Source organism: Stegodyphus dumicola, chromosome X1 (assembly GCF_044657685.1).
Source record: "Stegodyphus dumicola isolate Sdum_Otavi_A_Nest chromosome X1, ASM4465768v1".
In the NCBI taxonomy this organism is placed as follows: Eukaryota; Metazoa; Arthropoda; class Arachnida; order Araneae; family Eresidae; genus Stegodyphus; species Stegodyphus dumicola.
Genome location: NC_140780.1, coordinates 173,316,487 through 173,460,665, shown reverse-complemented (window position 1 = coordinate 173,460,665; position 144,179 = coordinate 173,316,487). Strand labels below are relative to the sequence as shown.

Genomic DNA, 144,179 nt, shown 5'->3' with positions numbered 1-144,179 from the left:
TCAAACTATACTGTTTGCCATAAAATTTGCATAAACCTCTAGTCTGCGTGATTAACGTAATTAAACAAATCATATAGGAAAGAAATTAACATAAAGTTTTAAAGTTATTCGTGATTTTTAAAGTGTTTTATGTTACATAATAAGACTTTTTCTTTTCAAAGAAGAGAATATAGTCATCGATCCAAAACTTATTTTATATGAGCAATATTAAAGCGGTTGATGCTTAACTCCATTGCACGATAATTTTGTTTCAATATGACGAATTGTTTAAAGCAACATTTTTAGAACGTCCTAAAGTCCCCCCCCCAACGAAAATCATTCAAAAATGTGTAAACAACTTACGTGTTTTATATTCGCTTTCCCAAGAAACACTTTACCATTCTGCTCTGAAACTTCAGTTTTACGAACTATTGTTTCCTTCCGAAAGCTATTTTAAGTTTAGAAATAATTTCCCATGAGATGTCATCTGCGTAAGGAATCTGGAAAATAGTTTCACCCAAAATAATTGGAAACATCTTATTTGAAATTTTATACACGTAAATGTAAAAATATTTTCCCATGAAACACTTGGAAAAAGTGTGTTTTATAATTTTTACTCAAAAATGTTATACTATTAAACTCAAATATTTCAAGACCATAATATATTTATTCGAGTGTCTCTTTTTTTAGATAAGTGTTAATATACCGAGAAATATCTTGGGAATTCCATTTGCTTTTGATCATTCAAAAAACAAGAATCTAGATAAATATTTCTAAAAACGTTATTTATGTATTATAACCACAAAAACAACTCTCCGTTTTAGATACATCATTATATTTGATGAGTTTGATAATTATAAATTATAAATTTTAAGCATCGACGCAGTATCAGTAGCAACTTAAAATATGTATAGTTAAAAACTTCTTGTACTTTCAGGAATACTTTGAAGCACTCATAAAAGACTAGGATAAAAGGAATAAGATCTCAAGCTTAAAAATAAAAATAAAAATCTGAAAGGTTTCAGATTTTATATTACGCCCAAAGGAGCGTGTTTTTAACGTTTTGTGTGTTAGCTTTATTTATTAAATATCGTGTTCTTCGCACATAAACCATAAAATTCAGTTCAACAGCAATAACGCAAAATAATTTTAGAATGAGCATATCGCTAGAATTTCCGATACACAGTCTTACGCGCTGGTAGATAAAAATGTTTTCTAACGTATAGTTTTGCCATTGCTCGCTTTGAAATCGTTGAGTTTGTTAATCAAAAATTCGCTAAAGTTTTTCAAAATATGAAATAGGTAATAAAACAAATTCCAAATTTGGCTTCCAGATGCCCATATTCGGGTGGAAACGTACGTTATTCAAATTTTGATGGCTCTAGATAACGTTGTTTCATCACAATGCGAGAAAAACACATACTTTTATGCAGAATCTTCATTATTTAATTTCTTTGAATATAATACAGAGCTCTAAAATTTTGTGCCAACAATTTGAAAAGGGAATCGTCATTTAAAGTTTTCAACGCAAAATGTCAAAACGAAATTAATAGCCCTTCTGGCTGACTCCCTTTGGTTTAATAATTTTAATAAATGGATAATTAGTGTAGATCCATGCGTTTTAAATCTTTTATAGGTTTCTAGACGTTTAATATTCTTGACGGGATAAAAAACGAAATATAGATTTATTAGAAAAGTACACCTTCTCAATAATTTACCAAAAAAGACTCTTATAATGCATTGTACATTACTTCTTGTGCCGCCGAGACAATATAGTGGTTAAAGGAGTCGAATGCGACACCACAGAGCCCGGGTTCGAATTCCGGAGAAAGCATGGTTGTAATTGTCCGTCCCTTCATAGAAGGCAAAGGTGGCCCACCTATTGGGTTCCTCCATAATAAAGTGACCACCACTTCTGGCCTTAGTAGTTGCCAAGCCTAAGTCGCCTGAGGGCCCACGATTGGTTAAAAAAAATTACGTTTTGCTAAGATGTTCAGCAAATCTCTCAGTTTATTGAAGCAATTTACAAACGCTCTATTACCGTCAGTTGCACAGTAGATGTCTATATGGCAGTCCACACTTCACCAACTTCGACTTAAGGCATCTCAGTCATATAAATTTAAATCGCTTTCGCAAAATTTTCGAACCAGTTGGCTGTGGAATTCGAAATCCAAGACTCACACTTCATTGTTTACTTCCTTTCGTTGGAAGGCGCCGCAAACGCGTTTAGTTTTTCTTCAGATCCGCGAAGTCACCCAGGATTTTACCTCAGCACAAACGGTGTAGTTACTAGATTTCTTGCACCAGTCATAGACAGATATCTGCTTCTAGGGAATTTGCTGAAATCTGATCAAAATTTGCGTTGAATTATGGTAAATGAGTCCCGTTTTCCTGAATTCTGAAATATAAGAAACTGCATGCGCTGCAATTGCCCACTTCACCACACAGAACTTTGGAAAAAAAACTTCATACTTACATATATACGTATATATATATATATATAATTATATCTAATTGCAGCGCGATATTTATCATTAGGCTTTTGAAGCTGAAAATATTTTTGGTGATAAACAGTATATTTATTTATTAATAATTGTTTCGGTAATCAGCACTTATACAGTATGTATCAATTAGTCTTTTCCTCGCGTTTTCCCAATTCTGCATTGTTAAAGAGAAATTATATGCGATCATACTGAAAATTACAAATCTCTTTCATAGCTCAAAACAAATGAAAATACATTATGCAGAATAAATATTAAAAAAAAAAACATTTTAGATGACTCTCCACAGATTGCATGTTTACTAAATGTAACATTGTAATAATTACATCCAACTTACATATTTGTGATTTTGAAATGAAAATTTATATACAAGCTGTGAAAAATGTAGTAGAATTGATTATTTCCCGACAATAAACTTAGTTTCCTATTTAAGAGCTAAAAGTGATAATATCTTTCGAGCTTAAATTAGAAACGCTGAGTAGGAATTGGTATACATTGGTAAATTATACTTTTTGCGAGTCTGGGAGCTTCTTGTAAATGCAAGAATGTTTTGCTTTCCAATCTTCCTCTTTTTCATGAGCTCAGGTATTTGTCGAGAATAAAAACAAATTATCAGCTGCTTAGTCATAATTAGGTTGGTGTTATCCCTCTCATTATAGATGGACCTCGTGACCAGATAAAAAAAGCTAAGAAACAACCTGAATATTCAAACACTTCTATAAAAGAACTAAACATCTTGTGTTCCGCCAATCATAAGATCAAAGAATAAAGGACTCGACTCCTTTATTCCCTACCCTTATCCTCACGTGATCGTTTTGCAGAGCTACTGAAGGCTGGAACCTATTCCCATCATTCTGTTATTTTGAGAGCAGTTCTGATGCAAACCTGTTATTTTCCACTCTTGTTCTCATCTTCCCTAAACCTGTGCTTTTCCCACCTCGTTCTCATGCATTCTTCTGTTCGAAAACTTCTCTCCAATCTTTTGTCGTTCCTTTCACCCGTATTTTAGCTGTCAGCTTGGATCTAGAAAAGTTTAGGAAGAAAAAGAAAAAAAAAAAAAGGAAGCCTCTTGCAGAAATATTTGCCTAAGCGATTTTGAGCTGGGACGTCGCGCTTTAATTAGACTGCAAAATTGGATAAATTGAATTTGCCGTAATTTTCCTCCTTTTAATTGCAACGTTGTGCATTTGTTCGCAAGTGCAAAGTTTCTCTTCAAATTATAAAGGTTGATTAATAAAAGCCAATAATGTCAGAACTATTCGTACATTTCACGAAATAGTTCATCTCGGAAATAAAAAGTGCTTATTTTTGCAATTCTTTTGTCAGCTATAGTTAATTTATCGCAAAATTTCAGGCTCCTGGGACTCGAACATGAGTCTAAGAAAATGGAGTACGATCTTTATTCCGAATACTGAATAATGAGCAGGGAACCTTTCTGCAGTTACCTCACATTCTCTTACATTTTAGAAAAAAATTAAAATTCTCGAGCAGGCAACAAAATCGCAGTTCGATATCTCAATTTGTCATCTGCAATTCTATCCAGAAAATTATGGCAAAATTCGTCAAAATTTCATTACTTTAATATCTAGCACTTCCCAGATGTCTTGTAAGATGTCACTAGTTCAAAATTTAGGCGTATACAAAATACTTAATTTTCCATTATATGCAGCATCAGAACTAGGTGATCAATATTAGTCTCACTAAATAAATTTAATACAATAATTTTGTTTTAAATGGGCCACAATAAAAGTTAAGTTAGTTTTCAATTATTAAGTAACTAAAAGTATATTGCTTTTAATATTTTAGTAACTTTCAATTTAAATAATCAAAAACGTCCGTTTAGTTGTAGCAAATTTAAATATCTGAACGCGTTTAAAAACACTTGTGTTATTGTTCGGTAAGAATGAAATCTATATCAATTAATGTTACTCTTAGCTAAGGGAAATATTTAATGCATTTACCCTTTTCGCATTTAAATTAAAACGAAATAATTGATATTTAAAAAAAAGAGAGGGGGGAAAGGAAAAAAAACTTGAAAGTTCCCATGAATTGAAGAATGCGTTTTGGTAGTTTCCTTAGCATTTAAAATTTTCCATTGGTAATGTTAGCTGTAATTAGTCTAGTTACGGGAGCAACAGAAATTCTCTTTCAGATATGCAGCATACATACAGCTAAATTTTATGATCCAACTGTTTGACAACTTTAGCGATTTCTGATAGCTTGAATAAGTTTTATTTAACCTTAATAAGCCAATTTCTGTGTTTTATTTGAATTTTTTAATTCCCGCAAGTACTTCATGAAAATGAAAAATATAGGCTAATTTCAAAGCAGTGGCTGATTGGAACAAATAAAATTACAAGCGTACAAACTGCGTAAAAGAGTAGTTAATAATAACACATTATTTTACTAAACATATTTTACTAAAATTAGCTTTTCATTAAGAGATTTAAATTTTGTGGTAATATAATCTCCTTAAAAGTTATATACACCTCGAATTTTTAGGTTTTTTAGTTTTTGCTTCCTTAGTTTACTCAATGTTTTAGAAATATGAAATTGGGTTTTAAATATTTTGCATATTAAATATACTTGAAGAGTAAGTGTTTGAGTATGGAATTGAGAAAATGTTTGATTTTTAACGACAACAAATAAGAACAATGCTAATGCTTAAATTTTGCTACAAAACTTTACACCTTCACATTAGGCGTATTTTAATGCAACAGAAATTCAAGAAGCCTATTCAAAAATGATGGTACTTATTTTTAATGGAAGCATTAACTATTTGAAAACTTTTGAAAGGCAGACTTGCGTAATGATTACCAAAAAAATGAAATATATAAAAAAGCACTTAATGAGGTGAAAGAGCACAGGAAATTACTAGTTTTTTTCCTAAAAATTCGTAGCATTAGTTAATAGCAAATATGAACGATCAAATGTTGACATATACTCTTCTGCGATTACGAGATAACTTTTTTACATGTCCCCAGATTCTTCTTTCATTGAGCAAGTGAAAGAAAGGTTTTTGTCGTCAAAATTAATTATAAGAAGATTCTAGTGCTAAATTGATGGAACGAAGAAAGTTTATCAAATCTCTTAATAATTTGCTCGTAAGCAAAAAATCTTTTGGGATGTGTGCAACACAGAGAACCAACTATGAAGTAATTAATATACAGTATAAATAAAAGGAAAATAAAGAAAAAATCAGACATAGGTTAAACATAAACCTATAAAAGTCAATAAATATTAAAAGCATAGTATTAATCTCAACGAAAAAAGAATTGTCGTTTGTTTACATGCCAAAAATATCAGTTTTATGGACGTTTTAAATATTGTTTGAAGTGTAGAATAAATCCCATGTTCAATAGAATTGCTAAGCTAAATTACTTATTTAATAAGAAAGCCAGGAATTTAATAAAATTATATTGTGCCTTTATGAAATTATCATACATCTAATAGCCTACTAAAAACTGTAAAAGCTATTTTTTTTTTCAGCTATACTTTTTTAGCTACACTTAAACAACTGAGTGTTCAATTTATTTATTTAGTATAATTTTATTTACCTTTCAAATTTGCATACATTTCGAAATTAATCTGCACCGAAATAGATTAAACTATAATAATAATATTGAGGTCTTTCTATACCAGTAGCAGTTTTATTCTTCTTTGTAAATTACGTTCTTTAAAAAAAATATACGAGGGCTATCCAGAAAGTAGATTACGTTTTGGAATAAAAAAATAAACAAAGTATAGGAAACAAATTTTATTATATACAGATGAAAGCCACACTCAAATACTACTTTTCTACATAGTCACCATACAAATTAAGGCATTTATCGTAGCGATGTACGAGCTTGGAAATTCCTTCGTCGAAAAATTCGGCCGCTTGCGCCTTCAACCACTTCGTTACCTCTTCTTGCAGCTGTGCGTCGTCATCAAAACGCTGCATAGCCAGCCACTTCTTCATTGCTGGGAATAGGTGGAAGTCGCTCGGTGCCAGGTCGGGACTGTACGGCGGATGAGGAAACAACTCCCACTTAAAAGATTCAAGAACTTTACGAGTGACATTTGCCGTGTGGGGCCGGGCGTTGTCGTGAATCAACAAGATCTTAGAGCTCAACATTCCTCTGCGCTTGTTTTGAATTGCTCTTCTGAGTTTTTGGAGAGTTTGGCAATACCTTTGAGAGTTTATTGTAGTGCCTCTTTCCAGGAAGTCCACCAAAATTACACCTTTTCTGTCCCAAAAAACAGTCGCCATCATCTTCCTTGCCGACATTGTTTGCATGCATTTCTTGGGTTTTTGGGGAGAACTTGTGTGCCCCCACTGCATTGATTGCAATTTCGTTTCACAGTTCACATGTTTCACCCATGTTTCGTCACCAGTAACGATGCGATCGAGTAAAGAGTCACCATCCTTATGGTAAGCGTCCAAAAAGTTCAACGCTGCAGCCATTCGCTGATTTTTGTGGTCCTCTGTCAAGATTTTTGGAATCCATCTTGCACAAAACTTGTGGTAACCAAGCTTTTCGCTGATGATTTCGTGCAACAAACTTCGCGAAATTTGTGGAAAACTCAAAGAAAGTTCCGTTATTGTGAAATTTCGATTTTCACGGACTTTAGCATCGACTTTTTCGAGAAGTTCGGCGGTCACTATGCTGGGTCTCCCACTTCGATCTTCGTCGTGAACATTGGTTCGGCCATTTTGAAATCTTATGACCCACTGACGCACTCCACCTTCAGTGATAATGTTGTCCCCATACACTTCACGAAGCTGCCGATAGATTTCTATCGGTTTACAGTTTTTTGCAGTCAGAAACCTTATTACTGAGCGCACCTCGCAGCTCGCGGGATTTTCAATTAACGCAGACATTTCAAACCGTCACAGTATCTGAACGGAGCACAGCACGAACCTCTCACTAGCACGGCTAGATGCAGACTGAGCTGCGCAACGCTCTGACCCCAAGATGGCCGCGCTAGCCCCGCCCCTAGCGGACACAGACGGAAACGTAATCTACTTCCTGGATGGCCCTCGTAATATAATATTAAGCACGAATGCTGGTTTCCATGCTGCTCTGATTTCCATCATTCTGGAAGCAGTTATTGCTTTTGGAGCATTTTCATCAAGCAGTGGATAGTTCAAGGGTGGTAATATAGATATAAACTTAGAAATACCCTTAAAATTTCGGTATTCTCGAAAATACAATTTTTTTTTAAATTGTCTAACTTTTTTTTCATTAGCTATTAAGCAATACAAAATATGCAGGTTTTGAACGGAAAAATTTATGTTTATAATCACTCCTTTGAAATTAGTTAACTGCAATCATTATTTAAATAAGTGGTTTTAATCACCTGACATTCACAGATTGTTAAAAAGATAAAAATTTGCAAACTGAAATTGGGTGAAAGATACAGACTTGTGCAATATTGTGAAAGTATATCATTAGAATACGTTGAATTTTAAAAATTTGGAGTCACTGAATGATTTTTTTTTTGGTAGCAGTTACTGGAAAGGTTTAAGAATACCACACGAACACTGTAGAAACATGCAAACACTGTTGAAAGACTCATTAAGCTGGAAAGTAAACATAGGTGGAATTCTAATGCTCAGTAGTCTTATTAATATCACTATTAAAGAATTCGGGAACATGAAATGCAGGAGCTTAGTAAAAATCATGGAGGTAGAAAGTAAGATGGAGTCGCCCTAAGCAAGTTTCTCCCGTACCCTGCTCTGAAGCACCGGCGATCCCTACGTGGTAACCAAAACATTGGGTCATTTACCATTGAGTTCTATGGGATTTGACGCGTTCGGATGTAAATATTTTGTAATTACGTCGTAAATATACATATAAATGTATATATTTTCTTTTTCTACAACACTTCAGAGTCCTAAGTATATGAAAACAACATATTTTTAAACAACATTTCATTCTGAACGGAATAAAATGCTATACTTTTCACAGAACAATTTTCTCAGAATGGTTTAATTTGAATGAAATATTTTCACAAGTTTTCGTTAATTAAATTAGAAAAAAAAATTAAGGTAATTCGATTTTATTCGGTTAAGGTACAAAAATTAAAATCAAAGTTTATTGTATTATTAATATTAAAATTATGCATTATTTCTTCTCTATTTATAGAGCTTCTTTCTAAAATACTTTCTTAAATATGACATGATTTTTTGGCTTCTGAGGCACCTTTTAAATCGAAAAAATAAAAAAAAGTCAATTTATAATTAATGCTCTATTCTGTTCAGTATAAATTAGAGAATTATTAGGAATTAGCGAAATACTTTAAATAAGTATTTCGCTATTTCCTAATAATTAAATAGGTATTAAATAGTACTTGACTTTCTCTGAACATTTCTGAAAGGGAATAAAAAAAGTTTTTTTTTTTAAGTATTATTTAAAACTTGTAACTGAGTTATTATAAAATGTAAGGGGAATAATTCTTTTAATTATACTTATCAGATTTTTTTTTACCCTTCATTTCAACAATACGTATTCCAAAACTCTTTATTACGTTCTTAAGTGCACATCTCATAGCATTTGCTTTACAATACCTTTTAACAGATTGCTTTCCAATACGAACAATTCTTGCTTAAATAGTTTTATAACGTATTTGTCAACAGGATTTCAATTTATGTTTACAATTCAATATTAAGGTTGTTATATATTTAGATAACATTTATAATCATTATAAATTAGATACATTTAATAATTAGATTTCTTCATAGCACTTTCACAGTTGTTTATAAGTGAATAAATTCTTCATTTCAAATACATTTATAAATAATTTAATGAATATTTAAGTATTTTGTCAAAGGCAGATACATGCTTTTTGCAAGCACATGCATAAATATCCATACATATTTCCTATTTTTCATTTCCGGCATGTGCAAATCTTTAATTTCTGTGCATTCACTATATTTTTCGTGTAAAGTAATTTACACTAATTTAGCATACACCCGAAAGTTTTACATACAAAATATATATGAATATAATTTGAATGAAAATTATAAGTATTATTTTTAATACCCACTCAAAGGTCAGTTTTTCTTCAAAATTCCTCCGCGATGGCATCCCTCTCTTTAGGCAGATAGCCCTTGCATGCGTTACTCTATTTAATAAAAACTTAATCTTACCTATGTGCCTAATTACAAATTTTATATTTATAAAACGTGTAAGCCCAAAGTAATTATTTTTCAGATATATAAAATTAAAACGATGGGTTTAAAATGAGCAGCAGTAAAGCCTCTCCTCTAAAAAATTTTAAAAGATACATGTTACAATAATATATGGATGTGAAAAAAATTTGTTTTATTTAAAAAATTTTGACGTTTGGAAAATAAAATAAAAGTAGCGAATACTCTATCAAGGGTATCGAAAGACGTATACAATTTTAAATGTACCGTAAGGTATTTTTCATTCTTTAAGCATAACATTTTTCTTAAAATCTATATTTTTGTAATGCAACAGCTTATAATTTTATAAAACAAATTCATAATCGAAATCGCTGTTGTTAGTTATCGAAAAATAACCAAGATGTGATTTTTGCGTAAATGTCACTAAACTATACAAATTGCTACTATCCATCACACTATGAATGTTTCTTTCATGCGAAAGTGTCCCCTTTTCGATTTGTATGGAACTGTCGTGTGTCGAAATACTATCAGAATCTTGTCAAGCGAGCTTCTGAATGTAAACAAAGAACACCCCATCTGGTGACCCAAGCTTCAAAGCAGTGCTTCACTTTTAGCGCGGGTTGGCCCCTCCTCCCTTTCCTACCTCCATGGTAAAAATACAACATTGAGAGAATTTTCCTGCTAGCTAATGATGCATGCATCTACTAAACCAGATTTTGTATTATGATGTTGTATCTCTATATCCTGTGCATATATCTGTAAATATTTAAAATACTTTTGCTGCATTGTTGCATTATTCATTTATTAACTTTGTACTCATGGTCATATCTATTTTTATATGCGTTTGTTTCTAATATGAATTGTTGATTTTGTTGATCTAAAAATGGCAAGCCTCAGAATGTAAAAAATAGCTCAAGTGAAACACGAGATACGCTAGTACGAGAAGCTAAACACCAGAATTTATCTGTCTTAGTCAAACTACCTCCTCCGTCGTGACTCATGTCGTGTTCAAGACATTTTTCAAATAAGAAACTTTCTCGGTATCTGTGCTTATTATTGAAGTTTTGTCAAAAACTTCTCTGAAATGCAAAGCCTTTACATAGTCTGACAGGCGCAAAGCAAACGTTTCCGGGGACGGATGAGTGTGAAGATGCATTTAAAGCCTGAAATATGCTTTGGCTTACACTCCTGTCTTAGCTTATCCTCAACCAGAATACGGCTTTATTCTCAATACAGACAAAAATTGGAGCTATTACTTCCCAAGATATTTACGCACAAGAATGTGTTACTGAGTGTTTTAGTAAAAGCCTCTCTCTCAAAGCCGGTAAAAAATTATTGTGTGACCAGGAAAGGGCTGTTAGCCAACGTGAAGACAGTAGAATGTGACCATTTTTTATTAAGTTGGTTGCTTTATTTCAAGAATATAGAATGTCAAGCAGCTAGATGGATACAGCGGCTATAAGAATATGGCATAGACATTCGACATCGCAAAGGAACTACCCTTGGGAATGTTGACGTTCGTTTAAGAAGAGCATGTGCAGAAAAGGGCAAACACTGTTCGAAAGCCACAGGAAAATATTGCTTTGAAGTCCCTGTGGTCTGGCAAATTAACACCGTAACATTAGAGACTGATACATGGAGCGGCGACGAAATAATAAAGGGAAAATGGAAGATCTTGAATTGCGACTATTAACAGAATCAATGAAAAATGGGAGTGAAACCCCTATCTGGCAAGACATGGCAACCTTTAGTCCGACGACGAAAAATACTGTACTTTAAGACATGCCCTTAATTTGCGAAATGGACTTGTCTACATCAAATATATTGAGTCCAACGATGGAAAGACTCTTAGATGAAAGCTCATCTTGTCGAGATCTCGACTCCCTAGTGTTCTGTCGGGGTTTCACGGTGTCCTTTAGCTCAACGAAGACACTTCATAAAGTTCGCGAACATTTCTTCTGGAACAAGGCCAAAGCAGATGCAGAAAAGTGGGGAAAATCCTGTGATGCATGTTATGCTCGGATAGGCCCACAAACACGTACACGAGGAAGATTACAGTGCTACAGTGCAGAAGCGCCATCCCGAAGGGCTGCTGTGGATATTCTCGGACCTTTACCCTGCACAAATAAGGACAACTAGTACTTTCTACTTGTCATGTAGAGAGGATTACTTAAGTATATGGCCAGAAGCTTATACCATTCCTGACTTAGGAGATTCAACCATCACAGAAGTTTTAGTAGAGCACTGTATTTCATAATTTGGAGTGCCTTTTCTTATTCATTCTGGCCAAGGAACAAACTTTACATTTGCCATATTTAAAGAGCAATTTAGAATTCTCGGTAGGAAAACGACTCCTTTGCATCCGCAGTCGGGTGGCATGGGGCAGCGTTATAATCGCACAAAAATGGACCATCTCTCTCTATTCGTATCCCGTAGCCAGCAGAACTAGGACAAAAAAACCTGATGCTGTTCATAAGAGCCCAGGATTTCTCCATCGCAAATGGTTTTTAGCCATGATCTTTTTCTGCCGTGTAACCTGCTCTTCGGACCACCACCGGATAAGCCTTCGTTGCTTGAGCAGTACCTACAGAATCTGCAAAAGGGTTTGAATGAAGTTCAAAGCTTAGCCAGGCGAAGAATCAGTACAGCGACGTAAAGAATGAAGGAGCGATACAATGTCAAGTCCACATAAAGTGAATTCAAGGAAGAAAATCACGTCTGGTCATGGAATGCGAAGAGATTTTGAGGTATCTCACCCAAGTTACACACATCCTAGGAGGGGGACATCTGGGAGGGATAAAGAAACCGATCAAGAAACAGAACGGCGTATCCGAAGAACTCCTTTTGTTAAACCTAAAGTAGGGCACTACGATAGGCTTCCACCTTGCTATGGGTAATGAGTCTTAGTTTACCCTCGTCTTGGGGATTTACTTGCCAGGGACGTGCAGTCCTTAAGGAAGAAATATTTGTCTGTTAATTGCATGCACATGTATGTTATGCGTACATATATAATTGTACACTGCACTGTTGTATTATTTACTTATTACTTTTATATTTGTGGCCCCATATATTCTTATATGTGTTTGTTTCTAATATCGAATTGTTGATTGTGTTGATCTAAGGATGGCAATGTTCAGAATGTCAAAATAGCTAAAGTGAAACACGAGTTGCTCTCTTTACGCTATAGATCTTCCTTTAATTTTCTGTCATGTCCTGTCTACTATACAAGAGAACTTGAACGAGTTGTTGTTACTGCTGTTTTAAGTTGTTATTCAACTGTGAGACTTCGCTAAACTGTGAGTTTACTCTGCAAGTGGTTTTGGCAACTCCCATATATTTCTGGCACCCTAAGGCAAAATTACTTATATCTGCGTTTTGCTTAAACTGTTTGAATTGCTATTTGTAATTAATTTAGGAATAACTTGTCAATTTCTACCTGCTATTCGAATTGAAGATTCAAAGATATATAAACAAACAGATAGCCCGCAACAATATTATCAGGATACAGTGAAGCGATATTGCGTAGTTTGTACTACACAGATTAAGACATCCTATAGTACAAACTATACATTTTCAACAGCCATTGGTAAATGAAACGTGAATATTATGTGTAGGCATTATCGTGAAAATTATAAATTATGTTAAAAATGCTTGTATTTTCAAAGTAAGCCTTAAAGACATTATGTTAATGATAATTAAAACAAGCTAAAATCTATAAATAGGGTGGCCTCGGTGCCCTCCCCACACACATGCCTAAACATGGCTGTTTAAAATTGTGCTCACTCTAATATTAAATGCAACTTTGCTTTCAATTATTTTAGATTTCTAAATTTGGAAAACTCACATACTTTTTCCATTCTGATAGATGATCACGGAAAAAGAAATGACAATGAGACAAAATTATGTGATGTCTTTGAGAACGAGTTTACTGGCTGTAATGACAATTTAGGTTTATGCCCGGAACACAGTCAAAATCAAATTCTACGTTATTTTGTTATTTCTTTGGTCGAACACCCAAACGCAATAAAAAACACAAATAATCGTTCAAATAAATGAAGGCTTGTAGCTTCGTTTTGTTTTAGCACAAGTAGAATGAATACAAAACGTGATCTATACAATGTATTTAAAACATAATCTTTATTTTTCTTCAGTCACAGCAACTGTCATTATGAGTTAACATTTGCCACATTAGAAAACAACATTCCGTAAAATCAAAAATCCTTATGTGTTGAAAGAATAGCTAATGCAGGAATTATTTGACCTATATTTATCGAAGCATATGTATATTATTTTCTCCCTCTTTTCCATATGGCTTCGTAATGTAATTAGGAATGCGTCCTGCTAGTAATCGGAAGGTCTGGAGTTCGAGTCCCGTCCAGGGCACTGTGTATTTCTTAGGTTTTCTGGCTGCGAATAATTTTAAACATTTCTACAAGCAGCACCCAAACTAAATTGTGGTGAACGATTATTCGCCAGTACCTGGATTTGGTGACTGAGTCCTTACTTCCTTGAGTGCCCTTTAAGTGGAAGAGAATGTAAGGTATTTTCTCCCTCTATAATGCATGTCTTCACTTCGTAATTAGAAGCACTTCCAGCTAGCAGTCAAGAGGTCCAGCCTTGGAAATGGGAAGAGGTCATTGCTCATTTTTCATATTCCCGACCCCGAAACAACCTGATGACTCTAAACCAGGGGTTCTCAACCAGAATGGGAATCATAGTTTCACGGGGGAATGAGGTCAGCCTTTTATTTATCTGTTAAATATTTACTTTTAGTTTATAAATATAAAAATCTATTCAAATTTTGGTATTTATCAATATTTTCTATAAATTTTCTTGCTCAGTTCATAAAAATATAAATCATTTAAATATAAGTATATGTATTTTGCGAGTTTGGGAAAGGAAAAGGGAATGATCGTTCAGCAATGGTAAAAGAAGCGTATAGAGACAAAAAGGTTAAGAACCACTGCCCTGAACATAAAACTATGAAAAATGCCTCTTGGGATTATTTATAATTTATTCGAGCAAAGAAAGCTAACGCTCAGACAAACATCCCCGAAACAACAGATTTATCACGGCTTTGTGTGCAATCAAAAATTCTTCTAGGGATTTTGATTATTATTTTGTTATTACCTTATAAGGTATTTTCACCCTCCTTCAAACATGTCATTCTCATTTATTTAAAATGCTTCCGGAACATGAATTGCAATGCAAATACCGTGCTAGATACGCCGATCCGCTACTATATATTTAGGATTTTCATTATACTGAATAGGACTGGATTACAGCAGAGCACACAAAGGCTGCCTGCCTAGGGAAGGGATGCCCTCCTGGAGAAATTTGTAAGAGAGATTGAAAATTCGTATTCATGCTGCGTACGGTGAAATCCACCATTATAATGAGAAAAACAACTACATTTATTTTCAAAAAATAACTATAATTTCTTACTTAAATGTAGGAAATTTATAACACGATTATATGAAATGATAAATTTTATCATATAGTATAATGATTTCTACTTTTAAATGTAAAATGGATTGTCATCTCTTTACTTCTGCTAAAATTCAACAAAATGAGATAAATGTATGTGAACGGTTTTGATAAAATTGGATTATTAAGGTATTAGCTATGAAATATAAAAACAAAGTTTATGAAATGGAATTTTTAAGTTTTTACTTCAACTAAAAATTAATTGAAAATGGCATATAAGTAAAAGCAATGCGTTATTTCGGAACAAGAGAACTGAGGGTGAAAGCAATAATTCAAATTGTAAATCAGGTGTTCAAAACTACAACAAATAAATGCCGGTTGTGAAAATTAGATTTCCTGCTGCTGAACTTCCTTAACAGACCGTTATAGTTCGTAATTCACTAATGCTTCCTACCAATGAATAATGCAACCAATGCAAAAGCCCATGAAAGGGTGCACAGGGCATCAAAATTGGAGACTGAATGAATATATGTTATTCCAATATTAACAATATGTAATTTACTTGAATAAATGGAATATAATAATATAAATAAATAATATAGATGTAATAATGGCAACATGTAATTTACCCGAATAAATGCAAAGTTGCTCCTTTTCTCATCATACGTAGAAAGACTTTATGTGTACGAAGGTATCACCATCCTTGACTGCTTTGTCCCACAAGTAAGACACTGAGTAAGTGACCCTTTAGTCACTCAGGATTATAGTATTTCAGCCAAGATTTGTCTCGGCATTGTGAAAGATCATATTCATCCCATAGCTAAAACAATCTTTACTGATATTTATCTATGGGTCAAAGTAGATGAAGCTTCAGTATATATCCCTTACATTTCAGCATGGCTTATAAACACGACAGTGATGTTTTGTTGTCTTCAGTCATTCATCCTACCTTTATAAAAAGCATCTAAAAAAAGTGCTCAGTAACACATCTATATCCACCTTCGTTTTTACTCTTGAGCTCGCCAGTGGCCATGGATAAGATCGTTGAACACTGACAGTTTCACTCGGTTCCGACTACAACGAACGGGCTGGCTGTTCAGGTGCTTTTGGTTTTTCCCCAAGTATAACCTAAATACGAGCCGATTTCCCTTTGAAAATCTTCCACGAAGGCATCCCTACCCTCAGGAGGATCGCATGTTTTTCATATTCAACGCAGCAAAGTGTTTGCAGTTGCGGAAATTTTTACAGAAGAATGGGATAAATTATCTTTATATGCATAATATCTGCTCATCTGTTCGGTACATGTAGAGTAGAACTGCTGTTATTTTGACTGCTCATGATAATACAGTTTTTATTAATTAAGCTTTGTTACATTTAAGTTTTGTTTTCGTTATTTTGTTTTTGCTGTCTGCAAATAGTGCACAAAAGCGTGAACTGATATACTAAAGAAGCAGAATTTAATCTGAAAAATATAAAACTTAAGAATTGATTGCTGGAAAAGATTATTTCAGTGCATTCTTTCTGATGATTAAAACTAGTAAAATAGGAAAAAAGAGAGAAATTTTTCATACTTTCATAACTATTTTCTGTATGCATATATTGTCATTGCAGATTTGGAAATTGTATTATTCATAAAATAAAACTAACAGATAAAACTTTAGTGAATTGTAAGTCTTTGAATTTTATTTTCATTAACTAAGTTAAGTTTAGTACCATTTAAAATTTTATGGATGAGACGGCAAATTTACATTTAAAGAGCATAACATTTTTCGAAAGTGCAACTTTCATTGCAGTTATCATAATCAACTTAGTGTACACCTGAATATAATAAAATAACACCTGAATATAACAAAAGTATTTCTGTGGCCCATTTCATGCTAAACAGTTAAAGGGATATTTTTGTTCTTAATTCAAAGCATGCTTTTTCGTCTGTTGTGACAAACTTGTATATCTTTCGCTTTCTAATCTTTCTAAACTAAATTTGAGCATCTAATAATACGCCATTATAAGAGAGGTTAGTTAAATAATTACTTTTGTTACTTACAGTAGCAACATAAGTTTCAAATTCCGTTAATTTTTATACGTTGCATTAATATATAAATCAAATTTCCAGATTTTGAAGGCTAAAGTTTCCCAATCGCTCTTTCAGTAAAAATGTATTAGTTAGTAACCAAAAAATAAAGTATGGAGGTGCAATTATTTCTTACTTCTTGCATTCACAAATCGTTACGCAGAAATTTGCTTAAAAGTTGCGTGGTCAGATAATCCATGTTTGCAATATTATCATCGTGTAATGATTTGTATGTGCTTTATTTCTGATCACGATATTTTTCGCCAAGTTGTTTTAAACCTGCGAAGTTTTTGCACTGCTGTATTTTCTACCACGATGTTTTTTAGAAATGCGAAGTTTCCTCCTTGCTTTCTTTTCTTCCACGATTTTACATACAACGACTTTTTCCGCTAGCGTGCTTTTCTCCGTGGCATTTTTGCCGCGGACACTAATGCAATGAAGAACTAATGTAAATTCCGAGGAAGAATATCTGTCAAACTTATATGTCTTCAAAAAGAGTCTTTTCCAAAGCTGAGAGAAACCTCAGCTATCTTCTCAAGTCTTACTTAGTAGAATTATTTTCATTTTTGAATAAATATTTTTATAGCGAAGTTAAATATAACCGCCCACAGAAATTTTTGGTCGACAAAGAATTTTAACACAATTTTAGGACTGAAATCGTAGTGTGTTAAGTTAGGTACAACAAATTTAATATGAAATCTATGAAAATTATTCCTAAAATAAATACATAATTTTAACAGGTGGTACATCAGGCAAATACGTTTTTTGCATATGCTTTTGTTCTTTAGAACATAGTACTTTTTAACAGTCATTCACCATATCCACCTGCCATGGTTAACGTACATGTTCCAGTAATCACTTAAGAATAAATATTCTTAAAAATGAAAAACGTATTTTTTTAATCTCTCTGACTAAAAAAATAAATTTTATGTCGCCATTTACACATAGCTATCGTGAATAACTACGCTAAAATCATCATTTCTGAAGAAAAACGGCGGTCTTCATTTGGGTTATATGTATTTTCATACTCTTCCACGGCGAATCTGGAACAAACTTGAAGAATAAATAATTGTTGTTAATATGTTGTCGATTGAAAGAAGTGGAAATCTACCCGTGTAAGCTAAAAGTAAATCCGATCACTTTCGATTACCAAGGGTAGTCTAATAATTAAACTCAGTAAGAAAATATTAGTGCAAGAGTTTTAAAATTTTAGAAATATTAATTAAAATTAGTTGCCATGTACATAATTTTCTCCGTTTACGTTTTCGATCTGATCTATAAAATTAATCTATAATAAGATTTAAAATTTAGGTGCTTAATATTGTATAATAATTATGCAGTATTTAAATTTTTTATGACTGGCAAAATATGTAATTTTTTAGGATTTTAACTAAAAATCTACGGTGTATTGAAAAAGAAATATATTTGCATCCCGATTTTGAGTTATGGAATCTAGTACTACTGATTCATTCTAATTTACAAATTAAGTATTCTTACGAATTGAAAATTCTTGCCAATTAATGTTTACATACCGGCAAATGGGCTAACGGCATGGCAATTTTGTGGTTTTCCCCATCTGAATACGAGATAAGTTCCCTTAGAACGGTCTTCTTCAAAGGCATCCCTTTCCTTAGGCAGATAGACTTAATATGTGCTCCTATAGCCTAATAAATCCAATCCAATCCAATTAAGATTTGATAAAATCTTAGTTGAGCTAGGGTGGATTAGATTTATTATAGCCAATCATTGCGGAATTTCAATAGAAACTTCGGATAAATTACATGTTCTCATAATGAAAGAATTTAATTAATTAATTAGATTTTAAAAAATTAGCCGTGATCCTCATCGTCCCATTTACGAGAAATATATATACGTTATCTATATATATACGAATTTTATATACGTTATCTTACGCTACTACTGTATGTTAATGCTACAGTATGTGGTTTTTTAGTGATCACGCTTTTGTTCGGAGACTCAAAATTCATTTCTCATGTATGCATATTTTTATGAATTTCTTACATATACAGATAATTTGAGTGAAATTCTGTGTGAAGCTGTTGTACTTTTTCTATATAATGTAACAGGAAAATCTAAAGAAACGATGCTCGGCCGGAAAAATAAGAAGGTAGGAGCGATTCTATTTAACATTGAGCAAATGTCTATCTCGCTAAACTGGGGATGGTTTTGGAGATTAATTTTCGTCTCCAAATGTGCCGAGAAATCGCAAAAATTCGCCAAACTTGGCGACATTTTGATTCGATCCCTTCATAATTGTAATGGGTACTGAAATTGAATAACTCTAGTTGATCTTCTACGTAGCTGTAATCGCATCCGGCGGCCCTCATATGCCTTCCACTACGTTCGAGAAGCCTAGATTACTAAAAATTTCTCGGCGGCCGGGCGGGGGGAACTATATAACATCGGAGGGTATTAGTTTCTCTTTTGTTGTTGTAGTTGTTAGTTCAGCTTGAGTTCGGAGTACTCAGATATCTCTGGGTTAGCTTCGCTCTTTAGATGCGCTTTGCACTGCTTTGTGTTTGACGTTCTTTCTAGCTCGAAGTGCAACTATTGATTGTATTCTGTGACATTGTAAAGAGCTGTAAGACTTATTTTTGTGGAAAGTCGCAGAGTTGTGAAGTGTTTCTTTTGGTAAAATAAATTTTATCAAGCTCTCGTTCGTTCTGTGTGCATTCAATCTACTACGAACGTTACGTAGACAATAATATTATAGTTTTGAGAATTAAATCTTCCAAATCTCTACATGGCTGGTAATTAACTTTCTTCCACATCAGATTAGTGTTCTATATTATGCCATTATTAGCTTTATGCGCAAGAAAACCATAAGAAATTTATTTGTGTGCAAACATCTAAAAAAAAATAATTCGCTAAAATAAACATAATGAGAGAATAAAAAATATTAATACAGTCGATGTTTCAAAAGAATTATAAAATATATTAATCATTGCTCCGGACTTTATTAATCACTGTTCGCGGTAAGTAATTTAAAAACAAAAACGTTAGAAGTTCGTATTAATAGAAGATTCTGCCCTTTCCAAGGAATACCTTCTTTATCTTCCCCTTCACTGTCTTTGTATTATAACAAAAGATACTGCAAATGTACCTTTTTTGTTTAATGTAATGCGCGTGTGTTTCCATATATAGGCATAATATTTAGTAAACAAATTGTTTCTATAATACTTTAATACAGAAGTCGCAAAAATCCTTCATTAATTCTTCTAAAGAAAGCCATTTTATCCTTGTTTAGTCTCTTATATACATTTCTACTAATGCCGTGTATTTCTTAGTATAATGGTAGGGCTTTTAAATGCTTTCGTAGAAAGCAAGAGGTAGAACGCTTTTAAATTCTCTTATTATTAAATTTTTCCGATTTTTTTATAAAGCAAAATTGTGTCCTTTAATACAAGATTTCACGTGAAGGAACATAAAATATTAGTTCGCAAAAGGCCTAATCTGACGAGTAAGGTTATAATTAATGAAAAAAGTGCACTTTTTTTAATTTGACTATGTTTGCATGGTAGGAAGAGGCAATAAAAATTAATTACTTGAACGAAACATTTTTGGCCTAACTGGATTAATTTCTCTCAGAAGTGGTGTTTGTTTTTTCTTTGAAGAGCATGTAGTATACTGTCTCCCATTTCAAAAACAATTGGTAAATTGCCTCCAGTCAAATAAAAAATTCTCCAAATCAAAGTTTCTTTGGTGGAGGTAAATTTTCTACAGGTAGTTGTCGTTTTTTCCTGAACTGTAAATGAAAAAAATATCCTCCCTCTAGTAGGAATTTGTTTAAAATATTCAGGATCAGGGCCCGTAAAAAAGGTTCAATCAATCCTTACTAATACCCAAGTTTAAGCTCTGAATCTATAACAACTTAAATGAGCTGAATAAATTGAAACAAAAATTTTACTTAAGCTGCTTTCGGGCACAAGGAAATAGTTTATAGTACTAAAGCGAAGGCACGTTACTAGTCATTTCTACCAGATCAGCTAGAAATGATTGAAAAAAATCTGTCTTAAAACTTTGAGAACTTCGTAGAACTGTGTATATTTGTGTGGCTATATAAATAAAAAATGAACACATCTAATGCCTAAAATTTTTTCTCGACAGCAACGTTCAAAATTCTGAGAAAATGAAGTATATGCAGCTCCAGTTATATATAAATATTTTTCATTAAATGTGTGAAAATACTTTTACATTTTGCTTATGAGCAAGAGACGTAAAAGTGCTCCCAATTTTTTGCAATAACAAAAAATAACTTCTCTGAAGGATCTGTGTATACTGAGATGCTCTTTATACAAAGGACGCTGCTGTTTAGTATATAATCTGGCTTTCGTATTAAAAGAGAGCAGATAGACGGACATCCATGGGATAATGTTATAGACTTTCCTAGCTACCTGCGAAACACGTGAAAGTCGCGCATATTACGTGTTATGATACAATTCAAAACGTTATCTTTCTTCGAACATAGGATTTGACATCCGTAGACGACATATAGAGCTTGAGCGACGAAACCGATTGGACATATAACCAAAATTGCATGTGTTCTTTTCAAAGACTACGATGCATTTCTGGAAACTTGCCAGTTCCTCGCAAGACTAGAAGCACTCTGACATGTGCTTGCAAGTCAGAGTTTAAAAAAAAAAAAAAAAAAAACTTTGAATATTCTGGGAGTCATTAATGATCTTGTAAATTTCTGTATTTCTAAAAAAAGTTTAAATTTGGTGATATTCTGGAATTTATTTATTTCTCTTTTCCCATTTTTTCCTTTTACACTTTGTACCATAGATACCACAGATTTAACGTTGAGACAAGTGCACCATAGATTTAAATTGAGATAAGATGTTTCTGTGGAGGTGATATCGCCTGTTTCAAATAATCGTAATTCCAGTTAAAATGTATTAACTTTTCAACTGGAGAACTTCATCTTTACTGCAAGAAACTCTTCAGGAAAATTCGTAGAACACATTAAACTGAAAGTTCAGCTATAAAATATACCCAATGTGCAATAAAAGGACCCCTAAAGATCCGTGTTATTAAAAAAAAAAAAAAAAAAGAGGAGTTACCATCGCTCTGCTAGGTATATCATTAACAAAAATTCTGCATTCATTTATAAACGGTTTGGTGCTGCCATCTATTATACACTAAGGGAAATAAATTTCGAACAGCTATATAGCCAGTTCATGATTTACTGCCGCTGGCAGATTAATAGCCGTATGATATATTTTTTTAATTTATTTATTGTAAAACGATGGAAAAAATTATTATCACAAACCATCAGCGTAGGACAAAATTGTCTATTGGTTATACAGAAAGAAAAAGGAAAAAGTGTGGGAAAATAGTAGTGACAGCAATTTTAAATGTTGATTAAATTTGCATAAACAAACGAGATGTTTTCCCAGAAACTATTTTAGAGTATATGTAAATTGCTAAATATACTTGTCTGTTACTTTCAATAGGGGTCATACTTCTTCCTTATGTCTTTTAATTACTATTTATTTATTTTATTGGTGTTGGATTAGCCGTGATTTTGAAAAAAAAAAACGAAGCATGTTACAGACAGACAGACAGACAGACAAAGTAGACAGATCCAGTATTACCCGCCATATGGAAGCGCGGTTGTAGCGAAATACTCGCCGTAAGTCGCAAAGTCCCTAAAAATAAACAAAGCTAAGATAAGCACCGCAATCAGTTTACTTTTGCTGAAAACGATTCGCGAACAAATGCTGTCAATGTTGAACAAACTCTAACTGCGTATATTTAATGGTATATAAGTAACAAATGAGCATATCTAATGCCTAAAATTTTCTGAACTTCATTGTCCAAAATTCTCAGAAAATAAAGCATGTGCAGCTTCAGTTATATGTAAATATTTTTCATTAAATATATATGAAAATACATTTACATTTTGTATATGAGCAAGAAACATATGCGATGCAAATGCTGACAAACTGTTTTGGTATAGTATAAAACGGAATATTTCGGAAATGGAGTATAACAAAAAAAGATAATACTGATATTTGTGCCTCAGTGTACTTCAAAAAAGTTTAAAAAATGCTAAGTTCCTATAAATTTCCGAATCTAAAGAGCAAATTTAGAAAGACTTCCCTTGGGAGAAGAGAGGAATGGATAAGAGTACTACGGATTAGAAAATATGTTTCACCAAGAATGTGGGTATATGTGAAGCACTTCACTCCTAATGATTATAATTTGCTAAGTTAGTATATGTCATATTTTCTGCTTGCTATTTTAATATTTCAGTTTCCTATATATTATTTCGCAACGTTATAAATTCAGTGTATCGTAAGTATGGAATATTAATCTCGGTGTTAAGGTCAAATTGTATTACTAACGCATCTTGTTAATAAATTTAGGCGAGTTTTAAAAAAGATGCATAAAGAACGTGTCATAGGCATTCTCTTGACATTAGCAGTAAGAACAATTTGTAAGGCTAATTGAGAATTACTGAAATATTCTAAATTAAAATAACATAATAAGCATATAAATATGAATCATTAAAATCAAAGAGACTTTGATATAATCATAGAAATTTTTAGTATTGCCAAATAATGCTTTATTGTCTAAATTACTAAACTATGTAGAAATCTGTGTAGAAAATCAATATCTGAAGTATACAAAAAGTACAGTGATGTAAAATTTTAAACAGTATTTTCACGGTTTGTTGAAATCTGCGGTGATTTTTCTATGATGATATTGGTCCTTACGACAAGAATTAACATAATATAAGTAACTCTCAGCTCAGATCTATTCGACGTCGCTGACGAATTTAAAGTGCCATCTATCGGTCATTACGATCTCTAATTCTTAATACGTTCTACATCTCACACAGAAACAAAGGAAAATATTAAATGCCAAAATTTAAGGTGAAATAAATAACCACGGAATAAATCGATAAATTTCGAAAGTTCGAAGTAAAAAAAATAATATTTTCAGTGTAAAGATTTCAAATTAGTCTAATACCCGAAAATATTTTACCGAATTCTTTTTTTTTTTTTTTTTTTTTTTTTTTAAATTTTAATGCATTTAATTAAATTTCAATGTTGTTGTTCAATTAAAGTTCCTGGAAGAGTGATAATCAATGGTGCCAAAATATTTTATTACAGTCTGCAGCAATATGGAATGAAAAGGAAATTAAACTGAAATCAATGCAAACCAACAGCAATCACTTTTCTGAAAGGTAGTGAATAACAAAAGGAATTTGTATTGCAGAAGAAAATTTTGCCAAAAGTATTGTTTTAATTTTTCAAGAATTAGTGAAAAGGGAAAATTTTCATCCAATTTATTATTGGCAAAACGGGTAGTTCTTTACCTTGTCTAGCAATATGTTGTTTGTATGTTTGGCCAAATTGAATAAAACACACAAGGATACTTACCTCAGTGAAGGGATAATTTCATGAACTACTTTATAAGTAAAATTGACTTACATTCACATTACACATGCGGAAAACAATTACAGTAATTGAATATCATATATGATATGATATCTTGCGACTGTTCAGGACATCCTGAACAGTCGCAAGAAACTAAAGCATCGAAGAATAAAATGCGAGATTAAATAATATCTGCTGTTATGAGCTGATAAAACTAATTCTTTACGGTTGAATAAAAGTTCAACACAAAAAAGATGCAATTTTAAAAGTTCCGGCTTTGTTTTTGAATTTCTTTTTTGAACATAAAATAATACACGTAGAGAAAACAGATAAACGTTTAAGAAGTATATTACGTTTGAATAAAATTTTAAAAAATAAAGTATGCTTTGTAATAAAATTTGAGAATAAATATACATAAGCAAATAAATAAAAGTTTGAAACTTTATATTACTATAAAAATTTCATCGTTTATTGTTAATGCAGACGACAGTGTCCAGACTCAGAATTATAAATTTTGAAATCGATGTATTTTGAATGTATATTTGAATAATATGATGTATGTATTATTTTCGTTTCGGTATAAAACGACATTTGTTGAAAAATGCCGTGAAGACATACAAATAAATTACGTACTTAAAATGATTCACTCTGTTAGGCTGAGGCTTAAAATAATTCGCTCTGTTAGGCAGAGCAAAGCACTTTTATAACATCAAAGATACATGAAAAGATCTTAAGCACCACCTTTTGGCAACAACGTTGTTACTGAATTTTATTTGTACGAGACCGGATATTGTAACCAAGTGAAAACGATTACACCTTTCTGAAGCATTAAAAAAAGATAGAGAAAACGAATGTATATGATATTCAGTTTGCTACCCGTTTGTGTTTCTGAAATTGCTATAATCACTGTTTAAATTCACTTCCTAATTTTACATTAAGTATTAATATAAACTGTTTTAATGCCAGTGCAATGCTGTATAGTAGTAGGTAAGTAACAGTACGTAGTTCTCTATAAGACGGCAGGTACCTCTGAAGCGCAATCCAGTATCATCCGTTCCTGACCAGAAGAGAGATGCTTAACCAACGTTTCCAGAATTTCTTATAAATAAAATGTTGCTGACGGCAATAACGCATGATGCAATCAAGGAATTTTCTGAAAAGAAGTGCTATCGATTGATATATTGATATGAATTATGTAATTCTTGCTGGATGAAACTTCTGTGCAAACGATTGTTATATTACATTTGTTTTGTTGTCACTGCACCCTCGAGGGAACTAAAAATAAAATTTTGTATGTATCATATTAAAAGCTAGTTACAATCCCAAACCAAACAAAAATTTTCAAAACTTTCCCGGATTCGATGCATTAAAACACATGAATTCAACGAGAGACTGTAATTCTCATGGCAGAATTCCAAAGAAGTATTCATATTTATGCATACAAGCTTTTAACAGAAAAAAATTAAAAGTAAAACTTGAAAACAATATGCATTTATTCAGAATTTTGTTTAGGACAGAATATTTCTCAGCAGAAAACTCAATTTGTCAATGGGGTTAAATATGTTATGTATTATGTGCATGTATAGCTTATGTATATATGTGTATGTGTTATATGCAGTCTTATGTACTTATATATATATATATATACCTTAAGCGCTTCTTGCTTGCCATTAACAGGCCTTTGCCTAAATTTACTGGATGTATGTTTATCCTCTCTCTTTCACTTAGAATAATTAATTGCATAAGTAATTGGAAATTTCTTTGAATACAATAAAGGAAAATTGTAATAAATAAAGAAATCAAAATCAGTTCTTCAGAATACCAGGCAGACAACACATGCCATTCTGTACAAGAACTGGAAAATAAGAGTAGCTAATTATTTGCCAATTGATAAATTTCTAAACGATTAAACTCTTTAAAAGAGAATAGAATTCTTTCACTCGTTGGTTAGACTCAGTTGAAAGATAATCTCTAATAAACAACCCAATTTAAATTTTATAACGTATACAGAAATCAATTTCATTCTTATAGATAAGACTTGAAAAATAATATGTTGAGCAGAATTTAAATTCATTTTGATTTAATCTAAACAATAATTTAAGCTCCTTAGAGAAACGGATTAATATCATTCTGCCTTCACCTGTCAGTACCAGAACCTGTAAGTACAAGTGTAAGGTATTTCTCCCGCCTTCCTAGCGTGCCTTCATGGTGTAGTGGTCAGCACACTGAGCCGGTATTTCAGAGGTCTGTGGTTCCATTTCCGGCGAAGGCGGTTGCTAATTTTTCATCTCTCCGGCCTCCAAAAAAATCCTAATGTCTCTACAATGGCGCCTGAACTAAAAGGGTGTTGAATGAGGTTTCTCCACACCCAGGATTTGGCGACTAGGTCCCCTAAAACCCTAGTCGTCCTTTAAAAAGGGAAGTATATAAGGTATTTCTCCCACTTTCCTAGCGTGCCTTAGTGGTGTAGTGATTCTGCACGCTGGGCCGGTATTCCAGAGGTCCGTGGTTCGATTCCCAGCGAAGGCGGTTGCTAATTTTTCATCTTGCATGCTTCCAAAAAAATACTTAATGTCTCTACACGACAACACCTGTCACTAACAGAATACCTGTCAGTAACAGAACGCTCAGTAGTTATAAGAGTTCATGACATTTTTAGTGCTCTGCTCGAAATACTAGACTAAAATAACTAACCAAATTAACTTCACCTACTTCTGGGATTGATAGAGAAACTCACGAACTGGTAACAACAGAGCAACGACAGAAGATCACAAAGGAGCTGTACAACAGCCGATAAAGATGACAACCCTCTCTCTTAAATTTATAACCTTGCTCCGATTTAAAACTTCTCTCATTTATATAGTCTAGTGGAGCAGACGAAACAGCAGGAGTGAGGAGCAGATTTTAACATAATTAAATCATGGGTATTTATTTAAGTTACTTCACCGTTAATTTTATTTTGAAGCAAGCTTTCTTATTGCTCTTGCTTTCAACTCACACTTTCTTGCCAGAATGTAAATGATCTAGTGCGCGTGTATTCAAATGAGGTCGAAAAAAGTTAGCAATTAAGGGAAGGTTTTGGAAGGTGAATTCAGAGCGTGTTCTGCCTGTTTAAAGGCCTCTTTGCTATCTTTAATTTCCTATCGAGTAGACTTTTGTGGCGTTGAGCGCTTCTTGTCATTAGGCTTGTTTATACCGACTTTCAAATCAGAGCTAGCCTGCGCGTGAAATTACGCGTGAAACCACTGGCTAAGTTAATTTTTAAGTTAATCATTACCTTTTTGAGTTAAGCCAATATCACTGGCTTTTGTAAGCACTAGTTGTGCAATCTGTGAACCTTAATTTGAGTTAATAAAGGGTTCTTTACACTCTTTTTCTTGACCTTGTCATTTTTAAGGCTTACGTATAATTCCCTAAACAGTCTTCTAACGTCTAGCGTACTTTATGATACCAAAGCATATGAGGCAATACAAAATAATATGTTAATTAAAATAAATCTTATAAAACCATTTCAGTTTTTCCATTTTTTAAAGGAGGCAAAAACTATGAATATAGTTTGATACGTACATTCTACAAGTACGTGTTACTTTAATAACCCAAAATACAGCTTGCAAATAAATTTATAGTAAAAAAAAATATCTTCATCTGCTATAAGAATATAAGCTTTTTGTTATTCTTTTGTTTCGCCCTGAAGAATAAAAGCAAAATTATTGCAGTTAAATTTCATTTAACAATTTTATTAAAAATGACCTTACTGAACGCAGAAATTATCTCTGTTGCCACATATTTAAAGTCTATTTCATATCTCTCATAACCTAAGTAGCACAGCAACGTTGTTACGACGTTGCAAACTCGTCGCGGATGTCGTCGCAAAAACGTTGCAATATGTCGTCTTTAAGACGCCCAGATGTCCGCGAAACTCCACTGTTTTGCAACCGTTGCAAAGACGTCTTTATTACGACTTTGCAAATGAGGTTTTTGTCGCATAGACGTCGTTATTGCGTCTTTCGTAGGTGATATTTTGGTTGTGAAAGCATCGTATCACGACGTCTTAACGACGCCTAAATGTTCGTAAAATTCCACCTTTTTGCAACAGTTCTCAAAATGTCGTTATTTGTTCTTGTGTTACATTTTGATTTATACAGAAAAATAAGCTTAATAATTAATATATTTTTCTTCTTTATTAAAATTTTGTATTCCTTGTATTTTTCTAAAATTTAGATATTTATCATTTACTGAAAACAAGAAGATAATACAATTTTTTCTTTTTATACTAAATATGCATAATTACTAATATAATTAATTATTTTCAGTACTTTAAACTATATTTTTAAATAACTTAAATTCTAAGTTACGATTATTTAAGATTTCATCATTTTTTTCTAAAAAATCTGGGAAACTTAAAGACGTGGAGGAGGGTATAATTTCTGCAAAGCTATAGTTCATGGAAACGATAAGAATCAGGAGGGAGACATTAAGAAATTATTTGGCCAATTTGTAAAGATTCGTAACTGATAAAAAATAATTAAAAACAATAGCCGAATAAAACAAAAATCGGTTAAGATTTCCTCCGATATGAAGTCAATTCTTTCCATTAAAATTTGTAAAATTAATAACTAAATTGCATCTAGCCTTAAACTTTTTAAACGTTGCATAAAAGTATAACGAGCAGCAAGTGTTTTTTTTTTTTTTTTTTTTTTGTTGTTGTTGTTGTTGTTTTAATAAATATACAATGTCTCACAAAAATGATCAGCCACTAAATATATGTATTTTTTTTAACTTTTTTAAGTAATAGGAGAAAAGCTTTGAAATAAAATGATAAAGAATATTTTCCCTTTGAATACATATTTTCTTAGCTGTCTCTTTGTACTGAATAAATTTGAAAATATTGAATAGTAAATTTAAAAAATGACGTTTTAGGTTGAAATGAAAAAAAAAGTTACCACAAAATTAATCGGACATTTTCATAATTCCTAATTAAAATCGTCTGCAATAAATAAAAAACGAAAATTTGTGGAATTAGTTTGGATAAAGAAGCTAGGCCAAAAATCTACAAATTGTTTGCTTTTATAATTCAAATTTTCGTTTTACAAAATATTCGTTATTTTAATATTTTCTTGCAATGCCTCGGTAATGAAAGGAAACATCGTTAGAAACTCGCAGATTAGTTATTGATTTGCATCAAAAGAAGGAAAGCCTGTAAGAAAAATTGCCTATATATTTAATTTAGTAATTTAGTTTTTGATATTATTAAGCGTTATAAGAAACAGAATCGTATTCAAAACAAAATAAGACCTAGAAAACAATCAAAGTTATCTGATGTCATGGAACGCTTTATTCTAAGGAATATTAAAAAGAATCCAAGATTGAGTGCTCCTAAACTTGTTTAGGAACTTTATGAATTGTATAAAATATGTGTAAATCCAGAATTTGTACGAAGACTAATGCGATCTGCAGGATATCATGGGCGAGTAGGAAGAAGAAAATTTTATGTCCGTAAAAAAAACCGAAAAACTTCGATTCACTTTCACAAAATCGATGAAGATCAAACAAACCTTAACGATTTGATCGGAACAAAACATCCATTGCGTTTCATAATTAAAATAAATGCTTCTTTTCAGCCTTTAAAAACAGGATATTTATTTTTATTCAACTTTCACAATTATTTGTTACATATTACTTACTTTTAACATAAAAATAGTATAATAAAGTTTTTTAAGCAATTAGGCTTACGCAACGATTATTATGGAATACTCAAAGTAAGAACTTTTTTAACTGAACTCGTTGTTGCCACACAGCGAATCTTATTAACTATGCAAAATCATAAAATCATGTTGCCACACAGCGAATCTTAATAACTATGCAAAATCATTAAATCATGTTGCCACTTAGAAAATCTTAATAATTATATAAAAACATTAAACTCAGTTCCACTATATTACTTCCCCTCCAGTAACTGTGTTACGATTTAAGAGATTACTGCAGTGGAATTATATAGCGTAAGCTAACATTAGAATTAAAAGTACTAAATCCAATAAATAAATATATACAATTACAATTAAACATATTCCGTAATAGGGGTTAGGAAAAATATTCAACATTATTACTAAAACGTAAAGGACGTTTTATTGGTCGCCCAGTTCGTGATACTCGAAATTGTTCATCGTTTGCCTCAGATTTTAACAAAGTCTGAGTTTCGGGGCTGGGTGTCAGAAGTTTCTGGTGCCAGGCTTTGAGCGCCTGATGTTAAACAATAGGCTGACTTTAGCTTGTCAATCGAAACGTTTACTTCGTTTCCTTTGATTTGTAACAGAAAGTATTTTTCTGTTCTTTGAAGGATTCTTTATAACGGTTCTAATGGTTTCTTGAATTTATCGGTTCTTAGGCAGACAGGAGTACACACGCTCAGATCTTTATGGACAAAACTTTAGGAATCAATTTTCGCTGTACCGCAGAGTGCTTGAACAATTCCATTTGTTTTTGCGATTTATGCAAAAATGATGCGGTGTAGAAAAAAATCAAAAAATTCTCCAGGAAGTTTGATTGTTTTCCCATAAACCATTTGTGCAATGGAATATCCAGAGTCTTCTTTCAACGCTGACCTAAGACCTAAAAGGATTGTTGGAATGAATTCAAACCAGTTAATGGAATTAGGACATTTGGTAGCAGCTTTCAAAGTTTCATGAAATCTCACGATTTTGCCGTTGCTCTATGGATGATAGAAAATTGTGTGTTGAATTTTGACTCCACATATAGTCGCCAAGATTCTAAATAGTTCAGAACTAAACTGTGCTCCACGATCCTAATAGCTTGCTAAAAAACTCCAAAACGTGTGATCCAACATTCAAAAAAAGCTCTGGGAACGGTTTCTGCTGTTATGTTACGTAAAGAAATGGCTTCCATCCAACCAGTATAGCGATCAATGCAAGTCAAGCAATACACAAAATTATCAGATGTTGAATATGGACATATTAAGTCAACATGAAATATGGTAAAATGTTCCTCGGGCTACTGATAAGTTCTTAGTTCAGACTTTGTATGACGTGAAACCTTATTTTTGGTCAATCAATACAAGCACGACTCCATATTTGTACATATACCTTTCGATATTTGTCCAAATAAATTTGGACGTCATTTCTTTAACAGTCGACTTAATTCTTGGATGGCTGAGGCCATGTATTTGTTGAAATATATCCATTCTAAACTGTTTGGGTATAAATGATCTAATGCTTGAAGAAGACGTATCACGCCATAAATTTTTATCAGATGGAAGTAACTAACTTTTGATATTTAACGTATTATTTTGAGCTTGAAAGACTTGTAATTCTTTATCATTAACTTGCTTATCTGCAATTTTATAATAATCAATGATGGAAATAAAGACATTGGCTATTCTTGATAACTGATCAGCAACAATGTTTTCACTTCCGCTAAGATCACATATATTAGTATAAAATTGAGATATATCTTGCAATTGTCGCATTTATCTTTGTGATTACTTTCGTTCTTCTGTGTGAAAGCATATACAAGTGGTTTATGGTCCGTAAAAATTTTGAAATCGCTACCTTCTAACATATGTTTAAAATATTTAATTGCAAAATATATTCCCGGTAACTCGCGGTCATAAGTGCTGTAATTTTTTTGAGTGCTACTTAATTTTTTGAATGAAACGCTAAAGGTTTCCATGCTCCATTTTCAAACTGTTGAAGAACTGCACCAATAGTCTAATCAGATGCATCCGTTCATAGTGACAAAAGAAAATCTGAATTGGAACAACTTAAAAGAGCTGTATTTGCCAAATCCTGTTTACATTTTTCAAAATTTAATACTATTCTAAATCTTTATATGCTTTATTGAGTTAATAGGAAGAATTATTCCTCAAAATATCGAAAGAATTATTGAAAATTGAATTTATTTTACCCCAGTTTTGCAAAGAGACGTACGCTCTTAAAATAATTTTGGACATTATAATTCAGTTTCCATACTTTACATGCTTTAAAATGTTGCGAATTTTTTCATTAAATGATTGATTTTATTGTATCACTTGAAAGTTTTGTTATGCTTGTAAATATTTTAACTCGAGTATGAAATATTGTTCCAAGATTCTCCAGTTCGTGAGAAATATTGTTCCAAGATGGCTCTTGCAGAAAGGAAGATTGTGGAAAAGAAGGGAGAAGAACAACAACAAAAAAAGGGCCAATCAATAAAAGGAGGCAGGCTTTCGATGGATAGTGTTCACAGCTTTATGCCGAAAGTACTAATAAAGTAATAGACTATCTATAAAGCGGCTAAACAGCTTTATCTGAACATTTAATTTTTCTTTTATATTTTTTTAGCATCCTTTAAGTATTCATAAAGTATTGCTTGTGTCTTAGCAGCATCTTTCAGAAACGGTCGATAAAAATTAAGCATCTCTAAGAAAGTTCGCAAGTCATGCATAGACTCTGGTAATTTATAGTTCAATATTGCTTCGACTTTTTCAAGTAGAGGCAGAGATCCTTTCGGTGTAATAACTTAAACATTTTGGGTTATCAACACCTATGATCGACTTGGAAATGTTGATTTTCAAACCGTGTTTGTCCAATCTATCGAAAACAAGTTTCAAGTGATGTCTGTGTTCGTCTTCTGAGGAAGAAAGAATTAATATGTCATCGAGATACGGAAAAGTAAAGCCCAAACCTTGAAATACTTCATGTACAAATCTTTGAAAAGTAGCTGGTACACTTCGCAATCCGAAGTTCATTATATTAAATTCATAGAGCCCAAAATGGGGTAATTATGTCGGTTTTCTGTTTGTCCTCTTCAGCTATAGGAATTTGGAAATATTCTTCAAAAAGATGAATTCTCGATTTTTTTTTATATATATATAGATTTTAATCCTTAATCCTAGGGATAGGGTATCTGTCAGGAGCAGTTATAGCATGAAGTCTCCTATAGCCTCTGTCGCGAACGACGCACGCTCCGCTCTTGGGGAACGGATTGAGCCTCCAGACCGACGAGAATTGAAAAAGAAAGTTTGTTTTTTGAGAACTGGCAACGATAAGTGTATGCTTTTAGAACAGTGACGCAGTAGAATAATGACGCTTTTGGATATGAATAAGAATGATGCTAAGTAGTTAGAAGTGTGTTTTGATGTTGTAATGATTTCGAAATTGTTTCTCTTTTGTGTGAAATGTCAAATAAAGTGATTCATACAAAATAGTGCTAATTTTAGACGAGTTTGAAACCACATCGGAGTCTACAAAAGCGGCGGACCAGAATCGAAGAACGCGGATCATAAAGGTAAGCAACCTTTCTTCATTTGCTTATCTAGAATTTTGAATGATCTGTTTTTTACTGAATTGAAGTGATGTAAATATTTGGCGCCCGAACAGGGACCGCCGATGTAGACTATATTAAGTGAAAGTTTTAGGAATGTTTGAAAAATAGCTCCTTTTGATTTGAGAAGTTTATTTATGATTTGAGAGTACTGATTTTAGTTTGAAATATTTTCTATCTGAAATATTTAAACATGTCTACTAAAATAGAAGAATTAAAGAAAAGACGAACTGTAGTTAGGAGTATGACAACTCCTAACTACAGTTCTACTACAGTTGATAAATAATTGTAAAGAATACCTCCAAGAAACAAAACACGATTTGTGTATTCTTAATGAAAATATTGATTTATTAGATTCAAAATATAACAGCCTAAAAGAATTAGATGAACAAATACAAGAATTAATTGAGGCTACTGAATATGAATCGGAATTTGACACTTGTGAAGTTTATTCCGAGAAAATAATTTCCATGAAATCAAAACTAACATTTATGTTAAAAGAGAATAGGAAACCAGAAATTCCTGTTTCGAATACAATTGGTAATATTGTGAATGATATTTCAAATATTTATGTATCTCATTCAAAAATTAAATTGCCCAAATTATCGATCAATAAATTTAATGGCGATCCTGTTAATTGGTTATCATTTTGGAACCAGTTTGATAATGCGATACATCAGAATAGTGATTTAACAGATACAGACAAATTTAATTATTTGATATCATTTTTATCAGGTGCTGCTTGTAATGCTGTTAGTGGTTTTGCATTATCAAATGAAAATTATTTCGCCGCAATCGAGTTACTTAAAACACGCTTTGGTCGAACAGATTTAATTATAAATGCACATATGTGAAAACTGCTAAATTTAGAACCTGTCAGGAATGCTAACAACATATTTGCATTACGTAAGTTGTATGCTGATATCGAAATACAGAAGTTTGAAATCACTTAATGTAACTTCTGGCACATATGGCACGTTATTGACACCAGTTTTATTAAAATTAATTCCGAATGAACTGAATCTTGATTTCCAAAGAAAAAGGAAATCGAAAGATAATTTCGATGTAAACGAATTATTAGAGTTCTTAAAAACGGAAATTGAGTACCGCGAATCTATGCTACAAATTCAAGATAAAATAAACAACCATAATTCGAGCCACTTTTCTAAAGAAAAAAGAATAAATAAAATTTCTATTCCAACGGCTGCTGTGTTAAAGGTTTCAATTAACAACTGCATATTTTGCGAGGATTCAGAAAAAGAAAAACATACTTCCGACGCTTGCCCGAAGTCTGTAACAGACAGAAAGGAGTCACTTCGAAAACTCGGAATATGTTATTTATGCCTTAAAAGGGGTAACCATTTAGCAAAAAATTGCTTTTCGAAGATAAAGTGTGATTCATGTGGTTGGAAACACAATAGTTTAATCTGTGACAGAAATAGTTTAGATGATAAAAAATCAAATAAGAAGGATCTTAATTTGACGAACAAATCATGTTTAGAGAAAGTTTTATTACAAACTTAAAGTGCAGTAGTAAAAGTGCGTGGCAATAGTCCAGAAAAATACTGCCGCTGTTTAATTGGTTCTGGGAGTCAACGAAGCTATGTATCTAAATTCTTAGCTAATGCTATGCAGTACGAATGTATTAACGAAAGCAGTATGATTCATCGTCTGTTCGAAGGAACTGAAGTGGTTGAAACTCATAAACAGTTCGTTGTACGTTTAAGTAGTATTATCAGTGTAACTTCAAAGCTTTTGATCAAGCGAAAATTTGTTCTGATATTCCACAATTGAACATCAAGCCTTATTTAAATAAGTTAAAAACCCATAACATATTTTTGGATGATGTTGAAGGTAGGCATAAAAAAAATTGCTGTTCGAGCATTCTCCTTCTGAAATTCATATCCTCATAGGCGCGGACATAGCGGGAAAATTGCTTACAGGGAAAATAAAGAAGTTAGAATGTGGATTAGTTTGCATTGAAACTTATTTAGGCTGGAGTATCATGGGCAAAATTCCCGTAGACATGGAAAATAAATATGATTGTTCTTATGCATTTTCTATGTTAGTATCAGATAGTAAAATTTCTGATTTATGGGAACTTGATACTCTTGGGATATTACATCCTTCAGAAAGTCAAACTAAAAGGGAATTAGAAAAACAAACAATGACACATTTTCTTTCCAATGTGAAAAGAGATGAAGAAGGAAGGTTTCAAGTTTGTTTACCTTGGATTGAAAATCATTCCCCACTCCCAAACTATCGAGAAATAGCAGAAAAGAGATTAAAGAGCACAGTGAAGAATTTAAGGGATGGGGGATTTTTAGAAGATTATGACGCAATTTTTAAATCTTGGTAAGATGATAAAATAATAGAGATTGTTCCTGAGGAAGAAGTTAATAACCCCTCTCATTATTTACCCCCATCGTGCTGTTATTCGAATGAATTCCACCACGACATAAATAAGACCGGTTTTCGATGGATCCGTAAGAACTAAAGGATCACCTTCCATAAATGACTGTTTGAAAAAGCGTCCAAATTTGATTGACACTGTTGCAGCTATAATAAATAGATTTCGACTGAGAAAATTGGCGTGAGCGCTGATATTAAGAAGGCTTTTCTGCAGATAGCACTTAGTCCTAAAGACAGAGATTATTTAAGATTTTTATGGTGGGAACAGGGAAATTCTGAGCGTTTGAAAATATACAGGCATAGAAGAGTGGTCTTTGGAATAACCAGCAGTCCATTTCTCTTAAATGCAACACTAACGAAATTAATGAACGAAGTACCAGAAAATTATCGTGCGAGTGCTAATAAATTAGTAGAATCCTGGTACGTTGATAATTTAGTTACAAGTGTGAATGATGAATCAGAATTAAAGAAGTTAAAAAATGATGCCACTGAAATTTTGGCAAGTGCTGAATTTGAATTACAAGAGTGGGCATATAACTATCCTCGAAATGAAAGGGATGCATTTGTTGTTGAACCCATTTTAGAACAGTCGAAGCTTGATAAATTAAATGAGAATGAGTTTTTCGATGATCCTTGTGAAGCTAAAACGGTCAACATTTTGGGACTTTTTTGGGATTTGCATGATGACACATTAAGTTGTGATATTAAGGGATTAAATGAATCGAAAAACAAACCTGTTACTAAAAGAAAAATTTTGTCTGAAATTCATAAAATTTATGACCCTATTGGATTCACTTGCCCTATAATTTTAATTCCTGAAATTCTGTTACAAAACTGCTGGGAATTAAAAGAAAGTTGGGATGAAGCTCTTCCTGAATAAATTCAAAGGAAATACATGAAATGGAAAAATGATGCAAATCGTTTAACAGAAATAAAAATTCCTCGACAGATGATGCTTAATATTGATTCCGAATTGAAATTATCCTTTCATATATTTTGTGATGCATCCCGAATGGCATATACAACCAGCGTTTATTTAAGAAATGAAAATGGAAATGAAATTCCTTGTCATTTAGTTCAAGCACGATCTAGAATTGCTCCTCTAAAACCCAGATCAATTTGTAGACTAGAATTATTAGCTTGTGTTGTTGGTGCAAGATTAATGAAATCTATAAAACAAGATTTGAAGGAAGAAAATCTACCTACGTTTTATTGGACAGACTCAAGGAACGCATTGTACTGGATTAAGAATGAAGAAAATTGGGGCGTATTTGTTATGAATAGAGTGAAAGAAATACGAGCTCTTACTAATCCTGATACATGGAATTATGTTCCTGGCAACTTGAATCCTGCGGATATTCCGTCAAGAGGATGTTCTGTTGAAACTATTAAAGCCAAAAGATGGCATGAAGGTCCAGCATGGTTGAAGTTGAATCCAGACTGTTGGCCTACTTGTGATATTTCCCCTGACAAAGATATGATTGATCGAGAAAGAAGAAAAACAATTGTATCCTCGTTAACAAATGCAGATGAAGAATTTTCGCATTTCTCACGAATTTCTTCTTTTGAGAAAATAATTAGAGTTACAGCCTGGATAAAACGTTATATTGACAACTGCAGAGATAAAAATAGAACAACGTCAAAGAACTTAGAAATCGAAGAATTGAATGCAGCTGAAGTCCTTGTTTGGAAAATTGTGCAAAGGGTCTCCTTTAAAACAGAAAAGGATAAACGCTTACGAAATTTAAAACCATTTGTTGATTCATCTGGTCTTTTAAGAGTAAAGTCAAGAATATTAATGAGACAGGACTCCGAAAATTTTAGAACACCTGTAATCCTACCTCCTGAACATCCAGTTGTATCTAAACTGATTATGGAAAAACATGAACAACAAATGCATTGCGGAACTCAGACTTTAATGGCAATGCTACGAGAAAATTTCTGGATTTTGAAAAGTCATAAAACTATTCGTAAAGTGTTGAAGAACTGGACTAAATGTAGAAGATTTGATTCGAAGCCCTCCACAGTACAATCCGCACCTTTGCCAAAAGACCGGTTACAGATTCTTCTGTTTTTGAAGTGACAGGTATCGACTTAGCTGGCCCTTTGTTTTTAAAAAATGGATCGTTTTATTTACATGTGCTGTATACAGGGCAATTCATCTTGAACTTTTAACAACTTTGTCAACAGACAACTTTTTATTGGCTTTCCAACGTTTTATAGCACGCAGAGGAAGACCTGAAATTGTCTACACTGATAACGGTAGTAATTTTATTGGTACAAATTCGCTCTTAAAAATGATTGACTGGGATAAAATTATTAAGAATCATGTTGTCAACCGCATTAAGTGAAAATTTATCCCACCAACTTCTCCCTGGTGGGGTGGATTTGGGGAAAGAATGATTGGCCTGATGAAAAACATTCTCAGAAAAGTTTTAGGTAATGCCTCACTGAAATATGAAGAACTCTCTACGATCCTATGTGATTGTGAAAGTATCTTAAATTCCAGACCATTAACTTATATTTACGAGGACTTGGAACTGGAACCCTTGACACCTGCAATGTTTTTTCGTGATCTAAAAGAAAGTGGCGTTCCAGATCTAGACATTATTGATGCCAAATACTTACAAAAAAGGTATGCATATCAGATGAAGGTCAGAGAAGATCTAAGAAAACGGTTCAGAACTGAATACTTAGGACGACTGAAAAACCATATTTTAAAAACAGAGAAATATGTTAAACTATCGGTTGGAGACATTGTGTTAATAGAAACACCTGAGAAGAGAATTAAGTGGCCTCTAGGAAAAATTATAACACTCATCCCAGGAAATGATGATGTAGTTCGTTTAGTAAAATTATGCACCAAAAGTGGCGAAATCCTTCGACCCATACAACGAATTTATCCGTTGGAAGTCCATTTACAAACGGATTATATAGGAGACTGTTTGAGAAAGAAGCATTCTGATCAAAAAATGTGTGATAAGCCTGCAACTTCTATTGGATCTACAGATTTTCGTGCCACTAACACAGATCAGTCAGATGAACTCAATCAGAATCCCCTCAAAACAACTAGATGTGGACGAGTGATTCGAACTCCTGAACGATTAAACCTCATAAACTTTCAACCAGACTGTGGCTGAGTTTCAACTTGGTGAAACTCATCGGGGGGAGTGTGTTGCGAACGACGCACGCTCCGCTCTTGGGCAACGGATTGGCCTCCAGACCGACGAGAATTGAAAAAGAAAGTTTGTTTTTTGAGAACTGGCAACGATAAGTGTATGCTTTTAGAACAGTGACGCAGTAGAATAATGACGCTTTTGGATATGAATAAGAATGATGCTAAGTAGTTAGAAGTGTGTTTTGGTGTTGTAATGATTTCGAAATTGTTTCTCTTTTGTGTGAAATGTCAAATAAAGTGATTCATACAAAATAGTGCCAATTTTAGATGAGTTTGAAACCAAATCGGAGTCTACAAAAGCAGCGGACCAGAATCGAAGAACGCGGATCATAAAGGTAAGCAACCTTTCTTCATTTGCTTATCTAGAATTTTGAATGATCTGTTTTTTACTGAATTGAAGTGATAGCCTCCACAGGGACGAAAATTTCCATCCTTTTTAAAGACTAAGTGCACAGGACTAGCCCATGGAGATGTAGATTGTTTTATTATATTATTTTCCAACATATACTGGAATTCTTGTCTGAAGTCTGTAGTGTTTTATTGTATAGCTGTCTTTGTTTGGCATACACCGGTTGACCTTTACTTCCAATGTGGTGCTTAACATTGTGCTTAATATTTGTTATCAAAAGATAAAATTTTGTAATATTCTAATATTTGGATAACAGATCATGACATTTTAACTTATCATGTACATAATTCATTTTGGAGATGGATGTAATGTCACATTCAATAGTAAGGTTAGTTACACTATCGATTAATCTTTTGTTCTTTAACCAGTTCGCCGTTAGGAAAATCGTAAACATTTCGTGCCATTTTTCGCATCCAAAGGTAAACTTTTTGTGTCTAAAACTGGGTTCAGAATATTTCTTTCCCCCTTTCACCACCTGTGAAAGCCTATTTAGAAGTTCTGTTCAAATCAGATTGAACAGCGTACCTGTCACACTGAAGGATGGTGAATAACGACCCCCTAAGGAGCAACATAAAACACAGATATTTTTCCCTTTGCACCCACCCCACTTCCATTTCCTGCACCTAACCCCAAATCTATTGCAATGTAAATGTAATTTTTAATTGTCAAGAAAAAGCTTTATATAACGTAAAAATAAGGGCATTAGCTAGTATTTGAAATATCCTTGAATTTTGTTTTATTATTTTCTTGATGGCCTGTAACAAAAGAGAAGAATTGAATCGTTAAGAATTGAAAGGATAGCATTCAAATCCCTTTGTCCGTTAATAGAAAAGGAGAAAGCTGTTGTGGATCCCATAAGATATGTTGAGGGGGTAGCTAGTCGAAGAAAGTGTCCCCATCCTTTACTTTCCTGAAACAGCCCCGCTGTGATCCTAATGCAACCGCTGAGAGGATAAGTAACCCATCAATCACCCCTTTTGATTTTCGACTCATTCTGTGGGGGTTGGAAAAACGTCGCTGCGTCGTATGTGTCTCGGGGGTTACGGTTCAGAGCAAATTTCATCCCGACGAGAGTCTGCCGACGCTAACGGATGACGATGCCTTTTCTGTGAACGTATTTCTCTCGGGGCAAACGGTGAACTGGTTAAACTTGAAATAGTCTAAAACGTCTGTTCCGATTATACCTTTATTGATTTTGGCAACAATGAATGGCCATCGGAAAGCTCGTTGAAGGCCAATAACAAGCCTTAAAAATAATGTAATTGCCGTAAGTGGCACAGAAATTCCCCGTAAATGGGAATTTCTGTGCCACTTACGGCATATAATTTTAAGTCGCTTTGAAGTTTATCTTTTTTGTAGCAGGTAATAAACAAGCATCTGCACCGTAATCATTCAGAAAATGAAAATCGTGTGTTCATGGCGTAGCTAGGGTGTGGAAAGGGGGGGACATTTGTTTCCGGGAGCAGCATCCAGGCGGCGCCAAATTGATGCTACGAATTTTTTTAATGAGATGTTTTCCATTCTTGACACACAGAAAGGGGCGCAAATTCTTCAGTTGACCCGGGTGCTGGAATCCTAGCTACGCCACTGCGTGTGTTTGTTAGTAAGAAATATTCGGTGTTTGCGGCCATCCTGAATATAACTTGCAGCAAAATCATCCGCTAATTCCGCTGATGGTTTAAGTTTTCCGACTTCTTTTGGCCCCATGAAAAAGTTGTGTTGGCGTTTTCCAGGACTGCATTTTAAGCCAAACATGTAACGGTAATAACAATAGTTTCCATTCGGATTAAATCTTTTGCGTTTACTACTTCGCTCGCTGTAACTATCGCTACTACGATTCCGAAATTGAGATTGGTGAGAAACATTTAAAGTTGTTATTTGCTCTTCCAAAGAAGAAATTTTATCAATAATTCATCAACTGAATTTAAATTTTTCCCAGCGGAATAAATTTCAAGTTTTGAATTCATTTTCATTATTTTGTCGGTCATTAATGATATTTTGTCTAAGCCGTCATCGAAAAAGTGTAAAATATTTTTGATCGAGTCGGTATTTTTTATCAGAATGTTTTGAGTACTTTATCTGAAACGTCATCAGCAGCGAGTGATCTCAGTTTTTGAAGTAACTGACTGGGTTTCATATATCCAAGGTCAAGGCCGGTGACTAAGCACTTATTTTGCTTGTTTTCGTTTGTTTAGGAGCTTTTGGGTTAATTTTGAAATCTTTTTAGAAGCAAATAAATACTATTTTAATAAAGCTTATTTTATTAAAGCTGTCTTTTTATTGCAAAAAAAACGTTTACAGAATGTTATATGAAAACCAAACTATTAAACCAAACCAGGGGTTCCACGATAAAAGGGGTGATTAGAAAGGATTCCACTTATAAAAAAGATTAAAAACCCTGATGTAGTGCATTGATCAATGATCGCAGTGCATAGATTAATGATCGCACAAGTCTTTTTGCCTAGGGAATAATTTAGGTGTAGACATCAAAAAAGAGAAAAAAGGCAAAAAAAGAAATTCATTCTTTGTTTGAATGCAAAAATAATTTCACAGCGTTTGATACGAAATTTAAATCTTTAATTGAAAAGTATGCATTTACGATGGCTCATTTTTCAGATATAAAGGACTCTAGCGCCTATAGATTTGTAGGGATTGATGGAAAATCAAAATCAAAACTAAACATCCAGAGCGTTTCATAATTAAAATAAATGCTTCATTTCAATCTTTAAAAGCAGAATATTTATTTTTATATAACTTTCATACTTATTTGTTACATATTACTTATTTTTAACATAAAAAATAGTATAACAAAGCTTTTTAATGAATGAGGCTTACGCAGCGATTATTATGAAACACTCAAAGTAACAACCTTTTGAACTGAACTTGTTATTGCCACACAACGAATCTTAATAACTATGCAAAAACATTAAATTATGTTGCCACTACAGATTTCAAACACCATAAATACAATAATATCATTGTAGTCGATATTAATGTAGACAATATTAGTGTAGTATTGTCTGAAGAAACGAAAGCATGGGGCAAAATAAGTTGAGAGCCACTGCCTTCAACCAACCTTAGGGTATATCTAACGCAACTAGGACATAGCTAAAATTGTGTTTGAGCCCTAAATAAAAAGGCTCTGGCAGTTCTTTAATGCAAGTGAACCACAATTTCAGAAAACAAATTTTATTTTAATTATAACTATACCTTAAAAATCCATTCTAACTTCTGAATGTAGACTTGTCTTTCTCTCAGACACAATCCTTGGACAGATGTTGAGACTTTGAAGAAGGAAAAGGCTTCTTTCAAATGTCAAAGGCTTATTTTCAGGAATGTCAAAGGCTTATTTTCAGGAAGTGAAATGAATTTATGAGAGCCGGTCAATTTTTCATTCCTGAAAGTGCTAAAAGGGATCACCCTGGTGCCACGCTAGTGACTTCCTACTGCAGAACTCCTGCAGACCTTTTGATGAATATAATCAAACACAGGGATCACTGGTCACTTGTATAGAGGGGTTTCCCTCGCGGGGGTTCGACCGGAAGCAATCCCGGTGTTCTAGCTAGGTCTGTACCTAGAAAGTCTCGACTTTGTACCTAGACAGTCTCGACTTGTGGAAAACAATTAATTGTCTTTAGAGCCATCGTTTATTCGGTGGTAGGTTCAGGCTCGGCAGGGACTGTACTGGTATTGTCTTGTTTTCCCCTTGGTTGTGAGGACACTATAAAATTTCGAAGATTGTCCTTGAGGGTTTAGCTCTCCTTGGTCAAGCTTGAGGGACTTTCGATGTTGGACATGTACCATGTGCTTGAGTTTCCTTTTGAGTGGATGCTTGCCGTCCACCCTTGACTTTGTGTTTCTAATTCCCAATCTCGTGAGACAAAAATTGTCCCACGGGTCTAAACGGGGCACGTTATGCCTACTTGGAAAACCTCTAGGGATTTAAGTAGCTAGCCGTGTTAAGGCTGCCTTGAGCAATGCCAGGTCTAGGTGCCCCTTCTTCCTATGGCACTATACAGAGAAATCTTATGTTTATTCTCATGTTATTATGGAATAGTATTCATTGAAAATTTCTGCTTGACGGCTAGAATTATATCCACTGGGCATCACGATCAGAAAGTCTTGGACTCTTTCCTCTTCATTTTCAAAGTTACACTTTTCTGTTAAAATGCACTTCCAAATCCTGATACAGTTTTAGAGGATTCTCACTATTCTCCTTTATGACGCTTTAATTGTTTTATCTTTTTTCATTGGTGTACCGAAAAAAGGAATAGTTATTTTGTCTATCATCCATTGAAATACTACATTATGCGCAAAATAAGCCTTAAATTCGGACGGAGATTGGCTGAACTACTTCCTAGCTTCTGAATGGGATTGTAATTCCAGTCGATGCACTAAATTAGAGAGGTCCGATGATTTATATTTTATTTACCTATTTATAATCAATTGAATAATTTATTAAATTTCTGTTTATCTCTTTATCTTACTTTTAATTTTAATTTCATTATTTAATTATTTTAAATCTGTAGTTATTTTCTTCTTCTTCTCCCTCTTGAAGCTTAGCTTACCTTCGGCGCCTTATGTTCCAACTCAAATATAATGTTGTTAACATATTAAACCCCAAGGACGCATTCCCTCCATTTCAGGGGAAGGGACGTCGATCCGAAAAAAACCTTACACTAATAATACTTATGGATCCTTTAGGATGCATATAATGACAAATTTGCCTAGGAAGTAACTAATATCTCCAAGGTTTCTTATGATAAAGATTTAAAAGATCAGCTAAGAGGTCAATATTGCTAATTTTCATGTTCTTGAGCATAATATTTCTAGCGCTGTCGTATTTTCTGCAGTGAATAATTGCATGTTTTTATTGTCGATGATATAGCACGAGACACAAAATGGCGAATTTGCTTTACCTTTACAGTAGTTGGTTCGTATACAAAAATTGCAACCTTATTCTACTAATTACTACTTCCATTTTTCTATCAATGTTTAATCCTTTACTTCACTCGATGTGAACATTACAGTAGCTGAATCTGCGGCCGGTATGAGCAGTCCGCCAGGAGCCGACTTGCTCATCCCTAACAGTATTCTCGATGAAACTATACGCATCCTCTGCAGAAAGATCCTCCGAGTTATTCATATTTCTTCTTTTCGCCACTTTGTCCGCTCTTTCATTGAACCCAATACCGTTATGGCCAGGAACCCAGATGACAGTGAGGTGATGGAAAGCTTTTATGCGCTCGAACAACTTAAGAAGGAGAGAGTTGGATCTCCTATGAACACAGCTCATGGCGCTAACTACTGACTTGATGTCCGTAAGGATAGCACCCTTTTCGTTGGAATTCAGTTTCTTAAGAAGCTTGCAGAGGGCCCAAGCCTCGGCTGAGAAGATGGAGCTTCTGCTGTCTATGCACTGGCTTATCACTGCGGTGCGATCTACAGCCGCAATACCAACTCCTGTATTAGACTTGGAAGCGTGTGTAGCGTAAATCTTAAATCGTTGATCCACATAATCATTAACAATGCAGCGGGAAAATTGCTGTATCTCCACTTCTGAGAGATCCTTGTTCTGGAACTCATACTCATTTACTTTGAAACAACACTTTACTTCTTCAGAAAAATCTTGCTCATTGTTAAAAGTAATACACTTGCTGAAATATAAATCAAGATTGCTTCTTGTCTTTAACGCACTGGCTAATGGGCTTACGTACCTTACCCCACCTATACTTTCAACTTTGCAAACAATTTTTCAAACTATCCGCAATAGGAAAGGCTACTGACAGAGCAACATTCTTTATTGAGAACTTAGCAGCGATGCATCTTTTAGCAGCGATGCATCTTCTCGTGTATAAGGTGAAAACCTCTGCTTCAACATATAACAGCGGAAGCGGGATGCTGATAGGCGCCCGGTAACCAGTCTTAAGGTATGATTACGAACTCGTTCAAGCTTTTTCTTATTTTGTTGAGAGGTAGGCATGAGGAGACAGCTGCAATATTCTATTCTTCCTTTTATTGTAGCATTTGCAATACTAACAAGATCCACTTTTCTGGCACCGCACCTGGGGCTCGCGATGAATTTAACTCTTTCTCATCGACAGAAGGCAAATCTCTTTTCCACAAAACATCGAAAACGCCCGTGTCTACGAATTTCTCCTGGAATGCTTTTCCTTTCCCCTATGACAAATCGAATACTACATCGCTAACAATAACCTACTTAAGTAAAGCGAGAACTTCTTGGATGCTTTCACCCTGTGTGAAATTCCCCCTTGGGACATGATTGCAACTTCGCGCATCAAAAGTTAAACATTGACAGTAAACAAAGGAAAGAGAAGGTGCATTAAAATAACAGAACTACTTTTAGTCGCTTCAAAAAAATGATTGACATGTCATTTAACAACACCTGAAAGCAGTGAGTAACGCAGTAACGTGATGAGGGAAATTATTCAGGGGTTTGGGCGTCTAGATGATGTCTGAATGCTCGGGCGTTTGTGGCGACTTCGATGCGAAAGAGTTAAATGCATTCAGCATTCTTTCCAGCTTCGGTACAATTTTATTTACATGGACATTCCAACTCAGTTTACTATCAAACCACATTCCCAAGATTTTAACATGATCTTCCGTAGGGATGCTAACACCATCAAGCTTCAGAAGATTCTCTTCACTACTCTTTGTCCAACCGAAAAAGATCAATTTACTTTCCTCTGGGGAAATACATAAGTTCCACTCTTTAGCCCATCTATGCACTTTAAGCAGCACAAGCTGCAAATTACTTACTAGCTTGGGGAGCGAGACATCTGCACTGTAGAGTAAGATATCGTCCTCATACACATAGCAGTCGACATCAGCAAGGATAAGCTCATAGAAATCGTGCATTAGTATTGTGAAGAAAATTGGAGATAAAATGGAACCCTGGGGGACACCACTTGTAAACTCACAGCTTCTTGAAAGGACCCCTCTCCACTTTACTATTATTGTTCTCTGCTTCAAGAAATTAGCAATCCAGAGGACACTATTCCCTTTGACACGGATTTGCATGATTTTATAGATCAAGCCATAATGCCAAACTGAATCAAATGCGGCTTGAGATCAAGACCCACTAGCTGAACAATCTTTCTTTGCTTCTTTGGTGCAGGATGCTGCTGAACAATTTATTAAGCAGGACCAGGCAACTTCTATTCCGAATAAATATCTGAGAGCCTTTTACTTTGCTGAATCCTCGAAAGTAATCTATTGAGAACCATCCTTTCCATCACTTTGGCTAGAATTTGAGTTAAAGAGATTGGTCTGTAACTAGAAACCAATGAAATTGTCGTCCCCAGGTTTTAAAAAAGGAATAACAATAGCTTCTTTCCAATTCTTGGGGATCAGACCCGAATTCCATGAGTTGTTGCAGGCCTCAAGGAGCGCTTGCTTGCAGTCATCAGTCAAAACTGTAATAGCACATCTTGTGAGGTCATCTTGCCCCGGAGCAGAGTTTCTAAGACTTCTGATAGCTTTATCTAGTTCTGAACCTGAGAATGAATTATTAATACGGCTACTCTCTTCTCCACTAAAGTTCAGGGGAATGAATTTTTTACTAGTGAATCTGGAATAATACTTAGCAAACATTACGCTCTGCTCTTCTGCAGATCAGGTGTGGGCGTCCTGGTACTTTAAGATGTTGCTCGAGAACTGGACCTGTCTATTCTTATTTTGAATATTTTTTACTATCTTAAATAAATTGCCATCCTTTCTGGTATGACTACAAATTTTTCTTAATACAGCCTTCTCTTGATTTTAATGACCCTCTTAAGGAAAGCGTTCCATTTCTTGTAAGATTTCCAGTAATCTCTTGAAAGACGAGCTTTAGCAAGTTTAAGGCATTATTTTTCTGGCCTAGAATAAAGTTACATTCTGTGTCCCACAATAACTGTTTTTGCGTTGAATCACTATCTTTGTAAGATTCTCTTTTTTCGTAGTGCTCAAGATGCGGTTGACATTATCTAGGTTTCTTTCTCCTGAGCTCAAAACCCTGATCCTGTTACTGCTTTCTGTAGCGAACTTCTTCCAGTCACAGTGAGCTATTATTCTCGGAATGCCAGCAGCTGAGACGTTGCTATCACTTGTGAACCTAATTTTTATAGGGTAGTGGTCACTGCTTTCAATTGTCCTTAGAGCTCGGCTGACCACAAAGCAATGTCAATGCAGGATTCAATTCCTCCGGGACTTGCATGGGTGGGCTTCCCAGTGTTTGTAATGCAAAGGTTGTTGTTTTTACGCCACTGCAATACGCTCTACCCCCTGCTGACAGCCTGCTCGACCCCCAAGCCGGGTTGTGACAGTTAAAGTCACCTAAGATCATAAATTTGCCAGGCAGCGTAGCCAATACTTTATCACACTCTTTCACACTGAACTGGCCATTAGAAAGGTAAACGTTGATCACTGAAATATCGGAACTATTTGCTCGAAGACCTACTCTCATAATTTCTTCTCCCGCTATGTCATAACTACGATCTTGTATAGATACGCTTACCCATTCTTTCTTGGTAGCAATCATCAGCCTCTCCTTGGTAAGAGCTTAATCTATCTTTGCGAAAAATAACTTTGTCAGGCAAACAAAAATCGTCTAAGTTAGAAGGCCAGGTCTCCTGGATATCTAAAACATCACAGAAAACTTCTTTCCTGCTAATGATAAAATTTCTTTTGTTAGACATGCTTCTTGCATTCCATGAGCAAATCGTTGGCCGCCATCGAACTAGATGAGAAAAGAAAGCTAAGAAAAATACAGGGAAAAACTCATTCTTTGAATAAAACCACAGCTTCTAACTTTGGCTAAATTTTTTTGGTTTTGACAAGTCATGCTTGCTTCGAATGCAGGCTTCCCATGTTATAGACTCGGATTTAGAATGAGGCTTCTTGCCCCTTGCTTCTTACTAGTTCTATTTCCGTAATATGCTCATCCAAGTTAGGATCACTGTCGGGTTCAAAAGCTCTTTTTCCAATATGCTTGTCTCTACTACATTCTGATATCTCGCTCAACTTTGTATCGAGCTTCTCTTGCAACTTGTTAAATACTTTCATACTTTTGGTCCAACCCTGCTAAGATTCTTTCGAAATATTCAGTCTGCTGTTTTAAAGCACTTTCAGATCCCTGAAGAGCAGTTATTATTGGAGTCATGACGTTCAGGAAATATTCCTTTGCAGGATTTGACACTTGAGTTCCTGCCACCTTTGCATAAGAAGTTTTATTTGCTACAGCCTGCCTAGCTTCTACTACGAGTACGTGATGGTTAGCACTATATTTGAGAATATTGCCCTCTTCGATGCATTTGGGGCAATTCTTCGAGGATGTTTCATGTGAGTTACTACACAACGCACACTTGATCTGCACACTCTGACACTGTGCTATGGTGTGATTTTCACTACATTTGCTACATCTTACTAATCCTCTACAGCTTTTAAGCCCGTGACCAAACCTCAGACATTGAGGACGTTGCCTTGGATTATTATGCCTTGGACGTTGCCATATCGTTAGAATGTCTATTAAAAAATTTGCCACGAGAAAGAAGTAAGAAATTACGCAGTCTTTGTTAAAGATGTAGAGAAAAATCTTACAATCCTAAAATTTTAAAAGATGAAATATCCAGCAAAGTGTCTTTAGTTAAAGATACTGAGTTCATTAAAATTATAAGGGATGAAAGGCTTCTGATAAATGGCTAAATGCGCCTGGGAAATATTAAACATAACAGAATCATAACGTAAATGTTTCCCCGATGCTTGCCATGACGGAACTGACAAGCAAATTTCTTCTGTCGGCCATTCCAGTAGAAGTCGAGCTCTCAGAGCTGGATAATGAGCTGAACCACAATAATGATACTGAAGTATTAAAACGACTTTATTTACGACTAAAAGGGGCTGAGTCGATAGGCTTTGCTTCATTTCGCCTGTTCCCCTTCTTTTTAGCCGTAATAACTCTCCCCTTCTTAGACTAATTTTTGGCTTTTTGTTTCTTTCCTTTTAGCCGAAAGGCACCCCTGCTCTATTAGCCGCTTGGCAGCTTTTTTTTTTTTTTTTTTTTTTTTTTTTTTTTAAGCTCTTTTGCTTAGTTGACGTGCTTTGCCCAGTTTTAGCCTATTGGCTTTTGCCGACTTTGGTAGTTAGCACCTGTCTCCTCCTGCCTAATCCGGAGTGAGATAACGGAGTGGTTAGAAACGTGGATTCCAATCGTTACACTTTAACAATCGTTTTGTAACAATTAGAATAGTTACAAAACACCACAGTTGCTTTCAGTAGCAGGAGCGGTTATAAGAGTTTGTTGTTGTTGTTCCGAGGGCTTCTTGTTACTGTCTGAGCTTTTGACCATAAATCTTCTCAAATTTAATACTTCAGTATCATTATTGTGGTTCAGCTCATTATCCAGCTCTGAGAGCTCGACTTCTACTGGAATGGCCGACAGAAGAAATTTGCTTGTCAGTTCCGTCATGGCAAGCATCGGGGAAACATTTACGCTATGATTCTGTTATGTTTAATATTTCCCAGGCGCATTTAGCCATTTATCAGAAGCCTTTCATCCCTTATAATTTTAATGAACTCAGTATCTTTAACTAAAGACACTTTGCTGGATATTTCATCTTTTAAAATTTTAGGATTGTAAGATTTTTCTCTACATCTTTAACAAAGACTGCGTAATTTCTTACTTCTTTCTCATGGCAAATTTTTAATAGGCATTCTAACGATATGGGCGGTTTTTACTGAAAGTCCGGGCTTGACCCGTTCTCCGAGCTCCACTCCTTTATTCTTCATTACAGTTTGCGAGTAAGCGCAAAATAGACTAGAAAAATTCTCCTACCTATATGCTTTTCTGTAAATACCAAACCAGAAGAACAAAATAACCTGTATTAAACTTTACTTAAAACGCAAAACTAATCACCACTACACAGGAAAAAACACCGCACTTTACCTCGTAGCGCTTCGCCGAAGTAAAAAAGACCGTAATTATTTTACTTACTTATTGTTTCCTTCCTTCCTGACAGTTTTGCACAAGGCTCCAGTACTTCCAGTCTAAAAAATTAAGCCCTGAACTAAAGCGCAGACACATTTTTACTCACGACAATATTTTTCATCATCTTTCAAGTTTTTAGCATCTTATTTTTATTTATAATTTCTATTACGTGAAATTTCTATTATTCTTCTTCTACCTGATCCTATGCACTGACGAATGACAATGCCTCTCCTCGTTGAATTTCACACACAGAGGGTTATTACTTTCGATTACTCTCCAATAATTTGTGTATTTCTTTCATATCTTCATGATTGAGTGAAAGTCAGGATAAACAACTAGCTCCGAGTTCAGAAAGGAACATTTTGCAACGCATGTATGAAGATGCATTCACTTTGAATTAGGGTATTACTAGATTTTAAAACAATTTTAAACCAAGGAGGCTCTAACCTCCTTGGTTTTACCTGCAACTCTCGAGTGTTCCCTGGTGGTCAGTAGTACAACGAATATATTTCCGGTTTTATGTGTGAATGTTTTCATTGTGAAGTTTTCTTCAATGTTTTGCAAATTGTTGTGTATACGGTAAATAAACTGTGAGTGAGCGTGTAGTTCTGTCATGTTTCTTTAGTAATTTAGGTGCGATCGCGTACTTAAGCATTATTTTCTATGCCACTCTGATTTTCAACTCGAGGGACAGAATTATTTATGGTAATATAATATGAAAATCAGTTCAATTTCTTTAATAGAGGAATTTATTTAATTATAGCATTATTATTTTGTAGTTTTGCCCTTTTTGTGTTGCAATAAATTTAATCAAATGATAAAGTTTCCTTTCTTCCTGTATATCAACTGCCATAAAAAAATTAAGATTTCCCCTTCACAGACTATATCATGCTGTATTTTAAATTTTAACATGCTTATTATAAAGTTTCTGCTACTGTACTTAGGATTTCTAAATCCTTTATTTGATATGATGTCATAAAACTAATTGGAGAAGTATTTATTATTAGGGAAAACCTGAAATTTAGAATTTATGTTTAATTTGTATGCATTTATTTTTGCATAAGATTTATGATATTACTTTTCTATGGGGAAGGGAGAAGTTAAGAGTTAGTAAAATAGAAATTTTGCTGTTGTCAAAAGCATTTTCACTACAAGTCATTAAGAGGTTTACAAAAAAATGGCCTGTGAATGTTTTTAAATGGGAATATTTCAGTTCCTTGTTTTGTAAATGTCTGCCTAAATACACATGTCGTTTAAAAGCTACCTTAAAAGTAAGAAAGCTGTAATTTACTCCTGCAGTGCTATTTCACAAAATAATCATGTATTGATTTTTGAGTTAGACAAAATTGAGCTTTAGTTACAGGTAATTTTAGAAAAATATTATGTGTATTTCAAGGTAATCTGAATTGTATCTTTGTGTTTTTGATGGGAAAAAAATTGTTAAATACTTTTGCTTCACAAAAAAGAAATGTCCTCATCACATTCTGTCAAATAACATGGAGTATTTTTCAAAAATTATTTTTAGTCTAAGATCAAATTAAGTTCAAGGTGCCATTTTCAACCTGTATATGGTGTGCTGAGTGTTAAATTTCACGATAGATTTGATGGACTTCTTTTGCGCTTTAATTACTGATTGAGGTGACAATTTTTTTTTTTATTGGCTAACATTATAGTTGGTTGTTAATCATTTTAATGGTTTTAAGTAGATCCATCGCATATGTATTTAATCTATTTAGCAGAGCTCTATGTAATGCTCAGTTTATATTTCATTAAGAAAAATGGCAGGAATTTTTCAATATAAAAAAACTTGTAACTTTGTCATTTCTATTGTATTTATTAAATTTTACAGTATTTTAATTCATTCCTGTATTCCCATCCACATTTGACCTATTAAATGCTATATGACTTATTTTTATGTAGTCATTTTATCTTTAACTCTTTCACCACCAATTCGCCCCACACGGCCCTACATTGAGACAACTAGAACCGTCCGAAAATGGCCGAGATTGCAATCTTGTTTTCTTCCCCTCCTAAGGTATGCAGTAGCAAGTGCAGTTTCCCCCAAATGTATTGTATCAGTTTACTGCGAACAGCTTGTCGTAAGAGGTTTCTTATCTTTTGGTTGCTCCTGACATTTTGTTGCTGATTCTTTTTTGGAACAGTATGCTTTTAAGCTTTAAACAGCAATAAAAGTGCAGTTTAAAAATTTAAGGATTATATTTATTTTTAATCAATTTATTCCTTCCTATAAAAATAATGGAAGTAAACAAAATCTCAGTCGTGAATCATAACAAAGCCACAAAGGCTTGTTAGTCTGACCTTCAGAATAGCTTTATAAAGAATGGAGTCGAAGGCTAATGGAATCTTAGAAAGTACAAGGGATGTCATTCGAAATCTTCACACCTATTTTCTGCATTAATGGACAGGGAGGGGAGGAACTTGTTGTGAAACTGGAAAAGTATTTCGGGTGGTTCGGATATTTTGAGGATACAGGTTAGCAAAGGGTCTGCGTTTCAAAGAGTTAATGAGTTAAAAACTGCAGAATTTAATACCAGGTTTAGAAGTTCTAAATAAGAGAACATGAATTTTCTTTTACAATTTTTTATTAGAAAACACTTTCTTATTTATTTATTGTGTAAAAGTCTCAGAACTGCATCTCAAGCCTGTAGCAAGGAATCATGCACTAATCGTCTCATGAACCCATTGATTAAACTCATAATTTTCGCAAGCAGTGTGTAACTTATCACGTGTACCACAAAAGAATTATACGCACAAAAAAATTATTGCATGCGTAAAATCTTCATGTATAATTTCTCTAATTATTTCCGTTCAGTTCCTGTAAGTTACAAAAGAATTGTTTCTAAACTATTTTCTGAATGAAAAATTTTCTTAATTTATTTGAAATGCATTATTTTTAAAGAACTGTAATTTTATGTTAATAAACACCAGTATTAAATCTGGGAGTACTAGAGAAGACTAATTGAAACTAAAAATATCCTTCCTATAATAGTCTCCTAGCTTTGGCTTACATGTTAGCTTTGATTTTAAGCAGAAAATGATAGTAAGATGCCTGTATATTATTTATTTCAACAACTAAATGCCCCTTATTTTTATCTCATTGAATTGCTTAAATTTGTTACAAAGACCAGCTTAACAGGGTTAGTTTACAACTGATCATCTTATATAAATTCAAATTTTAACATCAAATATGAGACATGTTTTATTATATTCTTTGTTAGCATTGCTGTTGAGATTAAAAAAGTAATTACAGTACTTATGTATTATTTCATTAACTGTAAAAGCTGGCTATGGAACTATGGAATTTGGCAAAAATCTGAGCTACATTTTTATCTGCCCCTAACAATAAAATATTCGACAGTCTCTCTGCACAATTTACCAAATAGCCTTTTTAGTGGAAGTTTTTGTGCTTCATTAAAAGGCATTTGTCAATTTGTACTATTTTGTTAGGCCTTCTGATTTTACCAGAAGCTCTGTTTCAAAAGCCATGACTACAAAATTTCTTCAAGTAATTGCTTCAGTCTATTACTGTTTTGTCGGCCACATCCAGCTTTTCTTTCCGAATTTAACAGATGTTAATTATCTCGACTGAATCGGAATGTACTCATAAATATGATTTTGCAGACCTTGCGTTCATTTTTTTTTAATGCAAGTTGGGGGAATACAGCAATAATAGTTAATTTAAGTCCTTGTTCATGAAAACTTACAGCTTATCAAGAATCAATCCAGTCAACGGAAGTATAGTTGCTATGGGTGTGTTGTGACATCAATCACTCTCATTCATAATTGTCGCTAAATTGTGCTGTTTGGTTATCCATAAGTACCGTAATCACTTGTATAAATTATGTATTATATATATAGAAAGTTTTTTCTGTGAAGTTTTAAAAATTAAAGTCAGTATTTAACTTCTCCATTCATTTCTTTGAAGCAAAATTTTCACATAAACTAGAAAGTTTTTGGCTTACTGAAGAATTCTAATGTGAGCATTAAAAATGGAATTAAAAAATGAAATACTAAGTTGCTGTGCATAAAATTAATCTTTGATTTACATCATGTAATGAGCAGCAAAAATCATTTTGCCAGAATGCTGTAATTGATAATTGTATGTCATCTTCTACATGTGTTGTGTGTTTAAATACATAATCTTTCTTTACCACTCAGTTGAGTCTGAGCATTTCTTCAAAACTCTTGATTTCGACTTTAATACTTCCTTAGTTTGATAGTTTTACAAATAAGCTCTGAAAGAATTGCCTTTCATTTTTTACCTTAACTGCAGATGCTAAAAAAAAAAAAAAAAAAAAAAAAAAAAGCTAAAGTGTTTGTATTAAAGAATGAAAATAAATATGTGCTACAGGGAAAGTTGATCTCCAAGTTATTTTCTTGAAACTTAGAATTCTTTTAAAAATATCCTCTTTCTGTGGAGTGATGTCATTCATTTATATGGCAGCATTGTTTTAAGATATATCCATAAACCTTGAGAAATCATAATTGCAAAGAAGTAGGGGGTCAAGGGTGAAGGTACTTGTGATGGTGCTTTGGCTTTCTATAACTGAACAAGTATCACATCATGAGGATCTCCTAATTCTATGAGTTTATTGATGGGAGTGATATAAGGTACATGTTTTGCATAGTTAGGTGTCAGTTTTCTTTTATTATTTGTTGTTTATTTATTATTTGCTGTTAGTTTACTTTTATTATTTGCTGCCTCCCTTTGTTGCTGCTTTTTTACCTGCATTTTTCACTAATCTTGTGAGATCTTGATTGTTGTTACTAACATCACTCTGAAGTATATATCTTGCCATCTCTGTTATCTTATGTTTCAATTCACTGAAACAAATGGTTGCTAAAGTCTCATATACAGGCACGCATTCAAACCTGGCCTGTGTGCACTCTATATTGACTAAGTTATCAAACATCTGGCATAGAATTAAAACAGCATTTTTTTCATTATACATTAATAAGGTATTGTCTATATTTTTTCCTATTACCTGCATTGACCTTCTCAATGTGCTTCTTACAAAATTTTGGTATGCAGCGACAGATGCATGCTTTCATTCAGTGCATCATGCTACCACTGTTACATATATGTAGCAACTACTGCCTTTTAATAGACCTTGGTAGCAGACCTTGTTTCTGCACAGTACAATACAGTATAGCATTATTATGAGACCAAAACATTAACTATCTTTGCTGTATGTCTGGGTGTAATTTCAAACTGGCACTGGCATGTTTCAATTCTAATATTTCCTAAGCATTTGTAGGATTATAATTGTCAAGAATGTCTAGGTGTATTTACTGGTTATCAGTTTTAGATATGATAACTGATAGGCTAGAATCATGTTATTAAAAACATTACCACATGAGTACTGTGCTGTATCTAAACTAGACAGTAGAAGCAGTACACTGATAAACAGCATTCCCTTTGGCTGCTGTTATACCCACACATATCCATCAAACTGGTACATCATATATCTGGATTAGTTAATCCAAAAGATGGATTTCTATTATTCTGCTGTCTAAGATATATGTTGTTTGCATTGTGCTAAATAACAAATAACATTTATAGTTAAGAAGATTGGCATACGAACAACTGCCTGATCACAGAAGTCCAATGGAATGAAGTTTTATGCAAATGGTGTGCATACATAACAAGGTTCCAGCATTTGTATTCATATGCTCATTGAGATCTTACATAGTTACTTTGGTAGTTAGATATGGTGACTCTCCTGAAATTTTAGTGTCGTCTATCACTGATTTCCTTCAATTTACTGGTATATTTTACTACGTGAGGTACACCAGAGTCATAGCTAGGGTTTTCAGCGCCCAGGGACAACTGAAGATTTCGTGCCCCCTACTGCTTGCCAAGGATGGAAAACATTTAATTCTAAAATGTCATAACATCAGTTTGGTGCCCCTTGGATTCTGCGCCCAGGAACAGATGCCCTCTTGCCCCCCTCTAGCTACGTCCCTGAGGTACACAGTCTTCCTTTGAGTTCTATTCTGAAAGTAGAAATGTTCACCAGATTAAAAAAAAGGGGGGAAGAAAGAAATAGGACCTGTTTGTAAGTTCTGCTTGATTTTTTTAGATGAATACTGAATTAAAACATAAAATACATATGCAATAAAGTTTTTTAATATTAAGTCAGCATTAGTTTCTTCTCTAACAGTAGCCAAATTGCAGCAAGGTAATTGCACCAATACGTAAGTACCCAAATTAATTCATTTTAATTTAATGGGTGTCTAGTGACTTCTGCCTGTATGTGTATTAAAATAGTTTCTTATTAACCCCAACTATCTTCTAAATTAAATTTAAAAAAATTATTTCATTTTTTTTTTTAAATAATGCATATATTTCTTTCTTTAGAACTATGTCAAATTTAACATCTTCTGAGCTGGATCAGTATACTTTAGTGAAAAGTGAACTTAATAAATTTATACTGGATGAAACTGGACAAGATGCTCTGAGGTAATATGTGCATATCAAAAGTTAATTTTTTAATTTTTCATGTCTTATTAAAACAATGATGGGTATTCTCTGATTACTTACACACCTTACAAGAATCACTGGCAACACAGAATTTTATGAAAATGTATTTATCTGGGAACCCATATGCCAGCATATAATGTACATTGTTTTGAAATATGAGAATCATGCTTGTGGTTTCTGCTTGTTTCTGATTAGTGTGTGAATTTTTTTTTAACCTTGTAACAAATCGTAATGTCACTGTGGAATTTGCTAATGAAAAAAAAAGTCTTGCTCTTTTTTCTGAAATATGGCATTTTGCCTAGTACTAAAGAATGTAAGAAAATGAACTCCATGTAGTTCTATTTTACAAATGATTGTGATAGTAGCTTTTTCCGAATAAGTGATTCTTTTTTTTTTTTTTTTAGTCATAATAGCTTTATCCAAATTTGTGCAACTTTTCTTAATGATAATTGCTTTTTTTAATTTATGCAGTTTTCTGATCTTGCAGAGCATTTGGACAGTTAATGATGGGAAATAATTTATAAATATTTTCTATTGAGCTTAATTTTTTAGCTGTTTTAGAAATAGGCATGCTGATTTCAAAACTGTAGTTAGTTTTCTTCTACCACATCATTTTTTTTTTTTTCTCTACACCTCATGTGAATGTGATTACGCTCCACAGCATCAAGTGTAGATCATAGGAAGTACTACTGCTGTCCTTCTGGTTAACTTATATCCTCCAACTGGCACTGGGTGAATGGCGTCAAAGGAGACCAGCGATAGCTGTGTACATGTCTAGACTAGTTTGGTTACGCCAGATACCGTAGTGAGACGTTGTGTGTCACTCTGATATAGGCATGCCAACGTGGAGTCTGAGTTCTTGTTTGTATTCCAGGTTAGCGGTGTTTAGTTTTTGTTTATATATAAACTGAAGCCTTTTCTTACATCAGCCTTTGCTAGTTCATGTTGTAAGTGCTTAAGCAGCCCCAGTTTGTTTTGTTATATATGTGGCATTCCCAGTCAAAGGAGAAACATCAGTACATTTGTCAGGCAGCGTATTTTGCCAATTTTTTATGAAAATTTGTGATAAAGATAAATCATGGACCCCTCACAAAGTGTGCAAATATTGTGTTGAGAGTTTTAGGATGTGGATAAAGAGAATATATTCTAAATTTCAATTTGGCATGCCTATGATTTGTGAGAGCCCTAAGATCACTCAAGTGATTGTTACTTTTGTATACTGAAACTCTCAGGATATAACAAGAAAAATAAATGTAAAATAGAGTATCCTAGTTTGCCATCAGGCTATATGCCCAGTGCTTCACTCAGCAAAACTGACAGTGCCAGTTTTCAAAGAATTACTCTCTTTGGAAATATAGAAATATGATTCTGGTGATTATCGAATTGACCCCAACAATGAAGATTTTGAAATTGAAGATGATTCCATTCGTAAGAGATTTGGCAACAGATTTTGTAGTATCCAAAAAGGCTTTAGAGCTGTTAGCATCAATACTGCATGAGAAAAACTTGCTTGAAGAAAGAGCTAAAGCAGAGATAGTCAACCTGGTCCCTACTGCCCACTAGTGGGCGATTTAATTTTTCATGGTGTGCGGTGGAGTTTTTTGTCAAATAATGGGCAAGGAAGATTGAAACATACATGGATATGTTGATACATACACACCCCTTAAAATTTAGTTGTCAACTTGACCAGTCTCCTTCGAGAGTACTTTCCTGTTCCCAAATATTTATGCAGCCTTGTTGTTTGTTAATGAATTTTCTGTCCATTAAAATTTTAATATTGTAAATTATAGTATAAATAGATGCATAAATTTAACTATATATTTTTTACGTAACCTCCACTTAAAAACTGTTTTGTAGTTGTGTTATGTTAAGTTACTATGAATGGGTGGGCAGTATAAAAATTTTACTTGATACAAAGTGAGTGGTAGGTATAAAGAAGATTGATTGCCCTATAGCTGAGGTATCTTACTTTCAATCAAGAAAAAGTGTATTTTCTGTAATGCTTTCAAAGTGATGATGGATTTGTGTATTGCCATAAGGAACATGATTTAATGGAAGAGTTGAGAATTTCAGCCTCTAACACAACTCAATAGCAAATGTTTATCAATAGCTCAAAAGCAGAGTTTGAAGTGTACTTTCATCCACAAAGGAAATTTGTGTGGTGCTTTCAGCTTGTGAGACGAGTATGAAGTCATACAGGGAGTCATTGACTTCTTGCAATATCACATGCACCATTGGATTATTTGTGTTGACCTTAAAATGGTCTGCTTCCTCATTGGACGGCAATACAGATATACAAAGTATCCCTGTTTATTGTGTATGTTGGAGAGCAGAGTTCATGAGAAACATTTGATGCAGTCAAATTGGATAAAATAAAACTGGGTCCCATGAAGCAAGTTGTTTAAGCTTTGCCATTTGAAGGAGACTGTTTCAAGTATCTCATTTCGGCATTTCCTAGCCTGTTATTCGAAAAGATAAAGGCCAGTTTGTTTGATGGTTCATGTATTTAGCAGCTCCTTAAAGACCAACATTTCATCAGAACATTGACAGAACTTCAAAAGAATGCTTGGTTGGCATTCAAAAACATTGTCAAAGGCTTGGAAATACACAAGCACAGAATTATGGCACAATTGTCTGGTAACTTTTAGAGAGCTTCAAACTGTTTCATTGCAACATGAGCATCAAACTGCATTTTTTATATAGCCATCTTGATAACTTCACGAAAAATCTTAGTGCAGTAGTTGATGAGCAGGAATGAGGGATTCCACCAAGATATGAAGCTCATAGAGGTATGGTACCAAGGTAGATGGGATGTACGCTGAGCACCAAAAAAAAAAAAAAAAAAAGTTCTATATCTACCATTCTACTAGGCCGATTGACGAAATTCAAATTGCATTTTCCATGTCTCGAAAGCGCTACTTAGGATATATATTACATTTATATATAGAAGTACTAACTCTAACGTAGGTATTTTGACACAAAATCGGACTTTTTTTTTAAATAACATACCAACCTTAGTACTTGTGGTACTTAAGTTATTTTTTTTTAATACATACCATAAGTACTAAGATCTAACATAGTAATTTTGACACAAAATCTGACTTTTTTTAAATAACATACCAATTTTTCCCATATTTCGATTCTATGACTCAGATTATACCAAGATATTAAATTTTGTAATCTTTGGTGAGAAATTTGTGGAGAAATTAAAAAATTTATCTTAGTAAATTTTTTCAATTTGAGCCAAGAATAATTCACTTGGCAAACTTCTTAATTTTTAGCAACCTATTTTCCTATATTTTTTTTCATTGTCCATGAGCGGAAAAAGTCGTCATTTATACTTTCAAATAATTTTAACAAAGTGCGTAAACCACATTTTCGTTATTATCGCTTATAATAAATACACCAAATTTCAAAATGCGCCAATATGTAAATTCACGTATATCTTAGGAAATTTTGAATACAAAATTCTAATTTTTTGCAGGTATGCTTAGAAATACATCTACTTTAAGATGATGGCAACAATTTTATAGGTTATAATTCAAAATTGTTTTTAAAAAATTTATAAAAATTATTTTTAAATAAAAATTTTAAAAATAAATGATAAAAAATGGGCAAGTTTTGTTTGGAATGAGCCTGAAATTCGAAATATGAAAGGAAGTATCAAATAAGTTTAATAAAAAGAGATATTAGTAAATATATATCGAATTCAATTAACATTGAAGAGCTTATTTTGTAAAAACTGCTCGTGTAAAACTTGGCAGTTTGGCATAATTTGAGTCGTAGAATTGAAGTATGGAAAAAAATTGGCATGTCATTTCAGAAAAAGCCTGATTTTTTGTCAAAATATTTATATTAGAGCAACGCTATCTATAAATCTAATACATATCCTAAGTCACACTTTAGAGACATGAAAAATGCAAGTTGAATTTCGTCAATCGGCCCAGTAGAATGAGAGATATAGAATTATCCCAATTTTTTTCTTGCGAGGGGGGGGCATTGTACATACACTGGTTTCTGTAAATTAAGGAAAAATTGCACACACCCCCCCCCCAAAAAAAGGTTCCTCATTCAAAATTAAGCCAATCCATATAAAATTTGAATATCTTTACAAATAAGAATTTCTGAGTAAAACTGCAGTATGTATACAAATTAGAGGCACTGCAGTAGAATGAGAGATATAGAATTATCCCAATTTTTTTTTGCGAGGGGGGGCATTGTACATACACTGGTTTCTGTAAATTAAGGAAAAATTGCACACACCCCCCCCTAAAAAAAAAGGTTCCTCATTCAAAATTAAGCCAATCCATATAAAATTTGAATATCTTTACAAATAAGAAATTCTGAGTAAAACTGCAGTATGTATACAAATTAGAGGCACTGCAGTTGAAATACGTCATGTGGAAGAAGCATAAAATTGCATGTATGAAAGCAAGTCTGCAAATTTCGCTATGATACTAAGATAAGAAACCTGCAGTAGCGAATTCATGACAATGACCTCCACGCATCATTTGCCCAAAGAATTGTGATGGATAGCTATTGGGAAAGGCAAGACAAAGTCAGAAATGGCCACACGGCTAAATGTGTGTCCTTCTGTAGTTCATAGACTTTGGCAACAATTTTTAACCACAGATTTGGCATCCAGGAGTTTCAGCTAAGGACAGCCAACTGCTACAATGACCACTGATGACCAATATTTGTTGTTATGCACATGAAGGAATAGAACCACAACTCTGACTCGTTGGATCCTCCTTTGCTGCAGCCACTGTAAGAATGATATCAACGTCAGCCATGTGTAGAAAGCTGAGGGGACCAGCCATTTTCATGCTGCTCACATCACAACATAGAAGGAAATGGCTGATCAATGGAAGGCTGTTTTCTTTATGGATGAGTCCAGGTTTAGCCTATAAAGCAATAGTAGGCATTGTTTGATTTGGATAGAACCTGCAACCCACTATCATCCATCTGTTTGTGAAAGGGATGCATGTGGAGGAGACAGGGTCTGTGTTTGAGATGGTATCTCTTTAGATGGATGCACAGACCTCATTGTCTTTCCACGTGGAACTGTGGAGGCTAATCGAGTTGACATCCTATATACTTATGTGTGCCCTTATGTAGGGAGACTAGGTGATAATTTCCTGCTGCAGGATGACAATGCTAGACTGTAAAGGGCTCTCATCATGGATGATTATCTTCAGCAGTAAACAGTTCAGCGCAGCTCAATCACCAGACCTGAATCCTACTGAGCATGTCTGAGCTGTTCTCAATCATCTTCTTTAGACCCTTACCATGCTTGCAACTGCTTTGAAAAAGCTGTGGCTCTCACTTCATAGGTTGCATAATTGAGAGCATCACTTATCACTGTATGTGCTGTATTGCTTCTAGGGAAGATCATACTCCATATTGAAGGTAATTTTCCTATATCACACTAACATATCTGATTTCTTCATAATGTAAGTATGCTAATTTCTATAATGCCATAATTGTCTGGTAATTTTCATGTTATTTTATCCCTAACTACTCCCTGTGTTGTATACTGTGGGTCAGTTTCATTAAGTTATAACCGTTTGAGTAATTGCCAGTTTTGTGATTTTTCCTTAATTAATGATAATTAGTATATGATGGCTGACTATTGTTAGAGCATCAAAAGTGAGAATGTCCACAACTTAAACACTTCAGAAAAAAGGCATAAGTGAAAAATTTTACCTTAATATGCATGTTTTACCATTTGGTAAGGAAACTTTACCATTTGTATAAAAAAAAAATTAACTTGTAGTGACTAAATGCAGCCTTTGTATGAATAAAACTATTCTTTGTGAACCGTATATTTGGAAAGTATTCTTTGTATTTACTTTTATAATTTGTATGACCTTTTAAGACAAAGAGAGAGTATCCTGTAGCTTAAAATGTTGACATGGTAGAAAAAACAGGTTATTTTTTAATTCAGAGGCCAAAAGTTAGTAAAAAACAAGTGACAGATCAAAGACAATGAAATTGCTGTTTCCAAGTGTAATCAGTGAGTATCCAATTATGTTTGTGTATGGATCAACTACATTTGATAGATATAATGCATTATGTTCTTAGTTGCATTAATTGTTCTTCTAGCTAGCTCAGTTTTCATATTTATATGGGCATATATAATTCTAAGTTGAATAATCAGCCAAAGCTGCACAGAGATATTTAGCCCATAGTTGGCTATTGGCTAATATCACCAATGTAGATTAACTTGACCTTTTTTCCGCTCTGCCTGGAAGCCATTTCGCTAGTTGTGCACCGAAGTTTGCTGATTGTTTCCTCTATGTTTGGTTTCTCCAAGTTGACTCTGACTGTCTTTGCATTCCTCCCCAGTGGCATCTATTTTTACTTTCTTTTGACACTGGTCTGAGGTTAAAGTTGCCCTTCTTTTATTCTCCAGGGCATACAAGGTGTGACACAAACAACATGAGACTGGTCCAATAAATCATTGTACTTACAGAATTAGTTCTTCATGACATTATCACATTCAAAGTCATGCCCTTCAGCATTCACGCTCTTCTGCATATGGTGCTGCCATTGCTGGTAACAGTTCTGGAACGAGGTTTTTGGAAGGCCCTTCAGGAAATTCTCTGTTTTTTTCTGAACGTTTTCACTTGAGGTAAAATAGTTTCCCTTTAAGTAAGATTTAACTTTAGGAAATAAAAAAAAGTTGCATGGAGCCAAATTTTTTCACAATTTGGCTCCATGCAACTTTTTTCCAATTTTTTCACAAATTTTTTTTAGTACTTAAATGTATTGATTAACTGATTAACAGTCTGACCACTGGGAACCCATTCAATCATGATGAATGTGCTGGGCACTCCCTTGGACCCCCAGCACATTCATCATCTTTCACGCTGTCCCTTCCCCCTGAAAACTGCGTATGCCATTCAAACACACGTGCATGAGACTAAGTTTCATCTCTGCCTCGGAAGCCTTTCTTAAGTTTCACAAGAAACTTGATGTTGATTCACTGTTCGATTTTTGCATTAGACGTTTTTCAGCAGAATGCAGTTGTACGTGTTCACTCAGTGACACAGTATTCCCCACTGGCGAGGTCGAAACTGGCCTCATGGATAGCGGAGGTGTGTGGCATGACGTCACCAAAACTGTTATTGCCAGCTCCAAATTGTTTTCAAGCTGCACACTTAGTCTCATTTTTTCTGTATCACAGCTCATAATATTAATTTAAAAATGCATCAGAAACAATTTTTGTGGAGGCTTTTTTGAGGGGAACTCTCTCTGCCATATCGAGGATATGGACCCAACAAGTTGATACCAACCAGTTCATTAGGAAAGGTGGTTTTAATATTATTTAGCTATCCAGCTTGGCTATTATTAATATTGTTAGTGTGCTGATACATATGGCACTACTTGACATCTGCAACTGCAACAAATTAAAAACCTGAATTTTTCGTAAAATGAAATCAGTCAACTCTTCCACCTTTGTTTAATACTTGCTAAAAAATTCAGCTTCTAGCCTAAGCATGGTTATTTACTACTTGAAATGCTAAGCACTTTTAAATGTTTCTCAGGTTATGTTTCAGTTCCTGGTTCACCCACCAGGAACTTGTCTATGCCCTTGTATACTGCACAAAAAAAGGGGCAGTTCTATATCTCCCATTCTACTGGGCCAATTAACGAAACTGAAATTGTTTTTCATATCTCGAAAGCGTGACTTATGTTAGATTTATATATAGCATTGTTCTAACATAGGTATTTTGACACAAAATGGGACCTTTTTCTGAAATAACATACCAGTTTTCTTCCATGTTTCGATTCTGTGACTGAAATTATGCCTAAATATGAAATTTTGTAAAATTTGGTGCGAAATTTACTGAAAAATTCAAAAATTTATCTTCACGCATTTCCTCAGTTTGCGCCAAAAAATTCACTTGGTGAATTTCTTAATATATGGCAACCTATTTTCCTTTCCCTTCCATTGTGCAGGAGCCAGAAACATCATTTCTATCTTTTTACATTGTGCTTGAGCGTAAAAAAGTCGCATCATTCCTACTTTTAAATAGTTTTAACAAAGTGCCTAAACCACATTTGATGTTATTATCACTTTCAACAAATATGCCAAATTTCAAAACATCCCAATATATAAATTCACACATATCTCCAGAAATTTTGAATAAAAAACTGTAATTTTTGCAGGTATGCTTAGAAATAAATCTACTTTGAGGTGATAGTAAAAATTTTATAGATTATAATTCAAAATTCCAAAGTGACGGATCTCCTGGTTATAGCTTAAATTGCACAAAGGGGACCCACAAATAAAAGGTTTAAAAATGTTGTTTGCAGTAATAATATCATTACACCCATCATATAATAATTCTTTCGTACTAAATAGTACATGATGTGGCATTTAGGAAATACTTTTACCTCAAGTGTCTATCGTGTAGCTGCGTAGTCAAAATTTTTTATCAAGAAAGGTCTAAATATTACTTAGTAATCAGTATGATACACATAACCATATTTTATTACTACTTTTCAATCATATTTGTTATAAAAAGTAAGTGACCTTCTGGGAAAACTCCATTTCTATAGTGAGGTATTAACTATCAGTACATTGCCACATGACCAGCAGTCTACATGTCAATCGGAAAATCCCATTAATAAAACATAACTGTTGATGCCTGCAATGTATTTCTTCAATGCAATGGCTTTTTTCCATCATCTGTTATTTCACTAGATCGAAAACAAACATATCGCCACAAGCTAGTAGCAGAAGATTTTTGTGTATTGTTAACAGGAACTGTGTTTACTTAGTAATGATATGCATCTATCAGATAATATCATTTCTCTTTATAGTACTGATTATGTATATTGCATTGCATGTATTCCATTAACAATTTTCTGAGCATGTTAACGATCTTTCTTGTTTCCCATGGCCTTCTCAGTTACCAGACTTCAGTATTACACAGCTTTTAAAATAATGTTTAAGATCACTATCTGCTTTTAACATATTTGTGAGCATAACATATTTATGTGAAGTGCAGGAAAAATTATATAAAATCTTGTTATTTGCTGTCCAGGGTTTATATTTCTCTATTCTGAGAAGAATTTCTAATGTCTTGAATGCAAAAAATACTGTCAAAGAAATTCATTCTTTTAGTAGATGTTGTCTCTCCACCTCCCCTAATCTACTTATCTCAATCATTATCAAAACAAGCACCTTCAAGATGAGAGATTCACTTAACCAGCAAAACAAAATGTAAAAAAGGACTCCCTTAATGAGCGATGTTTTGCAGAACGATGCCATGGAGATACCATCACATCACATGTAGAATCCTGCTTGGATCTTAGCTATCAGTCTGTGTTCTGTGTTTGTTCAACTAGCCTCTTACTAACTCTTGTAAAAGTGGTAGTCAGACACATTATTATGTAATTTTTAGTTCAAAGTTTAAGCATGCTTTCTTGTTTTTCTCCAAAAATGCTGCAAGGAGACAGGGGTAAGAGAAGAAAAATACTATTGAAGTCAAACAGAAAATCACTGGCAGACGAGATTGAGCTGTGAGCTTAGTTGACCTACCACACACATAAAATTGGTGGTCTGCATCAATTATTCACACTACTCTTGAGATTGATGCTTCGAAGGGTGTCACAAAAATTTTTATGCAGCAGCCAAGTATTCTCAAAGCTGTTGAAATATGACTTCTTGTAGGGATCAACAAGAAGCAAATGCAAGGTGACACTATTAACGAAAACATAATTTGTGAGAAGGCAAAATAATTTTTGCTGACCTCGTTAAGAAGGCACCTGGATCATCAATGGATGAAGATGAAGCATTCAAGACAAGTGGTGAGTTGAAAAGTTTAAGAGAAGGACAGCCATGTACAATGTTGTGAGGCACAACAAACTCATATATGAAGGAAGCCGAGACTTTCATCGATTTAAGAATCTTGGGAATTGTGATGGTTATTTGCTGCAGCAGGTTTTTAATTATGATAAGATGGCTCTTTTCTGGAATAAGTGATGAAGTGAATTTATATTACATCAGAGAAGAAAGCATTGCAGCACAACAAACCAAAGACCATCTCACGCTGTTGTTTTGTATGGGAAAGGATCAATAATAGAACCCTTATTTCTGCATGGAAAAAGCTTTGGCCAGACAGTATTGTTGAATGCAATTTTGAGAGCTTTGGTCAAGTGCTTGTGGAACTTGCAATCGACAAGACCAAGATTATGGAACTTATGGAGATTACTATAAGAACTTGTAGAACTAGAGTTAGATAGTAATGACATTGTTGAACGGAAGAACGTAGCCATGACCTAACCACTGAAGAGCTTATGGAGCTGCATTTTCTTTCACAGCAAAAAGTTACAGAGGACATTTCATCAAGGGAAGAAAATGAAATAATGGGGATGATGTTGCAAAGAAACCACATACCAGTAAAATAAAAGTGATGCTAAAAGTATGGGAAACTATTGCATCTTGTGTTGACAAGCATTACCCTAATGCTGAGTATGCTATAAATTTATATATAAAAAAATAGGGTTCCATTTCTGCCAAATTTTGAAACACAGGCAGAGAAACAAATGTCTTTAGACAATTCTCTTGTGAAAAAGGATGTATTATGAACAATGAATTACATTATTATTTGAGTGTTTTTTTTTTTTTTTTTTTTTTTTTTTTTTTTTTTTTTTTTTAAGAATGGAATGCATTATCCTATGGAAAAAAAAATTTCTTCACTTAACAAGTGTTTCGAATAAGGTTTAGGAACCAATTATGCTCATTAAACAATGTTCCATTTTATTTTGTAGAAGCAGATTTCATTAGCCTTTAGTTGGATGTAATTAAATCAGTTTTGAAAATTAAAATTCTTTTCTAGAGAATGAATAGTAATCAGGAATATTTGAGAGTTATCGAAATGCAGTGATAAGATCTTTTTAAACCAGTTCTTAATGATTTTAGACTTAAGTTCCACTTCTAGTAAAATTTTGAAATTTATATATATATATGTATGTTTGTTATAGCCATTAACTTTTTAGATTATTTTATGCTAATTAATCAGTTATTGTGATTTAAAAATTTATTGTTAACTCAGTTTTCCCATAGTCCTCCTCACCAGGATACAAATTAACGTTACAGAATATCTATGTTGAGGGGTTTGAATGTTAGACATAGCGCTTTTGGCAGCATCACCTATGGTTTGCATCTCTTGCATAGCTCTGCTAGTAAATAGTCTGGCCTTAGCCATTCTGCTAGCCTACATTAAAATGTGCCGTTTAAATATTGAGCCAGTTTAAGTAAGCCAATCCGTGTAGTCTCTGATTACAGTACTTTTAATTTTAAATTTCAGCTTATGTTATTCTAAATACTTGCAAATGGTGGATTTATTTGTGCACATGAATTGCACTTTCTGTTTGTGTAAATAGTAAATAAAAAGGTTATTTAAACTTTCTTAAAGACTTTTTTTATAATTCAGATAAAGGAATTATTTGCTTGTCAGTTCAATAGGGTGTGAAGGTGTTTGATTTAAATTTTGCACTTCCCTATAACTTCTAACTCTGAAAGTTCATTTTTTCTAGTCTCTAAAAAAATATTTGAAAGTCTCTTATGCTTCCTCATTTACGAAAACAAAACAAAACAAACAAACAAACAAACAAAAAACAAAAAAAAAAAAAACTGAAAGCTTTCAGATTTACATTATGCCCAAAGGGGTCGCTTTTTTAACATTCTATGTGTTACCTTTATTTATTAAATATCATGTTCTCATTCAAGCCATAAAATTCAATTCAACTGCAATATCGCAAAATAATTTTAAAATGATAATACCTTTAGAATTTCCAATACACAATCTCGTGCGCTGGAGATAAAAATGTTTTTTTCCCCGTACACAATGTTGCCATTGCTCGCTTTTAAATTGTTGAGTTTGCTAACCAAAGAGTCATTAAAGTGTTACAAATATGAAATCTATAATAAAACAAATTTTAAATTCCAAATTAGGGCTTCCAGATGCCCGTATTTAGTGGAAGATTACATTATTCAAAATTTGATGACTGTAGGTACCATTGTTTTATCACAGTGGCAGACACATATATACATTTATGCAGATTCTTCATTAGTTAATTTCTTTAAATATAACACAGAGCGATAATATTTGGTGGCAACAATTTGAACAGTGTATCAACGTTTATAGTGAATTGACGCATAATGCCAAAATGAAATTAATAGTCCTTCTGGGCAAATTGCCCCTTTGGATTAAAAACTAAAAAGCCCTGATTTGATTGTGTGTTACAAATCAACAATTATGTATTAGCTGTTGTTAGAAAACATTCCATTTTCAATTCCTGAAATTAAGTCCAGATTTTTGTTCCCCCCCCCCCCAAAAAATTACCGGTAGAGTATTTTTATATGAGTATGAATTTTTAAAAGTTCTTCAAAAGGAGAATTTTCATAGTGCATTGAGTAATATTAACTGTATAAAAATACTTAAAATATATAAAAATTTATTTCTGTAGTGTATATCATGGAAAATGGTAAAGAACTGTGGACTGCAATTTTCGCTTTTTTTATAGGCTGATGTGCAGAATTTAATTTGGGATTCATACTTCAAATTCATTTGCACCCTTAATATCTATCTGTCTATATATATGTAACCACATATAGACACACACGCATGTGCAAAGAAAGCTCTCACACAAATTACCTCTGAAAATTATCTATGTTTTAGGGAAAACAATTTAAATAGTGATACTGAATATCTCCGATATCATGTTGTTTCCACAGAACACAGAAGTTGTCTGTTTGCAGATGATCTGTTGATTAATGTTAATTGAATTGCAGGAGTTGCAGATAAGCTCTTAATTGCAGAGAAAAATTAATCTTTTGTTAAATGACAGGATGTTAAAGCTGGAAGCTATAAAAGTGCTAATAAATGAAGTCCCTTTTTTAGTTCCATTGATGAAATTGTGTTGAGTTATATTACTGGAATATTGAAATCATTTGGAAGTTCAGGTTCACCAGATGATGCATTTGATGTAAATGAATTTGCAGAAATGATGAGTGCTTATATCCCAGCCTTTTCAAATTTAAACAGGTGAGTAAATTTTGAGTTTTAAAGCCTTTGTAAATCTTGCACATTAAATTTTTTAAATTCTCATCTTTGTGACTGTTAACTAAAATAAAACTTCGTTAGGAACATTTGTTCTGATGATATGCATTCCCCCCCCCCATTGTAGCTGATGTTAATCTCTGCAAAAGTATCAATGTCAGAAAAATGTGTTATAGAAGTGACACAGATTATAGTGCTATGGCTTAGGATAAGAACAGCCTACAGCATAGCTAAACTATAAGTCACTTGATATCATAAATCATATTGAGAACTACTGCTTTTAGTTAGCTGTTTTGTTATTTAGCAGCAAACATTAATTTACGTTCTTGAATATACAGTACAAAGTCTTTAATCCAGATGTCCATAATCCAGACCTCAAAGCTACAAACTTTCTGCGCATGTGTAGCGTTTACGTGTGCATAATATGTTTATGCATGCGCTTTTAATGCATAACAGATGGTATAAGCTAGGCTAAAATTATCTAATTATCTATTTCAGTTAATGTTGCAGATTGCATTGTTCCTTAATCCTCTGATTGGATCCAGCTTATTATTTTTTGCAGACTGTTAGAGCAATTTTATAAAAAATAAGCTTGAACTTTTGATTATGTCAAAAAGAGTTTCCGATTCAGGAGCTGCCAAAGGATCTACAAAGCGAAAGCGTGTTTCAGTGGCCATAAAAAAAAGTGGAATTGCTGCTTAAAATGGATAAAGGCATGAAGAAAGTGACCGAGAGGTTAGTGAAAACGAAAAAATTTTGATTGATAAGTTAGTCGGTATTCTCGTCACAGCAATTACAGGACTTGAACAGCAAAACTTTGTAACTGAACAAGAAATTATGTCTGTTTATAGAATTAAAGAGAAAGTATTAGCACATAAAATGAAGCAACTTAAACAACTTCAATTAAAAGAAATTTTTAATAAAATAAACAAATAAATATTAAGCTTTTTTTTAGTAAATTTTGATACCCTTTAGACCATAATTGCTCTTTATTTCATAAAGTATGGTTTCATATTTTTAATTTTATAATTTCTGCATGCCATCTTACCAGATTTAAATTGATGATCTATAATTCAGAAAAACCCCTAATCCGGAATCTCCGAAGTCCAGACGAGTCCGGATTAAAGACTTTGTACTGTATAAATATTATTATTGCAATTTTGAATATTTGTAAAGTTATGTGAAATTAATGCTATGTTCCAAACGTTTTTAACCTTTGACTGCAAATCTGAAAAAAGTAACATTGCTACTGAACTGTCGTATTACTTTTGATGCAGCACATATACTTATGTTAATTATGTTTTGTTAACTTAGTACATTGGGACTAATTCCTTGGTCTTAAAATATGTTTATTATTATGAAATGCTGTTTGGAAATGTGAGTACAAGGTGTGTGTGTGTGTATATATATAATGTTGTATGATCTTAAATTCACTTAGTTCGAAAACAAGTTAATCTAATACTTGCACAATAGCTGCAAAGTAAGATAATAATAATAATTTATTTACTAAAGAAATATTGATTATATTATCTCCTAATATTAATTTTAGTAGAAGTATCTAAAAAGATTGAACCCATAGGTAGGAAGTTTAATTCCGAAAATTTTTTTAAAGTAACTTGAATGTAAATTGTTTAAAATGTTTTATGGGGACGTGAAGTAAATCATGAATAACAAAATTTCAAATTGTGAAAAAGAAATGAAATTAAAAGCAAGTAATTATTGCTATTGATCGGAAATTAGTTGACTTTTCAACGGGAACTCCCATTCAATGAACAATAATTAATAAATAAATACGAAGGTGTTTCGTCTTTTACTCAAGTAATTATGGTGATGCCAAACTGGCAAATTAAGTTAGGCCAAATATTTCCGTGAAGGGAAGGTATTTAGAACCAAAGTAGAGTACCAAAGAACTCATTCTAAATTAAGCATTTTCGCTAATACAAATTTTGAGTGAAAAGCAATTTATGTAGTAAAATTGATAAAATACTTGAGTAATTGTCCTCCCGACACCCTCGCTTTTATGCATGTTAAATCAAAACTATTTGTAAAAAAAATAAACATTGTTAATTGGAATTATGAAATAGAACTCAGTAACTGAAATAAACATTAGAAAATTCAGAAATATAATGCAATCTTTACAAAAACAAATCAAATAATAAAAATTTAAAATTATTATATATATAATAAGAAAAGGGAATGTACATGAAGATATAAAAGTCCAGAAAAAGCATTAATTAACTTACGTTCTTTCTAGTGGGATGTGGGCTAATGTTTATTTCAATTACTTTGAGTAAACAGGTGCATTAGGGATCATAAGGGATGATATATTATAAAAGAAAAGTGTTTTTAGGTCTCATTCAGTATCAGTGTATATACTCATTCAGTATCAGTATATATACTCATTCAGTATCAGTATATATACTCATTCAGTATCAGTATATAGTATACTCATTCAATATCAGCATATCAAGAATAAAAACTTGAATGGAGCTACAGAGTTGTCCTGTATTCTTCACTGTAAGTCCGTAATGTGTACAAGGATGTGCATGGTACTAGAAGAGACAAATTACATAGGATGCGAAAAGTTTTGAAGTGCTCTCTTATGTATTCATTAAACAGTTTAATAGTATTAGTATGCACTTTTGGGGATTATAAATAACATGCATCTCCTTATAACTGAAAATTAAATTATAATTATCAAATGAATTTAATGATTATATTTATTTGTTTATTAACATTTCATTATTACATTATTTTCGTCTAGGAATTTCCTTTTTCCCCACTGAACATTACATACATGTAAGTCACAAGGCTGAAAAACACTGCTATAAACAAATAATCCGATCCAGTTCCAGTTGAACAGCACTAATTAGCACTAATTGTTTACGGAAAGTATCCTAATTTTGATTTTATGTGCTTATTTAATTAAATATGGCGAAGCATACAAGGTGTGTCTAGGCATGATTTGATGGAGAATTTGCTAAGGAAAATGGGCTCATATTTATATACCTTAAGGAAATCCACGAAAATCCTTACACATAGTGGTAGGCTGTAGGAGGGCTCGTTCAATCCATTTGTTAACTTTGCATCTAATTTTCAAGTCCCCCCATTTTTTTGGCTAGTTTATTCATTCAAAGGAAAATAAATGCTACTCGCTGAACTTTGCACTTTAGTCTGAATAACTGCTAAACCTGATGAACAGTATATTTCTGTGACAAGGACAGCTTTCTGACTTTACAATCTATTTTACATTTAGCGAGCTTGTGATGACTAAGTTTATTCGCTATTTTGTTTAATTTCTGCAATATTTTGTAATTCTTATATTTTTGTAAATTTCCAAAATTCCTTATTGGCTGCGGGGGCTTTGAATTATTTCAGGTGGCGAAAACTTGTGAGAAGTAATTTATGGGACAAGGGAAGGCCTAGGAATGCTTGAGGGATGTTTGTTGCAGATTTATTATGTGAGTGAAAACGTTTGTTAAAATTTTGAATATACTAGTGGAATGGAAATTAATTAATTCAAAGCCCCCTGCTGCCGATAAGAAATTTCGGACAGACAGACAACCCTTCTGAGTAAGAAACCAAAGAGAACACTTTGGCCACATCCCACTAGAAAAAACGTAAGTTAATTAATGCTTTTTCTGACCTTTCATATCTTCATGTACATTCCCCCTTTTTCCCCTTATTATATATATTCTTTTCAATTTTTATTATTTAATTTGTTTTTGCAAAGATAGCATTGCATTTTTTAATTTTCTAATGTTTATTTCAATTACTCTGAGTTCTATTTCATAATTCCAGTTAAGATTACCAATTTTTATACAAATAGTTTTGAATTAACATGCATAAAAGTGAGGGTGTCGGGCTCAATTACTCAAGTATTTTATCAATTTTACTACATAAATTGCTTTTCACTTTAAATTTGTATTAGCAAAAATGCTTAATTCAGAATGAGTTCTTCGGTACTCTACTTTGGTTCTAAATACCTTCACTTCACAGAAATATTTGGCCTAACTTAATTTGCCAGTTTGTCATCACCATAATTACTTGAGTAAAAGACAAAACACCTTCGTATTTATTTATTAATTACTAGCCGCTATGCGGCCAGCCTTCGTCTGACTTTTAAACGTATGCCTATATATGCATTGTCTAGATGCACCTATGTACCAAATTTCAAAGCTGTGGGTCTATTAGCTTACGCACAGCGCAAACGAAAGACACACACAGACAGACTTGTTCGTTTATTATATGTAGAGAAAATCATGCAAAACTTTTCGATATCTTACAAACAGTGAAATAAGCAAAAAATAACATGAAAGAAACCCAAAAACAAAAAATTCTGTGCAGAATTTTACTCTGCAGAACAACTTTATCCAAAAAAAAAAATCAATAAAAATGTATTATATATATAAAAAATTGGCAATGAAATATGCCAATCTCTTAAAAACAGTGACATAAGAAATACGATGAAAAATTGTTGCCAAACCTATATTTCTAAAAGAATGAAACTATTCAAAATGATGCAATTTCATAAAAAATCTATCAACAACAATAAGAAAGGAAAACTGTTGCCAAAATGACATTTTAAAGATGTGAGATGTGAGAAGTGTACTCGAAAGCTTCATCGAAATTTTTTTTTTTTAAAATACAAAATATTATCATTTTTCCGAAATTCTTTTTGTAAAAGCAGTTGCAAGGATAAAAGTTTAATATGTCCAAAAATCAAAGAAAAATAAACTGTTTATTTTTTTTTAAAAAAAGTTTTTAGAAAAAATCCAGTTGAAAAGGTGTTAAGCTCACTTTGTTATATAAATTCGTATTTAATTGATTTATTGAAACACGAAGTTTATTTTAAGGTCATAAAATAGTTAAGTGCCTACTTTTCATGACGATGTGAAAATGGAGTGTGTAGAGTAAAATCTCGCTTTCCTATAGCCCATTATGTCTCACAATAACTCGATTTTGTCACAAAACATAAAATAAAAAAAATTCTAATTCTAATTTCAAAAAAATTGCTTCGAGGTGCACTGACTCTTGTCTAGATGCACCTATGTACCAAATTTTGTAGCCGTGGGTCTATTAGCTTACGCGCAGTGCAAGCGAGAAACACACAGACAGACTCTTTCATTTATTATATGTAGAGATTGTTCATTGAACGGGAGTTGGTTTGTTCCCCTTGAAAAGTCAACTAATTTCTGATCAGTAGCAATAATTACTTGCTTTTAATTTCTTTTTCACAGTTTGAAATTTTGTTACCCATGATTTACTTCAAGTCCCCGTAAAACATTTTTAATAATTTACATTCAAGTTACTTTAAAACATTTTTCGGAATTAAACTTCCTACCTATGGGTTCAATCTTTTTAGATACTTCTACTAAAATTAATATTAGGAGATAATATAATCAATATTTCTTTAGTAAATAAATATATATACACATGGCAAGGCAAGTGGCAGTAGTGATGTTGATCACTTATTGTGGCAGTAGCATCCATTCCTGTAATAATGCATGTGAGAGCTTGGAGATGGTGCCTTGGGGCACATTGTGCTCTGCTATCCGTCATCCCAACATGTCCCTCACACATTCTATGGCATTTGTATCCAGTGATTGCTGTGAAATGGTTTCATTCTCCAGATAACTCCGAACCACTCGAGCTCTTTGTGGACGGCTGTTATCATCCATAAATATTGTGTCAGTACCCATTGCAGTGATAAAGGACAGACAAGAGGTTTAGAATTTGATTGCAGTATTGGATGGCTGCGACCGAACCACTAAAAATCACAGAGAGGTTGATGCAGCCATTAATTGCTATCCCAGCCCATGCAAGTAAGCCTTTTTCTCTTCTCCCTTTTGACAATGTTTGGTTCCTGATAGTGTGTCTGGTGCTCCCGCCATATCATTTGCCTTAGGGAATCGTTCTGGGTGTTAAATGAGGACTCTTCCATAAAGAGTATGTGACCCCACTGCTTTGGTGTCCAGCTACAATGTTCACTCTCCCAATTCAACTATGCTCTGACATGTGATGGGGACAAAGGGACACAAACAACAAGTCGTCGGGCATACAGTCCATCTTCATGCAGGCAAAGTGACACAGTTTGCAGTTCATGCAGTCAAAGCGACACAGTTTGCCAGGATATGGGCTGTCATGTAGTAGCACCAGCTGTCATACTGTGAATGTGATGTGACGCCAGCTGTCATACTGTGAATGATCTACGGCATCTTTGCACATAGCAACAGAAGGCAATCATCTGCCTGCTGTGGTAATTCTCTGACATTCAAACCTTTATCTTCTACAGGGGCTTTGATCCCTTTCATAATGAATCCATAGCCAACTGATGACACAAAAATGCACATTCAGCTTTCTCGCTACAGCAGATTGTCTTGCACCAGCTTGTAAGATCCCAACAGCCTTCTAACACAACAGCCTTCTTCATGCAGATAATGTGGTCGGCTCATGCTTTCCACTTCAGCTATTTCGGATTACATGGAGCTATCGCTGCTTGTGAAATGATGCATAGGTCTGGCATGTCCCTTTTTAAGGTAATGTAGTATGACTGTGGGATTCTGTTTTATGCTAATTTTGGTTGCTTATTTGCATTTGGTGGTGCAACCTCTACCTCCATATGTATGTAAGCTATATGTTTTTGTTTCCCTTTTTACATTGTACCTTTTTTTTTAGTGTTTGTTGCTTATTTTTTGAACATCTGAGGACATATATATGTATGTATGTATAAATAAATATAAAGTTTCTTTTAATTCATTGTTTGGTAATCGGATAAGCCGAAATCATGTTCTATACCAAATAAATTTATTAATTTTATAAAGATTTTGTGATTTCAGATTAATTTAAATCATATAAGATGCTCAAATATTTTTTAAAAGGCTCTTGTTGTATTTCATCAAAATACCCCAGTTAAATGTTGACTGATAGCAGGCTTACTGTATCATTTATTGCTGTACTTTTATGCATTTTTTCTTTTTCTCTTTTCTTTCTGCTTTTTATTTATTTATTTATTTATTGTTAGTCTTGTTTTGTTTTCATCATATAAGTAAATTAAAATCTCTTTCATAGCTCTCGTATATATGACTGGATGATGTATTTGTCTAGTTTTCTGGAAGAAAATTCAAATGATACTGGTGAGATATTACATATATTTTTTATTTTATTCTTGTTTCACTAAGGTAATTTTACATATTTTTTTAATTGCTTATAGGATTAAATATTTAAGTTTGGTACTAAGTCTCAAATTTATTGTTTATCCATGAGATCTGGAACCCCTGATCATGGCCCATCAGCGGCCGAGCGGCAAAGTCGCTGAACACTGGTAGTTCGGTCCAAGGTTCGAATCCTGTGAAAGGGCTGGCTGCATGGGCGTTTTCGTGGTTTTCCCCCATGTGTAACATGTATACAAGTCAGTTTCTTTTAGAAAGTCCTCCACAAAGGTATCCCTTCCCTTAGGCAGATAGCCATAGTGTGCTTTGCCATAATTAAATACACCAACACCATCTCCTGATCAGAGCCAAAATGCTAATTGTTTGCACGAATATGGCTGAAATTGTTGTGACACTTACCCTAAGTTTTACTAATGTTAAGTTGAAATAAACGCTCTCGTATTTTTCTCTGATTCACATAACATATACTTGCTCAGACCACAAATGTAAAATAAATGCTTTAAATTTAAGGACTAATGAATGTTTAACTGCAATGTATGGCATTTTTAATGAAGTGCTTCCGTACTGTAGGTGATTATATGCCCTGATCCAACTACATGTATTTGGAAAGGAAATTTGAAAATCTGCAAATCTCTTTTGTTTTCTTTAAAAAATATCAACCAGTCATGAAAATCATATTTTTATTTGTGTTTCACAGTAAGTGATGATTTTATGCATAGGAAACATTAATAACATCTGTGAGTACCTTGGCCACCAAACTTTTAGTATCAGAAGTAATGAGGGAAGACTGTTGGTAGCAATCATCTTTGACTAGCATTAATTTATTCATAAGGACCCTTTACCTGAAGGGTATGTAATAAATTCTTTGTTCTACAAAAAATAAAATAGACCAGTTCCTTGAAAGGATCCACTGTGCACTAAGCCAGAAAAAGCTTGATTGGGCAACTGGTTTTGTTGCCTAATAATGCTTTTATGCAATAGAACTATTGTCCAACTCTTTGTTGCACCCCTTCAAAAAAATGGGGGACATTACTAGATTAGGTGCCCACTGATAATCCTCCTTCCCCAATGAGCGAGTTACAAGATTTAATAATGAAGATACTATTGGGAGTATTTCAGAAATTCATAAAAATGCAACAAAGAATTGAAGACAGTTGACTTTTGCTGAGGTATCCATTAAGTACTCAAGTGTTCTATAATATTTGAAGTAATTAAAAAAATCTATGTTAAAAGTTCCTCCATCCAGATAGAGAAAAGTCTGAATTTGGGGGGTTTTAACCCTAGAAATTTATTAAATGCAGTGCAGATACATAAAAGTTCAGGCATGAAAATATAGCAAAATTGTTATATATGTGGGATTTTAAATCCATAGCTTAATATTTTTCCTCGTGCACTGTCTAAATTTTAGCTGTTGATTGCACAAGTGAAATTGATAGAACTCTTGCAACTTTGTTTTACGAGAGGAGCTGTAAGATGTTATGCATGTTGCATTAATATATGTAAGACAATATAAATGTTGTCATGTTAATAGATATAAGATGTTAGAGATGCTGTATTAATAGATGAACGATCTTATAGATGTATTAATGTTTCATTAAATGTGTTTTGTTTGAATATGAATTGTGATTTTGAAACTAAAGAACCCACAAAATTGGTGTCAGAAGTGGGATCAAATTACAAGCAACAAATAGAGGAATATGCAGCAATATTGGATGAAAAAGAAATACTTCTGTTAATAGTGAAATCGATGCATCAACTGCTCGAATTTTCAACAACTCTTTTTATGCTGCTGTTGATGAAGATCATGAGCTAAAACAAAATATTAGTAAGTCATCAGTTCAATTTCCATTTTCACAGTTTTCAAATGTGTATCTAAATTTTGATGATATTGAAAGCTTGATTTCTAAATTTGACGGTAATCTGTATAATTTGGTTGATAAATTTATTGAAAACTTTGAGGATGTATCTAATTTGTTAAAACTAAATGAATTACAGAAACTGATATTCGCCTGGTAAATCAAAATTATTTATTGAAAGTGAAACGTGTGTGATTATGGCAAAGCTTTGAGGGCTATCTGCCTAAGGGGAGGGATGCCTTTGTGGAGGACTTTCTAAGGGAAACTGGCTCGTATACACGTTACACATGGGGAAAACCACGAAAACGCCCATGCAGCCAGTCCGTTCGTGGGATTCGAACCTCGGACTGAACTAGCAGTGTTCACCGACTTTACCGCTTGTGTGCTGGTGGGCCCTTGAAAGTGAAATGAAAATTAATTCTTGGAATGCGGTTAAGGCTTTATAAGTAAATGAATATGGTGTTCAGTATAACTCTGCTCAGTTAACATGAATTATTATCGAAACGAAAAATGCAGGAAAAGGAATCTCTATATGAATATTTTTTGGTAAAAATTCTGGTAATTAAAAATTAATAAATCTATGTTCCAATGGTAATATTGGAAACGTCACTTTAATTGAATATCTTATTAATGGTATAAATGATTCTACATTTAATAAAGCTATTCTTTATGGTTGTAAAACTTTGGCAGAATTTCAGGAAAAACTTAAGATATATGAAAAAATTAAATTAGATAATTATGAAAACAAATCCGTTAAGCCTAATTCTAAAACCAAAGGCGACCATATTGAAAGTAAAATAAAAACAAATATTTGTTACTATAACTACGGAAATCTTGGTCACGCGGAGAATTTTTGCAAAAATAAGAGCAAGGTGAAAAAATGCTTTCATTGCGATTTATTTGGACACATAGCTTCGAAATGTACAAAACATAAGACGAATATAAAAGATCTTGCCAGAGTGAATCATATATTTGTAGAGAAGCAGTTGATTGATATGCATAAAACTGTATCGATAGATAATGTAGAAGTAATAGCTCTGATTGATACAGGAAGTGATATAAATATAGTATCGGAAAACATTTATAAAGTAATTGGTTCACCTAATATTAATTCTTCCGATTTGATTCTAGTAGGCTTTGGTAACAATAAAGTAAAACCTAATGGTTATTTTAAAGGTTCCATACGAATCGATGATTGTGAAATTAAATCAAATATTTATGTTGTGTCTCAGGGAACAATGAAAGAAAATGCCGTTATTGGAAATGAATTGCTTTCGCAAATGGAAATCATTATAAACAAGAGTGGGATATGTATGAAAGTAGCAGAAGATGAAACCGAATCGAATTTAATGAATGTAAATGTAGATCAAGAAGATGAGTTAGATAATCATTCGGATATTAATAAAGCTTGTAAGTCCAAAGTAAACCACTTAATTGAATGCTATATTCCTAATAAAACGAAAAACCGTATGGAAGAAACAGATGCTGCTTCAGATGAGTTAAAGGAAGAGGAGTCTCAGGAAGAAAAACATGTTGTTAAAAGTGGGAAAGGAAAATAGCAAAATGTAGAGGAACAAAAGAATTCCATGCCTAAAGGAAGAAGAAAAAATCCATGTAAGAAAGTTCAAGAAATCAAACATAGTAATGAAAAAAATAATGATTTCATAAAAACCACTTCAGGGCCAAAACGTTCTGGAAAAAGAAAGAATTCAGAATCTGAGAAACTAGTTGAATATAATGCTGGTGAAACAGAAATATCAATAGTAAGAAAGAGTAAACAGCAAGAGAAACTTCAAGCTAAAGAACTGGATACTGGTACATCTGAATATCTTAAAGGAAGAGAAGCCAAAGGAAAATCTACTACCAATATTAAAATGCACAGTATTTTAAAAGATGACCAACCTATTTCTTCAAGACCCAGACGTTTACCAATTATAGACAAAGAAAGTGTCCTACTAATACAGAAAAAAGCTATTTTACAAATGGATTTGGATGCTAGATCTTTGGAAAGAAAATGTTCTGTATCAGAACAGACTATAGAAATGTTACAGAAGCAAAGAATGAAGTAGAAGCTGCAAAATTTCAGAGGAGAACCAAAGATAAAATCCTGTCTGAGAAACAAAATGAAGTTCAAAATGTTAAATTAAACATGCAAGAAATGTTGAATGAAATTTTAGAAAAAGATTGCATGAGGGAAATTATGGAGAAAAGATTATTTGCTAAAAAAGCAGAATTGGAAAGAAAAATGTGTATCACTCATGAAGAATTTCGTCAGTTGCGAGAAATTCTTAATGCTGATGATTGGGAATATTACGGAGACCTGTGGGATGCTGCTGCTTTTCCAGCATCATCTGAGGGGACTTCAACTTGCGAATCAACTAAACCTAAGACGAGGCCATATAAGAGGCGTAAATCTTTTTTTGAAGAACCTTCTGTCCCCAAAACAAGATATCTTAAAGCAATATTAGCTGTTAATTTTATATCTGGAGTAAGCAAACAGAATGCTTCTAATTTTCAAGCAAGAGGAAAAGAAAACATTAAAGAAATAATTGACGCAGAAATTCATAATAGTTTTAAAACTTACCGAGAAGAGCTCCGAAAAGACGCGAAAAAACAAATATTTAAGGTAGAAGAAGAAAATAAAAAAACATATAACTTTCAAAGGCGTTCTTCAAAATGTTGTGAAATTAATGATTCAGTATCAATCAAAAGAATGCAATTTGGACCAAACCTTAAGTTAAAATCAAAGTATTTAGGCTCGTCTAAGATTGTCAAAATAAAGAATGACTCTTATGATGTTGTAAAAGAAGATCATGAAAGACCCACAAAAACAACTACATGCACTGAATACATAAAACCATCAACCCAAGCTGAAGAAGATGTATAAAATAATACTGATTATGACATTTAAACGTGGAGTGATACGACTGATAACCAAACTGTGATTTTTCATCTAATAATGACTTTTATTTCAGTTAATGTTATTTTTAAGATGAAATGAAGTTTTCGAAAATGTTAAAGATTGAAGATATTTTTAGATGAAAATTTCTGAAAAATAGAAGGGACTATTGACGATGTTATTGTTGCAAAGATGAAGGACTTTTAAGATGTTTCCTTATTGTCCTTAGCACACAGTGTTCCCCTCCTTTCGTACTTCTTTTTAGGTTTCAGCTTACTCATGATGATGGTTCTTTTACCGAAGACAATAATGATGTAAGATGACCAATGATTTATGATGTCAAGAGTAGAATAATGTCATTGAGGTCGACGCATAGCAGGAAGGCTGAATGTGGGATTTTAAATCCATAGCTTAATATTTTTCCTCGTGCTGTCTAAATTTTAGCTGTTGACTGTACGAATGAAATTGATAGAACTCTCGCCACTTTGTTTTATGAGAGGAGCTGTAAGATGTTATGGATGTTTCGTTAATATATGTAAGACGATATAGATGTTGTCATGTTAATAGATGTAAGATGTTATAGATGCTGTATTAATAGATGAAGGGTCTTATAGATCTATTAATGTTTCATTAAATGTGTTTTGTTTGAATATGAATTGTGATTTCTAAACTAAAGAACTCACATATATGTGAATAGAAATCGAATATAGCAGTACAGAAAAGCCTGGAAAGTATTTATATTAATGTTTAACAATGTATTTTTCTTAATTATATTTGTAAAAATATTGAAAACATGGCTACATGATATTTTGTTCTGAAATTCCCTTATTGAATTTCAGGTTTTTTATTATTGCTGTTGTCTCCTTTTCCTCGATACATATATATGCATAATTAATTTTAAGTATTCTTAAATATAAAATTCATGTATTTGTATAATATATTAGCTTTCATATGACAGAAAAATGTTATGTTGCTTAAAAATTTGGATCTGTTTTGCAGTGGTTTTTATTTATTTTTTATTTTTATTTATTTATTTATTTATTTATTTTTTTGGTGCGTGTGTGTGAAAGACTGACTTTCTATGAAATTTTTATACATATTACATATATATCTATACATAAGTCTTAAATTTAGTGCATTTTCTTTATTTATGAATTTTATTTAGGAATTTAGATTATATGTATATGTGCAGTAAAAGGCTAAAAGTTATGGGCTAGATGCCTATTTACAATGGTTACAGAATTATGCTTCTCTAGCCCTCAGGCAAGGTCAAACTTTTAATCGTGGAGTAAACAATTTGCTTGTACCATTCTGCAGGGATAGCTGTCCCAAGACATTTGGGACGTCTATACGTCTATACGACAGTTATTAAACCAGTGTTCAGAAAGAACTAAATCACTTTTCTCAATTTCAGTTTTTCTTAGGTTAGATGTGTAGAAGTAATTAAGGTACTAAATAATTCTCCAAAATAAAATAAGGTTAGAGTAAATGTGCATAATATAAATCATAGCAGAAAAAGTTTCACTCAGCAGAAAGCATTCTTTTATATCCTCCTGAAAAATTTTTGCATGGTGACTTATTAAATTAAGGATGCATTTTGCATTTACATGTTGTATTATTCCTTTACCATCAGAATGCTCAAGAACCACGAAATGGGCTGGCGATCTGCAAGGATGTCCCCATATTGCATATGTGTTAGTGATTGCTTCAGAGAGACAAAGCTTTCAATGTAGGTCATGTAATCATGCTTTATATCTCTCTAAAGCATTTGCAACATAAGCAATGTTTCACAGAGAAAGAATCAGTCAGTGCATTAAAATAACAATTCTCTACTGTTGTATTACTTTTTATTTTCCTTCTTCTCGATTATGTGAGCAGTTAAAGCATCAAAAGCAAAACTAGTGTAATTCTTTGGCATATTGAATGACACTAAATTCAGTTTGCCAAACAAAAAGTATTGTAAATGGAGGAGGGAAATCCTTGAAGGGATTGAAAAGTTACCCCCAAAGTGGGCAGAAGTAATAGAAGATTATGCATAATGTGTTGATAATTAAATTTATGCAATTTTTTTCTTTTAACCATGTTTTTAATGTTACTGTTCTATCATCCAGCTGAAAAGATCTTTATTGTCATTCCCTTGCCAGTGTGTGAGCATTAAGCCATAAGATAATCTTCATTTACCAAATCCAGAAAACCAGGTATTGATGAACAGCTCTTTTTGGATATATTTTCTGTTCGGTTCTCACCAGAATTTGCTTTGATTTCATAAAGTGAATCCCATCTGTGTAATCATAATTAATTGTAATTGCCAGTAATAGTTCTGCATGTCATTTGTTCATGTGGCATTGTTGTTGGTTAGTAGAGATGCCATTTTTACAGATTCTGATGGTACTGTAGACTTCATGGCTTACTCAACTCTTGACATTGTTGGCCAATGCAAGCAGGGCTTCTACATAGCCTCTGTAATTTCCTACCATCATTTTAATAATAATTATCATGCTAGATTGAAAGTCAGGTAACTGATGGCTTGCAGCTATATTTTATTAACAATTATCCTGAAATGAATGAATTTCAAATTTTTAGGCTGCTGAGCAGTCATCTGCAACTGGCTTCCAGTATTTTGGATTTGTGTACAACTGCTGTTTCATTTTGAATTGCTATTCCTATGACTTTGGTGTCTTGGCGCTTTGTGTGTAGTTTATTTCGGGTCTTACAACTTTATTTATATTCTTAAATATGATATAAATGGACAGTTTATAATATATAATGTTCAATATTTTTGTTTATTTTAATTTAGACAGAAGCAGTTATGTGCTTGAAGATGTATTATTTAGATCTCTTGAAAAAGAAGTCCCTGTATCTGAAGTTAAAAGTAATTGTGATATAGTTCCAAAAAATCATCAAGCTTCTCATTCTCGGCGGAAATCATACCAAAGTTCTCGTAGCTGTTCAAGTCAATCAGAAGATGAGGAAAAATGTATAAATGTGAGTGCATTTCCTTTGTAGTTTCATACTGAATTCTTAAATTTTACCTAGCTTAAAAATTATACATGTGTGTTTAAATATGCAGCAGGGGTGTTTGTGCTCGGGGGAAAGCCCAGAATTCCAAGGATTTTGAACTTCGATGCCCGGAATTTCCGGGCATCGTCGTTCAAAAGGAAGTAGGAATAATAATGAATTATTTATTTTGATCTGGGTAATTTTGTTTGCTTTGAAAGCAGAAAACACAAGGTCAGTCTGTGTGGTGAAAACTTTTCCTTTCTTTCTCCAAAGGCAGTGATAATGCGTGAAAAGGGGGGGGAACTTCTTTTTTGTTCTTTCCTTATTGTGAGTTATGACTCATTCTCCCGGTTCTCGGACATTCTCTTCTGGATTCTTTTCGGCAAGTAGGCGCGAAGAAAAAAAAGGGAGAGACTTCATTCGACCAGATGTGCGATCACATGACTCTGGGTTCAAAGGTCTTATCTCTCCTGGCGTGCCGCCAATAAGTAGAAAAGGGGGATTTTTTGCCGTATTAGCTATTTGTCATTGATCGCTTCTCAACTTTTTTTTCTACGCTGTGTAAAATTTTCGTTTCATTTATTGATGCACGTGTAAATTTTTCATTTCGTTTATTGAAATATTTTTTTATTTATGTATGCAAGAGAATTTCACTATGAAATTTCTCGATATAAATAGTGATATTATACAATTAGAAGAAGGTGTCCGGAATGCATTTAGTTGGAATTGGATTGAATGGAGAGATGGTAATGGGGATACCATCGGCACATGGTGCAAGAAAATAAATGTTGCTGGACAAGCATATTGTGTTTTTTGTAACTCACTGCTAAAGTATGGTGGGGAAGGATTCAAGGCTTTCACAAATCATTCTAAAACTGTGACGCACATAAAATATTCAAAGTGCATTAGACATTCAATGACTTTAAGTAATTATGCTAATTCAAAAAATACTGATGACTTACTGGAGACTGATGCTCGGCCATTGGATATAGTGACAAGAAAAGCATGCCAAGAGGTATTAATAACTCCGTTTATTGCCAAGAGTTCTCATTCTTTCAATGTAGCTCCCAATTTAATTGAACTCTGTAAACAGTTGAGCCACGATCAGACGGCACTAAACTCGTTGGAAATGTCCAGGACTACTGCATGTTATAAGATGAAATATGGGCTCGCAAAAACTATTAAGGAAAATACCATTAAAACTTTAAAGGAGACTCCATTTTCTCTAAATTTGGATGAAAGTACTAGCAATGCTCAAGAAAGTATACTGGCAATATTGGTGCAGTTTTATGACAACAATCAAAATGAAGTTGTAGTTCATCATTTTGCATCTCTAAAGATGGAATCTTGCAATTCAGAAGCTGTTTTTAAAGCAGTTGTTAATACTATTGAAGATAATAATATTCCATGGGCAAACTTGATTAGTGTATTAATGGACTCATGTAACACCATGTGTGGAAAAAAAAGGGTGTTGAAACCAGACTACGATCAAACAAAGCACCCCACTTATTAGATATTGATGGTGACGCATGTCACACAGCTAATAACTGTGCAAAAAAATTTGCTTCATGTTTTGATAGATACTTAGAAGATTTGTTCGATGACATCTATTTTGATATGAAAAGCTGCAGTAAAAGAGAAAATTTTTTCAAAATCTGTGAATCCCTTGCCATTAAAAAACTTAAGCCCTTGAAGAGACCAGACCATAGGTGGGTGTACATTTTATGTGTTTTAGAAAGAATCAAAGATCTGTGGGATGCTCTTATTGCATTTTATTTTCACTACTTGGATAAAACTGATAAAGGGGATTATTTTTCTTATGATGAAACTGTATACAATAAAAGAAATATTTCTGCAGCTCAGAAAAAAATTGTTGAAGGGGTGTATTCTTGCTTGCATTCCCAACAACTCGCAAAGGATGCTTTAGCTCGGAAAAAAAGAATACTAAATGGGTTATTTATTATGCAAAACAAAACTTTATTGCATATGGCATTATATTCAGCAGTATTACCAGAGTTCAACACATATATTAAATTATTTGAAACAAAAAAACCAATACTTCATTTAATACATTCCAGTATTTATAAATTGATGGCAAAATTTTTCTCTTTTTTTTATGAAGCCAGAAAATATAGAGTGCACATCTTATAATGATTTATTAAAGGTTGATGTCACAAATCCAAAGTTCCATCTACCTAGCAAAGTAATATTTACTGGTGCAGAAGCTTCCACGCTCCTGAAGAAATTATCAAAAAATCATCCAATAGCAAAAGAATTCCAAATTTCTCTGATGAAAGCTTATACTAATACAGCACAGCATATGGAACAGAAATTACCCCTTAAAAATTCATATCTAATTAGTTTTACAGCATTAGATCCAGAGCTAAGAGGTAAAACCAGTACAATATTAGCTTTTGAAAAATTATCATCTTTTATGTCCCATATTTTGAGTGATAATGAAAAGTCAAAAGTAGAAGCTGAAATAAGGTTATATGAGAGTGATATTGATATCACCAAAGAAATGCTCTACACAACTGATGAAAGTGGAAATCAGGTCAAGTGTACAACTGATAAATATTGGTCTAAAGTTTTTAATTTAAAAGATGATTTCACAAATGATTATAAGTATCCTACATTGGCTAAATTGGTCAAAGCCTGCCTTAGCTGCTTCCATGGCCCATTAGTGGAAAGTGCATTCAACTTAATGGATACACTTGTCACTGACTATAGAACCTCTCTTAAAATTGATTCCCTAGATGCAGTGCAGACTATTAAATGTGATTTAATGGCTTCTAAAGAAACCTCATGTGAAAAATATGGCTCAAAAAATCCAATGACTGATCCAATTCACAATGATCTCTTACTGAATATGAACAGAAGTTGGAAAACATATCAAGAAGATTTAAAAACATGTATTTCAGATGAGTCACCTATAAAAGTCTCTGAAAAACCTTCTACATTAGCAGAAAAGCAAACTGCTTCTACCTCTGCATGTGCAGTTCTCGAGGAAATTTCTTCAACTGTAAATGAGGAAAATAAAAGTCAACCTTCCTGCAATTATGAAGTTCACCACAAAAGAAAGACAATCCCACAAACATCAGAAAATAAAAAAAAGCAGCAGAAATTAGATAATTTTTTTAAAAGAATTAATTCAGGTAATTTAAAATATTTACATAAAATGTAGTAGTTTATATGTGTGAAAATTTATGGTTATTAATTTTTCAAAAAAAGTAATTCATTGAACTTTTATAATTAGGTCATTCAATACTTCATAATTGTAATTTTTCATTTCTCTCCCCCCCTTCTCGAAACTCCAAAATGTCGGTAGTAAGTCCATAAAAGTTTCAGGGGATTTTTTGGGGTCCCACAAACACCCCTGATGCAGTCAAAGTGCAAATATCCTCATTTATGGTGTTCTGTAGAATTTGCAATTAGATGATTGACAGAATTTTTGTAGCTTAATAATTTAATGAATTGTTGGGTAAAATGGGCAATAATTTTGGCATCAAGTAAGTGAGAGATATTTAGCAATTGCAGCTGTGGGAGTTAACTGGTCATATGATTTTAGCATCAGTGGTTGAGGGACAAGGGACTGAAGTTTATGTATTCAGGAAGGTTATTCATGGGCACCCTTAAATATGAAATTTCTATTTCAACTAACCTTGATATATATTACTCTCCCCTTATATATTACTCTTACGTGCAGTCTGTTGTTGGTATGGAGGAGGAAACCTTATTTTTTTGTAAAAATGTGTATATTAAGTAAGCCAAAAAGACTAGGTTGTTGTTATTTATTCTCAAATTTTCTCTTAAGTAAATTGTCTCTGAAAATTTTTTTAGAATTAATAGTAAATTATTCCCAAAAATAAATTTTCTGTAAAAACTTTGAAAGTTTTCATAATTTGTTTATTTTTAGTTAGAATGAAATATTTAATTATTAATTAAATAGGTTAGAATCATTTGAAGGAAATGCCAATCCAGAAATCTAATATTTAGATGTGTTTATTAGCAACTGCTTGAATTACAAAGTGTAACCATTAAAAATTTCTTACAGGTATTGAACTGCAGATTTCGGATCGAAAATAAATATAAATTTCAATTTTTTCCTCCCTTAATGATGTTACATTATTATTTATGTATGTTTTGGTAATCATTTAGTAAGCGAAATAAAAAAAAATTAAATATTTTTTATTTTATTAATAAAATTTTCATTTTGTTTTTAAAAAAATTCTGTACCCTCAGCTGTTTTCAGATCGTGGATTTGGCCCACATGTAATTTGAGTTTGAAACCACTGCCATAGACTGCTAGTGTGATAAACCAGCTGCATTTGAAGTCTAAGCAGTACCATTTGTAACATGAACTAAACCAACGGTTTTGAACCTTTTTTTGCCCCATGCATTCTTTTCACCATTGCTAGATGATGATTCTCCCCTTCCTTTCTGTAACTCCAAAAATACATATACGTTTATTTAAATTTAGATTATTTTTAATCTGTTTTTTAAATTAAGGAACGAAAAGTATGGAAAATGTTGATAAATTCCAAAACTTGAAAAGAAGTATTTTTTAATATTCATAAACTAAAAGTAAATATTTGACACATCAAGAAAAGGCTAACCTCAATTCCTTCTTGAAAGTAAGAAATTCCCCCCCCCCCCCGGGCCTAGGGAAATGATTACTCACTGTCATATTTTACATCACTTTTTTTCCTCTGCAGTTCCCCATTATAGTTTTAGTTTATCTAGTAAAGAAGGGGCAATGAACTGAAGATAATTTTAATGGTAAGTAGTGTTAAATAATACAGAGCTGTACCGTGTAAATATGAGTATAATAAATAATTATTTTGCTACAACTTTAATAATTTCTGTGTACATCCCCTCCCCCTCTACTTAAGAAACATGATTAACAGTTTCTTGTGAATATTTCAGGTAATTGGGTTTAGTATGACTACTGAGTTAGAAACATTAACTGAAATGTTTCCTCACCTTCATATTTTGGAAGCAAAACAGTTTCTGTGCATGGCAGATGGAGATTGTGAAAAAGCTGTGCAACTGATATTACAGAAAGAAGAGAGTGGTCAGCAAATGAGTGAGTCTATAGTAACCAAGAGTATAGTACAGCACACAGTATATGGTCCTAAAGAGAAAGTTGTAGAAGATAAGAAACTCAGAGAGCAGATATTAAAAAGGTAAATGTGTCTGCTGTATCTTAGTAGCCAATAAAAAGGATTTTGGATCATCTACAATTTTGTGTTGCTGTATCATTAAGCTTTTTCATAATTTCCTTATTATTGTTCTGTCTTAAAATTTTGTGTTGCTGTATCATTAAACTTTTTCATAATTTCCTTATTACTGTTCTGTTTTACACTTTGGTGCCTCATATCTGCTCAAGAAAATTCGTTCATTTAACACTTCAGAAAGAAGCTTTTACTTTTTACTTTTTTTATATATTTTTATGTGTAACTTGATATATATATATATATATGTATGTACTCATGTTTTGATGTTACAGTTCCAGTCTGACATAATTTTCCTGTCTGACTCCTCAAGAAGTCGGACTGGAACATAAAAATATGCAAATCAGTAATGTATTATAAAATTTTAATGTGATTGGTGTATCTACTTTAAATAAATTTAAAAAATTTCAAAATAGAAATTGATTGTCTTTAATTTTGATTTATCATTTTAAAGTGTAATAGGTTTCTATTTACAGTTTTAGCAACTTCCTAGGATGGTTTAATGTACTTCTAACTAAATTATTGAGATTTTGATGACATGTTCATAAATTATCAAAAATTTAAACTCAATACATATTTAACTTGAAATAAAGAGTTGGTAAACAATAAATTATTCTGCAAAAGCAATAAACCATTGTGAAAAAAAAAAAGACATGCAGCTTTGAAATTCATTAAGTGCATAATGCAGAAATCTACTACTTTCATACTGATAGCATTTGTAATGTCTGTGAGGTTTTGGGCATTATATTATCAACTGAGATAACATACCCCATCATAAAGCTGCACAAATTATATATGTATGACACTCTACAGCATGGTAATCTAGTGAGAAATGCACTTTAATGTGATTTTGTGCTGATGTTTGTTGATGATTTTAGTTTTGTGCTATTCAGTTATTGAATTTGGATAGTCCAGCTGTAAAACTGGAGAAGCATTAGAAAGTACCACAAAATCTTTTCCAAAAGAGACTTTCCCTTTAATCTGCCATACATCTGGATTTTGATACCCTAGCATACTGTTACGGATTCGGTATTTAAATAGCTAATGATAGTAGAATTATAAATAAACTTGTTTTATCCTCGTATAGTGCAGTGCGTGACGAATAGTAAAAGATTATTAAAAGGTTGACAGGTAGAAGTACATCCTGATGACCGAGAAAAGATGGCATTTACTATGGAACAAGGACTTTGGCAGTTCAAGGTAATGCCATATGGACTCTGCAATGCGCTGGCTACATTCGAGCGCCTAATGGAGCCTGTTTTGAAAGGTCTTTCCTACGAGGCCTGTCTGATGTACCTGGATGATATCATCATCATCGGAAAGACTTTTGAAGAACATCTAGAAAATCTTAGAAAGGTGCTTCAAAAACTGAACAAAGCCAATCTAAAGTTGAGTCCCACAAATGCAAATTATTCAGACAGGAAGTGACTTACTTGGGACATGTCATCTCTGCAGAAGGTGTGTGCATGTATCCTGGAAAGGTGTCAGATGTTAAATCCTGGAAACGTCCTAAAAATGTTCATCAGCTAAGAAGCTTCCTAGGACTTTGCACATACTATAGGAGATTTGTGAAGGACTTTTCTTCCATTGCAAGACCCCTTCACAAGCTGACAGAGAGTTCTTGTGGGCAAAAGAATGCGATGATGCATTTAACAACCTAAAGGAAGCTTTAACATCTGCTTCAATCCTGGCATATCCTCAGCGCGAAAAACCATTTATTGTCGACACAGACGCAAGCAATGAAAGTTTCGGTGCTGTTTTGTCCCAAGAAATAGATGCCCAAGAACGTGTAGTGGCTTACTGGAGCAAGTACCTGTCTAAACCGGAGAGGAATTACTGTGTCACCCGGAAAGAGTTGCTCGCCATAGTCAAAGCCATGGAACATTTCCATCATTGTCTATACGGCAGAAAATTCCTGCTCTGCACAGATCATGCATCATTGGCCTGGCTTTCAAATTTCAAGAATCCTGAGAGTCAACTGCAGGAATATAACATCACTATACCTCATCGGAAGGGATAATCATACAGAAACGCCGACACCCTGTCTAGAAGACCTTACACAGAAAGCTACTGATATTGTTCCAGGGTCGAAGTGAAATATGAGCTGCTCAGTCCGGTCGCATGACAAATTACGACATCAACATTGGCTCATCGAGACCCGTGGAGTGGTGATGAAGTCAGGAAAGACCAGCAGGAAGACCGTGACATTAAACCCATAATTGATTTAATGAAGTCATCAAACAGAAAACCTACCTATCAGGACATTTCTATCTATAGTCCTACAACAAAACAATACTGGGCACTCTGGGATTCACTTCACATTCGAAAAGGCGTCTTTTATCATCAACATCCCCAGTCAGATGACATGGTAGAGAGGTTCAATCGAACCATCCTTAATAACCTCTCATACCAGAAATCCAAATCGGATGATGGGAAGACTTTCCGATGGCAACTGATACTTCCAAGAACCCAGATTCCTGATGTCCTTAAAGAACTACATAACAGCCCTACAGGAGCTCACTTTGGAATAATGAAGACCTTGCAGAGAGTTCGTGAGCGCTTTTACTGGAAAAATGCAAAGGATGACGTGCAAAAGTAGTGCCAATCTTGTGATGCCTGTGCAAGCCGGAAAGGACCAAGGAAACGCAGCCGAGGCAAGCTGCCACGGTAGGTGCACCTTTTGAACGTATCACCTTTGACATCTTGGGACCTCTGCCGTGAACTGCTGATGGCAACAAATACATGTTCGTTGTCATTAATTACTTCACCAAGTAGCCTGAAGCATATCCTATTCCTGATCAAGAGGCTGTCACAGTAGCTGAGGTGATGATACAGCATTGGATTTCTAGGTTCGGAGTGCTTCTTCAGTTACATTCCGATCAGGGAAGAAATTTTACCTCAGCAGTAATCAAAGAAATATGCAAACTACTCGACATTGACAAACCCAAATGACACCAGTACATCTCCAGTCAGATGACATGGTAGAGAGGTTCAATTGAACCATCCTTAATAACCTCTCATTAGTGGTTTCCAGAAACCAACAGGACTGGAACAAGAAATTACCGTTTTTACTGGCTTACTGCAGTGCTGTCCATGGGACTACCAGCTATTCCCCATCACAGATGCTCTTTGGTCGTGACCTTCATCTGCCTTGTGATCTCCTGTTTGATCACCCTCCAGATGCTCCTTCATCACCTGAAGAATATATTCAAGATCTCCAGGCCCGGTTTGAAGTGATGCGCAACTTTGCACAAGAGCGAGTCAACTTGGCGACAGAGAGAATGAAGACCGATACGACACAAGAGCTACTGAACATCAATTCCATGAAGGAGACAAGGTGTGGTTATGGAATCTGACTCAACGGAAAGGACTTTGTCCGAAATTGCAGTCAGCTTGGGATGGACCGTACACAGTCCTAAACAAGCTGAATGATATCGTGGTTTGGATCCGTAACTCATCAAACTCTAAACCTAAAGTCGTTCATTATGACAGGTTAGCTCATTACTATGGCCATAGTACATACTGTATATAATTGTAAATAGTATAAGACCATGGTTCTTTTTGTTTCTAAATGTGTATTTCATTTGATTTGTATTTAGTATTTGATTTGTTTAAGTTAGTTATTGCATTTATTGTTTATGTTGTTTGTTATTGTAATGCAGTGTTTATTACTGCATTTATGCCTTAGTTGTAAGTTTGTCTTCCTGTCCAGGGATTGTACTGCCCGGAATGTACAGTCCTTGGGAAGGGGGCAGTGCTACGGGTTTGGTATTTAAATAGCTAATGTTAGTAGAATTATAAATAAAATTGTTTTATTCCCCGTGCAGTGCAATGCGTGACGAATATTAAAAGAAAGCTAAGCCGGAAAATTAAAAATACAAGAGCATGTGCATTTAACATTAAATAAATAAATATTTCTTTTGGCTTTCGAGAAATTGATAAAACAATCTTGTGTGTGATTAAAAAAGCTTATAAAAAGGAGGAAAACATCTCAATTCAGTTAGTTAGTTATTTTAAGAGTTTATTTAGAAAGCTGCTCTTGTTGGCTATAGTGAATTGGCAGGTTAGCTTCCCCTAGCTGTTTTGAATTAAGTTCTGTTGAACGTTTGAGTAGTTAAAAGTTAACTGCTGTGAGATATTGTGATATTGTATGAATATCTGAGAAAATTTACACATTTTGTTTTATTTGTTGTGATAATAATAAATTTTGTTCATTTTTCATCAGACTTGTGCATTCAATTCATAATGAACCCGTACGCACACAACAATACATATGCCAAGAAACTCTGCAGGAAACAACAGTAAAAGAGCTTGATTGAGACATTTATTCCAGTTTCAACTGGCAAAGTAGACAGGCCACTGACAAAAGCTTTTAACTTACAGCATGTTTAAATGTAGTAAGCATATGAGCCTGGAATTTACTTTGTTTTAATTACATTTTAAGTACGTGTACACTTTGATTCATCATTATGTTAATATTTTCCCTGACAAAACTTTTGTAAAATCTAGTTTGTAATAGATCATTTAAATTTTGATGCAATTTGTCTATTTGAAATTTCATATCTTAATGCAACTTTTTATGCTTACCATATTGGTGCATGCTCATGTGGTGTGTCGGCTGGAGAAGTAATTATGAAATTTATGTGTAGTTGTTATGTAGAATTGCATAGCATTATAAATATCAATTCATTTTAGGTATGCTTATATTGATCAAGATGATGATATAAGAGAACATAAACCTGTAGCTCCAAAAACTGTAAGTTTTTTCCTTGTATTCATGTCTGTGTGTCTTTTTTTTTTTTTTTTTTTTTTTTCAGAAAAAATCTTAAGTTTATTTCGCATAAAAAAATTTTCGTTAAAAAATATTATTTTCACATTCTAATTGACGCAAAGATATTTATAAAACTGAGGGTAATAAATTTTGAGCAAAAGTAGCAGTCACTTAAGCTATATGAAATCTTTGGATTTTTAACTCTGTGAGTGATATAAATTTCATAATAAGATGTTTGCTGCAGAAAAGGGTAATTAACATAAACTATTGGTCATCAAGTATAGAAATTGAAGTCCTGATTATAATACATTATTAAGTTTAATGTTTGTTATGTTGCGCAGTTTAAGTGACTATCAGAAGTCAAGTTCTTTCTGTATAAAAGCAAGTATTAAACATGAATAAAATAAGAAAAATTTCACATTTAAAAAATAATTTTCTCTTGACTGCAGTTAACTCTAAAAACAGTCAGACATTTTTGTACAATTATTTTAATGCTTTCTCAAAGTTGTGTAAAATTTCAAATTCCAATAGTGGTTTCTAAACATTGTGAAAGAAACTCAGTGATTTGTTCTCTATTCCATAGAGATTAAGTTGTTGGTGCCCAGTTTGTGCACTTGTAAACTCATTTGTAAAGTTATTGGCAATACTAAGAGGTACCGAGTCTAAAATCTTAACAACATACTATATACATGGCAAAACATAGTTTTTGAGACAATTATAAATTAAGCATATACTTAGTGTAGAGCCATAAGTGTGTTAAAGAGGATTCTTAGATCAAAAAGAAAAACTGTCAAGACAAAGTTGCTTGCTGACCTTAGTATGCATCTGTGCATTTGTAGAATAACCTTGTAGGGTTTATATTTATTTTAACTAACATTTATTTTAAGTTTAAACTATCTTTCCTGTCAAGCCTTACTTTCCCCTGTAACTGCCAATGCCAGAGTATGTAAATTTTAGTAGAACGCGCAAGGATTCAAATTATCAGCGGAAGTATTCTGAGTTAAATAGAAAGGAAACGAGTTCAAATGTGTGCTTTCTTGCTTCACGAGTGTGGAGGTGGCTAGTTAGAAATTGAAGAACCACGCGTTTCGGCTTGTGTGCTTGCCTCGGCAGTTTGTTAATCTCTCAACGTAATATTCAGAGCTTGCTGAATTATCAGCGGTACTTTAGAACGCAGTGAGATTAGTTACGTTTAGAGAGCCTCATAGTTAGTCTCTTGTTATTATCTCCTTTTAGTTTCATATTTTTATTTTACCGCCGGGTCGGCGTAGTTTGTGAGCGTCAAGAGCACGCACGCATTTGTAATTTCTAAAGTTGAATAAAAAGGGACTTAAACCCTTCTCAAGACTCTGTCTAATTTCCAGTTTCAGCAGTCACCACTTTGTTGCGTGCAGGATGGAGGCGCGCAACTTTACATTGGCGCCCGAACACTTGTCGAACTGAAATGGCCGAAAATTGGATGGAACTTACTGGACAACAACAAGAAATGGCAAGCCAATTGGAAGGATTTGGATACCTGGTCCAGACGTTGAGAGCATCAATCGAGCCAAACGTCAATTTCGACGGAAAAAATTCGGTGGCGATATTTCTAGAAAGCCTCGACAATCACTTTCAGCTCTACCCTGTGCCTGAAAGACAAAAAGTTGCCATCGCCACATCTGCACTAAGAGGACAGGCCGCGCTATGGTGGAAGAATATAGGCAAATTTTTATTAGGGGAATTTGGAGGTCAGACATATACATTTGAAAATTTCAGAAAATCTTTATTAAAGGCCTTCCCCATAGTGAAAGATCGAGCAAGGCTAAAAGCCGAACTATATAGTTTCTATCAATGGGATATAGAAGAATTAACGGACTTTATTCTGCGAAAAATTAAACTGACGGATATGCTGTATGGGAAGAAACCCGTCGCGGAGATTATTGAAATAATCTTACCAAGATTGTTACCTGCTGTTCAAGACTACTTCGAAATTCGAAACCCAAGCACATTGCAAGGAGCTCTTCGAATTGGCGGTCAAGTTTCAAAATCGCAGAATAGCGGAAAAAGCTAGAGGGGCATCGTATTCTCAAAGTATCCGAAGACAATCTTCAAATGAGCAGACCAGAAATGCAAATCGCTCTTATGGGGGAAAGAGCTATCAAGCTAACTCATCGAACCTCGAAGGTCAAGGCCCAAAAAGGAAATTTGAAAACAAACATCCGCGTACCCAGAAGGCAGAAGTTGAAAGGAAAGATTTAAACGAGTAGAGGGGCCTGTGAAAGGGAGGGTCCAGACCCCGGAAGTTTTAAAAAAACCCTCAAAAAGACACTTAAATACGGTCATCGTAAAGAACTCACATCTACCAATTATACAAGTCCTGGTTGGCGATGTACCAGTAGAAGCCCTCATCGATACAGGAGCAGAAGGTAATTTTATGAGTGATACATTTTTCAAGAAGAATTTTTATAGGTTACGATTATTTAAAAACAAAAACACAGAAATTATAGCGGCGCAAGGAAAAACCTGCCAATGCATCGGGAAATTATCATTAAACATACAGGTAAAAGATGAAAGCCTCAAAGTATTAATTTTTGTAGTGAAGAATTTGCAAAATCCACTTATTTTAGGTATGGAGTTTTTAAGGGCCGCGAGGGCCAAATTGAATTTTCAGGACAGTTCTATTGTGCTGGAGATAGACCAGAGGGTGGTGGAACCAGTGGAACAAACGCAAGTGGACCTTAGCCATTTGAATGACCATGAAAGTCAAGCCATCCAGCAAGTGGTGAGTACTTTTTCAAACTTGTTTTCAGAAAGGCCTGGTAGCTGTCAAATTGTTACGCATCAGATACAGTTAACTGCCGACAAACCTTGTAGGACTAATCCTTATCACTATGATAAACAGAAAGACCTAATTATAGAAGAACATATTCAGGAAATGTTAAAGAACAAAATAATAACACCCGTAAATAGTGAGTACGCGAGTCCAGTCGTACTATGTAGGAAAAAGAACGAGTTTCCTCCTTCGGATAAAAGGGCTTGGAGGTTTGCTATCGATTACAGAAAACTGAATAGTATTACTAAATTCCCAGTTTACCCTTTGCCGGTTATAGAGGAAATTATTAGAAAGATTAAATCTACAAGATACATGACTACTTTGGACTTAACGTTTGGCTACTATCAAATAGCTATGGACCCGAAGACATACATAAAACCGCGTTTATAACAAAATCGGGCACTTATGCATTTTTACGCATGCCCTTTGGGTTGTGTGGGGCCCCATCAACATTCCAGAGAGCTATGGACATTGTTCTAAGGCCTGTCCTAGGAAAATTGACTTTAATCTATCTAGATGATATAATTATAACGAGTAGTACGTTGGAACAACATATTAAAGATCTAGAAGATGTTTTTAAATTATTAAAAGAGGCCGGTCTTACAATTAACGCCTCAAAATGCAAGTTCGCAACTAAAGAACTTAAATATCTGGGTTATAAAATTTCGCAAAAGGGTATAGAAACTCAAGATTCAAAAATAAAAGCAATCAAGAATTTCCCACCTCCCAACACCGCCAAGAAACTTTCTTCTTTCCTTGGGTTATGTTTTTATTATCGAGCATTTATAAAAGATTTCGCTAATATTGTTGAACCCCTGTTAGTAATTAAAAGAAAGAAAAGTAAATTCATGTCGACAGTGGAAGCAAATACCGCATTTGAAAGATTAAAAGAAGCGCTCATCAATGCCCCTGTTTTGAAATTCCTGGAGGGGGACGAAAACCTGAAAATTGCAGCAGATGCGTCGGACTATGCTGTGGGTGCGGTTCTTATGCAAAATAGCCATACTTTGGCATTTTTTAGTAAAACGTTGAATCATACACAAAGGAATTATACAGCTACAGAGAGAGAAACATTAGCCGTATTAATGGCTGTACACAAATTTCGAGTTTATTTCGGCAAAGTGCTAGTAGCAGTCTTTTCGGATCATGCAGCTGTTGGTAGACTTTACTCGGGGAAAAACCTAATGCCCAGGTTAATAAGATGGACTTAGCATACGCCATATCAAAATGGTTTCGTATAGACCACAGGCAAACATTGCAGAAAGAGTTAATGAAAACGTAAAAATAATTCGCAGTTACGTTAGCACACATCACAAGCGCTGGGATGGCTACATAAATGAGTTAGCTTATGCTTTAAGAACGGCAAATCACGATACTACGGGAAAAACCCCAGCAGAATTATTTTTAGGCCGAAAGTTAATTACGCCTTTAGATAAATTATTCTTTGTGCAACAAAGAGAGCAAGAATTTAAACAGAAAGACGTGCAAACGCTTATTGACCAGGCGATTAAAAGCCCGGATATGGCAAGAAATAGGCAAAAAGTATATTATGATAGAAAACGCCGTGAAGCAGATTTTAAAGTTGGGGATAAAGTGCTGAAGCGGAAATTTTCTTTATCAAGTGCCCTAGACAATTTTACTGCAAAGTTAGCTCCAAAATTTAAAAGCCCCTATGTAATTCAGGAAATCAAAGGAGTCGTATTATACCTTAAGAACGAGAGAGGGGAAATTTGTAAAGCAAGTCCCGACCAGGTGAAAAAATACTATAATCATCAAAATGATTTTGAAATCCTTAAAAGTTTCTTGCAGGACTCAAGCGTACAAGAAGTAGAAGGTCCAGAAGTAACGTCACCCGTTCCACCACCCAAGAAGCAGAGAACTGAAGGGAAACCTATCCCTTCTACAACCCATGCGACGGTACCGAAAAGAAGAAACAAAAACTTTCAGATTCCAGCATTTAAGAAAAACAAGAAAGCAAAGCCGCCGCGTAAAGAAACCTTGGTAAAGAGGAAAACACCACTTACAACGTATTGCAGTAGAAATTATACATCAAGGAGAACGCTCCCAGCGCCAGAGAGTCAGGTGCAAACAAGGCCGCCGTTCCCGAAAATAAAAAGACAGCAGGAGGAACGAAAAGACCAACACCAACAGAAGAAATTCAAACATGACTCCAGACCGGAGGATGCCAAGACCAGCCGTCCAGGGGAAAAACGAAAAAGACAGCAACCCGACGACTACTACTCCAAGAGGCCAGCATGCAGAGGACGGAAAAGAAAAATTAACGTGGATGGCACTCGGAGGTCATTAAGGAGAAGACTGACGTCCATGAAACCTATAATGTGGGAGCAGTTCTGCCAGAAAAGAATGACGGAGTTCCAATCATGTTGATATCCAAAACATTTTTTATGTAAATGTACCAGTAACTGAATACTAAAAAGCTTTGTAACTTTTCATGCTGACATTATGCTTGGCGATGATTTCAAACTTAAGCCAACTGTATTGCAAAGTATTAAATGTGTTGACGGGGAAATATTTAACAGAAATTGCTAAAAATATTTTTTGTAAATGATATTCATAGGCCATTTAGTGCTGTTTGAATTAAAAATAACTAATTTGTTGTTCCCAAAAGCATTAGGGGTATTTTACTTTTATGCTGCGTAGTAGATGGTTGATCTACCATCTACTATTATAATATTGCTTAACCCCTTCGAGCCAGGTAGCGAAAACGCGCGCTTATCGCGGAGGCCAGCAGTGTCTTTCGTGAGCGTCTCTCCAGGGGGGGGGCTTTTTTGCTACTAAGCCTAAATCCATGAAATTTCTGAAGTATCAACGCATTGTTTAATAATGCTCTATAGAGTATTTAAACAGCTTATGCTTTATAGATATTCTTATATATATATATACTTTAATTACCTTATTTCTTGTTTAAATGCATATTTTACACATTTTATTTTAATTACTCACCATTTTATGTCTTTTAACATTATACATCTGAAAACTAAATATATTACTTAAAATTCTCTTTTCGTATGAAAAATTTGAAAACAGGGATCTACACACAGTCCTATGTTACATTCCTTGAACTCGTAATAACTCATTTGCCATTTTGGAGGATTTTTCCGGGAATGTGAACAAACGAAGCATCGTCGTCTCATTTTCTTATCAGTCTCTTCTGAACAAAGTTTTGGAAAATGTCTTTCAGTTAATCTTTCAGAATCAATATCAGAATATCAGAATTGCAGAATCAATATCTGAAATATTTTGCATCATTTCTGCTATTTCATGCTCTGTTAAACATTTTCGACGCTTCGACATTGCAATGGTAAAAACAGAAAGAATTCACGTCTAACAAGATATAATTATTTTCTAAAAACTGAACTGTAAACCGAAATACTCAACGCTTTAGCGCATATAAAACTTCTACTTACAATAAACAACTACTACGTGCGAATAAAGTGCGATTTAAAGAGACGTCATAAATCAGGCTATTCGGAAACATTTAGTTTTCCATTTGTTTATATAATCAAAAACATGTGTATGTGAGTCATGCTTCTCTCATTTCGAGTAGAAGGTCTAATGTACATGTATCTGAAACCATATGGACATACAGTGCCATCTTGTGGCAAAAATTATAGTTTGAAAAACGTTCCAGGACACTGGCACAAATACGTGACAGTAGGTAGTAAATAGGAAAATGCTCTGTCATGCCTGCGTGTCGGCCGGTAGGTAAGTGTGTTCGTTGCTGGCATGTAGACGTGACAGTCGGCGCGAAGGGGTTAATTATACAGCCATCATCTGCAATGTGTTATGTGTATGTTTGACATTAATAACCTATTCTTATAACTAGAAATTGTGTACAACTAAAAACGGGCCAAAATGCTCTGCAGGGGCAAAAGTACTGCATTAAGTATATGAGGGAATGTATTTCATTTGGGACTTCGATAAGCCTTAAGGATATACAGTAAATAAATGTAAACATAATAAATAACACAACTAATGCATTTTATGCTTAATGCTCTTAGCAGTCAATAGGAGCAAGACAAATTTTAGCTGAACAAATGTCTTTAGTCACCAATCTCTTGATACATCATCAGTGCTGTAGAGCAAATGCTCGCTAAACTTTATGATGATAGCCGTGAATTTAAAGGTTTTTGAATATCACAAACAAAAGGCAAAATTTTCAAATAGATGGGAATTTGTGGAGAATGAATAATAAGTGAAGATGATTTATCAGAAGTATTCCTTTGTGATGAAAGTGCACCAATAATTAGTCAACCAATGGATGGCAAAGTCCGAAGTATATTTCCAAATCCTGAAAATTATGCTACCAATAGTGAAGAAAGTGACATAGAGGTTGTCCAGAATGAAAGAATATTGATTGACAATTTAGCGAGAATTCTGAGCATGGTAAGTACAGGACTTGAACTTTGTAACTGTATGCGAAATTATATCTATCTGGAAAATTACAGAAATTATCAGCAGAAAAAAATGAAGCAACTTAACAACTTACATTGAAAGAAATGTTTAATAAGGGAAACAAATAAACACTGAGCTTGTTTTTTTTTTTTTTTTTTTTGTTTGTTTGTTTTTGTTTTGTTTTGTTTTTTTGTAAATTTTGATTCTCTTAAGTTCATAAGTTCTTTGTTATTTCTTGAACAACTATTTCAGATATTTAATATTATAATTTCTACATATCATCTTAATAGATTTTTAACTGGTAATCTAAAATCTGAGAAATTCCAAAATCCACAATAATCAAAGTCCCAATGAGCCTGGATCTCGGACTTTGTACTATATGTGAAAAGGTGATCTATCTTACTGAAAAGTTATATAAAGAAGTGTCGATAAAGAAATTGTGTGAGTAATATTTTAAGATGGTCTTTAACTGATAAGTCTTCAAGAAACAAAAGGAGAAATTTTTTAAATTTTTCCCTGAAAATGGAATATAAGGATTTTCAAAGTGTAGGGAAAATGCCAAGAATACAAATTTTTACAGATCACTTTATAAAATGGTTTAAGTATTTGCATAATGAAGGTGTGAGTATATCTAAGGAAATGATTCTTGAATAGACAAGAGCTTCTTATAGGAAATTAAAGTTTATCACTGTTAATGTGTATTATTTTCTCTTTCTGTTATAAACTTTGTTCTACTTTTGATCGCAGACCAAAGTTAGCAAGCTTTGTGGTCCAATCTGGCAGGTCTGAGGGTTAAGCATACATTTTTAGTCAGTCAAGGGTTGATTTGTATAAAGCCTAGTTGGTTTGGTTGCATAAACTTTGTAAAACACACAAGGGCTATCTAGCTAAGAGGAGGGATGCCTTTGTCAAGGGCTTTTTTAAGGAAAACTGTTTCATATTCATGTTACATATGGCTAAAACCACAAAAAATGAGTATGCAGCCAGCCTGTTTGTCTGAGTTTTAACCCATGTTGAACTCCCAGTATTCAGCAGTCTTAACCACTCGGGTACTGGTGGGGCTGTGAAGTCTGAGTATTGAGTATATATGTACTGACAAACAGAAGGTTCCATTAGTGGTTGATTCCTGTATTTTGCCATTTTCTGTAGTTCACATAACAGTGTCCCAAAGTTAAGTTTAAAGTTTTCAAATTTAAAAGGTACTGTCTCATTATAATATTGGATGTTGAGGCCTATGTTTTGAATCAGGTATCTGGTAAACGGTAGATGAAAAGGAAAACATGATGACCACCGAAGTGTAAGTATCTCAAATTCATATTACGTTGCTGCCCATTAAAATTGCATCACCATGAAGGAAGGCAAACACAAAAAAGATATTTATTGCATATAAACAGTATGGTATATAACATTCCCTAGCCAGCAGGTGTTTGAAAGGGATATACAAGAATCTCAGTTAGTCAGGTGAAAAATCTTTATAGCATACCTGCTTTGTCTCAAGTTGTATAGTCACCATTCCTAGACTCTGTAAGGAAAAAAAAAAATTCTTTGTGGGTGTTTCAGATATCTGGATATCAGATGTCCAGATTTTGATCTTTGTAATGTAATTAATTCATGTCTCTTTCATGTAAATAACTGGTGTAGTTACTTTGCTTGAACTTTTGCAAATATTAAACTAAAATTAAATTACGTGAATGTAAACTTTACATTGTCATTGATTTCCTGGAAAACTATATATTTCAATGAAGTAGGACAACAAAGTCCCCGCTGTTCATAAAGCTAAAGTATTTTATACTAGAGCAAGGCTAAATATCAAGTCAAAGTTACTTGAAAAAATCTTGTGTCATCTGTCAGACTTGATAGAAACCAAAATGAATAAATAAGAGATCAGAATTTGAAAGCCTTGAGAGAAAATGGATCAAAGTTAATATCATTTACTGAAGTAGGTAGCTCATTGCTTCAAGGAAATCTAGTTCTCTAAGTTGTTGTTTGGCTAATTTTATCTCAACAAAAATCAGAGGTGTAGTTCAAAGACCAACATACATTTGACCCAGCCATAGTGAAGAATACTCCTTGAAGAAAAGAGACTTTGTTGTCTGGCTTTCTCAAAATCGCTTTTTTTTTTTTTTTTTTTTTTTTTTTTGTTAACCACAGCCAATGTAAAGTTGCTTCATTTTATTTTTGTCATTGCTGTGTGTATTTTCCATGCTAAGTACTATATGGCTGACATTAGCATTAAATAGAACTTTTTATTTATCTGCATTTCTGGTTTCTGGTTCTTTTCACATTTGATCATTTCCTCATTTCTACCATTTCTTAAAAATCAGTTATAAACTGTGAGCATAAGTAAACTTCTTGACAGTTGTAAATGTTCTTCAAATTAGAAACTGATATTCACATTTTATAAAACCATTTTTCCTTTTCAAAATGTTTTTGGTATCTTCCCACTGTAGTTCTTTAGTTTTCTTGTCTGTCTATCTACATTTCACTTAACTCATTTTGAAGAAGCAGAAATGCATTTTTCTTCTTGGTAAATGATATGTTTTAACAGACTTTTGTAAATGAACTTTCTATGTTTAAGTAACCATTTAATTGTCAAATACCCAAATGTTCACATTTTGTTTGCTAGCTTTTCATTATCAAATACTTACTAATGGTCATTTTCTCATTTGTATGCATAACTTGATGGATCCTAATATAGTTACATTAACTTTGTTGTTGTAGACGCATGTTTGTGACAATTTATTATCTGTATAGTTGCTTATTTATGTGAAGTCTTGACAAATATGCTTGTATAATGATAGGCAGAATTACTTATTGGTATAATTTTTAAATCTGACTTTGTATGTGGCTGGTACTGTTCTGTATTCTATGTAAATGTTTAGTTAGAAAACAATGGTGCAAAAATATAAAAAAAGGCTGTAGCATTTAATGGTTTGTGGTGTCATTTACATTATTATTTGATATACATGTTGCTCATAATAGTTTTAGATATTTAACTTTTTATGTTTCACTAACGGTTATAATAACAGTTTAAAATGATAGAAAGATATGTGAATTCTTCAGGATTTTATTTATGTGTGTTATTTTCTCTATGTTTAACATATCCAGAAATGTATGTGCTTAAAGGTGTAATGGATTTGCTTTCCATGCTAAGAATAAATTAATAATGTTTGTTAAAATAAGTCAGTGCATCTATGATGTGCAATTTATATACACTGCTCTTCGACATTGAAAATGCAACACCTAGAAGAAGTGGCCAAAAACTGATGAAACTTGGCAAACAGAGAGAGACAGTAATGAACATCTTTATTTTGAAATGATATGCATAATAGAGTGAGAAAAGCATCGGCTCAGTGAGTTATAGGACCCCCTTGAACGACGATAAACGAAACTCGTACACGGCAATTATCATTGGATAAACAGAAGTGTGATTCATCTCAGAAACATCACCTTGTGCCATTCCGTTAATCACGTCGCTCAAGCCTGGCACCATTGCAGACGTTGCCATCTATGTCAATCCACACATGCTGGCGTCACTCTGGCTGCAATTTCACCCCTCAAATGTGCCACATTTCCTTGTTCCAACGATCGTCCCCACAGCGAGTGCAGTGTGGACACATCCAGGTGTGTGTCAGCTGAGATTTGCTGTATGGATGAACATGCCCTTCTCTGTCTGATCACCATGCCCCTCATAAAATCATCTGTCTGCTAGAACTTTGACAATAGCCTGTCATTCTGTGCTATTACATGTGCCCTCTGAAGCAAGAACAAATTTTCTGTAATGATTTCTCTGGCTCAAAAATTCAATATTCTGTAGGGTTCCTTTCCTTATATCTTCAGTGTGCACTGGAAAGCTGCACATCTCACATCATTCGCATAGCTCAGTGACCTGTGTCTGCCCTGAAATTTGCATAATTTTGGGGCCACTCTTCTTTATGCAGCAATATCAATGTCGAGTAGTGTATATGTATGTATGTGAATTATATGTATATAAATATGTGTGTGTGTATTCCATATTTTTTAGGAGCCTAAGAAGTTAATTCGTTATCGGGATAATAAAATTGTTAGCATTAAAGGAGAGCGATATACAGAAGTAAAGAGTGATGACACAGGTGATGTAAAAGAAAAAAAGTGTCATTGAAACCTGCCAGGAAATAACATTTCTAGTGAAGGTATTTTGTAAGATGTAATTTTATTTTGTCTCAAAATGTCTGCTTTTATTTTTAACTTGCTTGCCATTCAGGCTTAATTACTTATCCGAGCTTAATGGCTTGAGAAAGAAGTTTGTATATTTATTAGTGTGTATGCATGCATGGGTGAGACACTGCCTTTGTTACATCAATTAGAAACTGTATTTAGTGACCAGTTATTTATATACATCCATAAATTAATCTTAGTACATCACATAATTAATATTTATAATTGAAGTAATAATTAAATGTTAGGTTTTTGTGAATTTATGCTCAACTGTTACTGACATTAGAGATAACTTTAAAACTTGATCAATGTGTTTTCTAAAGAATTAAAAATGTTAAGGATTTATAACTATGCATGATGCATTAATTAATGTTTTCATTTTGGTGGAGTATTTTATACACCTTTTCAATTAAAAAGATGCATTATTCTGAAAAATGCTCTGTATTTTTGCATTAGGGAGATAAATTGTCTGTGCTTATTTTCCGAATTTAGAAGCGTGGTAGAATGAATTCTTTGTGTGAAATGCATTCTACCTTTGCTTTGAGTCATAAAATAACAGTTAGTCATGTCTAATAGTTTATCCTTATTTTGGAAAAACACAAGATCAGAAAACATACAAAGTGTGGACAAAACGTAGAAGGGGAGGGGATAAAAGCTGCGTAGATTTAGATGTAATTTTTGCACAATATTATATACTTCTACACCAGACTTATAAATAAATTTAATATCTGTTGCATAACTGTTATTAAAATGATAAACTCTTAATCATGTATTCTTAAATTCTAAAGATGTTTGAAATTTAAGCTTGAGATAAGATAATGTATTTGTGTCTTAAACACATATCAGCACAAGATATTTAGATACTTATATATTATCCTGTTGACTGTGTAAGTTCACTACCATCAAACCATGAAAATTGATGGTGATCCTGCCAAAATTGTGCAATTCATTTTTGTGAATTTCTGAAAGAACTGATACCTCTTTATTTAACAAACAATCAATATTCAACCCATTTTGTATGTCATAGAAAAGCATTTGTTGATTTCTATTATTTTGTTAGACCTTTCCTGGAAGCTCTCTATAAAGTGCTACAAGTACAAACTTCCTTCAGATAATTGTTCCAATCTATTGCTTTTTTGCCAGCCATATACAGCTATTCTTTTCCCCATTCAACTGATATTAATGAACTCGACCAGCTATAAATGAGCTAGAGTGCAATCATAAATGTAATTCTACAGCCTTCAAACCACAATCCTTTTATAATCTTAAATAGTATAATATTAAAATATCTCAAAATATTTTACTTTGCATCTTAAAATCTTAAAATATTTCACTTTGCATCTTCACTATTTATTCATTTTTAAATAAAGTACCATGTAATGTTCATTAATATACACTTTTGTTTATGATAGGATCCCATAATTTTGTAAACAATCTGCTACTTCATGTTCAGTAGAAGGTAGATCCGAAATTGTAATCATTCCCATCCCCGCTAAAAAAATAAATAAATGCAAGAAAAAATATTATAACAGCGAATTTATATCCTTGTTCATGAAAGCAAAAGATGGCTTATCAAAAATCAATCGGGATGACATCAAACAAATGTGTAGGTGTTATGAATGTGTTGTTATAGCATGCTTATATTGTAATAATATAAGCTGCTAAATTGTGCTGCTTGATGAGTTTCATTGTTGGCAGGATAATACATAGTTATTGATATTTATAAGGATTTTTGCAAGGAATTAGGAGATTGCGCTTAAGTGGATTGGTAAACCATCAAGTTTTTGCGCTTAAGTGGATTGGTAGACCATCAAGTTTGTGTGGATTTCTTGGACTGAAAGTTTCACTAGTGTAAACGGGCTTGGAAGTATAGAAAACAGTTTATGTGAGGATTTCATTATCACTTTTGACCATTACAAGGATCCAGAAGAATTTTTATAATTTATGTGTCATTTGCTGAAACATGGATATGTCACTTCTGTCAGGAGAGTAATTAACAGAGCATGATCTGAAAACTTTTTTCTTCTTGTGCATGATGCTCTGTGTTATTATTATCAACTAAAATTACGGCCATTGTTTTTAAGAATGTCAAAGGGCTGTTAATGATTAATTACCATCAGTGAGGAAAAGATGACCCAGGGATCATTATTCATTTCGCTTTCCAGCCAGTATAGTGGTTAGTGATAATGGTGGGACTGGGTTTGAATCTCAGAGAAGGCATGGATGTTTGAACATGTAGCGTCTGTGCAGCAAGGGAGCTTTCATGGTGAGCCAAAACACTCTCAAGAGGTTGGTGATAGGGGAAGACGTGTGGAAGACTCTCGGACCACCCCTGGAGTGATCTTTATCAAAATTGGGGTGGAACTGCGCAGTTAGTGCTGTGTGACTATACCTGTACATCCTCTGATGAAATTTTGCCATTCCTTCTACTTATATCTGTAACTAAATAAAGAGTGTATTATGTATTGCTTTGATATGCACTACCTGCCTGTTATTAAAATCTTCCTTTCTAAACATATTTGAGTTTATTAAGCAACTGACATTAATAAACAGCAATTTCAATATTGCAAATCGCAGTATCAACTTTGAACTTATTTAGTTAAATAGTAACTAATAATTAATGCCTAAATTATTGTTTTCAAATTAATGCTAAAATTTTATTATTTACAAAATTTGGAAATTTATTTTTTATTAAAAAATTTATAATTACATACCTGATGCAATTTTAAACTTTTATAAAGAAAAGCTCTATCTGTATTTGTTTCATATTGTTTGTCAACAGTCTTTCATTTGTATTTTCAAGTTCGTAAAACTCTTCATAGCTTTTTTTATCACCACCTTTCAGTTCAAGAGCTTTTAAAGTTTGCAGTGCTCTTCTTGATTCAGTTAAAGCAAGCATGTAGTCACTTTCTTCTGAATCACTTTCACTGCCAGTTTCAGTTTCTGCAGCTCTTATAACACTTTCTGTAATATTGTAGTTAATATAACACTTTCTTAATAATCAGAGTTAGTGGTTTCATATGGTGTCTCAATATTATCATCAATTCCAGCATATTCTAAAAGCAAAGCTTTGTAATTTCCCTCACCACTGATGTCCAAAATATTGGAAATAGCTTGAAATTCTTCTGTGGCTTTTTCTAAATGAAAATAACATTTTCTAAAGTAATTTATAACTGTGTTTTGGGAGACAGCTTCCCATCCGTTGACTATAATATGCACAGCCTCTAGCTAAGATATCATCTGAGAATCTTCTATGACAGCTTTTTTTTGTTATGCCATTTGAAAACTTTTAAAATACCTTAGTCTAAAAGCTGAATGATAGAATTCGTATTTGCTGAACAAAACACTAATTTAAAATGATTTTCAGAACAGTATCAGAGAGATATGCAGCACAGCTTTCTATCACTAAAGCTATTTTTTCTTTTTTTCAGTTCTGTGTCCCATTTCAAAACGAAATCAGTAAACATAGTGCTTCTCATCCAAGAATTCTTATTATTACAAGGCAATTTCTTGATTCCTTTTAAACATTGAGGCTTTTTGCTATAACCAATGCGTATTTCCAAACCCTACCCCACTTTTCGAATTTTTGACGTCATGGACAAATCGACTAGTTTCGCCTGGATGGTAATTCTTGAGCATGCGCTGAAAGGCGAGAAGTAACATAAACAGAACTATGGCTTGCATTTGTAAACAGTATTAAATATATTGTCTGAAAGTGCATTCGTTTATGTAATCGCATAATTTTACTGTTTCTGTAATAAGAAAACTTAATCTTCTTCATTCAGATAAAATTTATTTTTATATTATTATTATCTGGTTATAGGATTATACGAAATGCTGTGTACTCTAGGTACTATCGTAATCTTCGCATAACCTTTCACATTGGATTTTGCCTTATCATTGTAAAATATATTGTATTATAAAGATTAAATCAAAGCAAATTACGTTGTTAGAGATGTGAATGTTCTAACTGGATTTTCTTTTTATCACTTATTATGGAAAAGATTATTTACTTCCTCTTTGAAAACACATTCATATTTGACAAATAATTATCTCCGCTGAAAATTTTTTGATTGTTTGAAAACTATATTTGTCAATAATGTAATAAAAACTCACTAATCTAGTGCTTCATATATCAATATGACAACGAATTGAAAATGTTTTAAAAACAGTTCTTTAATCTTTATTTTGTAGTAGATGCAACTAATGTCACAGAGAAAAAATATTTCAATAAAAAAGTTCTCCATGTTAATTCAATAGCAAAATTATTTCTATTTCAGTGAGAAATCAACTTTCAATGCTTATATAACAGAAAAATGGTTTATAACATAAGCATTTTAGCAATACATAAGCAATGAGCTTATATAACATAAACATTTTAGAAGTTTTAAATATAAGCTAAAGGTTTACTGTATAATTTTATGTAAGAAACATAATAATTTACTTTCATTCCTTTTAAATTGGCGTATTAGTTTCCAATCAACTAAAAGTTTTGGCAAGTTAGAGACTTAACACACAGTATTCTGTCACTTAAAAATATCAATTAATTGTTCTTTTTCATTTAGAGATACATTGGAATTGAAAATACCAAAGGCAAAATGGGTCACAGATCCAACAAAATTCCTTATTTGGAAATTTTTCAAAAAATTTTCTGTCAATTTTATCATATGTTGTTTTAAACAAGAAATCTGTATTATTTTCTTTAGTAAATTCTGAAAAGCATGTTTCTGGTTTTTTTTTGTTCAATTCTCCTTGCCAAAGTATTGGCTTAGTTTTAAAAGCTTACATTAGTACAAACTGCGACATAGTGTGTCTAGATAAGATTATTCAATGTTTCAAAATGTCTGTTAATAATTTCAAATATTTTCTCTCCAGTTGCTTTTCCTTCCCAAATATTACAACATAAAAAATATTCTACTGCGTCGTCTTCAAAAACATATCTCAGATAAACAATTAATTGAAACATTTTAGTAATGTCGGTAGTTTCATCAAGTTTTATAGTAAAAACTGGATTTTATATTCTATAGTGTCTGATATGACAAAAATTTGGTGAGAAACGGTATCTTTTTTTCATGCTATTGTTTTTAAATCGGTACTATATTTTTCTGCGTGCATAAATGATGTCATTTTAATTGCTGAAGGAAGAATGAGTGATTCTCCAATTGTATGAGGTTTTAAATTTTTTGCAATTAAATATGAAACTTTTAAGGATGCCTGTAAATCCTTCTCAGGAACTGTTGTATATTTTTTCAAAAATACATTTAAATTTTTCATGCTCTCAGCTCATTCCTTAAAAAAATTCTTCAGATTTATTTACTTAATCTTTATGCTTAGTTTCTGAGGTACTTTTTAGTTTCACTGGCGCAAATCGCGCCAAGCAGACTTTGTTGGTGACAACATACAATATACACATAAAAAATGTTAACAAACATAAGTTCTAAGAATTTTTTATTTTGAAGGCATAAACATTTTAATATCTTTTAAAATTTTGTAAAAAGCCAATAAATAAAGATAATAAATTTATAAAAAGACATTAAGAATTTACTGTGTTTTCATGTTTCAACATCCTGATTTGTCGGTTTGTATCACATGATCTCATCTCACGTAAACTATGCTACAAAAATCTAATTCTCTCAGTAATTATCTACATTAATGACAAGTTAAATCTTAATTTGGAATACAAGTTTAAATGCAAGAATTATTTCAATTCGTACAAATAGCTTACGCAGAAATTATGTAAAACCACAGTGCTTTACTTCGCTAGTGCATTCTCATTAGAATTGATGAATTTAACCTTTCATTTTGCCTTTTCTATATTTTTGCCATCGGGTGATTGGTGTGATTGCAGTCTAACTGACTTAATTAACGCGAATGGTCTTGGGGCATTAAATTTAATTATCTTGTAAAAATTCTATGTAGTTGTATGCCAGTATTGAAAGAAACAATCAATCTGATAAGAAATGGCTGCGACTTGTTTTGAAAATGAGGCGTTGGAGGTTGGCAGAGAAGTTATTCCGTTTAGCATCAGTTGTACCATTGTTGACGACTTTATTGTTTGCGGCGGCAAAACGGGAAAAGTACCGTTTCTAAATGTGTTTTTAATTTCGCAGATTTCATGCTTTCCACGTGCCAAGTTTTCACTGCATTTAACACACAATGGGCATTCATTTTCCATTGATAATGCAACATGTAAAACAGTATAAAATAAATTCTTCTTGATATTTACTCAATTTTTTTTAGAAGTAGAAAGCCAATGGTTTCATTTTTGTTTGCATTTTCATTAACAGTTTTTCTCTAAGTTTATTTGATGTTGGTCCATCCATCCCGTTTCTCTTGTGAACATTGGGTATAAAATTGCAACTAAAACAAAATTGGGTTGATCTTTGGATTATGGTAACTTGGTGTTTTTTTGGCGACCAACTCTGCTACAGCAACTCTCTGTTGTTTTTTTTTTCGCTGCCATTTTGTCTTCACGAAGTAAAGACATGTTTCTTTTCTTTTTATTTACTCAAGGCTTTTTCCAACAATCTGCTAGCCGAATTACACTCATGCTAGAAATTTTATGGAACAAAACTGCTTAATCATGACAAATATTAACTGCAAAGTTGGGAAAAAGATGCAGAATCGCAAACTCCTTGCCGCGTTTTTCAGAATCGCACATACACAGTAACCATGTACACGTCGACTTATTTTTACTTAAAAAAACATCCCAGAATTGCACAAAAATGGAATTGCGCACACTCTTCACTATATCCATGTACACTGCTTTTTTCTCATAAATTAGAAAAATTTAACGAAAATGCATGAAAACTTTGTGAATCTTTAAATTCGGTAAAAAAGACATATGAAATTACCCGATCGCGAAAAAGTATATACCCTTTCCAAAGATGAACATTTGCACGTATAAAATAAATAAAATATCCAAAAACTTTTACCTCTAAATTATCTATTATAAACGTCACCAACGAATCTATAACAAAATATTAAAAATGGTTACAAATACTTAGTCTCAAATATTTAAATTATTTCCATGCACGTTTACTTCCACTGACACGTTTACCAAATTGCTACAAGAATATAATTCACAAAATAACTATCATTTAATTAAAATATAATTAAACCATGTACACGTCGACTTATTTTTACTTAAAAAAAATCCCAGAATTGCACAAAAATGGCATTGCGCACACTCTTCACTATATCCATGTACACTGCTTTTTTCTCATAAATTCGAAAAATTTCATGAAAATACATGAAAATTTTGTGAATCTTTAAATTTGGTAAAAAGGACATATATGAAATTACCTGATCGAGAAAAAGTATATACCCTTTCCAAGGATGAACATTCCCACGTATAAAATAAATAAAATATCCAAAAACTTTTCCCTCTAAATTATCTAATATAAACCTCACCTATCAATTTCTAACGCAAACATTAAAAATGGTTCCAAATACTTAAATTTTTTCCATGCACATTTACTTCTACTCAAACGTAATCCAAAATACTACAAACATATAACTCTCAAAATCATGATCATTAACTTAAAATATAATTAAATTAAAAAACACTACTTAAAATATAAATAAGCACATACATTAAATTAATAAAAATTAGCTTACAATCCTAATTACTTTAAACTAAATCATTGCTAATAACAATTTTCCAATAATACCAAATTAATTTATTTACTCATTACATTCAGAACAAAGCATAAAAATAATATCCTCAAATAATTAAAAATACTAACTTACCTAATCTTCTACAGAATCTTGAGTGAATGGTGGATCACAAAATGTCCATTTTCACCAGATTTCTTGCACTGCCATTCAAACTATGTGTAATATCCTTCCTTTCACACAATCTCATTTCATACCCACATGTTGGACATTCATACTTATCCGCAATTAAGCAATTCTTTTCAATTACACATAAACGGAATAAAAATTTCGGATTTACTTTATATAGGGCCATGGGATCCAAATATTAAACAACACTGTTTCACTGAACATAGAATGCAACTAGTGCTGTACAGCAGATATTTTAACAAATTTACACCCTTTTCCGATTAAAGAACAGTGATTCGTCCATTAATGTCACATGACATATCTCATGATCTCTCGTTTCCCTCACACAAAATAATGTGTAATCGGAACTGAGTACTTCTCACATTATTCCCGAAGTCCTAGTTAGTAACCTTTATCGCCTCCAAAATGTCTCCAAACTACCTGTTACCATATTCCAAAGATCAACCCAAAATTGTTTTTATTATCCTTCGAGACACTACTGAATTTGTCAATGCTTAGGAAATATTATGTGCTTACTTGACAACAAATTTGATTAGAAATAAGAAACATAGTTTATAAATGATGCGTATTGCAATTACAAATTGCATGCAAGACACTACTAAGATAGCCAAAAAAACTACATCTTAGCTGCACGTATGCAATTGCTTTGAAATTTGATTCGAGCTGTTTGGAAATCATCAAACGTAACATAAATCAAGTGGAAAGCAATAAAATCAAAATTAAAATATGAAAATTTTAATTTAAAATTCCTGGTAAATGTTAAAAAACATCCAAAATTCTCTTCAAATTCCGTATATCTTTTATTGTCAAATAAATTTCTTTGAATTTGGTGACCTCCCACTAATTTGTTCATGACTCCCAGGTTAAAATTTTGTAAAAAAACAATACAAGTTATCAATTGCATTTTGAAAAAAAAAAAAAAAAAATGATTTCAGGCTTGTCTTCAACAGAACAGCATGCAATAGAGTATTTTCAAATTTATGAAAAAGTATGACTTATGTGAAAATTGATAAACATTGGCTGTCCAATGTGAAAAGTGAATTACGGTTTAATATGTTATGTTCATAGCTTGTGTATTTTGATTATCTAACTAAATACAGAATGATCCGTTCCTTCAAACTTCTGCTAGAATATCTATCCTATTTCAGATGAACAGAAAGCAAGTGTTGTATTCTCATTTAACAATTACAATTCTCTTGCATAATATTTACAAGGATTGAGTTAGTTTACTTAACTAAAGTGCTGTCAATTTTATTTCTTATTTACATGAATGATGTATCACACAATGCTGTGTATGCTGGTGACCTAGCGATGATGACTCAAAACGCATCTCTGCATTCAGGCATACACTCCTTACAAGAATATAACCATGCACTGGAGTCCTAGTTTCAGCAGGTACATTTTGTTGTGGTATGCAATCTCTTTGGGTCCTAAATTCTAAAAACTTTTCCACTCCTAAATTCCAAAAATTTTGCTACTCGATATTTCTGTAAATTCCAAAATTTTGCACACCTGCCATAACTGCACTGGCTGTGGCCTCAGTTATTCAATGTTCCAACAAAATCAAATATTGTAATGTTATTTTAGACCAGACTTTCTTAAACTGTAGATCGCAACCCCCATCTACAGCAGGGGGTCGCAAAAAATTTTAGTAGTTTTGGTATTTCTTAAACTTAATATAATAATTTTACAATTACACAATATTTTTATATATTTATCTGAAAATAGATATAGATAAGACAATACAAAGAGAAAAACAAAAATGTTTCAACACATTCTGTTTATAATATAAATGTTCATTTTACTTGCTTTGCACATGAACCTGTCGTTTCGTCTGTTACTTAATTAAAATTTTCACATTGTTCTAGGTCTTAAAAATGAGAAATTAAAGATAATGACCTAAAACTGCAATACTATCTTACAATACAAGTGAAAAAATTGACAGTTTCACTTGCGCATGTGTCAGATTTTCGCAATGCTTATGGGGTCCCACAAAATTTTCGTAAATATTTTGGGGTCGTGAAAAAAATCTATGATAAAAAAGGGTCACGACTGAAAATAAGTTTAAGAAGCCCTGTTTTAGACTAATCAGTTTCCCGACGCCAACCCATTTTTTTGGCCTGTTTTGTTTCTCAGCTGAATTATGTTTCTGTGGGAATTTTTCTATGTTTTTACTGTTTCAGCTGAATGGAAAAACATGCTAAAATGTTTCAAATGAGTATTAGGGGAAGAGAATCAAATATCCCACATTATTATCATCTCTATTTATCTCCTGTTTTGATTCGGAGTTATGTTTTTTGATAGAATTTTTCCATATTGCATATTTCAGTTCAACAAAAAATCAACTTTTAAAATACTGAGGAAAAGCATGTACTAAAACGAAAATTTGGGATAAATAAATATATAAATTAGTTTTTTCTAGGAGTTCTTATATATAGTATATAAAGAAATTTAGAACTAATTTTTCACAAAAACTAAAAAATTGAAGTTCAAATGATCTTCATAAAATCCTATAAATGTGGAACAAGAATAATTTAAAATGTAAAAATTAACACGTTGACTGCCGTGTGCATTTTACGTGATTTGCCCATGACGCCAACTTGAAATTTTTATTATACAATATATATTATGTCGAAATATTATCTACATAGTTATATAATTGTGCTTCATACTGGGGGCCATCAGCGACCTCCAAACATCTGTAGACCATTTTTGTGATTTATAATTTAAATTTTTACGATTTATTATTCTTCAAACCATTATAGTAACAATGGTACTATTTAAAAATTTATCAGTATCAATATTTATTCTAATTATGTATTTTACTATTGGTCACATTGCTGGTGACACCCACGGCGCTGTAGCCAAGTGAAATGCAGGTCATCGGTGACCCCCACGGCAATCTACATGTTAAAATAAACCATCACAGAGCTATGTCAAATTTAATTACATTTCCACTTTCTTCTTCCTTGCTTTTCTATATCCAGAATCAGCTGATGAACCATTTCAATATATTTTTTATCTTAATAGTTCACCAAAAAATTCTAGTCCTCCTCAAAGCGAAGGAAAACCATTGAAAATATCTTCCGATTTAAAAATATTTTTCCAATCTCAAAAGAATCAAAAAAAAAAAAAAAAAGAAAAGAAAAGAAAAGAAAAGAAAACATGCCCTTAAAAATGTAGAAAAAACTAAAATCCTGGAGTGGAAAATCTTTGAAAGTTCAAAATAATTTCAAACACACAAACTTGTAACACAAAACTTTTCTAGAACCTCTTATCAAACAGCAGTCGCAAAGGAAAATGAAGGGGGGGGAAGTAAAATCATTAAAAATATCTTCCAATTTAAAAAGATTTTACTAGTCTGAACAGATTTTATCAAGTTAATGTGAATATCAATTTTTATTCTTTCTGAAAAATTGGTTCTAAATTTCTTTCTTTATATATTTACTGATCAATTTTTAACAGCATAATGCACAAAAATTTTTGGAAGGATTATAAATTTTCCTTTTAAAAAATTTTTTGTATATACATAGTCCAAACACATCTGTATACAGTGGAATACATTTAACGCGAAATATCGGTTAACATGAAATAATGCAGCGGTCCCGACAAACTACTATGTATTTTCATGCATTTTGTTTCTCTTAACACGAAACAAAAATTGCTTAACACGAATAGATATCCTTTCTGGAAATGAACAAAATATAGTAAACACTGGCATCGCAGGCAAGATTTAAGCGGGGTGTGAAATGAAAGAGAGGTGGTTTCGCATGTTTCGTAGAAAAGAGGCTAATTTGGCTTTGAAATACCCTCGGAATAGCCTGTGACACGAGCCAGTTTTGTTTATCTACGCTACTTTCGCCTTCTACGTCTACAAACACTACACAAACATCTCATCTCTCATCAGTTAGCTTTGGAATTCAGTGATGAGTACATGGCAGTGTGAGTAAAAATTAGTGAGTTTGGTTCATATGTTGCACTGCATAGAATTCAGCGACTCCAAGGATGAATGAAAATTATTTTCATTACACATGATTCTCAAAAGTATCAGATTCTTCGGCGCCGAAAGAAATGGAGAAGTAGGATATTGAAACTGAGCTGACACTTAATGAAATATTTGAGAAAGTTTCTGTATTAATGAACTGTCCTACTGTACTATCGGAAGAATTCGTAGCAGTAGTTTATGATAATGTGTGTACAGCCCCAATTATGGCAGACAAAGTTATTTTGGAGTTTGTGCAAAGCTAAAAAGATATCATTGATGCAGATTCTGATGACGAAAATAAAATGAATGCAGTTCCTGTTCCCACGTCATCTGAAATGAGGAATATCATAAAAAGTATGGACAGTTATTTCGACGCACATTCCAATGGTTAAATGAATAACAAAATGTTCAACATCGAACAATTTGATGCTAAAAAAGACAATGCAAAGAAAAATATCAGATTATTTTCCCAAAACTCAATGTTTTGTTTTTTAAAAACTTCAAAATTTTGTATTAAATTCCATTAAGTTCTTGTGGATGTTTTTGTTTCATTGGTTTTTATTAAATACATGCATACATACATATCTATGTAAATAAAATGTACTCTAATAAGCTTAATTTTGTTGAATATATGCTTTTTTTTTCTTTTCAATATTCTTTAACACGAAAAAATATTTCAGTCCCCTCAGTTTTGTGTTAAATGATTTTCACTGTATATCTGTTGCACATAAATCCCTTTCTTACATAAAATATAAATGTATGTATAAAATAACTAAATAAATTGTAAAGGAAGTTTAATTAGCAACTATTAAATCTTAAAATAGTACATAGTATGAAATTTATAATGGCAAACATTAAAAATAGATGAAAGTAAATAAAATTTAAATTATAGAATGTACTTTATAAAATTAATAATAAGTGGTTAAAAATATTTTTTTTAATTACTTAAAACATGGAAGTTATTTGGCAGAGATTATTGCATATAAAATTACTACTTCAAATTTTCAGATTACTATTGTTCATATTTAAAGTCTCAACTTGCAGTCTTAAATCCCATAACAACCATTGTAAAAATCACCCATTATCATATTCAAAGATCAGCAGCATACATGTTTTCAAAATCGTGCATAATATTAAATATTGGCTTTTGATAGTCAAGTTGATACAAATAAGATAAACTGTTTTTATGGTTTTAGACTAGTAGTTTATTCTTCCATTCACTTATCACAATATTTTATTTTTTATATTCTCGGCTATCCAAAATTTCAGGAGCTTTCTGCATATTTTTTTTTTGTTGAGTTTTTACTGTACATACATTTCAGCATTTACATTGTCAAAATTGCACAGACACATACTTGAAGTAAATTTACTTTTACAGCTAAACACAGGAACTGGAAAACAAAAAAGTACTTATTCGGAGATTGTATTTCTTTTTCGTTCATGAAAATCAAAGTTCATTACACAAACATGCATTCACACTGCACAAGCATGTATGGAATTTCTTAATACATTTAGTAATCCTGATAATTGATTATGCATTTAGTAAATAAATCAGAAAATATCTTAATGTATAACAAATGAATAAAGTAGTTAAGCTTTTATAAAACAGAGCATAATACCACAGTTACGAAGATATTTAATGTTATAAAGCTAGGTAATTTAGTAAAATTGTTCACCAAAGCAATGAATTATGAAGTTCCTTGTATATCTTTATAAATGAACTTTATTGCTGATTTAAGCAATTAAACAACTGTTCAAGTTATTTTAATAATTTTGAAATATATACACTAAAAGAAACATTAAAATGTATTAATCTATTTGTCAACCTTGATTTTGGCACGAAAGTCTGCAGAATGCTTCGTAGTTGTTAAGCACATAGAGGCACTGCAATTCTTTCTTATTCCTTGATCTGAAGTTTTCTGTAATTGTTTTCTTTATTTAAATTGCTGTATTGGCACACATACAATTTTTGTATAGTGGCTTCAGATGTGGATAAGTTTTTCGAACACTTTTACTGGCGTCGCTGAATTTTGCGATGAAATGCAGCACATTTATTGCCGAGTATCACCTTCCAGATTTTGGGAATTCACTAAAGATTTTGCGTAAATTCCCACTCATAATAATTTAAATTGCGAAAATCTTACAATTAGCACCTAAACACACTATTTAGCAGCACAATTCTTTCGAAAGCGCGCCGTAGTAGTCAAAAGTGGGGTAGGCGTCTTGCCAGGTGAAACCAGTCGATATTTCCGTGACGTCAAAAATTCGAAAAGTGGGGTAGGGTTTGGAAATACGCATAACCAATGATGTCTTCTTTATTATTGCATCCATATTGCACATTAATAACACAGTAACTTGTTCTTTAACTTCCTAAAATCAGCTTCTATTTCACTTTTATGCATTAGTTTGTGCTATGGTAATGCTGTCTAAAACAGACCAGTTTCTTTTGTGTTATAAATTTCATGTGGCTTTAGAAGCCCGGGTAAAAACTCTTTTATCTAGTTCTCAGCCGACTGATGATCTGCACCTTCCTCCTCACCATGTAATTTCTGATAAACAATGTTGTTATCTCTCTCTTTTATGTAGAGTCATAAAAGAGCCTCTTGTGAACCATCCATCAGATGGCACAAATTTTTCTCCCAGTATTTTAGTAAATTGTAAAGCTTTTCTGGTTAAAAGAGCTCTAGAAATTGGAATATTTTTTAGTCTCATAGCTTCAAACTATTCTAGAAAAACAGTTATCAATGTCTTTCAATTTTTAATCACTTATGCACAGACATTTGCATCCTTTGCTAATACTTTATCAGTTTTGTTTCCCCTTCGTTTAAATAAACTGCAGAATGCTGTTTGCATAGTTCTCATTTTTAATGCTGATTCTCTTTGACTGCATTTACCCAACCATATAATCTTTGAGAAATTTATCCTTTTCTTTCAGACTTAAATCACTTTATTTTCACATTTTTTATGAGTTACAAGTCACACTTACAGCAAATAAAAAATTTCTCTTCAGCCATTTATTCAAATCCAAAATTCCTGTTTCTAGCTAGCAAGAAAGTTGCACTTTGTCTGTCAAGACGTGTCCTTCATGGTTATTTTAGGCATAATCTGTTCTTCCTTTTTTCTTCAGTCTGTGATGACCACTCCCCTTTCCCCATTCAAAGATTGATAGTATATGATAATGCAAAGAAGCATTTCATGATGCTTTCTGAGAACGCCCTGAAAACTTAGTGTCTGTATGCACTTCCATCCTCTGTCAGCTAGTATTCAAGAAAGGGAACCAGAGCTCAATTAAGCACCATCTTTTCTTTAATCCTAGGAAACACTCACTCATTTACAATTAAAGAACTTGTTTCCAGTGTATCTAGAGGACTGTTTTTGTTAATAATAAGGTCTGACAGGGACTAGGGAAAAGTGCCCAACACCTCCAGAGGTTCTTGCTTCTAACTACACTGGCCAAAATTCCTGCTAACCCCATTTTATTGAAGCACTACATAACTGAAAGTTTAATGAATGAACAACAATTGTTATCAGCCAGAAACAATTTATTCTAGATGTTGTTGCATGCATAGAGGTTTGTAATAGATTGAAAGCACAAGTCTGATAAAAAGCCAATAAAATTTTTTCGTATCTCAAAAAATAAAACAAAATGCTGAAATTTTTTTCCTCACAGATATTCGTGCGCTATCACACTATCACACAGTAGTTATATTTTAAACTACTAAAATGTTAAATAGAACTCAATCCAAAGTGGGGAGAAAGCTAATCCGATCTCACCGCGAATTCGTTACAATCAACGACAAAAACTTAGTAAACCACTGAACTGAGATGTTTTTCTTCAGCTTTTATAAGTTGTTTAATCAGTCACGAGAGGCTTCTCATAATTTCCTCGAGGTTTCTGGAAAGCAAAAGAGTAGAGTTGTAGTTACAGCTAACACACAATTGCATTATTTCGATTTAAATATAAATTATGAGATATCTATTTATTAAATGTGCATGCTCCTGTATTTTTACTTTTTTGGTCTAGCTTTCTCTTAAAACTTGTCACACGCTGCATTACACGAGGAAATAAAACAATTTTAATTACAATTCTACCAAAAATAGCTATCTAAATACCAAGTCTGTAACAATATGAAGAATAAGTCTTTTGACAGTTTGAATTTTATAAGCTGTGGAAACGGCTTGAATAAATGGAGAGGGGCTGGAATCCAGAGGATGTAGACTCCCATTTCCTAGCGAGTTAGAAACTGTCTTACATAGATTAAGTGTCCAATCTTCCAGAGGCTATCCGAGAGGGGCCAACCACCATTGGCCAACCCAGGAGGACTTCACATGTAAGATATCGTCCATCCCCAAGTGTTGACCGAGGGGCATCAGTTCCCCACATAACCTTCAAATCTGACCATGTAATGCCTCACATCCAAGGAGCAGATACATATATACCAGTATGGTCTCTGCCAAGCCTGAACCAACTACCGAATAAATGATAGCACTAGTCCTGTGAAGACTAATTATTTACCCCAGAGGTCGAGGCTGTCTAGACATTAGCCAATTTACTAGACAGAACCCTGGGCTTCCTCCCATAAACAGCCGGTTCTGGAAATTCCAACCCAGTCAAGATCCAGGGATGATGTCTGACATTATCAGCCCAGGGAACTGGTGACCAGTGGGGCCCGATGTCGGACTGGGACAGGAGAGACTATATGGTAGCGTGTCACTGCCCTGGCAGCTGCACCCACTCTCAGGTCTAGATCGAACCCTGTCCCTGCCAATGGGGGTTATTGATTAGTATATATTTGTTTTGGTTCCTGGAAATTTGAATATAATAAGCAGCTGAGTTTATTAACCAATGAGTTTAATAAATGGCAGGTACTGTAGTGCTATAATGTGATTTTTTTTTTTTTCTTGTTACATAATTACTTATATTCTGTTTATGATGAGTAACTGATTTCTCCATGAAATGCTAAGCGGTTGCTGTAAATAAATCTTATGATTCTGCTTGTAATGATAAAAGTGAATTTAAAGTTTATAATTTGCATTTTCACAATGTAAAGGTAATTTCAATTGTAATGTTTATTTGTATTTGCAGGTGAATCTAAATAAGTGAAGTATATCTTCTACAAAGAAATACAGTGCACTGTGGTGCATATGCCAAAGTCTCTATTTTCATATTATTTGTGTTATATGACTGAAATGTTCTGCATATTTCTCAATATTTAAAGAGTGACAGTATCTGGGCATAATGTTTCAAAGACTTTACTTTGAAGTTTTAGCTCAGTATAGCATATTCAAGAATGATGTTAAGTATAGAGTTAGATGCTTCTCATGAACTTGCTGAGTTCAGTAAAGTACCTTGAATATGTTGATTAGATTGAATAAGGAAGAAGCATGTATATTCTATGCTTATTATGCATTCTTAAAACACAGAAAACTTTTCTGTAGTTTTATTAAAATTTTATGTGATACAAGACAAAAATTTTAATTTTAAAACATGCATTTGTTTTTAAATAGTAGAATTTTAAATTTTTCTTGATGTTTTTATGCATATATAGTCCTGATCCTTAGATGCATCACACATGTTAGTCATGCCACCTTGATATTGCCCAATTTCCAGCAAATCTGAAGAAACGTTTCATCATTTCTAAAATTGGAATTGCATATATTTCTAATGATGCGGTTATTCAAAGTTTTTATTAGGTATGAGGTATTTTCAGGAGTTATTGATTAAATTTGTATTTTTATTAGAGCATTTAAAGTATTCCACACGTAATTTGAAATCCAAAATTTTCAGGAATGGAATAAGTTAAGGCACACTACTTAATTCACTTATTTCCTTTAACTGTATTTGTTATATCAAGTCACTGAAAAATATCCATTACTTATATAAAGTGTATTTTAAAATGCAAATGAATGTGATCTTTCAGTTTTATTTAATTTAACAAGCATTTTATTGCCCAAAATGTTATACTATTCTTAAGTATCTGTATTATCACAACAACAACAAAAAACAAAAAAAAAATCCGTTCACTGCACCATATTTTGTGTACTCTGTACTTTCTGATTGAAATATTGAGTTTTATACTTTCATACTTGTCATGTTATGCATTTCTCATAACTATTCCAAAATTTAAATTATCAATATTTTAAAAGAAAATAATTTTAACTTGGGGGAGATAGTAATTTAAACAACCTGCTAAAATTTATAATAATTTGTTGTTTTTTATTTGAAAAAATATGGATGCATCTGAAACATTTTGAATCAGTAAATGAATTAAATCCTTGTGTTGCAGCTTCCGTATCATAAAAGTTGTCACTTTAATATATTTTTTCTAGTTCTTGACTATCTTTCAGAGTACGTTATGAATAGCATTTCAATATGTGTTCTTGTGTCTGCAGTATTCTAACTGGTATCACTAACAGTGGTTGATTTATCTCAGAAACAAGTCCTGTCAGAAAAACCTTTGAGGTCCAAAGCTTCAAGTGGAGCATTTTCATTTCAAATGTTAAATATCCCTCATAGCTAGCTGGGATATCAGTTGCCAGCAAAACATGTTTCAGTTAAGAATCCTCCAATGGTAGAAGGAGATACTCGTTTCTCAGAAATTTTTCTCCTAGCCTTGCATGTCATTAGATGTGATAACCCCCATTACATGTAACCACTTCATGAATTTTTCACCATCATATATCAAAGAATGATAAATTAAGTGATATGTATCATATCAGTTCATCCATATTCTGCTGAAATTTTACTTTAGAACCTGTTGACAGTTCCCACCTATGCATCCCTGCCTTTTCTTTAAAAAATTAGTAATAAAGGAAGCAGGGAAAAGTACCAGATAATATTTTTTTGTATTAAAAGCGAAGTTCAAATTAATGTATTTTTAGGTAACTTTATTGTTTTATCGTCACTGTTACAGTTAAAGACCTAGATGTTTTCAAAATAAATATTTGTGTATTACTACTTTAAAAATTTAATTTATGAACCAAAGAGGCTCTCATTAATTGAATTGGGATTGTGTATTTTAAATGCAGGTAAAGCACTGAATATGATGGAATTGATGAAATGAAAGCATGCATGATTCACTTTTGAAGTGTTATAGGAGGATGAGAATCCTTGTTACTAATTAAAGCTTTTTCTGCTGTCATGGCATTGTATACTCATACTTTTTAGTTCTGAGCAAAATTACTATGCTGAGATAAATCACTTATACAATTCTCCCCCTCCCCCTTTTTTTTTTTTTTTTTTTTGTTTGTTTGTTTTTTATGTTTAGTATACTTTTTATCTTATATACATGTTGTTATAATAAGTTTTTATGAAATTTTTTTTAATATTTTAAAAAATTCATTTCATTCATTTCTGTGAGAGTATTAGAATTTTGTTTTTAAAAATCACATTTTAGTCTTCGTTGTACTGAAGATTCTTGTTATCTGAATGGTCAGTATTCATTGAAAATTATTGAAAAGATTGATTGGTCATTGTGAAAGGATTTTATTGGCATTTAAACTTATGTGGGAATTTTCATCGTAATAGCCTTACCGTAAATGTTATCTATACAAGCATTTTTATCTTATATATTTGATAAGCCTAATGTATTGTTTCCATACCCGTAAATGTGTTAAGCTGTATTAAAATGTCTTAGAACACTGATGATCAAAAAAAAAAATTTTGCCATCATAGAGGGAATATTGCAGCATAGTAAAAAAAAAAAAAATTAACTAGGTAAATGTGTTACTGATTCATTAAGCTTTTCTAGTAACGTTTGACGAATGCTTTGCATTCAAATTTTGAATTAGCAGCTTCCCCATTATTTGAGACACAAACGAATGAAAGTCTATTTTTCTTGGACTTGAAAGAAAGGTTGTCTTGAATACTACACTTATAAATGAAAAACCCACACAATGCTGATACCCTAAATGTCATCAGAGCAGTATTTTCCATATGAATCTTTCTAATATTAAACAGTAAGAAGATACTATAAATATCCTGTTAACATTTTGATACCTAGCTGCTTGCAGAGCATTTTAACAATAAAGAAAAATTTAATTCTACAACAAACGTTTTTAAAAAATAAAGGATATTTTCTAGAAAGTTGAAAATCCTAAAATATCATTCATTTTAAACTTCATTATGAGATGGACATTTCATATTAAAATGTATTTTTATTCTTTAAACTCATATACATATAAGTTGTGTTTTAAATGATGCATTTACAAGAATAAGTGTGAAAGTATATTTCTCTTTTGTGTTTTTATATAATGTTGAATTTGCTAAGATACAAGGAGGCTTAAAAGTGCTACTGTATGATATAATCTGGTGAAATTTATAACACTTGTAAATTTTGTTTCATTGGAATTTTCACTCTTCCAAGGTAGCGATTGTCTGTCGTATCATGGATAATCAGGACCGTGTGATACAGGTATTAAAGTACAGGAATTTTGAATCTTTAAAAATACAGTGTTTTTTTCTTTTTGCAACTCTTGTATCTTCTGTTATTAGATTAAGATACTGTTTTAATTTAAGATGCTGTAATTGTGACAGAAAACAAATAGTATTAAAATGGCATGTACAGTTTATTTTAGAACTTTTGATTGTGTTCAGTATCAAAATATCTTGGAAGAGTTTTAGTTCAGTTTAATTGTTACTAGATTGATTTAATGCTAAAAATATTAGCAGCTTTAAAGGATTAAGTTATAAACAAGATAGGAATCAGTTATGTAAATTCTTTTCTAATATATATATATATAGGACTAAATTGAAAACCAAATGGAAGAAGAAGTTAAAGAATCCAGCACTATTGCTACTAAGATTATATACATTTGTATTTAATACTAGAATTTAACTTTTCTCTCCAGAAATAGTGTTTCAATGTTATATTATAACTTAAATAAAGTAATTTAAATTCATATGCAACTCAACTGATTTAGAAGTGTGAAATATAAAAGTCCTATTTCACTCATGAAGTATTAAAGTTAAGTATTAAAAATGCTATTAAAGGTTACTTAAACATATATATGATACATCACAAAATTATACCAATGAATTAAATGTTAAAAAAATTGCAATAGAAACAAAATATAAAAATCAAAATTAAGTTATTGTTTATTTGCCAAAGAAGAACTGACTTTTCAAGGGGAAAACATTTTCCTTTATCAGATGCACAATAGTTTGGACATTATCACATTTTATCATAATTGATCCTTGAATAGAAACCAATAAATTACTTTCCCTATACACAAAAACAACAAAAAAGATAATTAAAAAAGATAAAGAAGTTTAAATATGTATTCAATGATGATTGATTTTCCTGATGCGATAATGGAACACATTCATAATAGTGCAGAAAAAGGGGGAAATAAATACCAAGAAAAAGACAAATAAAATTAGCAATGCAATAAAGTATATGCAAAAACTTATGTGCAAAGGAATTAGACATTTAATTATTATGGGAAATCCAAAAATATAATATGAAACTAAATACAGGTTTAGGCCAAATAATATTTTGTATTTAAACTTATTGTTCAACTTCCAAGTAAGCTATTGCTTACTTTGTTTTACATTGTCTTTCTCTTGGTCTTAATTTCCTTCCTTTTTCTACATTGTTATGAATATATCTCATTATTGCATTATTAATCATTACTGAATACATATTTGAACTTTAAATTACATTTTTTGTGTGTGTATGTATATAGCAAAAGTAATTTATTGATATAGTAATTGTTCAAGGATCGATTGTGACAAAACATGATAATCCCCAAATTATTGTGCATCTGTTAAAGGAAAATGATTTTACCTTGAAAAGTCAGTACTTCTTTCACAAGTAAACAATAATTTAATTTTGATTTTTACTTTTTTTCCCTGTTCTAAATTTTTTTTTGGGGGGGGGCATTTAGTTCATTTCTATCATTTTATAATTCATTGTACATATGTTCAGGTAAGCTTTAATAGCGTTTTTAATGGCTACTATTCACAACCCCAATATGACTTTTATATTTAACATTTCTAAATTAGTTGAGTTACATATTGATTTAATTTACTTTATTTAAGTTGCATTCTATTCCTAGGTGATAATAATTAAGGTCTATTATATATATTGTTGCATGCAACGGGTTCATTATGAATTGAATCTACAAGTCCACTGAAAATGAATGATTTATTATTATCACAAATAAATAAAACAAAATGCTTAAATTTCCTCAGATATTCTTACAATAGTGCAATATCTCACAGTAGTTATCTTTTAACTACTCAAACATTCATCAAAATTTAATTCAAAATAGCTGGAGAAAGCTAGTCCGCGAATTCGCTACAGTCAACAAGAGCAGTTTTCTAAACAATCTCTTAAAACAACAATTAACTGAACTGAGAGGTTTTCCTCCTTTTTATAAGTTTTTTAAATCACATGCAAGATTGTTTTGATTTATCGAAACATGTTGATTTATCGACATGTTGATTTATCGAAATAAAAAAGAGATATTTATTTATTAAATGTTAAATGCACATGCTCTTGTATTTTTAATGTTCCAGCTTAGCTTTCTTTTAATATTCGTCATGCGCTGTACTGCACAGGGAATAAAACAATTTTATTTATAATTGTACTATCATTAACTATTTAACTACCAAATCTGTAACAATATATATATATATATAAATGGGAAATAAACAGGGATGTCAAACACAGATATTGATACTTAAAGAAGCTTGCAGTCATGCCTGATTTAAATATTTTTTATTCTCTTTGACAAGAATTTTCACATCAGCATAGATAAAATGGTGTGGTGCACTAATTAAACCTTTTCTTGAAGAACTATGTAAGTACCGATACAATTCTGAAATATATTTTGAAGACATACAGAGCAGTAGGCTAACTAGTAACAAAAGCAAAAAGGGAAATATGGTGTGTTAAAGAGGAAATCTCATTCAAAATTAGTTAATTTTGGTTTAGGGGTAGTTTGATTTGCTAATTAATAACTTTCTAAAATTATTAGTCTAAAGTCTTTTGCAAGTTAAGTGCAGTTATTCGTATTGTATGATACAGTGTTATATAAGAATCATGGATTATTTTTGAAATGATGCAGCTTAGAGAGATTTATTATAAGAATTACGATTTTAAGGATGAAGGAGGAAATTAAATTAAAATGGAGAGTTAAACAAATGTTGCTAATTAAAGTTAAAATTTTTCTTCGCACATTTTTTATCATATGTACACACACACACCTACCTACACACAGTATCATTTCTTGTAGATAATTGAGTAAGGTGCTATGCATTAAATCCACATGCATGTTTGCTAAATTCATGAAGTTGATGTTGAAGAGCTGGTGAACCACATGATGTCATGTACTACCTCCTGTCCCAAGAAAATACCATTAGATAATGCTGAAAACAAAATGTTCTTGAAAATCTGGTAATAGCTCTGTAAGAAAATTTGTAAAGCCCTTTCTGTACGCACACAGATTTATATTCCTCGCACCTCTTTTGAAGCATGGCAGCTTTATATTTTTCATTTCAGCATCTCTGCTACATGTATATACTCTCTGTCTATTGGTTTTCCAGCATTTATTTATACCTATATTTAAATTTCTTTAAATAAGTTATATAATTAATAGCATGTTATAATTATTTGTATTGTATGATATTTATGCTAATGTCTCACATGTCGCTTATATTCATTATTTTATCATTTGATTTTTTTGTTCAAGTAGCCATTTGCTTTGTAACTGCACATAACTAGGATCGTTTGTTGTTCATTTTTAATATGCAGTTTTGTGTTGTTTTCTATTTCACTGTAGTTAAAGACTTAAGTGCCACTTTTTTCTTCCACAACAGTTAAGTTATTTGACTTATTTATGTTGTTTTTGTTGTGCAATATATATAATGTTGTTTCTCCATAATTGACATAACTTACATATTTTAAACCAAAGGGAAGTTTAAAGGTGATTTTAGTTAAAGATTTTTAAAATTATAAAATATAAAATCAACAAATCTAATGAACAAGTTTTGTGTCTAAATCATATAAAGGGAGTTTTTATTACTCTTCTCTTCTGTAAATGTTTTGAATAGATATGTGTCCCAACAGTTTTATTGAAATATTTTAACAACATATTACTGAAATAACTTGATTCTTCCATTTATAACTTCTTAAAAAGTGTTCTTTTATTTTGAGTTAAAAGTATAAATGTTTAGTATAATTGGATGTAATTTCTAGAACAATTACTTTTAACAGCAATTTTAAAAGCACAACCATCTGACTAATGATGTATCCTTTCTTTGTATTTTAATGTAGAGTTATTGTAGATTACAAACCAATGTTTTTTAAATGGGTACATATATAATCACATTTAAACATTTGAGAACTAAATTACAATACTAGAGATTTACTAGCTGAGAAAGTAAAATTTCTTCAACCATATCAGCTTCAACCATGGAAGCAGTAAGAATTATGTTAGTATAAGACAGAATATTTTAAGTCAAGTTGTTTCTATATGAAAAAGAGACACTGGAAAACTTTTGAACTAATTCTAGTCAAAATCTTTTTTTAAATATATATAGAATAATTTATTATAATGGAAAATTGTTATATTTTTTTAATGTTTTAGTTATTTCTTCATTTTTGACTGTTCAGAGAGAGAAATGTATGTTTCAAGGTTCTCTTCAAACTAAAATTATTTTATTTGTATCTAAACTAGAAGTTTCTTATCAAAACATGTTTACTTTTCCTAATGCTGCATGATTCTGGGTATTAGCATTTGCGAATTCTCTATGTTAATTTACATATTGATCTTCAATAGTAAGAGTTTTCCCTGAATTCATTTAGCAGCATTATTCCTTTTTCTTTATTCACGTATCATTGCATTTTTACAATATTAGTAGTGAGAAAAGATCTTGTGCACATTTGCTTTTTAAATGTCACAGTTATTGTATGTAAATTTATAACCTTCTGCAGAAAAGAGATTTTAGTACCTATATCCTAAAATTGTTTTCATGCACTATAATTAAGGAATATATTTTCTCCTTTATATGTTATTGATGGTAATATTCTTCATTGGCTGAAGTGCTATATTTTCTATTTTATATTTCTCCTGTGCTACCCTGTGATATATATAATTTTTATTGAATTTTTATGTTTTTAACAGTTATTTAAATTTGTTTTATTTATTATGTGTACCTGAGTTTTATTTACTCTGTATTTAGTGCAGTTTTGCAGAAATAAAATATTGAATTTCCTGAAGTATTTACACTCATTTCAGTATGAAAATAAATTTTTGTTGTACATTGTTCATTTCTGAACTATTGAGATTACTTTATGTTGAAAATTTTCCTTCAGAACGTGTCTAGATTAAAAGCTATAGTTAAAGGGGTATATCAGAAGTTATAATCAAAATGGCTTTCTGCAGTGCTTCTGTTTTTGGAAATGTTCAGAAATTTTATTTTAGTTAATTACATAGATTACGAAATGTAAACAGAAAATGCGCCTTTATGCTATAAATTCTTTCGGTATTTGTTGCAATAAATTATATTTAAATTTATAATTACTGCATTTGTTACAATAAATAATACTACACCCCTTTTTATTTATTTGCTTTACATATGTATTTTCTTTTAATAACAGATCAATAATATGAAATTCATTTGATTTGCAGTATCAAATTAATTGTGCTGTAACAACGCAATAATAGCATAATTGAGAGTTTCATCCTCTTAAAATATTTATTATGTACAGCTCTTTATTATGCACAGGTGCTGCCCTTCTCAATATAAGGGTTAGTGATGCTAACTGCCTTATTGATGCGGCTGGTTTCGAATGTCGGGGAAGCCCTCTCAAGTAGTTTGATAGTTGTGAAAGATATGTGTGAGACTTTCTGATCTGTCCCTCGTGGAATTCTCTTTCAACATGGTGACAGAGCTTCGCAGAAACGTACGTAAAGGCGCTCAAGGCTGGTGCTAACGTCAGCCGAAATCCTGCTCTCCTTGCCACGATAATCGGAGACTTGTTCTGATGTTACTGTAATAAAACAAGTGATATAAGTCAGAAAAACAACAGCAGTATGTACAGATAAAAAATTACAGGAAAATTCGTTTGGCAAATATGGCTTTAGTGCAGTCAAAGCTTTTTCGTGTAGTTTAAGATGTACTTCACAAAGAAGAGTTGTGGAGGATGAAAACTAAATAGTAGCTCACATTGTGTTTCCTTATTTGCTGCGTAATGAAGCAGCACATGTAAAACGGAAGAATCTCACTGCATCATTGGAATCTTGTTTTCAGAAGATGGCGAGATTAAAACTCAGTGAGGGCTTTGGTTTTATTTAGATTTTGCGAGTGGCCAAGATTGCAAAGCGTGTAACTTCAATTTGATTTTGGCGATGCACACAACTGGTTCATATCCACATTATGCACGAGAAAAACTACGAAAACGTCCATGCAGCAACCTGTTCGCCGGAATTCAAACTGCGGACCGAACTACCAGTATTGAGTGAGTTAATCGCTCAGAAGCTGCAGGGCAAGCACTTGACCCCAGCGATGATTTTCGACGCCCGCAAAATAAACTTTTACGACAACTGAATGTGAAAATTATTGGTTGGCTCGAGAATTCTTTTCTAGTGGAGAAATCGCTGTACGAGTAGCGAATATTCCTGTTGAGGTGTTAGAGCTCTCGTCGCAATGGTCTCTCTTGTTCTGGATTTCGAGTCGAGCCTTTTTGCGCTGACAGGTAGGGAATGGGTAAGCCCCCCCTTAAGTTCTGAATGATATATTTCTTCGGGTTTTAAACTTGATTTTCTGGGTTCTCCCCTCCTGTCGGAATCTGACCGCCAAAACTGACGATATCCCATTAAAAAACTTCAAAGTACTCCCAAATTGGCAGAATTTCAAGGTGTCAAGTCTTGATATTTGCGACATTCCTGCCAAAATAATAAGCTCCAATGAAGTTCTTTTGGCTGCTTTCTGGGAATAACCAGCAAATAGTCATCTTGAGAAATTCGGGTTCCCTCCTCAACGACCTGGAAGTATGGCAGCTGCAGTGGAAATCTTGAGAAAATTGGCTCTTTCCCTCCTCTGGAAATTTGTTTCTCAGACAGGAAAGCATTTAAATTGCATTGTAGAAGGTACATTTCTAGTGTAACTCATGCACTGGTCAATAATTCTGGACTGCTTTACTGTTCGGTTTCTAGCCAGAAGGCTAGGTGTTGTTTTCGGAGTTTTCTCTATGTGTAAAGTGAATAACAGCCTATTTGCATATAAAAAACCTCCACGAAGGCATCCCTTCTAAGGCAATTAACCTTTCCGATATGAAGTTAATCACCCATAAATGACTGAGTACATAAACTGGCAGTTCCTGCTTAGGTAAGTTTCTGGATACTTAATAGCTTGTTTGCGAAGGTTTTCGTATTTTACCTCAAATGTAATAAAAGTACGAGTCAGTTACCTTAGAAAAACTTCTAACCTGAGGCAGATATCTGAGTGTTTCCTATATTTAGCCGAATTAATACTACACTGTGATGTAGGAGCTTCTTTCAAGGTCACCACGCCTTTGTTTTTTCTTACTGTGAGCTGATTGCACATTGGTAATATCGGAATCGAATTATTTAATAAGGACAGTAGCGTAAGTAGGAGTGTGCTAGGTATGTGGCCTCTTAGGGAAACGAAGCTAAAAGGACCTTTGCGTATCCTAGTGAATTTTTGTTGTTTGACTTCTGAATTGGTATTTATTCGGCGTGTTATTGTGTCTTAATTAGTGAATTAGGTTTGTATGTATAAACTTAATGTATGTATGTGTAAATTTAAAAGGAAAATAGAACTGATTTAATTTTTGCTTCTATCTATTTTGATACAAAGGGAATTGGAGAAAAGACAAGCTGTTACTAATTTGGATTACAAAACGAAAGCATCTGCATATCCGCCAGAGATGAGCTCCAAGCGTTGAAAATGATCATGTCTTCCTTTTCCAGGTCATTCAAAGCAGACCACTTGTGTTGTGAACTAAGATCACATTTTTTCTTCTCCAATATTTCCAATTGAACAGAAAGACGTTCGAATTTAGAGCGCCATATCTCCTTGTTTTTTAAATCCAGCAACTGTATTTCGAAGCTACCAATGTCAATTTCAAAAGGAGAAAATTTCAACTCGGTTATCGTAGCATTAAGGCCCGTTTCCACTGCTGCGTATGCGTTTCTCCAATCAGCGAGCGAATTCACTTTGATTGACATCTGCAATCCGGTCGGTGTGCGGTGACGGATGACATACGGATGGAGTTCAACAATGTTCAACTTCTATCCGTATGTCTGCGGATGCGTTGGGGTCACGTGGTGAAAAAGGAGCAATCAGGTGCAGGCACTAAAAATTAATGGCGGCAGAAGTAGCGATGAACTCTCGCTAATAGGAAAAGAATGTTTTGCTAAAAAATACTTATTTCTGAATTAACATTATAGCGAGAAATCTGCGTGCTGAAAAAGACACCAATCAGCTGAATTTAGTTAAAAAAAAAGATAAGAAAAATAAGATAACTGCAACTACAGTACTTGTTCGCAGATAAAATCAGGCGTTCAAGAAATTCAGTTCACGAAAATCAGTGGCAAAAATTATATTTCCAAGTCCATGAAATAGCAAAATTTGTCCTGACAATTATTTCCTAGTTCTGCATACTCATTTACCTTTAATGAAAATGAATGTCTGACTATATCAAACTGCTATAGCAAATTAGATATGATTAAAAGATTTGTTATTTTTTTCTTTTGAAACAGGTAAAAACAAAAAACGTTAATTATAAATTAAATTTGATAGCCTTTTAAATATTCCACTGCATTAAAGAGTATGTTAAATTTGTATTTCCCTTTATAAATATATCTTTTTGGCCAACATATATTTGTAAGCACATGAAATGTATTTTTAGCAGCCCGTTTAACTTCAATCGGAACGCCACTTTAAAAGATAATGTTTTTTGTAAAACATGTACTAGAAACTGAAAAACAAACTCTCGTGAATTTTTCAGACGATAGCACACTGAAATAGGACCAAAAAATTTAGTTTTAAGAATTGATTTACTTGATAATGTATATAAGCCAAAATAGGCATATGTCTGCAGTGTCTAGCTTCGTGGTAAAGCTGACGGTATTAATGTTTAGTTTTGGGGGTCGTGAGTTCGAATCCCATATGCTCTTTGCACCCTGTCTGCAACTTTCTCAGCTTTTTGTTCCAATTTGATCTATATTCGTGTTTTATAATTTATTTCTATTATTATAAGCGTTAAATATATTGTTTTATTTATGCTCTTTTTTATTTAAATTTCCTCCCGCAAAAAAGTTTGAAAATTATATAATACTAATTTAAAGCATACCCTGTACATATATATTTGAATTTAAGAAACATTCTCTATTCGTAAAAAGCAAATTTAAAGTTAATTAAATTTAAATGAAATTTAATGCAAACAAAGAAATGATTAATTATTGCTGCCAACTAATCTACAATATCATTTAAATTCTGAGAGCATATGTAAATCAAGTGCAAGTATCAAAATCCATTAATAAATATATAATTCCAAAAATTTATTAATCCTAAAAAATTTATAGAAATGCATAAGTGAATAATGGGATAGATTATTAATCCAAAATAATTATAAAAATGCATAAGTGAATAATAGGATAGATTATTAATCCTAAAAAATTATAAAAATGCATAAGTGAATAATAGGACAGCTTATTAATCCTAAAAAAATTATAAAAATGCATAAATGAATAATAGGATAGACTTAATCCTAAAAAATTTATAAAAATGCATAAGTGAATAATAAGATAAATAAATTTTTGGAATTATATATTTATTCATGGATTTTGATACTTGCACTTGATTTACATATGCTCTCATTCATTTATTTGTTTATTTAATCATTTATTTGTTTCCATTAAATTTTATTTAAATTTAATTTAAATTTGTTTTTACGAATAGAAAATGTTTGTTAAATTCAAATTTCATTCCTTGCAGCAATGGCGGAAGAGAATTATTTAAATTTAATTTATTTTGAAACCCTGCAGATATATATATATATTTTCGTTTCACTTTTATGTGAATGTATATACATGTGCTGAAACTTTGGGATGTTTACGACTCTAAATTTTCATTCCAATTAACATGAGACAGTATTAATGCCCTAAACATTTTTTAACAAAAAATTACTATAATAATTGCTTTTAAATTCACTCCTCTCCAGCAGAAGCGCAGGAATTAATTAAATATTTCCATTTTCTTTACCTAATGTGTGTATATATAAAGAGAAAAATCTTATTTTTATAACTTCTTTTACAAAAAGAGATATGAATTAAAAATGTTTAAATCATGTTATTTAAATCATGTCTCATGTTAATTGGAATGAAAATTAAAAATAATATTTTATGGATTATGCATAAAATATAACTGCTCATAGTGCATTTTAAAACAAACGAGATTTCTAATAAATTATCCAGCTATGACCCTGAAGTCAGCGGTATACAAGCATAGCAAATTTTGTGTAAATATTGTGAACCTTTCTTTATAGTTGCTCTGTACTTTTAAAGTATCAACTATTTTTTAATTCCTTTAACTTTTTTATTTTATTTATTTATTTGTTTACTTTTTCACTAACAGTACATTTTAGTTTTAATAATATAGGTATTATTTCATAATACTTAAGGCTTCTAGAAAGACAAAAAAATTTTTTTAAATTTACTTCAGCTTCTATGGAATTAGTGATGTTCATAATATGCATTATAACCTTACTTATCTAAAAATTGCTAGCGTACTTTACTTTCGCAGTTCATAAGCAGAAATAAAAATTTCCAATAACATGGAATTTAGTAAACAAAACTTTTCTGCGTTTTACGTCAGGATCTATATCAAATCCAAAACAAACAATAATGGCTTAAGCAAAAATTCAGATGTTCAGCGTCGTAACTCGCGAACTGCTTGTTTGGCGCCAAAATATTACAGTGACACCTAGCGGCGAAAAATGAAAATATTTTACGGATACGCAGCAGTGGAAACGCTTGTACGGATGCCGTAGGCGTGTCTTCAATTGACGCAACGCGTTCGTACGCAGTAGTGGAAACGAGCCTTTAAGAGGATTTTTGACAAATGCTAAAGTTTAGATGAGACGTAACGTCTACCATGAAATAAAAGTTTGGGATCCACTGATCGTCTGTTAGTTCTGGATAGTGAACGCCCTTCTCAATGAGAAATGCTTTAATTTCTGGAAAAAGGGACACGAAACGTTTTAAAACGTTTCCTCTTGATAGCCAACGTACCTTGTTATGAAGCAGAAGATCAATGTACTTACTCTCCATTTCAATTAAAAATTCTTTGAATTGGCGATGATTAAGAGCTTTAGCGAAAATGGAGTTGATAATGGTAATCACTAATTTACTAAGGAAGAAACTTTACAAATTTCTTCCGGAAATGTTTGCACACAATGCGCTTCTTGGTGAATGATACAATGGTAAACAAGTATCTCGTGAATAATTTTTTTCTTTCAAATTAGCAACAACCCCTTTTCTTACGCCGGTCATACTTTTGGCCCCATCAGTTGAAATCGACACAATTTTATTGAGGGCAATATGATGTTTATCCATACACTCAATTACAGCATTAGCGGTATCTTCTCCCCGCCTCTGACCTTTGACTGGCAATAATCCTAAAAGTTCTTCTTTAGGGCCTAAATGAGACATAAATCTTACAAAAAGTTAAACTTGCACTGTATCATTTATGTCACAAGACTCGTCAACTGCTATTGATAAAGCCGAAACCAATTTCAGATCTTCGATATGCTGGGTGGTTATATTCGAACACATTTTAATGGTTTTGGCAGACAATGGTAACTCTAACTCTTTTCAGAATATCTGCTTTGTTCTTAAAACCCCGAAATAGCTCTTCGGATGCATTTATAAAACAATTTTTTATGTATTCGCCGTCTGTGTACGATTTTCCTCTCTTAGCAATCTCTTGGCTTTTTTGCAAGAGTTGGCTAAACTTTATAAGGTAGCAGATAAAATGAGTAGCCACATGAACGTATGGATGACGGAATTAGATGGAGAATTATCAGTAGGCTGAGACAGGCCGATCACAAGCGCAGGTGGCTACAGAGCTGAGCGTAACCCCCAGTGTCATCTTCAGTTTGTGAAAACAGTTTCAGGATACTGGATCTATATCGAGGAGACCTGGGAAAGGTTGACCAAGGTCCCATAACGACGAATGAGGATCGTTATTTGCCACTTTAGCGCGGCGACACAGGGCAGCTCCAGCTCTCGCGTGAAATGTATGCTGCCACTGGAGCCCAAGTTTCAAAGCATACAGTTACTCGAAAGTTTCATGAGATAGGGTTAAATGCAAGAAAACCCACACTGCTGCTATCAAGTATGGTGCAGACAACATGCACCTTGAACCAGACTTATCGTGCATTTTACAGGGGGATAATGTGTCGAAATTCAGCCTCTTCACTCACTCTCTGCGTCCCTGTACTGAAGAGAGCTTGGAACACGATTCCATTCCTCTCTTATCGGTAAAAAGGATCATTGCTGTGGGGGTGGTTTAATGGTTTGGGCTATCATTATGTTCGACGGACGCAATATCCCTGCATGTATTTGATAAAGGCTGCCTGAATGCTATAAGGTATAGGGAGATCTTAGATCTTTATGTTTGACTTTTCAGGGGCGTAGTTGGTCCTACATTCCTATCAATGGACGACAACTGTTCGTCTACATTGAGCTCATCTGGTCGACGATTCCCTAGAAAGTGAGGATATACGCCACATAGATTAGCTAGCAAGATTTTCTGACCCCTATAGAGCAAGTCTGGGACACAACCCAAATGGTCGCCAAACCTTGCGACTTTTGGCGATTTCTTGCCGTATTTGGTGACAAAAATTAGTTACCAAAACGATCGCCAGGTTGGCGCTATTTCGCTTCCATTTGCCTCAATATTAAACGCACTTACCATTGTAATTCTATTTTTCCGGTGATACTACGCATTCTGTTGTCTTTCATGTTACATTATACAAGAGATTCTGCAGTTTACATAAAATTTCACTGAAATTATTTACATACACAAAATTCGTAACATAACTCCCTTTCCAATGACTGTACGTCCCGGGCAGTAAAATCCCTGGACAGGAAGCCAACTTACAACTAAGTGAAATCAATAACAGAGTACTAAATGCAGTACTAAAATAAAAATCTCAATAAATAACATACAACACATCAAATACTAAATCAATAAATAAATGCATGAATTTAAAAGTATATAGATACAGGATCATGTTCTTATTGTACTATAGAGTTATTAGGTTCTTTTGAGGCATGAGACATGAAAATTGAGCAATGCCGACGCCGGGACTCGAACCTGGACACCTCGAATACGCGCCGAGTATGCTACCGTTACACCACGAAAGGATGTTGGAAAGAGAGAGAAAATACCTCATGTACTCCCCATTTTAAAGGCGATTGGGGGTTAAAGGACCCATTCGCCAAATCCTGGTGGTGACGAATCACAGTTCACCCCCTTTTAGCTCGGACGCCAGTTATTTTGAAGCAGGAGACATAAAAATTGAGCAATGCCCTCGTCGGGACTCGAAGCTGGATTTCTCGAATACGCGCCGAGTGTGCTTACCCCATGAATGAGGGAGAAAATACCTCATAATATAGGTTACATTATATACACTGTGGAACTACTTACTATAGTTACAGTAAGGGGCTAGCCAGTCGTAATGAAAGAGTTCATACTTAGAATCTAATGACTTACGGATCCGAACTACGAAGTCGTTCAGTCGGTTTAGGACAACGTAAGGACAGTCTCAGGGTGACCGTAGAAAGTCCTTTCCGTCGAATCGGATTCTATTACCACGTCTTGTCACCAACGTTGAATCGATGTTCTGTGGCTCTCTTGTCGAATCGGGTTTTCATCTTCTCTGTGGCCAACATGGCGCGCTGTCTTACAAAACTGTACATCACTTCAGACCGTGCCTGGATATTCTAAATATACAGCGTGTTTCATAAAGAATATACGTATTTCGAATGCATATATTCATTAAAACTGTATGACATACGACTACGAAACTTTCCAGGTTCTGTGGGAGTGGTGGTACGTAAACGTTGTCTTTAATGACACGTCACAGGGTGTCAAATCCGGTGACCGTGGAAGCCAGATGAGACATGCTAATTCGCCAGCTCCTTGACGACCAATCTAACGATTCGGTAGAGTTTCATTCAGATAATCACGCACTTGGTGACACCAGTGACGGGGGTGCCCCGTCTTGTTGAAAAATGAAGTTGTTTTCGTGCAGCCTTGGAAACAACCAGTTTTGTAACACAGTGAAATACTGCTGACCGTTAACCCTTTCCGGCACGCTACTCTTTAAAGTTGGAATTTTAGCAAAAAAATTTGTAGGCAGTCTATTTAGGCCTAGGAGAGGATGCAGGTATAATTTTACAAAGATTGCACAAGCCGTTTCCATTTTGTGGGTGTGTCCAACAGGAAAAAAAAGAATAAAAACAAATATAAATATATTTGCGCTCTCAGCCTAGCCCGTGTTTGAAGCACGAGATAAGATTCTGTGACTCACTCCCAGGTGGCAGACGTTACCAGTACAGTGTGTTCAGTCCGAACACACCATACACTGAAAGCTTCACTATATGCAATATTTCAAAGATAAAAATTAAAATGACTACAGAATAGGCAGATTAGCATATAAACAACAAAATTATATAAAGATTTTTTTCGTTGATATTCTTTATATTTAAAAAAAAGGCTGAAACATTTCTTTGAAAAATCAGTGTCTTTAAAAACAGAATATATCTCAACGTTAATGATTTGCTTGTGTGATGCTGACATCTATTATTCATAAAAGAGATTAAAAGTAACCATTAGTATAGTTTTCGTGATATTTATCAATTATTTTCAGTGTCTAAAGAGGGAATATTTTTGGTGTGTTCACGCCGAACACACTGCGCCGGAAAGGGTTAACCGTCTTTCCATCAAAGAAGAATGGGCCGTAAACAGATGATCGGGACATTGTACAAAACACATTGATTTTGGGTGAATCTCCTACATGTTCAATGGCTGCATGTGGGTTCTGTAGGCCCCAAATTCGAACATTGTGTTCGTTTACATGACCACTAACATGAAAAGTCGCTTCATCACTGAACACAATGCGTTGTGCGAAACTGTTATTGTCAATAGCATCAATAATTTCGTTACGAAATGCCACACGTTTGCGTTTGCCACACGTTTGCGACGCAGAGAAATGTAACTTGTACTTGTACGGCTTCATAATCAACCGAAATCTCAAAATTCGCCAAATTATTGTTGTAGCCAGTTGTAACTCCCGACAGGCACGACGAGTTGATTCTGAAGGAATACCTCGGAAAGCAGTGGGAATTCGTGCAACATTTTCGTCAGGAACACAAGGGCGGCCAGGACTCTTTCCTTTACATACACATCCTATATTTACAAACTGTGGATACCATCTGCGAATATTCCACCCGTTCGGAGGATCACTTCCTCAACTTGAAACGTCTTTGCACTGTAATTACGGAAATGCATTTCGCAAACTCGAGAATACAAAAGGATTTCTGCTGCGGAGTAGCCATTTTAAACATGTGACGGTTACCACGCAAAACAGAAGATAACTGACATCTTGCGGCTATTAATATAAACTAGACTATGTATTCGTTTCGCCAATAGCCGAGCCGAGGCGCAGTGATCGATAGTTTGGACAAAATAACACTTCGTAATAAGAATATTTTTTTTTAAACACGGTGTACTATTCAGGCAATGAAGGCGAATCTGGAGGGTGACCAAACTACATATCAGAAGGCAAAGGTTACGACCGAAGAGCATCTGGGATGGGGAGTAGCTGGTAGTCTCGTGGGCTGCACTGGGATAGGCCAGTAAGAACAGAGATAACTTCTGGTACCAGTCCTGTTGGTGTTTAGAAACCATCAGCGAGGTGTTATTAAGGATGGTTAGTGTGTGTGTGTGTGTGTGTGTATTTAATTATGGCAAAGCACACGAGGGCTATCTGCCTAAAGGGAGGGATGCCTTTCGTGGAGGACTTTCTAAGGGAAACTGGCTCGTATACACGTTACACATGGGGAAAACCATTAAGGATGGTTAGATTAAATCTCTTTATCGTATCGTCTGATTGTGGTTCTAAAGGTTTCCTTTGGTTTTTTATCTATGCCGAGTAGTTTATAGAGTTCTCTAATTACAGCCGAGATAAAATTCATTCCTTTATAGGAATGTATCTGAAAAAGCACTCCAAACCTGGAAATCAAATGCTGGATCATTGCCTATGCTACCATGACAGCTTCTTGACCAGAGGTAGTATACGCTTTATGCCACTTTGATAAAGTAATCAATGACAACGAGGAAGTATTTTTTCCATCAGGCGATCGCGGCAGAGGTTCCAGAATGTCGAAGGCGAGGCGTTCAAAAAGTGTTGCAACTACCCTCGGCTGCGTTTCTTCTGTCCTTTCTGGGCCGCAAAAGCATTGCAAGATTGTACGTCAGCCCTTGCTTTACTCCAGTAGAAGCTCTCTCAAGCTCTATGCAAAGTCTTCATTATTCCGAAGTTTCCTCCTGTCGGATTGCTATGCAATACTTTAAGGACGTCCAGGATCCGACATCTTGGAATTATTATCTGCTATTGGAATGTGTTTTCTATTCAGGGCACCACTTGTTTTATAGTGGCTCTTGAAACCCTTCAAAACACTTAGCTAAAATATGCCAACTAAACCGTTGTGTTGTGCCTAGAAAATTCAATTATACATGCGGGATTATACAGTGAAAATACAATTATACAATTATACATGCGCCACAAACAAGATCGATTGGAAGTTCAGTCCGCTCGTAGCACCATGGTGAGGTGGCTTTTGGGAACGACTTGTTCAAATGATTAAGAAGCTTTTGCATCGAGTCCTAGGCCAGTCGTGTCTGAATTATGAAGAATTGATGAGTGTGCTGTGCGACTGCGAATCAACTGGGAATGCCAGACCACTCACTATGTGTCAGAGGACTCTTGATGATCTCATCCCTTGGACACCGTCCTTGTTTTTAGGTGAAATTCCAGTGTTTGGAGTTCCTGACTTGGATCACCTTGATAAAGTTGATTTCAACAAGAGACTGAGATATCTACAGAATTTACGAGAGCTGAGAAAGAGATTTAGAAAGGAATATCTCGGCCTGCTAGTGCAACGTCCATCTACAGTGCCGATTTCTCAACAGATAAAAATCGGGGACATAGTTCTTATCAAATGTGATGACAAACGCAGGGTGTTGTGGCCTCTAGCAAAAGTGATTGAGCTATACCCAGGAAAAGACAGCAACATTCAAGTAGTTCGTGTCAAACCCATGTCTGGAGAATTACTTCGACCAATCCAGAGAATATTAATCTCGAAATACCTTCTCTTTGGTGTCAGATGATTCAAATGAAACTGAGCCGTAGGGTGAAGATAGTTTAGCTTCAGAATTACCAAAGAATAATTCAGCTAAAGATTTATCAAAGGACATTAAGACTGTTGTGACTAGAAGTGGATGACAAATTAAAATTCCATCTAGATTTCTAACCTGAACACTACTTGAGTTATTTTAGTGTAGAAATTTAAGAAC

At 33.3% G+C, this 144,179-nt stretch overlaps 1 protein-coding gene across 1 annotated transcript; it reads left to right on the top strand.

Moving 5' to 3' along the window:
• The first annotated feature begins 51,273 nt into the window (after nt 1-51,273).
• On the top strand, nt 51,274-132,073 carry LOC118184156 (CUE domain-containing protein 2-B). The gene is made up of 9 exons (XM_035353804.2): nt 51,274-51,531; nt 57,209-57,310; nt 70,252-70,395; nt 77,482-77,546; nt 85,135-85,322; nt 90,264-90,523; nt 95,267-95,327; nt 106,595-106,742; nt 123,645-132,073. The coding sequence occupies exons 2-8, from the start codon at nt 57,213-57,215 to the stop codon at nt 106,709-106,711; spliced, it is 933 nt and encodes a 310-aa protein (XP_035209695.1). The 5' UTR covers nt 51,274-51,531; nt 57,209-57,212; the 3' UTR covers nt 106,712-106,742; nt 123,645-132,073.
• Nucleotides 132,074-144,179: the final 12,106 nt, after the last annotated feature.

Excerpts from the sequence above, each read along its gene's own strand:
- LOC118184156 (XM_035353804.2), top strand. The coding sequence starts at position 57,213 with ATGTCAAATTTAACATCTTCTGAGCTGGATCAGTATACTTTAGTGAAA. Across the intron at positions 70,396-77,481 it reads GCCTTTTCAAATTTAAACAG|CTCTCGTATATATGACTGGA; the intron begins GTGAGTAAATTT and ends TCTCTTTCATAG. Across the intron at positions 85,323-90,263 it reads ATGAGGAAAAATGTATAAAT|GTAATTGGGTTTAGTATGAC; the intron begins GTGAGTGCATTT and ends TGAATATTTCAG.